At 48.4% G+C, this 142,506-nt stretch overlaps 1 protein-coding gene, 1 long non-coding RNA gene and 27 other non-coding genes across 30 annotated transcripts; 28 read left to right on the forward strand and 1 right to left on the reverse strand.

The window, feature by feature from the left end:
* The first annotated feature begins 3,857 nt into the window (after positions 1-3,857).
* Positions 3,858-3,930, forward strand: Trnav-cac (transfer RNA valine (anticodon CAC)). Its single transcript has one exon. It is a non-coding gene; the product is annotated as a tRNA-Val (tRNA).
* Positions 3,931-4,212: 282 nt separating this feature from the next.
* Positions 4,213-4,285, forward strand: Trnae-cuc (transfer RNA glutamic acid (anticodon CUC)). The gene has a single exon. It is a non-coding gene; the product is annotated as a tRNA-Glu (tRNA).
* A 34,587-nt stretch (positions 4,286-38,872) lies between these two features.
* On the forward strand, positions 38,873-38,945 carry Trnav-uac (transfer RNA valine (anticodon UAC)). Its single transcript has one exon. It is a non-coding gene; the product is annotated as a tRNA-Val (tRNA).
* Positions 38,946-39,051: 106 nt separating this feature from the next.
* Positions 39,052-50,064, forward strand: LOC119443544 (uncharacterized). Its single transcript, XM_037708392.2, has 2 exons — positions 39,052-39,435; positions 49,303-50,064. Exons 1-2 carry the CDS (start codon positions 39,079-39,081, stop codon positions 50,062-50,064), a joined length of 1,119 nt encoding a protein of 372 aa, XP_037564320.1. The 5' UTR covers positions 39,052-39,078.
* Trnav-cac (transfer RNA valine (anticodon CAC)) lies at positions 43,970-44,042 on the forward strand. Its single transcript has one exon. It is a non-coding gene; the product is annotated as a tRNA-Val (tRNA).
* Positions 44,122-44,194, forward strand: Trnav-uac (transfer RNA valine (anticodon UAC)). Its single transcript has one exon. It is a non-coding gene; the product is annotated as a tRNA-Val (tRNA).
* On the forward strand, positions 44,274-44,346 carry Trnav-uac (transfer RNA valine (anticodon UAC)). The gene has a single exon. It is a non-coding gene; the product is annotated as a tRNA-Val (tRNA).
* On the forward strand, positions 44,425-44,498 carry Trnav-uac (transfer RNA valine (anticodon UAC)). The gene has a single exon. It is a non-coding gene; the product is annotated as a tRNA-Val (tRNA).
* Trnav-cac (transfer RNA valine (anticodon CAC)) lies at positions 44,577-44,649 on the forward strand. The gene has a single exon. It is a non-coding gene; the product is annotated as a tRNA-Val (tRNA).
* Trnas-cga (transfer RNA serine (anticodon CGA)) lies at positions 44,730-44,806 on the forward strand. Its single transcript is given in 2 exon segments — positions 44,730-44,766; positions 44,771-44,806. It is a non-coding gene; the product is annotated as a tRNA-Ser (tRNA).
* Positions 44,887-44,959, forward strand: Trnav-cac (transfer RNA valine (anticodon CAC)). The gene has a single exon. It is a non-coding gene; the product is annotated as a tRNA-Val (tRNA).
* Trnav-uac (transfer RNA valine (anticodon UAC)) lies at positions 45,040-45,112 on the forward strand. Its single transcript has one exon. It is a non-coding gene; the product is annotated as a tRNA-Val (tRNA).
* A 2,218-nt stretch (positions 50,065-52,282) lies between the features above and the next one.
* Positions 52,283-63,384, forward strand: LOC125942304 (uncharacterized). Of its 2 annotated transcripts, XR_007464986.1 has the most exons (4): positions 52,283-53,265; positions 53,920-54,029; positions 58,320-58,445; positions 62,695-63,384. It is a non-coding gene; the product is annotated as an uncharacterized LOC125942304 (long non-coding RNA). The 2 variants fall into 2 exon arrangements; XR_007464985.1 differs by lacking the exon at positions 62,695-63,384 and having other exon boundaries at positions 58,320-58,827.
* Positions 63,385-64,348: 964 nt separating this feature from the next.
* Trnav-cac (transfer RNA valine (anticodon CAC)) lies at positions 64,349-64,421 on the forward strand. The gene has a single exon. It is a non-coding gene; the product is annotated as a tRNA-Val (tRNA).
* Positions 64,422-64,502: 81 nt separating this feature from the next.
* Trnav-uac (transfer RNA valine (anticodon UAC)) lies at positions 64,503-64,575 on the forward strand. Its single transcript has one exon. It is a non-coding gene; the product is annotated as a tRNA-Val (tRNA).
* Positions 64,576-69,603: 5,028 nt separating this feature from the next.
* Positions 69,604-69,676, forward strand: Trnav-cac (transfer RNA valine (anticodon CAC)). Its single transcript has one exon. It is a non-coding gene; the product is annotated as a tRNA-Val (tRNA).
* A 5,039-nt stretch (positions 69,677-74,715) lies between these two features.
* Trnav-uac (transfer RNA valine (anticodon UAC)) lies at positions 74,716-74,788 on the forward strand. Its single transcript has one exon. It is a non-coding gene; the product is annotated as a tRNA-Val (tRNA).
* A 79-nt stretch (positions 74,789-74,867) lies between these two features.
* Trnav-cac (transfer RNA valine (anticodon CAC)) lies at positions 74,868-74,940 on the forward strand. The gene has a single exon. It is a non-coding gene; the product is annotated as a tRNA-Val (tRNA).
* A 4,963-nt stretch (positions 74,941-79,903) lies between these two features.
* Positions 79,904-79,976, forward strand: Trnav-cac (transfer RNA valine (anticodon CAC)). The gene has a single exon. It is a non-coding gene; the product is annotated as a tRNA-Val (tRNA).
* Positions 79,977-80,056: 80 nt separating this feature from the next.
* On the forward strand, positions 80,057-80,129 carry Trnaa-cgc (transfer RNA alanine (anticodon CGC)). Its single transcript has one exon. It is a non-coding gene; the product is annotated as a tRNA-Ala (tRNA).
* Positions 80,130-85,084: 4,955 nt separating this feature from the next.
* On the forward strand, positions 85,085-85,157 carry Trnav-cac (transfer RNA valine (anticodon CAC)). Its single transcript has one exon. It is a non-coding gene; the product is annotated as a tRNA-Val (tRNA).
* An 80-nt stretch (positions 85,158-85,237) lies between these two features.
* Positions 85,238-85,310, forward strand: Trnav-cac (transfer RNA valine (anticodon CAC)). The gene has a single exon. It is a non-coding gene; the product is annotated as a tRNA-Val (tRNA).
* A 4,899-nt stretch (positions 85,311-90,209) lies between these two features.
* On the forward strand, positions 90,210-90,282 carry Trnav-cac (transfer RNA valine (anticodon CAC)). The gene has a single exon. It is a non-coding gene; the product is annotated as a tRNA-Val (tRNA).
* Positions 90,283-90,362: 80 nt separating this feature from the next.
* On the forward strand, positions 90,363-90,435 carry Trnav-uac (transfer RNA valine (anticodon UAC)). Its single transcript has one exon. It is a non-coding gene; the product is annotated as a tRNA-Val (tRNA).
* A 10,372-nt stretch (positions 90,436-100,807) lies between these two features.
* Trnav-cac (transfer RNA valine (anticodon CAC)) lies at positions 100,808-100,880 on the reverse strand. The gene has a single exon. It is a non-coding gene; the product is annotated as a tRNA-Val (tRNA).
* Positions 100,881-103,729: 2,849 nt separating this feature from the next.
* Trnav-cac (transfer RNA valine (anticodon CAC)) lies at positions 103,730-103,802 on the forward strand. Its single transcript has one exon. It is a non-coding gene; the product is annotated as a tRNA-Val (tRNA).
* A 22,079-nt stretch (positions 103,803-125,881) lies between these two features.
* On the forward strand, positions 125,882-125,954 carry Trnav-cac (transfer RNA valine (anticodon CAC)). The gene has a single exon. It is a non-coding gene; the product is annotated as a tRNA-Val (tRNA).
* Positions 125,955-126,034: 80 nt separating this feature from the next.
* Trnav-cac (transfer RNA valine (anticodon CAC)) lies at positions 126,035-126,107 on the forward strand. Its single transcript has one exon. It is a non-coding gene; the product is annotated as a tRNA-Val (tRNA).
* Positions 126,108-126,389: 282 nt separating this feature from the next.
* Positions 126,390-126,462, forward strand: Trnae-cuc (transfer RNA glutamic acid (anticodon CUC)). Its single transcript has one exon. It is a non-coding gene; the product is annotated as a tRNA-Glu (tRNA).
* The last annotated feature ends 16,044 nt before the right edge of the window (positions 126,463-142,506 follow it).

Below are 142,506 nucleotides of genomic sequence, written 5' to 3' on the forward strand. Positions count from 1 at the left end.
CCTCTAGCGACGCAGATTTCACGGTAGAGCAGTAAGTGATGATCGCCCTCGATGACGCCCTCCATGTCTGCAGGCACTTCGGTACCGACGGAAATCATTACGTTGGAGCGAGGCGGAACGGTGACTTGTTCTTCAAGCACATTCAAGGCATGGTAACTTATGCTTGTAGCCGGTGGTATCGCGTTGTGCGTTGAAAGCGTTATTGACTTGGACCTTAAGTCGATGACTGCACCGCGTTGATTTAGAAAGTCCATGCCTAGGATGACATCCCTTGAGCAGTGCTACAGGATTACGAAGCTCGCCGGGTAAGTGCGGTTGTTTACCGTGACTCGCGCTGTGCAGATTCCAGTCGGCGTTATTAGGTGGCCTCCCGCTGTCCGGATATCGGGTCCTTGCCAGGCTGTTTTCACCATCTTCAACTTGGCGGCGAACGCGCCACTGAAGACGGAATAGTCGGCGCCAGTGTCGACGAGAGCGGTGACGTTATGACCATCGATGAGCACGTCTAGATCGGTAGACCGGCGTCTGGCGTTGCGGTTAATTCGTGGCGTCGGATCACGGCTGCGTCGGCTTTCTCTGCTGCTGCTACGTTGCGTCGGAAGGTCTTCTTTCTGCGGCGAAGTGCTGTCAAGGCTGTTGCTAGGCGGCATGCTGATATCTCGTCGTGATGATTCGCGAATCGTCGTCGTCGTCGTCGTCGGCGGCGGAGGATCTTCGGCATTGCGTCGTACAGCAACCGCACCTCCATCGGTTGCTGCCTTTAGTTTCCCGGGTAAGGGCTCGGAGATCGGCCCCGGGTAGGACCGGTGTACTGACGGCGATGCGGCGAGATGTAGCGGCCCGGTGACGGCGAGCGTGAGAGTCGTCGTGGTTGCCACTGGGCTCCGGCGAGGTAGTCGGCGATGTCACGTGGTCGCTCGCCAAGCTGTGGACGCGGCGCGTTGACGGCGAACCCTCGTAGGCCCATCTCGCGGTATGGGCATCGGCGGTAGACATGGCCGGCTTCCCCGCAGTGATAGCAGAGCGGGCGGTGGTCGGGGGCGCGCCAAATGTCTGTCTTTCTTGGGTAGCTACGCTGGGCGACGGGCGGGCGTGCTGGCGGCGGCGGCGGCGGCGGTGGACGACGGAACTGCGGCGTTACGGCGCCCTGGCGCGAGCGTGAAGGGGGGCCTTGACGACGGGCAACGGCGGCGTAGGTCAGCGCTTCCGGCTGGGGTTGTGGCGATTGCGGCTGCACATCGGGATCTCCAAGTGAGCGCTGAACTTCTTCTTTGACTACGTCGGCGATAGATGCCACTTGAGGCTGCGACCCGGGAAAGAGCTTCTGCAGCTCCTCGCGAACGACTGCTCGGATGGTCTCGCGCAGGTCGTCGGCGCCTAGTGCTTGAGCATCGGCGTAGTTGGTCAGGGCATGGCGGTTGTATTGCCTGGCGCGCATTTCAAGCGTCTTCTCGATCGTTGTGGCCTCGGGAAGAAATTCGGCGAGAGTCTTGGGTGGGTTGCGCATCAATCCGGCGAATAGTTGGTCTTTGAGACCCCGCATCAAGAACCGAACTTTCTTTTCTTCAGACATGTCGGGGTAGGCGTGGCGGAAGAGGCGAGTCATCTCCTCCGTGAAGATAGCGATGTTCTCGTTCGGCAATTGCACTCTGGTTTCTAATAAAACTTCGGCCCTTTCTTTTCGCACGACATTCGTGAAGGTCCTCACGAAGTTCTCACGAAATAGGTCCCACGTCACCAGGGTGGTCTCTCTGTTCTCAAACCAGGTCCGAGCAGCATCATCCAATGAAAAATAAACATGGCGCAGCTTGTCGTCGTCGCTCCATTTGTTGAACGTCGCGGTCCTCTCGTATGTCTCCAGCCAGGTTTCAGGGTCTTCAGCCGATGATCCACGAAAAGTCGGTGGCTCCCGAGGTTGCTGCAGCAGGATGGGGGACGCTGGTGCTGCCATTCTGGTCGTTGACTTGGCCTTGATTGCGGTGGTATTTTCGGGAAGAAGTCCGAACTCCGGCACAAGTCCTTGCTGCCTACGGCTAGCTCGCTGGTCCTTGGCGACGTTGGTCTCGTCCTCCGGTTTCAGACTTTGGTCGCGGCTTTGCGGGGGCGTTCGGTGCATGAACGAACTAGCACCTCCACCAGATGTCACGTAGTAGTGACGGTAAATAAAACAGTCGCAAAACTGTGTATGACGAAACTGGTTGTTTATTGGGCGAACCTGTGCCCACAAAAGCAAGCTACACTCAAAGCACAACGATAGCGGCGAACACAGTCGGCGATCGTCGAAAATCTGATCAGCGGCAAAACGCGTCGGCTTTTATACCTGAGTCATCGAAGGTTCCAGAATATTCCCTGGTACGCGCGCGTCTTCCAGAAAGTTCTAGACAATTCGCGTCGCTCATACAATCAGATAACATAAGCGTCGGTGAAAACAGGCAACGGAAAGAAGCATCGATAACGTTCTAGAAACTTCCGATACAGGCCCGTCCTGCGCCGAGCGATAACGTTTAACATTTGTTAGCCGGTGGAAAGCGGCCACCGGCGAAAGATAAACATGTATACGTGTCAATATGGACACTTCAACCGAATTTCTGCCGTCGGCGTCGCCGTCGCCGTCGCCGTGAGGTTCCCTATAGATAAAATCTTCGCCGCACGCCGTATGCCCGAGCGGAAGCGTGCGGGGACGCGCGCTATCACGGATAGCGAACGCACTCAATCTCCCACGCGCAAGCAAGGAAGCAGGAAGCCAGCGCCGGAAAGAGCGGGGGGGGGGGGGGGCGGCGCACTGCTACTCCGCCAACAACCGCGCTCGTCGCTCGTCCGCACCGTCTCTTATCTCCATACGGCTGTGACCTTTATGCGCCGTGCATTCGCCGCTCAGTTTCCGTTGAAGCGATAGACCGCACGTAGCTTCGCCCGCAGCGGCGTATGCTTGCTGCCAGCGTTTTGACAGTCGTTGTCTGCAGTCATTCAGTGTGATCTATTCGTGTTTGTTTGTGCGCGCTCACACCACGCTTGTTTATTCAGTTAGTAATAGTCGGGTCACATTTTCCAACGCACGCTACACATGCAATGCTGCCCGGATCGGCAGTGCAGTGCAACTCAGTGTAGCGATTCTCATCAACACCACCGTTTCACACGCGCCTTCTCGTTGTCATCGAGCCTCTCTTCATGTCGGTCTACTTACGCCGCAGCACACCTGCTTACTTAATCAGCTCATGTTTACTACAATTCATATTGCTACCAAAGCCGCTCACCTTACTTCGTATGACATTACTGTGTTGCTATCGCATTCATTGCTTCGCCCTTAGGGCGAAAATGACATTTTTTTCAAATTACATACAAACACACTTCCCGTTAAGACCTGGTTTCATAGCAAGGGTATTTTCATCCCCTGGACAACCGACTGCTTTTTATGTAAAAAACCAGAAACAATAGAACACGTTTTCCTAGTTTGCTGGGACCCGATCTTTCACTGGGACGTTCTGCAGAGAACGCTGAAGAAACAGTTACCTCTGGACCCGTATGGAATACGCTTCTTGCCAATAGATACCTCAGAGGAAGTACCGTGTGACCTCATTATGGTCCTGGGCCTCCACGCGATGTGGAAAACTCGCATGCAATTTGAACATGCAGACATCGTTGTGAAATCGGTGCGAGAACGCTTCATTGAGAGTGTTGTTTACGTGAGAGACGCATACAAAGTACTGCCTGATCCACCACAATGGATGTCTGTATTGGATGAACTGGTGTCACTGAAAAGATTTTAGTGCTGTGCTAGCCAAAGTGTGGCTGGCACGTTTTATCCTTTGTAGCCCTTGAGTTTGTACGTCGAAGACGGCAATAAAGAAAAAAAAAAGGTTCCCGTGGTGTAGTGGTTATCACGTGCGCCCCACACGCGCAAGGTCCCCGGTTCGAACCCGGATGGGAAAAAAGCTCTTTCATTTTTATTTCTACTGCGATCGTATAAGCGCAGAAGAAAAGGGGGAGCGAAATACACTACTCCGTTTTCTTAAACTTTTGAGCGCAAACAAACAGGGACGAAGAAAAGGAGACACAAGGACGAGCGCTTTCTAACAACACTTGTGCGCTTTCTAACTCGTCCTTGTGTCTCCTTTTCTTCGTCCCTGTTTGTTTGCGCACAAAAATTTAAGAAAATGAATCTGTTCCAACTAGGCCGGCTCGCAGTTATGCTTCAACTCTACTCCGTGCTCGGTTCCCGTGGTGTAGTGGTTATCACGTGCGCCTCTCACGCGCAAGGTCCCCGGTTTGATCCCGGGCGGGAACAAAGCTTTTTCATATTTAGTTCTATTGCGATCGTATACGCGCAGAAGAAAAGGGGGAGCGAAATACTCTACTCCGTGCTGGGTTCCCGTGGTGTAGCATTCCCCTTCCGGCTTCCGAAGCGAACGGTTGTGTAAGCATGTGCTCCCTCGGAGCGGATACAGCGGCCAATGGCCGCGGAATCAGGTCTTCTGACAATCCGGCGGAACATTATCAGGTTGTTTTGCCGCATCTGCCCACAGGTGAATCAGTTTTGAATACCTTTTTTTTCACGGTTGCCTTAAGGCAAGGCCTTTTCGATGCGAGCATTTCCGCGATGCACTCGACCGTCTTTCGCTGCTGCCGGAGGTGGTTGCCCTCGGGGCATACCAAGTGAATCACCTGTGGGCAGTAACGTTCAAGGATGAAGAGGGAAAAAAAGAGGATACTGGCTGCAGACGCCTTCAATGTCAAGGACGAGCGCTGTATGGTTATAGACCCCTGCGACGGAGGCGTTCGTCTGAAGCTTTGCTGGCTACTTCCTGGGGTACCAGATGACGATGTTCGAACTGCACTTGTCGCCTTCGGAAAGGTGACAGAAATCAACAGAGAAAAATGGAAGGTTAAAGGCTGCTTCAATAAAGGGTCGACAACGCGGTCCGTAACGTTGAAGTTTAGGCGGGCGTTACCATCGACGATCTGCCTCATCAGCTGCGTGTCGGTGAAGACTTGGCACTCGTTCATGTCCCAGGCAGAGCTGCGCTCTGCCTTCGATGCCAAGGCATTGGCCATATACGTCGCGAGTGCCGTGTTCCACGTTGCGGGCTCTGTCGTCGTTACGGCCACGACGAGACCCAGTGCGTGCGCTCCTACGCCAGCGTAACAGGCCCGGCCCGGAGGGATTTGGTTTCCGAGCACATGATGGACGCAGCAGATGCAGAAGATGCCACGCGAGGTCACGGCGACGATGGGAAGGCGGAGGCCCCAAAGCCTCTACAAACACGGAGGGCGCCACCATAGCGGGGTGATCGGACGTGCAACACATCGGCTCCGCCGATTGTCGGCCACAAGCCGCGAAAGTTTCCATCCGACCCCGGCAACACCGCTTTCATTGGACGCCGCAAGTTACCTGGAGACTGTGGATACCACTTTTTCAAGGTGGGCCCCAGCAGTCTCCTCCTGGAGCAATTCGGCCGGCGACGCCACCGCCGCTGCTAGGCCTAACGGCGGCGGCCGCGCCTGGCGAGTCGGGGCACCCGACCCGAGCCACTGGCGACAAGATGGCAGGACAGCAAGCTGGAATGCGGGGCTACGTCCCAGATGCTATGATTTGCACCACCGTATCGACCCCCGACAACGGTGAACCGGCACCGCCATCAACCTTCAAGAGCACCGCGCTCGCCGCCGCGGTTCCTCGCCGAACGCGGGACCGCGTCCTGACGGCAGCGGTCTCACGCAGCCTCCGCGGGCGCTCCCACCACTGGCGTTTGCCATGACAAGCCGCCGCCGCACGCTTCGCCCACAGCGGGGAACAAGGGGGAGCATTCCGTGGCCTGGAAACCGCTACCCCTGCCCAAACCGGCTCCAGAGGAGTTTGTTGTCGTCATGAAACCGAAGACACGGGTCTCCCTCAGCGAAGCCTTTCAAGAGCATGGACTCGGCCGGGCTTTCATCGCCTATCTGGGCCCGGCCTCAGTGCAAGTCATCACCGTGCTTCCAGTGAGGGAGCAAAATATAATCCTCGTTTATACCTCGAAACCGGAGATCGCCGACAAGATCATCGGGGATTTCGACCTTAACTCGGTGGACGGCCGCGTCCCCCTCACGGGGCACCTGCGGCAGGACGGTGGCAACGTATGCTACGGCGTTGTCACCGTACGCAACACGGATACAGAGGAGACTCTCCGCTCCAGTCTCCAGTGGCGGCAAGGCGAGATACTGGAGATCCGCAAGTTTGGGACGTCTAACAAAGCCCGGCTCACCTTATCCGGGAAAGAGAAGCCGAGGTACGTCCACTATGAGGCAGTGCTTATCCAAGGGCGCCCTTATCAACGCACCATCCCAGCATGCGGTCATTGCGGTGTTGTCGGACACCGCATCGACGCATGCCCCGGCCCACGACCCGACAAATGCGGCGTCTGCGGGCAACCCGCCCAACTCCTCGATGGGGCCCATGCATCTCATGAGTGCACCCCCAAGTGCTCGCTGTGCGGTGGAGCTCATGCCACGGGAGACCGCACGTGTACAGCTAAGTACCGCCCCCTGCAACCCAAGCGCTCGGACTCAACCTCGAAGCGCACAAAACGTCGACGCAAGAGTGCGAACAGACCACCACTCCAACCCAAGAACCCCGGCGGTCCGCAATCCCGTGGCGCATCCCAGCAGCCGGGCCAATCACAGGTTCCTGGCAAACCTGCTGCACCATCTACCGACACGTCGGAGAAACATCCGGCAGCTCCCCCGCCATCCCGCGGGACAGCGGCGAAACAACACGCCAACCCGTCCGACACAGCGCGGACGTGGGTGAACGCAGTCCTCCAGGGCTCACAGGTGAGCGGCAAGGGCAGGGCAGCCCCCTCTCATACCTCACCCCCACCCAAATCTAAACCACCGCAGAAAACGGCCGAGCAAATCGAAATTGCAGCATTAAAAGAGCAAACTGCTAGTTTGCAAAAGCGTCTTTCACTTACCGAGGCGCGCCAAAACTCACCTTCTTAAACATCAGCTCCCCCTCCCGCAGAGGACAAGGACAGCAGATCATCAGTCCCCGAGATGCCCACTCATGGGCACTCAACCACAGAGGCGAGGTTAAGCGCCATGGAAACCCACATGATGACGCGCTTTAACGCCCTAGAGGCGCAAGTCACCGCTGCTCTTAAGGCAGCCATTGACAAAATTCCGTGTCTCATAGCAGCGCACGTAATCAAACCGACATCTTCGATCAGACGGTCCGGGCACTCAAGCGTGTAGTGAGCCCCAATATCAAAGTCGACCGACCACAGATGACCCTGGCCGAGAAGGAACCCACCCCCGGTACGCCTAATGTGCAGGCCCTCATGGGCGTCGGGACATCTAACTCAACCATTCTCCTACCGTCATCGAATCAAAATCAAAGTGAACACCATGGCGGGCAACCCTAAGCCACGCAGGCACTCACGAGACAAATCACTTTCAGTTTCAATTCTAGAGTGCAACTGAAGGGGCTTTAAGGCGCGCACTAAGCGTGCAGACCTGCGGCTACTCTTAACAACCCTCGCAGACTTGCCCGCTGTAGTGGCCCTCCAGGAGTCGGGGGACGGCGCCACGCTTCCTAGTTATTCGGTATATCAGCAGGATGCACAGAGTTGCCTATGTGTACATGAGAACTATATGGCTTCCCCAGTAGATCTGGATTACAACGCGGCTTTTTCGTACGTGATGGTGACGCTCCTTCGTTCTCGGAAACAGGACCCCCCACTACACGTACTCAATGTAAACAGTTCCCCCAAACTGCCCAACGTCACTTTCGCCGATCTTTTTAGTCGTGCGCTTAAGGTGGCCAAAAGGGAACCCCTCATAATTGTTGGGGACTTTAACGCCCCCAGCCCGTTATGGGGATATAAGCGCGAAGAGAAACGCGGACGCAAGCTGGCGGAACTTGTGTCAACGCTGGGCCTTACTCTTCATACTGACCCTGCGCAACCTACATGCACATGTAACTCCGTTGCACGGGACACGTGCCCGGACCTTACCTTCACTAAAAACATTCGTTATGCAGATTGGCACAATACCGAGGAAGCCCTCGGTAGCGACCACTGCATATTAGTAACCACAATCAGAACCAAACCCCTCACGCGTTCCTTTCACAAAGCAAACCTCACAGACTGGACTCGTTTTCGGTCCACGTATGAGAACCCTGCATCTATTGCCGACCAAGGATATGCCACCTGGTCGCAGCATCTCATCTCCCAGCTTCATGTCGTTGAACACCAGGTTCAGCTCTAGGAGGCGAACCCGGAGGTGGATAACCACCTCCTGCACCCCTGGGAAGCCCGGCATAGCCTTGTCCGCCGATGGCGCCGGCAGAAGCACAATCGCAAACTCAAAATTCGCATCGCAAAGCTTACTCAGCAGGCGGCAGAGTATGCGGCCCAACTCGCCGACTCAAACTGGGTAGACCGATGCAACACCGCTGCTCGACAAATGTCGAACCGGAATACGTGGCGCCTTTTGCGCACCCTCATTGATCCGGCCCAAACTCGCACTGAGACCCAAAAGCACCTTAAGAGAGCAATTCATGCGTTCGATGGAGACACATTCAAAATGGCTGAAGTTCTCCGCGCTAAGTACCTCTGCACGAACCAGGATTCCGCGGGTTGGCGTACTCGTATGCAGGCTCCGAAAACACGGAGCTGGATCGTCCGTTCCTACTTCACGACCTCAAAGCGGCCCTGGCCAAAATGAAGAGAGGGACAGCTCCAGGCAGGGATAAGGTGACGGTAAAGCTATTAGGTAACCTCCCTGATCTCGCGTACATGCAGCTGCTTGAGTATTTTAATGCCATCTGGGAGGGAGGAGCACCTCTCCCGGTGGATTGGAAAACAGCACTCGTTACTTTCATTCCCAAACCAGGTAAAGTCAGTAATATAAACAATCTCCGGCCCATCTCTCTTACCTCTTGTGTGGGAAAGTTAATGGAGACCATGGTCCGCGACCGATTGTCTACCTACCTCGAAATACAGAACACCTTCGCAGACACTATGTACGGCTTCCGCCCACACCGGTCCGCCCAAGATGTTCTGCTCCAACTCCATCGGGAGATCCTGGCTCCGGTGAAACACCCCAGCGACGATAAGGTAGTTCTTGCCTTGGACTTAAAGGGGGCGTTTGACGACGTGACCCACGAGATCATCCTTACACACCTGTCCCAGACAGACTGTGGATACAACACATTTCGATACATCCGACAATTCCTGACGGATCGACAATCCTACATTCGTCTGCAACACTCAGAACATGGCCCGTACCAGCTTGGTACGCGTCGGACGCCTCAGGGAGCGGTTCTCTCGCCACTCCTCTTCAACTTGGCCATGGTCAGGCTCCCTATCCTACTGAGTGCGGTCCCCGGCGTGCAGCAGTCTCTGTACGCCGACGACATCACTCTGTGGGCAACACATGGTTCGGTAGGAGATATCGAGACCAACCTGCAGCAAGCGGCGTCTATTGTGGACGAATACACACGCCGCTGCGGTCTTGAATGCTCCCCGAGCAAATCGGAATTCGTGCATCTTCGGCTCAATCCGAAATGCACAACCAAAATCGCCCTCTTCCTGCTTAGCGGTCCAATCCCCGAACACGAGGAGATACGAGTATTGGGACTCTTTATTCACCGGAACCGCAACATTGATACAACTCTCCAAAAGCTCCGCACGGTGGGGGACCAAGTGGGCCGCATGGTGCGCCGGGTTTCTAACAAATGGGGGGATTACGATGCAAAGACGGCCTGCGGCTGGCGAATGCGTTCGTGACCAGCCGGATCCTGTATTCGGCACCGTACCTCCACCTGCGCAAATGCGATGAGAACGCACTCGAAGTGATTCTCCGCAAACTCTACAAGAGAGCCCTCGATCTCCCCATCACTACGCCCATCAACGTCTTCTCGAGTTAGGAATGACGAACACCTCTGGGGAGCTCCGTGAGGCGCATCTCAACAATCAATACTTGCGGTTAGGCAAAACAGCAGCGGGTAGCCGCCTTCTGACCCGCTTACACATCGCTTACACAACTCAAAGGGAGGAGCGGGTCTCCTTGCCTGAAGCCTGGCGCTTCGCACTACAGGTACGACCCCTCCCCAGCAACATGACCAAGGATGCCCACGATGGCCGGCGCCTCGCGCGTGCGGCGTCCATTTCGGAGCGGTACGGCACCCGGCCGGGGGTATTCTACTGCGATGCAGTTGGCCCGCACCACGGGGGCTGGTATACGGCAGCTGTCATCCACCAAAACGAACCAGTACAGGGCCTCACTTTCCGTGCCCCTAACATAACACACGCGGAGGCAGTGTTGCCAGGTTTGGCTATATATAGCCAAATTGGGCTACAGGAAAAAAATTTTGGCGTCGACTTGGACGAGTTGGCTACGTGGCTATATTTGGGCTACTGAAAATGTGCGACTTGGCTTTTTTTGGGCTATAGTTGGCGCCATAATCCACGCTCCAGAGGTGGCTCTGATCGAGTAGAAAGAAATCTCGAAGGATATGTTTTAGCTGGCTGAGCCGGCCGGCGTGGTTATGCGTGTGTGTGTGCGCGAAATGTGGACCCCCATTTCATTCCCTTTTGTCTCTGCACCATTGTCTGAGCCGGTGGCTTTGATCTTTCATGCACTTAAACTTACACCCCGCTTGACCATTATGCACCCGATCCCCGGGCATCGGGATGAACCTGGGAGTAGTGGGTTTTTCACAGTACACTGTACTAACATGGCTATGCTCAGGAAGGGAGAGCAATAACATAGGGTCGGGGCCGTCGGCCGATCGTGGCGCCGACATGAAAGAAGGGAAGCACGGGTGGATGACACGCCGCAGTGTGTTCATGGCCACGTCTTCATTCTCGGTGAAGTATCGCGTCGGGCACAGCTTTCGACCTACTCCACGTATCTCGCGCAAAGCTTTACTGCCATTTTCCTTCTCGTGCTAGGTGAATTTTTGTTTGCGCTTACATTCGAGACTCATTTCGATAGGTTGGACGTAAGATCGTATCCTCTTTAAACAGGAGAATCCGAACATGGGGAAGTAGGCCAATATGCGAAAACGTATAAAAAGAATGGGAGCAAGACCCCGAACCAAAGGTGGGTTCTAGTGCTTTTACTTCTAGATAGTTTGCCCGTAACGTCACGGATGCAGATACTCATTCTGATAATATCAAAATATGTTTGCCACCATGACATCAGTGCACCACGTCACATGAACTTCATCCACCGTGTTAGCTCAGCCTAATTGCGAGGTGCCGCGCTGCTGGCTCGAGGACGCGGGTTTGATTCCCGGCCACGGCAGCCGCATGTCCATCAATGCGAAATGCATGAACACCCGTGTACTTAGATTTACGTGCACGTTAAAGAACCCGAGGTGGCCAAAATTAATCCAGAGTCCCTCACTGCGTCATGCCTCCCAATCATATCGTGGTTTTGGCTCGTAAAACCCCAGAAATTTTATAGAGTTTTAGATTATGGGCTTTAAAATTTTTAGGGCCCCCAAAAAATAGCGTTGAAGCCACTTCGCACGCGCAAGACGCAAACAGTGTTTGGATTTTGCGTCGGGCATGCTATTTCATCGATTTAGTGGGAGCGCGAAAAGCTTTTGTCAACAAACAAGGCGGCGCCCATCGAAGCGACGGCTCTAACCTAGCACCAAACTGGGCTCGATTGGTGGTAACGCGTGAAGTTCGTAAGCTAGGAGAAGTGATTGCAGTTATTGCTTTCTCTCAAGTTACATGTGTAATGAAGGTTGATTCCTTAGACGCCGCTGATTCCGAATTAATGGCTCGTAGGCCTTACACGGACTTGGCTGGGTGAAGGTACGCAAGTTGGTTACTCAAAGCTATAGGCAACAAGTTGCTTGCTGCTATTAGAATCAGTTATAAATTGTAATTAGACACGAAAATCTAAATTACTATTCTCATCATAAATTGGTACATTTTGTTTTAATATTTAAGCCCCAACGCTAACACGATAGAAGCACGATAGAATGACGAAGAAGAAAGACAAAAATGACATGAATGTATATTGGTAAAACGACAACTCTTTGGGTCCCCAAACTTTGGGGGCCCCTATTCTAAAACTTTATTTGCACATCAACATGGTTTGCTTTTTGACAGTAACCGGTTTTCACAGTATAACCACTGTTATCAATTTATTCTTTACCTTTGCTCTTTGTGCGCCGTCACGGCTTTTGACAATTCGAGCGAGTTACGTTGGCGATGCGCTCGTTGCCGAAAACGACTGCGCGATTCTTAGACTGATGTGCCGTTTTGCGTAGTAATCTTCTATAGCTTCGTTTACCGCGATTCAGAAAGCGAGTAGCATCTGTTGTCTGACACCTTATTTTAACGCATGTTCTTGCCGTGCTAGAGACCTAAGATGGCGGCCAGGTGGATGTAAATGGATAGTATATAGAGCATTTACCAGAAACCCGGGCCAAGCTAATTAAAAAAAAACAGAGAAAACAAGATAGCACGATGAGACAAATAGCAGGAGATATCATAGCGCGAAGAACTTGTTTCATTTCATAAAAAAGAAGCCGTGAGCACGTCGCAGATCGCTGAACAGCTGAACATCTACGCCGTAGGCAGAGATGACGTGAGAGATCGATGATGCTAAACATTATTTTGCGTTCATAACAGCTAAAAAGCAGTGTTCGTAGCTAATATTACTGTAAATAACTAAAAATAATAACTTAGACCTATCTGTCATAAAATAAAAGCACTGATTTCGCCCTCCGCAGCGATTTGTTGGAACTTAAGACCTTCCGGGCCCAACCAAAAAGTGTGTTGTGCAAGCTTGATGTCGCTGTTGGCGATGTCATGGGCCGACCAAAACGGCGGCACGGACATTTTGTTACGACGGGTTGTGTAACAAAGGATTGCCGTCGTCGAATGTGAAAATGTATACACAAATAAAACTGCAAATAAAAATGGCTATATTTGGCTACGAAATTTTTTTCACTTTTTTGTGTTTGGCTACATTTGGGCTACAGCTTCTCTAGGTTTTTGGCTATGCCGCCTCGTCGGACCTGGCAACACTGCGCGGAGGAAGTCGCCATCGCGCTAGCCGCCGCGGATCCAGCTTCCCGAGTCATCATCACCGACTCTAGGGAAGCCTGTCGCAACCTGTAGCAGGGACGCATTCCGTATCGTGCCTTTAAAATTCTTCACCGACGTGAGTACCAGGGTTACCCGTCCCGGCGAACCGTCATCTGGGCCCCAGCACATGCGCGGATCGAGGGAAATGAGGTAGCAGACGCTACCGCCCGCGCGCTTAACTACCGGGCATCGCCTCATCCGTCGCATATAGAGGACCAGGATTTCAATTCGGCTATTAATTTCCGGCAAATTTCATTTTCTACCAATCTTCTCACGGCCGGTATCCTCCCCCGTGTAAAGGCCTCACGAAGGCAGAGGAGCGCTGGCTCCTGCGCCTCTATACCAACACAGTACTGTGCCCGGCAGTACTGAAGCATTTTAATTAAGCTTTTTCAGGCGAGTGCCCGCACTGCGGGAACGTGTCCGCGAACACCTACCACATGGTATGGGCATGCCCCAACAACCCGGCCTACCTCCCCCACCCCCATCCTTCCCGAGAGAGCTGGGAGGCTGCCCTGCTCGGCTGCTCGACCATACAGGACCAACGTGCCCTGGTGGACCGAGCCCGGGCTGCCGCAAAAGCCACAGGGGTCCCGGAATAGGAACCCCTCCTAGATTTTGTACGGGGCGGGCCCTTCTGGCTCGTCCCAAACTCTCTCTTTGTATATAGCGACAATAAAAGTTTTTCACTCCCTCTACAAACACCATGTGATAACGTCCAGGAATTGAGTCGCGAGAAAGACCCTACGCGTGTTGCTACCGCAGCGAGCCCAGAAGCGCTAAAGGAAGACGCAATCAAGACCCAGGGCACCGACGGCACTCTTCCTGAGAACGCGAAAGCCACAGAGGATGCCATTACCGAGGTCGACATGGCAGAAACTGGCAGCGGTCCTGTAAAGAGGACGCGAGAGGAGACTGGGGACACCATTGCGAGTGGTGTTTCAGAGACAACCAGGGAACCTCCCACAAAGGCTGCAACTTCCAGACGGCAGCCTTTCAAGCCAGTGCCAAACCTTACGACAGACCGACGGACTAATTCCACGCCGCCGCCTTCTTAGCGGCGGCTACGCTTTTTTTGTTTTGTTCTTGTTTTTTTTTTGTTGTACAACCCCACTCATGTTATTTTTTTCTGTGGAAGTGCAGTGATCATGGAGCCTACTCTCACCGCGGGTGGGCCTGCATGTTTGACGCGAAGATGTGAGTAGGCTATTGGCAATATTTCCTAATAAAGATGGCAGCTAACTTTAAGCATGCCCTCCGTGTCGCGACCTTCAACACGAGAGGCCTTTCGCGCGAAGAAGACAATGTCAGCTGAATCGAATTCTTTTTAGAAAATTATTTTGATGTGTTAGCGGTGCAAGAGGCCAAAATCGAGAGTGAAGAACTAACTGATCGAATGGTTGAAGTCTTTCGCAACAGATATAATGTGTGTGTGAGCCGTGCTGTTGATAGGGCTGGTGGCTGTGCTATCTTTATTCGAAAGAGCCTTGGAATCATTGAATCTGTGTCTTCTTGTGACAATGGCCGACTAGTTTTTTGTGATTTTCTTGATGCTGAAATTCCCTGGCGAGTAGTTTGTGTCTATGCACCGAATAGAATCTTTGAGCGAGAAAGTTTTATTAGTACCATGCGACCCTGTCTAGAGTGCGTAAGAAGTGTGTTATTGCTTGGTGACTTCAATTGCGTATGCAGACCCGAAGATAGATTCAATAGTAAAACTTATAGCGATAAAAGTGCAGAATTATTGCATCGAATGATTGAGGATAATGAACTCGAAGATGTAGCTTTAGTGTTGACGCATGAAGACTAAGCAAATACACCCATTTTCAAAATGTATCTCATGCCAGATTAGACCGAATTTATGTCCCTTTTGAGTTAGTGTCTTTATGTTCCAATTATGATACACAGCATGTGAGCTTTAGTGATCACTCTTTAGTCATACTTACCACTGGTACAAAGAAAAAAGTGTCAAAGTTTAACTGGAAATTGTGGAAATTCAACAACAAATTACTACAGGATGACTTTTTCGTTGCAAAGATCAAGTAATATATAGATAGCATGCGGTTGAATCAAACATGCAACTTTATGCTGGTGTGGGAACAGTTTAAATGCGACTTCAAGGTCGCCGCATTGGAAAGAGCAAGTGTTTTAAGGCAGAAAGAAAGGCAGCAAGAAAAAGAGCTGCATAGCGAGTTAGATTACATGGTTAGCGTAGAAAATGCTAAGCCTGGGCTGTTCTCGAAAGAAATAAAAGCAGTAAAGGCGACCCTTACGAAAATGTCAGATATGGCCCTTATATGTTTTATATATGGCCATATTTGGACATATAAGTGCCCATATAAGGCCTTATACTGCCATATAAGGATCCATATATGGCCTTATACTGCCATATAAGGGTCCAGATATGGCCTTATACTGCCATATAAGGGTCCAGATATGGCCTTACACTGCCATATAAGGGTCCAGATATGGCCTTATACTGCCATATAATGGTCCAGATATGGCCTAGTACTACCATATATGACTGCAAGTAAGGCTTTATAACGTCATATAAGGGTACAAATAGGCGTTCTACTGTCATATATGGCAGCAAGTAAGCTCCTTATATTGCCATATAAGGATTTAAAAGTATACCTAAATTGTAGTTGTAACCCCCCTCCCCTCCACTCACGCGTCGAGCCCCACCAGTCCAACGTGCACCTTCAGCGCTCTGTGCACACTGTCATTACCATTCAGGAGATGGCTTGAGGTCGAATTTTCCGGATTAACAAAAACACTCTATCACCTACTGTCTTCTATTTACTCATTCACTCTTAAATTACTTTGAGTAAAACGCTGAAGAAATAAACATTGTCATCATCCTTATATATTAAAATTATAATTATTATAATTATTATTTATTATTATAATTATGTTTTGTATTATAGTTATTAGGCATTTGAGTTGCTGTTGGGTTCCTCTGGCTAAAGCAAGGTAATTACATATTATGTAAAGTGTTTGCTTCCCCCCCCCACACACACACACAAATGTACCCCCCCCCCCACCCCCTGGCAGAGATCCTGGGTGCGCTACTGCCGTCTATAGTATGGGTTATTAGCACCGCGCCTACCGGACCGCATGGCCTTATTTACGAGATGTAGCTATACTGCACGTAACAAATGCGATGCTTTGCACTGCAGCTATAGGCAAAGCATCTCGATCGAAATGAATGTGCTTGCACCGAGCAGGTAGTAAAGAGTTGAAGTGAATTTTATCGCAGAAACACACACAATCAACTCATCGTTTTGCACGTTGGCTCACAACCACACCCGATGAATATGTCTACTTTTTGAGAGAGAACAAGAACATATACTTTTGCAATCATATATACCGGCCTATGTAAAGCAGCTTGGGAATATTAAAGCATGAGTTAGGAAACCTGCTGCACGAATTCCTATTCGTTATATCAGCTACTGCACAAGCACAAACAAAAAGTTTGCTACATCAGTCAATCTGGATACTTTATTAAAGCCCCATTAAATGAAATACTGCCAAAAATTACCACCAAGCTAAAGTTTTGACACATTCAGTGAAATCCAAACCGAAACCAAACGTGGAATGGCCAATGCAATGTATCGCTTGGCAACATTGGTAAGCTTGCTGCGCCGGCAGCACATGGACGGCAGCTGTCAGAAACCGAGGCCTGTTTTCGTGTGTAATTTTCGTTCGTGCATCCGTGTTAACGCAATGTTCTCCGCGGTTTGTGTGTTATTCGTGAACGCAATCGGAACGAGTCCTCATCAACGCAGTTTAACGCGACTGTAAGTAAAGGGAAGCAGCGGGCGCCTTCACTGGCGCGGCCCTCGGCGATCGCTTTGTTTGTACAGTCAACCACAAAAGTTTGCGGACCACGCGAGCGCGTGGCCAAGAGCCTCTTCGCGACACTTCCGCTACGTCACCAGCGATCGACAGCAGCGCTACGTTGAAGACGCATCCCTTCTTAAATCTATGGCCTGTCTATTTTCGCACTGTGCGCAAATATTTTCTACCTATCTCTTTCAACGTGACGCGCTCTTTGTTAGCCAGGGCTACTTGCTTATATTTTGAGAGCAGAATATCAGTACAAGTAATCAGACAGCGTATTCTTCGGCTGTTATCAGTTCTGTTTTCGCGTAGCCACGCTGTTTTTTTTTTTCGTGAGTGCGTGAGTGAGCGGTGAGGCAGCCATGGGACACAGATGCTTAGTCAGTAGGCAGAATTTTTCCGTTCCTCCCCCATCGCTAAGTGACAGTAGCGGCCGGGATTTGATCGCTTGCGCCCAGGTTTTGCTGCGCAAAGCCCGAACCACCGCGCTGCTATAGTGGTTACATTTAGAAAAATAAGAAATAATCGGGTGCGATGACTCTTTTTATAACCCTTTGCGACATGGCGTCCTCGTTTGGGGACTCGAACTTCGGAGGCGCGTCCCACGCCACGTGTTTCTTCAAATGACCTAAAACTCAGTGTGCACATTCGTGTCCGCTTCCTGATGGGACAACTAGCGGTCAGTTAACTTCATTGTCCTGCGTATTGCTGCAGATGATCACTTTGCTGGAGACACTACCATGTTAGACAATCGTTCGACGTGCCGCGTTCCAAGACCAACGTCAAGAGTATTTTTTTTCTCCGGTCGACACGAATACAACCGAAAAAGCAAGTGTACATGCGTTTCGGGCCTAATAGTTGATTCTTTTTATGCAAGCATTGAAGCTGACGGATTTCAGAATAATTAGATAATGAGTTATACGCTAATTAATTTTTTTTACTGAAACTCGCACAAAACAGCACATTGCTTCGTCTTCTTTCTTGGAATGTAATAGTGAGCGTCTTGAAATGATGCCATGCGCATTTGACGCATTTGCAGACAGTGCATCATAATTCGTGTCTGAAGGGGATGAATTTATTCACAAGACATTTACAGAAGTGTCATGAAACATAGGTCTCTCAATGATCTAGTAGGAAGTGAAATGTCCGCCGTTTTCTATCACCTTATTGATGCGTGTGGGCATCGACTCGTACAAAGATTCAGTAATCTCCGGTCGACCGCGCAGGCTTTCCCATTCTTGTGCGATCGCTTGCCACAGCGTATCGGCCGTGCGGCCGCGGTTGGCTCGTGTGGACAGCCGTTTCTTCAACATGCCCCAGACATTTTCTATGGGATTAAAGTCGGCGCCACATGGAGGCCACTCAAGCTGGCAAACAGCATGTTCTTCTAGCAATGACTGGACGATACGTGCTTTATGGATCGGGCTGCGGTCGTGTTGAAAAAAATAGCAGCCGTCGCTGAAGGGACCGTCCAGCGCATACGGAACGAGGTGTCTAGTGATGACGTCGCAGTACCGTGACGCAGTGAAGGGCCCTTCCAGACGCACAAGGGGACCAAGGCCATCTTTGCTGATTGCTCCCCACACGCTCACGGAACACCGTCCACTGGATAGAACACTCTGTGTGTAATTAGGCAGACATCTGCAAGAAATAGCATACAATTGGGTTCCAGCGGCGCGTCTAAAAATGTTGTGATTCCTCTTGCGTATGAACTTTATGATGCTGTTATAGAGTTGCAATAGAAAACGTGCAAACATCATTAGATAGTACTGAAAGACCCACTGGCAGCTTTTAATTAGCTTCAGAGTAAGTAGTACTATGAAACAATCGTTAATGTTTTCAACATAATACCACTACAGAAAAATCTCGTAATGTCCAAAAGCTCATTTTACGTGAAACATGTTGTGATGCAGAATTAGCTTCGTGAATTAACTGCCAATACACTGTAAACACACCTGCAGTTTAGTGGACGCCAAACCCGCTTCCGTTGGTCCCAGCGCGTGGAAAAAGTTGACTCGTCGCTAAAGATGACATCGCCCCATTTCTCTGTTGTCCAATCTTTCATTGCTGTAGCGAACATGAGTCGTTCTTGTAGCTGGCTGTCTGAGAGGCAGGGCTTCTGTGCTGCTACGAAAGACTGCAGGCCAAGCTCACTCAGCCTTCTTCTTACAGTCTCAGACGATACCGTGAGCGAGAGCGCTTCTCGGATATCCTCTGCACTTTGAAAAGGATCAGCCACGATGGCGGCCGTAATCAGGCGGTCCTCTTCCTCAGTCGTGGCCCTTGGACGCCCACTGCGCTCCATATCTGTGAATCTGTCATCGTCGCGGAAAGCTTGAATAATCCTATTCACGGCAGTCCGGCTCCTGTTGGTTCGGCGGCAGATTTCGCGCTGAGGTATTCCCTCTATAAATAAACGCACAATGTGCCTTCTTTCGTCAAGTGGAACACGCAGCGGCATCTTTCCAAATAGGCAATCACCACGTGGCCTGAAGCAAGTCTAATACGTTTTCAGCGACTGATGTGAAGATGCGCCTATGTGTGAAAGAAAATTTTCTATGCATCCGCTTTTTCTTTATTTTTGATGACAGTGAAACACCTCCCTACCCTTTCTCTCAAGACGCAGAAGCAGCAACACTCATTGGACCAAGATGCTGCCAACCAAAGTGCGCCAGTAAACGTCGCGTAAAAAAATCGTCGCAGCGCTTCGTGAAACTTATCTACCCACTGGCACACCAGTCGACAAAGGTTGCAGTGATTGCTCCGATACTGCTATCAAGCCAGATATGTGGCGGTCTTTTCGCAGACAGCGCTCTGCGTCAACACAACGAACTAACAATGTCATGCACGGGAATAAAAAATTAATAGGCAGGCGAGTACCAAGAGGGCTCATATCCGGGAGAGCGCCCCTGTCGCCGCTAGGTGGCGTACCGCTAGGTGGCGCGGATCGGCAGTCTGGCACGCGCTCGCGTGGTCCGCAAACTTTTGTGGTTGACTGTACGTGTCGCGCGCACGGTTCAACTTTTGAATACCGTGGCTGCGCGTTGTCGCAGTGCAGTGATGATTATATACCAGTGCTCATCGTGAAACTGCACAACCCGCGTCACTGCTGATGGAGCTGCCACGTACGTAGACGGCGGCGCCCGAGAAGACCTTTTCTGAAGAGAATGCGTGCCTGGCGATTGTCACTTGCAGTCGCAACTTTTACAAAGGTACGTACAATCCCCCCCCCCTTTTGCCATGTGCTATTTGCATAATTTTGAAGCAGTGCGTGTTGCGATACCGCGTAAAGTATAAACCGCATTCACGCAATCTTGCGCGCGACAACAATCGACGCGATGGAGATGGCTGTCGCGTTCGTTCGTCGCCTACAAGTCGTACAGCATGCAAGCGACGAGATGAGCGACGTCTCCCCGGTGTTGCCTTTATGAGGGCAGCAAATACTCGCCGAAACTGGCGTGACGCTTGCTTTATTAATTTAACGGGTTTTAGTTTAAAGAGCAGCATAAATATTTCTAACGATTTCACTACGTTATTATCCTTGCACGTATCAAAATCTAGTCGTTTGCTCGTTCCGTGCGACAATCGGTAGTACTTGACTGATGTATATCCAGTTCCGGCTTCGCGCTATTGGCTAGTCGCTCATAGCACTTGCGGGCGACGAGCGACGTATTCTAAATTTCTAGAACCGAGCGATTGAGCGAAAAGACCAAGCGATCTGTTCGCGCGACGGCCCGTTTCGTCGCTCGTCGCCGTTGCGCACAAAATCGCGTGAATGCGGTTTGGGCTTAAAACACAAGCGGGCGAATCCGCTCCTTCAGTTTCGTCTACAGTCCCCATTATTGTTATGTTTGCCTTGGAGTTCGTGGCGTATGTACATCGGACCCTGTCAACCCAATTACAAGTACGAATGATCTACTAGCACAGAGGCTGACTGTCATATTAATTTGATTGAAGGTCTGCGTTATTCGATCGATCGTCCTTGTTTCGAGTCATGCTATGCTACACGCTATGAAATATCTTGTATTATTTTATGTGTTTGAATTCAGCGTTGTAGTTTTGGAGCTAGATGTAGCTATATCATTTGCATTTATTTCAATGTGGTGTGCGCGGCACCTTGTAATAGTCTTTGCAGAGACGGAGTGTACCTGGCTGGCTGCTAGGCGATTCGTCTAGCCGAATTTTAACCAACTTCGTTTATATTAGTGGGCTTTGTCATGCTGGCGGACCTCCAAATCACCCTGGTGACATTACTAAATGCAATTATTAATTATCAACTTTCGTTATTACTATTTGCTGCTGTTGCTGATGCCGCTAGCTAGAGAGCTGTCCAGCACAGCTTCCTTGTCAGTATTTTTAGGTGGCCTCAACTGTGCGGTACTTTCATATGAAAGGCTATACAAATGTTTACACAGCATAGCTGCGGCTGTTTGCAGCGTGAGTTTTTTTTTCTTCTCTAGTGGATATAACTGCTATGCGTAAAATTTGCCAACAGTCATTTTTAGCAGTGAAGGAACTTTTACGCCGTTGCTTGCATTGAACTGTAAGATTACTACAACATTCCCAAAATGAGAGAGATTGTCACTGATAAAGGGTTAAATTGTTTTCATGTGATGTCGGCTGCATAGATGTGCAGCAATGAACTGATCTAGGGCAAAGTTCAAACGACAAGGAAAACGTTCTAATGCAGTGTCTTTCCTCAGTGAGCTAAGCAAATGGGATGTGCCAAACCGGCAAGGTGTACGAAGATTTAGCTGCAGAGACAGTTGGAGCAGTCAATAGGGAGAACACAAATGGAGATCTTTTTCTCTCTGGATGTATAGCTCACTGGAGTGCAGACTGATTTTCAATATGTATACTAGGCTCTTCGATTGGCCACCCCGCACTGCCCAGGGCTGTCCAAGAAGCGTGTGCACCAATGCTTATCGTTAGTACACAACACCTTGGTCAGTCTCGGACAACTTATTGAAGAAACCGTGTTCACCTTGATTTGTTTTCTGTATTGACTGAAATTATAGCTGTGCGATTTATTATTTAACTGACAAGTGCTCGTATCATAGAGATGCCGGCATGCATGCAGGTTTTTCTTTTATGTGGCGTATCCTTCTGGTATAAGTTAGTAAAACGCACGATCCAGGAAGCTAGATTCATGGATATCTCAACTTGTTCGGGACTTACATGGATGTGTTTATAGGCTAAATTATTATTTATCATCATCAATCTATCATCGGGACTAAGAAATTGCACGAACTCTTACCAGTAGATTATTATCACGCATGTTCGTGTGCATTGGCTCCACTTTGATACCAGCCAACATTTTTCTGGTTTTGCAGCAATTTTGTGGCATGGGGGGGGGGGCATTATGTTTTTTTTAATATTGTGATTTGCTCTTACCTTCTTTACACTGCGTTCAGTGGAACTCGTTGAAGTTCTGCATTCCCGATTCACACACTGGCGTGAAAAAATTGCCCGATTACACTTAACCCCTTCAGTGACGAAGTATGATTGACTGTCGATAAATGTATGAAATTTACATAAATATATGCCAAGGTGCTGCAGACTCCATTAAGAGCAAGTCAAGATGGTAGAATGACTGCATATTATGATGATTCACCATAATTACAGAGTGATTAAGTGTCTAATTGTTGTGCACGCTGTAATGATAGGTCTCTTCATAAAAAATTACTGAATCACTAGTGTGTTACCTGCACAAGTTAATTATTGGTTGCAAGCTTTACTAGAAAGAAGAAAATTATTTTGCAATTGCTACAGAAATGTCCCACATCACACCTTCCGTCAAACACTGTAGTGCCTTCTCCAAAGCTATCTTCGGTAGCGATACATTTCCCTCAGAAGTGAAATGAAGGTACTTGAGGTAACCATAATGTTTAATTTACCCTAAGATTAGTTTTTGTGGTCATTTCCTTGACACAGCTGCACAGAAATGGCAAAAATAAGTTGTGCACACAATTATGTACACCGTGACTGAAGGGAGTATCAATATGAGCTTCAGAGTGTGAGGATTTATTTACAGGAAAGGCAAATGGCTCAGCCTGAGCCAGTGTGCTCTCACCTGCTTTTCTGCTCACATGAGTTGGTAAATGTTATAATAGGGCTGACTCCATTTGTTGAAACCAATTTTTTTTCTCGATATATGTGTTCGTGTAGTATTTGAGCCCACTTAATGGTAAAATCGTGACAGCAAAAGCTTTCCTTGTTTTTTTTTACCAATTTGTTAGCGTGGCAGCACATACTGTGCGGTTTATTCTATGATCGAGCCATGCTTTGTACTCGTAGAGTATACAACAGCTCTGCAAGAGTTTGGAAAATGTAATGAAACAGGGAAACTGCCTTTTAGCATGTATGCACGTGGACATTTTAAGTTTGTCGCTTCATCTGTCAACTTAGATCCTTCATTTGTCATAGCACTAATACATGGGTACAACACAACAATATAGGCAAGCTTTCAATTTAACAGAAATTTTCATGGTTCTATTGAAATATTGTGTGAAATGTCGCCACTATACCACAACTTTAGTGAGGTTAGATTTCATTTTGACATTCTTGTCCACGTGCTAAATTCTCTTTTGGACAGCTTTTTTTCACATCCTCCAAGCACAACTTCAGCAATGCGTAACCATTATCTGCATGGCAGACAGGTCAGGACTTAGTGGCATTGTTCTTTGACGTAGTGAATGTTATGTAAGGAATTAGGAACCAGCATTGAGTAGCACTTTGCAGCGCTACTTAACCATTCCCATGTCTAGTGGCAGCCACCAAGTGACATTTTTCCACTGATTTATGTAATCATTATGGCATGCACCCTGTTTTAGGTAGCTCTTTGAACTAGTGAATACAGCCTTCTGCTATCACGTAGCTGCAGCAATAGTATTGAGTTCATGGAATGACTGGAAGCACTCGGTTCTTTACCATCACATTTCAGTGCATATGGCATCACGTGTACTGATCACAAAGACCTCTAGAGAACAACACCTAACTTGATAACCTACACAGTGCACTTGAGCTTCATATATCATGTAAGCTGCACGCCTATTTGCATTACTCTGCAGAGACATGCAGTCAGCAACACGGATGACTGCAGTTACATGTGTCTTAAATGAATATTCACCTAATGTACATGTCACTTCAACTGTCTTGCACTGTTCTACACAAGTCGGCTTGCATATGTGATGCTGCTAGCTAATATCTGGTAATAATAATAATCCGTGTTTTCTCAGTGGCAGCTGGCCTCCATGGGGCGGTGCAGACAGGGGACTGTCATTGCTGGAGCACCTCCTGGCTATCCACAGGAAATGAAAAAAACATGGTAAATTCAAACCCCCTCTGGTTCTCATTTTCATATTTCCATAAGTGTGTGTGTGTGTTCATCACCCTGAAGTTACTTAAATTTGAAAACGAAGCCATATAAAGTCTACTCATGGTCTCACGTGCATTATTAAACATAAATGTACAAAATCACGCAGCTTAAGAACCTCAAAGATAATTTGTAGCAGATCAGTCACTGCAGAGGTCAGGATATGTATTGTCGATGCTCGCAGACAATAGAATTGCAGACTTGTTCATCATTAAAAGCAATTATACATTTAGGGTGTGGACATTTGGTAATGGTTTGAGTGAATGCTAGAGACGACTGCATGAATATGCCACCCCTAACGTAATGCCACGACAGAGGCCCTTAAAGATGAAATAAATGACGATAAGAAGCTTGGTAACAGATTTGTGCAACGAGCGAATTGTAGCACGCACAGGGAAAAATACACGAGAAGGCACAAAGAATACACACACGTAGCGCTTCATTGTGCCTTCTCATATCTTTGTTCTCTGTTCGCGCTACAGCTCGCTCATTTCAACATGAACAACCAACAAGCCCACATCGCCACTCAGATTTGTGCAGTTTTTTTCGAGTCATATTTGGGTAAAGTACCACAGACTATATTTGAAGTGAAATAAGTTATATTTCCTTGTTTAATTGGCCAACACTGTAGTTAGGCTCTGGGTATATTTTGGCCAGGTATGTATATATGTCAGTGCTACGTTTATTAGATTGTTTTAGAGTGAGTTTAAGTCATAATTATAGAAATTAATACTTGTGATCATGATATTCTTGCCATAAGTTTATGCAAGGGACATGTAAATTTGGTCTTCATATAAGCAACAACAAATGGAAAGTTGCTGATGATTTTATAGGCATTGAAGATGTCAACATGTTAGCTTATTTGGATGCTTTTGTGTTGTCATGTGGCCTATATCATACGGGATGGAATTGATGGCCAAAATTGTGGACATTTTAACCTCCCAAAGGCCAACATCATATCTTTGATATGCTGAGCTTGATGCCTGAAAATGCTCATTTACTGATGATAAACATAATGTGCAATGCACTGTAGCATTTCTGACATGCTGCAACACTTTCAGTTGTAGATGGCTCAGCAAACTAATGAGTAATGAGTTACTCTTAGGTTATATATAACTAAAAGAAAATTTAGTTTTTCTTTTGTTTATGTATTCATTGGGGGTGATTGTATGAGAAAGAAAGGTGATCAGGTTCTATTCTTCCTTCATATAGAATTGTGTCTGCTTTCCGAACTTTAGGAAAGATGTTCAATTTGTCAGACACTGCCTGCATAACACCACCTCCATAAATAGGAAGAACTGATGTTCATCCGTGATACTCTAAGAACACTGCGATGAATCATAGGTGCACATATAAAAGTAATCACAAGAAGGGAAATGCATAGCAAGCATCTGCATCTAGATCGAGATAGTTAAATTTTGGATTAAGGTGAAACATTGCAGAAGAGCTGCATGCTGTACATGATATGCAGGCTAAATCATTGAAGGTTGATTCATTGAAGGCATTATAAAAATAATGTTTTGCTATTTTCTAATAGCAGCCGGAGTAATTGCTATGAAAGAGAAATAAAATTTTTAAGGAATAAAATAATTAGCTAGTGTCTAGTACAGAACTTACAGAAATGAAATTACTGAGTGCAAATGTATGGAATAAGTTGTTTCACTTGGAGAGTGCTGCACAGGTCATGGGGCCACTAGAAAATTGTGAGGATATAAGGGAAGAGCGAAAGCATGTGCAGTGAAAATATGGGCGAAAGTGTCTGTAAAGGAGCGAAATCGATTTTAAGACTTACTGTAAGCCGATGAATAAGGATTTCAAGGTGGAGGATTGCAAAGGTATAGCTGAATCTCTCTATGAGCCATTGTGACACACATGAACAATTTCCGTAGAAAATGAGAATCTATTTAAGCACGTTACTGAGAGCATAATCACTGGAAAATGGTAGAGCAGAGATCGGTTTGCGTAAACACGGGTTTGGCGCTTACTTTCAACTGCAGTTTACTGAAGAAATGTGATATTTATAAGTACTGACATCATGGGGCATCACATTAATGATAAAGCAACCAAATATTCGAGTCACCAGGACCCCCTAATACAACCACATCATAGCCATGTGCCATGACAGATTGGTACGGCCTAGTATACCAGAGGTGATAAGAGACAATCCAGATTATCACACAGCATGACGCTTGCCTCTAAAAATATGTGAAGGTAGGTTGAAGCATGTGCGCTGGCCCAGCAAATAATAACCTAAAAAACAAGACTTAAAAAGCAGATGCTGCATCTATAATGATTACTCGGAAGGAGTACATAGCAGATCAAAAAACGAGAAAGCAAAACCAACCAAGTTGGTTTTCTGAAGGCACTTCAGGTCTTTATTTGCCACTGCACTGCGTCCAGCAGCATCTGAGGCGACAGAATTGGTCGAGCTTTTTTTGCGATCTTGTGCATCAGGCTCGCTCGTTCAATGGGCACAAAACAAATCCATCTGCCTGCCTTGAGTGTCGGTGGCATATTCTTACCTTGATACCCTGAATCAAGTTTACCAATTCAGTTTTTCGAACCTTCTGCTGCTTCTCAACCTGTGTGCATTCATTGGTTTGCCTCAAAACTGCGACACCAGTGCTTGTTTTGAGACCATATCACCTGTTTGACAAGTTTGGTGATAGATCTGACTCCAATTTGTCTTCCACAGTGATGGCATTGTCTTGAATGCCAAGTTGTTGCAGGAGGCCCTTCAGCTACTTACGCAGAACAGCGTGTCTAGGATGGCAGTGTCAGCATTATAATTGCTTGCGATAACATTTGCAGCACCTGTAGCACTCATCACGGCAGGGTATACGGCTTTCGTCCATGGGTCAATGGCATCCTGTATTATGCGCTGCATGGCAATCTAGCCAATTGATAACTTGCATGCTTTTCATTGTAATCGTTAGGGGCTTAGCTGCAGCCTTACTAGCCACTGTGGGAGGAAGTTGCTTTTTTCGTACCTTATTTGGGGACGGAGCATTGGGTAGTTCTGAAAAAAGTTCATTTTTGAGGCAACACAATTAAAGTGTTAGTTACATTCTGCATCAGTGACGCACACACAAGCATGCTGTTTGTTGTTGGGTATCAGGGAAGAGTTCTTAAGTATCTTTCTGTTTAACTTAGTACTAAGTTTAGTGCTAGTAATAGAAATATGTGATAGTACATTTAGTCCATACATAGCTTCATACATCTCGATCAGAATCTGAGCAGGGCTCGCTAAAGTAACCGACTCTGAGCAAGCTTTATTGTATATCTTCTCTTCATCTTGTAGGCATCAGCGTGCTACAGTCAAATTCAAACTTGCGAAACTAAAAAGCAAAAAGAAAGGGAACTGTTTCCTCATGCATACCGCCGCAAACAGCGTGCGTCACTGTTACTGAATATTAGCAACAATGCTTCTTTCCCATTGTTGCTTAATAGTGAGAAACTTTCTTGTGAACTACTTGGTGCTGTAGCCTCAAAAAAATTCAAACTTGCTCCTAATGCATTTAGTAAAGCCCTCAACACACACAAGGAAAAGTTCCTATCCTAATAATTATCCAGTAGGCTCCTTGAAGACAAGGGCTTAATAATAATAATATGGGATACTGTTGGAGCTGTAGACGCTCATCTTATTCCATTACGCCTCCATAAATATTTCTGTTAAGTACATGGCAGTCACTTACAGCAACATTGGCACTCCCATGTTAGTCATGCTGTGCTATATACACAATGCCAGGTGCTGTAATAGGTCGACAATGAAAATAAGTCATGGGTACAGCTAAAGCGATTAGAATGTTTAAAGCAGTTAAAAAACAAATGCAGACTGAGGGGCAGAGAAATGAAGAGAGTGCAAGCACTCCTTTGTCTGCGTTTGCCCATGCCGCTTTCAACATTTCAACCATGAATACATAACAGCTTGCCCAATTTTTGGTTCTCTTGGATGCTAAAGCGGTCTCAGATCCTCATGACTAACCATTTCAACTGGATGAATCTACCGCAGTAGTGGTATAGCAGTAGAGCATCCGCCTCGTATGTGGGAGGTACTGAGTTCAAATCCCCGTGCCGCCAGAAAACCTCCGTTTCTTTCTGATGGGTAGAGATGTCCCTTGGCCTGGTGCTCGGCTTCTTGTGAGGGTTCACATCTTGAAAGAGATTTCATGCGTGCTCTCTGGGCACTTATTGTCCAACGACAGATGGCCTTGTTGAAGAGCATCAACCTCGGCTGCCTTGAGGCAAGTGCAGCCGCTAGGTGCCTACCGGTGAAATCACGTCTACACTAAGTCCTACGCGCAGCGTTCAAGAAAAGAGCAAGTACGTCTCATGGCTACATTCCTGATGGTGTTGTCGATCAGTGGTAGATCGTCTAGCTGTCGCGACGATTTCCGTTGGAGGCGACCCAAGGCATGATGACCCTCGTGGAAGGCCAGCCAAGGCAGGGTGACGGCAATGGTCATCAGATGAGGCAGGCGACGGCTGCATTACCGTGGCCCGAGGACTCGAACGGCTGTCGGGCGGGTTGCTTCCACCGCCACAACCTCACATGCCACCTCGAGCAAGAGGCGGCTTCAAAGCAAAGGCCTCGGTTAGGCCTCACCCCGGACACAGCCTAAAGATGCTCCAACAGGCGGCTACGAGCAGGCTACAGCCAGGCCTGCTCCAAACGGCGTCACGCCAGGCGCCACTCTGCGTCTGCACCGACAGGCAGGCGCGTTGTCCTGAGGGCTGCCTCAGGTACCACGGCAGGAGCTCCCGAAACAGCGCACTGGTCCTGCGTCTTCTAAGTTGCTAGCCTCCTCTGCCCATTTGGCACCCACCTCTTTTCTTCCTTCTCTATTGTTTCTTTTCTGAACACTGCCAAGCACGCAATCTGCGCCTGCCTCGCCTTCTGTTTCTTCTTCCTTCATTCACAGTCCTCAAGAGTTTTCAAGCAGTCCACACACATAAACAACACTCATAAGGTCCTTGCACTGCACCTGGTGCTTGGCCATTATGGGACCTCAGCGCTTGGAAAGGGAATTTGGGGCACCACATGGGAAATTGCCACTATTGGGAATGGCCCAGGCCTACTTCTTTTTGTGCTCATGAGGGTTTTGACTGGTATTTAGAGCACAGGCTCCTCTCCCTGAAGAAAGCCGAACGCCATGCTGGGGTACACTTGTGTCCATTTGAATCAGTGGGCGCTGTGCGGTGGTAGAAATTTAACCTACGACTTCCTGCGGCCGAGGAGGGCAATCTACAACAAGGGCAATCAAACAAATGCACTTTACATGTGAAGTAGTGGGAGCCATTTTGACAAGACAAACTGAGCTGATGCACTCACCAAAGTAGCAGGGCAAAAAATTCTCTTGGGAAAGTTTCACCCACTGGAGACAGGCAGGTAATTGTGTTGTGACCCTATGTGAATGAGTAGGCCAATAGTAAAAGGTCGCTTGAAAGCTCGGCTATATGTTTGCATCAGGCGCTGCCGGACACAGCGCAACGAAATTAGAAGCCTGAAGTACCTTTCTACTGCTTGGTAAGTTTGCCCATCAGTAAATGCCTTCGTGCAAGCAGTCCCTGTTCTGGCCTCTTGCTTCAGCTCACATCCCCCCAGACAACTTGCTGAAGTAGGCTCAATCACAAAAACTTGGATACATCACAGGATGCATTCATGCTGCAGTTATGCTAATGTCACATGGCGCTCAAGTTTGAAGCTGGCCACCCACATTCCCTCTAAAGTATTATTGAAATTCATTCTATTGTCGATTTGCCATTAATATTTGGTCAGAGGTACCACTGTATTTAAACAAATTTAACATTATCATGACTTCAGCTGTGAAAACTTTTCAGTATATGTGAAAACTTCCTTGTGGTTACAGCATTTATAAAATATTGTGGACAGGTACATGAATATTTAGCTCATGTATGATGCCCATGTGCTACATAAACACTATATGAATGCATCTAGGGCTGGGATAGTGTAATTATTCTATTGGGGGGGAATTGTCTTGTGCGTTGTAAGGGTAGCATTCTGCCTACATGATCATGATTGGCTGGCTATGTGCAGTGGATGATAAGAATGGAATATAGAAATGAAGGGAAAGGAATCACTACAGTATACCAGCCCTGCTGATACTTTGCAGCATACTTCTTGTGGAACGAGCATACGCACTAGGTATTTTTTATGCATTTGTTTATTCCTATTTTAAACACTTAAGAAAATGACACAAAGTGGAAGGCTATGTTATATGCAGGGTAAAATCTTAAGTTAATTTCCACAGCCACCTAGTTCAGCCTAATCTACGGCACACTAAGATTGTGTCGAAAAGCCAGCTACCAAAGAATCAAACAAAGGTGTAACTTACAAGAATGGACAAGTCTTATTTTCGAACCTTGAAAACATACATTTCAAATAAGAATTTAAGCTTAAGAAATCTGCACTTCTGGCTGGCCTTCCAGTTTCTTAAACTTCAGTAGTGTCGTCCCATAGTAGGTGGTCCTCAGTGGTGTCAGTTGAGCTTCAGATGCCAGTTCTCTTGAAGCTTTTGATGACACTGTCATCAGAAATCATGTTCTGTGCCTCTAGGACCAATGGACACAACAGTTCCACTGGCAGCCTTCTAAACTTGCCTCCCGGTGCCAGGGAATGATCACAAATACTGAAAGTCTGTGATTGTTTGTATGTAGAAGGCAGCTGCTGACATGTTCTCATGAAGCCCATGCCGCCACATGAAGCACATCATCCAGTTGCTGCTTGCGTTGAAGTTTGTAGTTGGAATGCCCTGCTTCCTTGTAAGTCGGCGAGCGTCCTTCTGTATCATTTAAATTTACACAGCACACTCATGAAGCCCATGCCGCCAGATGAAGAACATCATCCAGTCGCTGCTTGCATTGAAGTTTGTAGTTGGAATGCCCTGCTTCCTTGTAAGTCGGCGAGCCTCCTTCTGTATCATTTAAATTTACACAGAACAGCTGTCCAGAGGCTTCTGAGCTATAAAGCACTGCTACTTCAACTTGCGAGTAAAAATCAGTCTTGGGTCAGCGGAAATTCCTGCTTGCCTTGCTGGTAGCATTCAGCTTTTCATGCGGCCATCTCTAACGGCAGATGTGTACTTTGCTGACGCCGAAGTACCTTCTGAATTAACGACTGCCATTCTACAAAGCATGTTGAAATGCTTTGAGCTTGAAGTGGGTGCTGTAGCTAGCTTGCGACCTTATGTGGCACGCTAGCATACTGATCACTCCATGCATGCGCGGCATGACCTGTCTAGACTGACAAAAAAAGGGAGAAATACTAGCTTTGTGCATATAGCACTAAATAGCTCCAGTGCTGGTACTGCCACTGGCATCCGCAGCTGGCCATTATCATCAGTCGAAGTCAAAACCAGGCCACCGGTTGCAGTGTTGAGTTGTAAGTGTGGTCATTGTGTGGGAGGGGGGAAAATATGTGAATTTTCATAATGTGCAAACTTACGGTGTGTACTATTATTAATTAACCAAGCAGGTATGCAGTAAGGCCTATGTTGGGATTATTGCTGCTATTCAATAGGAATCTGTGTAATGAAAACAGCTTGGTGTGCCTGGCCTACAATTACTTGAAAATATGCATTTGCTTCCAATTGGCCCTTCACCAGCCACAAAGCTGGCTTCAAAACAGTCAAATATTACTTGTGCTGCTTTCACCACTTGTTAGTCTTTTAATGTTTATGCTCAATTCCTCATTTCTCAGTGTATTATTCAACACAACAAGTATTGTACTTAGTCTTCTGTCATATGGCAATAATGGTTCATTTGTTTGTGCAGCTGTTTTCACAACGCGGACGACACCGTGTCAAAGGAAATTATGGAAAAGAGACTGAAAGCAGTGCACTGGTACCCCTTGCAGCAATTGGGTAATGTGCTGTAGTAGTGAACTTTGCAATAAAGTTTTATCTCTGTTCATATTGCTTTCAGATGTTATAAATGTGATTTCCACATCACACACATACCATGACCTGAAGTTTTGGATGGAATGGTGATCATATTTATGCAGTGAGCCATCTTAAGTGCCGACTGGCATACTCTAGTGTTCAAAGGCACTGAATATATTCTAATTAAGACTGCAAGACTGTAATGCAATCACAGTCAGAATTCATCAATTCAATAAACAATACACATTTGAACAGTGGTCTCCGGTACAATGGCATACCGACAAACAGTAGAATAGGTAGTAGACAGGTAGTAGACTTGTAGGCTTGTAGACCTGTAAACTTGTATGCCGATTGGCTAGTAGACCATCAAGGTCTGAAATTAGGGTTAGCCAACAGACATGTAAGCTGATAGCTGGTTGGAATTTTTTACTGGAGATATTCATATAAAATTCCAGACCCGCCGTAGTGGCTAAGGCGTACGTACGTTGCTCTACTGAACTGGCTCAGGATTGAATCCCGGGCGCGGTGGCATTTCGATGGAAGTGAAATGCACTAGATGCCTGTGTGCCGTATGCATTGGGTGCACATTAAAAACCACAGGGAGTTAAAATAATTTGGAATGCCTCGATCACCAGCGTGTGCCTCATCATAAAATTGTGGTTTTGGCATGTAAAAACCCAGATTTTAATTTATTGAATTTCCAAATATGACCATATACAGGATGTTTCAGCGAACTCTTTCAAAAATTCTTAAAGGTTGCTTGTGGCAGGTAGCACAATTCTAGTTCATGAGCTGGTCTACTCGAAGAGGTGGACGTTACTTCCACAAGAAATTGAAATGCATAATCGAATATTTAACAGAAATTTACTAATTAAGTTTTTAACTAATTACCTGATGGCTCATATTGCAATTTACAAATTGCAGCCTTGGAGTTCGCCAGGCTACTTGGAACAAATTCTTGGGATGACACCAGTTTCGAGATATAAATTCCCGAACTTTGCGGAGAAACGCATTGGCGTTCCAATTAGTTTCTTAACAAATCGTTGCTTTATGCATTGAAGCACCAAATTAACTGGAACGCCAATGCATTTCTCCGCAAAGTTCGCGAATTAATATCCCGAAACTGGTGTCATCCCGAGCATTCGTTCCAAGTGGATCGCCTTGCGAACTCCCCGGCTTCAATTTGTAAATTACAATATGGGCCATCAGGTAATTAGTTTAAAACTGAATTAGTGAATTTTTGTTGATTATAGTCGATTATGCATTTCAATTTTTTGTGCAAGTAATGTCCGCCTAGTAGGCCAGCTCATTAACTAGAATTGGGTTATCTGCCACAGGCCACCTTAAATAAATTTTGAAAGTGTTCGCTGAAACACCCTGTATATAAGAGCGCCATATATGGACATACTAAAACTTTAGAAGTGGCCTTATATAGAAATGTCCCATATATGGGCATATTAAAGATTTGGCAGATATGGCCATATATAGCATATAAGGGTCCCATATATGGACATATTAAAAATTGGGCAGATATGGCCATATATAGCATATAAGGGGGCCATATATGGGGATATTCAAAATTGGGCAGATATGGCCATATATGGCCCTTATATGCCATATATGGCCATATCTGCCCAATTTTTAATATGCCCATATATGGCCTTTTTCATATCAGTCCATATCTGACATTTTCGTAAGGGGAAGCTCGAGACCACAGAAGCAGAAATATATCGTGGCGCAGTGATAAGGGCGAGGTCCGAGCGGCTTTGGTTGGGCGAAACGCCCACCAAACGAGCGCTATGCGACGAAAAATAAACATGCAGTATCAAAAGAAATTAACAAAATCAGTTTTCGCAATGACGTTACTCAAGATTTGGGCTGCTGAGCACGAGGTCGCGGGATCGAATCCCGGCCACGGCGGCCGCATTTCGGTGGGGGCGAAATGCGAAAACACCCGTGTACTTAGATTTAGGTGCACGTTAAAGAACCCCAGGTGGTCCAAATTTCCGGAGTCCCCCACTAAGGCGTGCCTCATAATCAGAACTGGTTTTGGCACGTAAAACCCCATAATTTTTTTTACTCAAGATGGTGAACTGATACAGCTTGCCTTTGTTGAATATTATAGAAGATTATTTAGTCATAAAACATGCGATACTGAACGTTTCTAAGCGATTTTCCAAGGTCGATCCACATGGTCGGGAAGCTTCAGGCGAAAAGCGGTTCAGAACCAATTGTCACCGAGATCAGCAAGGGTGGTTATGGGAGCACCAATTGAAGCGCGACTATGTTTGGAGGGAATAAACAATGGGAAAGAAAAAAAGCGTTTTTTAAATTAAAGCGAGAGGCAGTTAGATTCATTCAACTAAAATAAAATTCCTAATCCATTTTATATACGCATGGCTAGAAAAGAAGATACCACTCTGTTTTACTTGATCATTATCAATAAATACCTTGTTTCAGCGCCCACCGTGAGAGCGCCCATCGATAGCGGCGGGCGTTGACGCCGCTATCAGTTGCAATGCAATGCAGCTCTTGGAGTGTGTGGAAAGGCGCGCTCGTAAAGTTCACCTGTTACAATAATCCCCCCTCCCATGTGTTGTGTTGCATGTCGACGTTTATCTGAATTAGGTGACGCGGGTAGTTTTATTGTTTCTTGACCTGTGCAGTCAAATGTAGTGAGTTGCGACCGTCAGATACTTGTTTACTTTAGTTGTTTTCGTGCAACAGCGCTGGCCGACGGGCTTGGCGTCCGAGGAAAGGACGAGCAGTCTACGCAATCTACGCCCAAAGCGTTCGTGGGCCTCCAAAGAAAGTATGTTCTGTGCAGCGATGCGATTTCGACACCCGTACGGCTGATCTTTTCCGGCATCGCTTTGGGCGCTGAAAACTCGGAACGCCCATGAAGTCGAATGGCGGGGTATTTGGATATACAGCTCTAATGGCAGGCCTCCGAAAACAAATTTCGCGCCTATGAGAACAAAATGACGTCACTTCTGTTTTTGACGGATATGACGTCAAATTATTTTTTCTTCCGCCGGAAGTGTTCCCTCCTCACACAGATGGCGCTAAGCCCCATGAACCGCCGGTAAGCAACCATGTTTTGAACGTATGGGCTTCTATGGGAGCTTCGCTACCAGATGTATTTACCTTGGATTTTCTGCCGCTTATCCCTAAGCTTTCTGACGAAACAAAACAGTCACTGGAAAGGCCAATGACAGTCGGGGAAGTTGAGCAGGCGATAGACGACCTCAGTCCTGGCAAATCACCTTGTCCAGATGGTCTCGGTGCCGCCGTGTACAAGTTCTTCAAAAGAGACATGGCAGAGTCCCTACATCGAGTTATAGAAGAATGCTACGAAGAAAAACTAACACCACCGTCCTTTCGAACATCCCATGTGATCCTGATTCCGAAAACTAATGACCCGGTGAAACTGCTTTCTGTGGAAGCCTACCGACCAATAAGCTTAACGAATACTGATTACAAGATCTTTATTAAAGTTTTGCCTCGCCGTTTCCAAAGTGCTATCAAGTCCCTTGTAGGTCCACATCAGACTTGCGGAATTAAAGGAAGAACAATTCTTACAAATATTCACGTAGCAAGAACGGTTCTCGAATGTTGCGATGCCATGCAGGATCGAGTTGCAATGGTTCAAATGGATTTGAACAAGGCTTCTGATAGAGTTGTGCATGAAATTCTGTTCCTCATCCTGAAGCACGTCAATGTAGGATCTGTAATTCTAGATGGAGTGAAAATGGTCTATGATAACTGTACAGCGAGACTTGTCATCAATAAGAAACTAAGTGAAATGATTCGTATTGAAACATCTGTAAAACAAGGCTGTTGTTTGTCATCCCTCCTCTTTGATCTTTACCTGGAACCCTCTTGTTTAATAGTACTTGCAAATCCGAGTATTCGAGGCTACACTTTCTTCAACAGTGAAGTTAAAATCCTCGCTTATGCGGATGATATAGCTGCATTTTGCGCAAATGAAGAAAGCGTGTACGAAGTTGTAGAAGAGGCTAACAATTTTTGTAGTGCAACAGGAAGCAATGTAAGCTGGAATAAATGTCTTGGGGTTCTGGCATGGCAGCTGGGAGAGTGCTCCAGACATGATCTGAAACATAAAATGGAGCACAACTCTCGATAGCTATCTGGGAGTTCAAATGAAACACGACTTATCTACTCGAAGCCGTCCAGAATAAAGCAGCGCGATTCATCATGTCATCCTACTCCCGATTTCAAAGCGTTTCATCTGTGAAGCAAGCACTAAACATGACGCCACTCGCAATGCGCAGGAAATTCGCCAGATTATGCTTTTTTCACACACTGTATCACAACAACACATCATTTGCCCGGTCACACATTTTACCGCCACCTCATACTTCAGATCGCATCGATCATGCCTATAAAGTTAACCCTATCTTCGCCCGGACGGAAAAGTACAAGAATTCGCCGTTAACCTTATCAATAAAAGAATGGAATGAGTTACCCTCCAGAATTGCCACGATAACAGTCTTCTTTATTTCATTCAGCATTACTAACGTATTTACAATCCTAGCACTTTTAGCAACATTTCTCTCTCCGAGAGCACTTATTCGCTTTCGCTATTTTGTTTTTGCTTCGTTGAGTGTGAATTTTGTAAGAATATTTACCTTGTTATTATGTTTCACGACTTGATGTACCCCAAAGTGCTGTATTTACCACCTGCGCTGCTTCTTCATTTGAAAAAATTGTGTTTTGCTTTATGTCCCCCCCCCTATGTAATGCCCCTGTGGGCCCTTAGGGTATCTAAATAAAATAAAATTAAAATAAATATAAGGACAGGAAAGACTATTGGTCAGATGAAGCAAGAAGAGTTAAATTACAAACAGAAAAATGGGGGGTCATAATTTTTCTGTTTTCAAGAGCAGCCGTTTGTAATGTGTTTTTGATAGCTAAAGTGTACTATGTGCTCCAAGTGTTAAGCATAACTAGGGTTTTTGTATAAAAACTGCACAGAGTGTTTGCAGTCTTTATCTGGGGGTCGACTTGGGAGCGCATGAGTCGTTGCAACCTTTTTCATAAAGTTAAAAACGGGGGGCTTGGGGCTATCGCACCTGTTTTTTAAGCAGATTGTGACGAGGTTTTTTCTCTTGCGTGATCAAGCTGACGTATTTCTTCGAACTGTAATCCAAGTGCGATTACGAGATTCCTTGCCAGACTACGTTGTATCAACGTTTTTTTTCGGCCAGCGTTGTTATCTGGCTACCTACGTGAAGTTGTAGCGGCTATGCAGATTACTAACGCCAGGTTTTCCAATGAATACTTATCGTCTGTGACACGTAAGCGATTGTACAAAGACTTACTTGATGTTTTTTTGCCAATTCCTGTGTACCGCGGGCTGTACCAGCTGGGCTCAGAGCGCGACGTCCTCAAGCGTGTTAAGCGAATGCCAGTGAAAGCCTCAATGAAATCCTTTTTTTTCTAATTGCATACCGATACCCTCCCTGTAAAACCATGGCTGCAGAGCAAAGGCCTCTTCGTTCCATGGTCTGTAAACTGCCTAATATGTAGAAAACCGTAAACAATTGAACATCTTTTTCTTGATTGCCATGACGCGATGTTTCTATGGAATGTGCTTCAAAGGACCTTAAAAAAGGACCTACCTTTAAGCGCTTTCGGAATTCGTTACTTACCTTGTGTGGAACCAGAGGGTGTACCAAGTGATATGTTCATAGTGATGTGTATGCACAGTGTCTGGGGAACAAGAATGGACGTCAGACAGGCGCATTTGAGTCCGAGATCGGCAAGAGATTATTTCATTGAAGCTGTTATCTTCATACGAGATGCATACAAGGCACTAGATCCTCCAGAATGGATTACTGTTTTTGATCATTTGGACACAATCGGGCCCTTTTAAAACGCAGGAACTAGCCGAGTGGCTAGGGATTTTCCTGTACTTTTTGTTTGCAATTGCTGTATCTGTGAAATGTTGATCACAAGGTAATAAAGAAAAAAAAGAAAAAAAAAGGTTCCCCTGGTGTAGTGGTTATCAATTACACTTCCGGACACCGTCGGGTACGGACGTGGTTGACATGAGCTCCGTCAGCATCGGAGCGGCTTCAGCGACCGAACAGAGCCGCGGTACCAGGACAAATATGAACGAGGATTCGGAGTATCAGGTGCTGCTGCCACAATTACCAACTGGACGAGTGGTTTTGAACACTTTGTTTTTACACGCAGACATGCGTGCTAGACCGTATCGCGTGGAACATTTCTGGGACATGCTGGCAAGTTTGAAGTTGCTGCACGACGTAGTTGCGCTAGGGGCGTATCAAATGAGTCACGTATGGGCAGTAACATTCAAGAACGGTGAAGCTGTGAAGCAAATGCTATGTGCAAGAGAGGTCAAGGTCAAAGAGCGCCGTTGCATAGTTATCGATCCTGGGAACCAAGCGGTGCGTCTAAAGGTACATTGGATGCTTCACAACCTTCCGGATGAGGATGTGTGCGAAGCCTTGGCACCCTTCGGCACTGTCAAGGACATTACTCGAGAACGGTGGCGTGTTCAAGGACTGCGAGAGATCCCGGGCGGGAACAAAGCTTTTTCATTTTTATTTCTATTGCGATCGTATAAGCGCAGAAGAAAAGGGGGAGCGAAATACTGTACTTCGTGCTCGGTTCCCGTAGTGTAGTGGTTATCACGTGCGCCTTACACGCGCAAGGTCCCCGGTTCGATCCCGGGCGGGAACAGAGTTTTTTCATTTTTATTTCTATTGCGATTGTATACGCGCAGAAGAAAAGAGGGAGCGAAATACTCTACTCCGTGCTCGGTTCCCGTGGTGGATTCTACTTCCGGCCGTGATAGCAAACGGACGCTTGTGGAATGGGCTCCGCCGGAGCGGTATCAGCGGCCCAGGTGGGCCGCGGAAACAGGTTTTTTGCTGATGACACCCAGGACTATCAAGTTGTTCTGCCGTCGCTGCCAACAGGTACATCTGTTGCGAATACTGTTTTTCTTCACGGGGACTTGAAAGCGAGGCCTTATCGTGTAGAAGATTTTTGGGACATGTTGGTTCATCTTGGAGTGCTCCCTGAAGTAATAGCTTTGGGGGCGTTCCAGATGAACCACGTTTGGGCCGTCACGTTCAAAAGTGCCGAAGCTACTAAGAAGATGGTAGGAATCGGTGAAGTACGGGTCAAGGAGAAACGGTGCCTTGTGGTTGACCCCGAAAATCAAGAAGTACGTATAAAGCTCTACTGGGTACTACATAATGTAGCAGACGAAGAAGTGCGTTCTGCCCTGGCACCGTACGGGAAAGTGAGTGATATCTACAAGGAGCGCTGGCGAGTGCATGGAATAGCTGACAAGGGGTCGTCAACGCGCACAGCTGAAGCTCAAGCCTGGTGTGACGCTAGAAGATTTACCCCATCAGTTGCGGGTTGCAGGAATCATGGCTCTACTCGTCGCACCGGGACGCCCCCCGCTATGCTTGAGGTGCCATGCCACGGCTCATATCAGGCGTGACTGCCGGGTACCGCGGTGTGCTATGTGTCGGCGATATGGCAAATGAAAGCAGCTGCGTGCGAACCTACGCAAACGTGGCGGGTGTCAAAGCGAATGAAGAAATATCGACGGAACATCTAATAGACGAGGCAGACGCGGCTGAAACTACCCCCGAGGCAGACAGCTCGCGAATTCCTGGTGCGGCTAGCACCGCCCACGTGAAGCAAAAGGATGCAACCTTTACTGAGGAAGTGACCGCCAACACTTCGACCGAGGCTGCAGAGACTTGGTGACGGGCGCCCCAACGAGCCAAGGCAATGCACCTGGCGTGAGGGTCGAGGAAGACCCTGTAACTACAGGCGTCACTATGAGTAGTGCCAGCAGCCTTGCGTCAAAACGACTCCATGAAGATGGCAAAGAGGGGCACGCGACCGACCAGATTGCAACGGATGAGCCGCCTGTGAAGACGACACCTATTCGAAGGGCTACATTGAAATTCACACCGAAAATACCGCTCGAGCCACGGCCCGAGCGGAAACCGCCGGCCCCGCCGGCGACGTGACGTGACGTCCTTTTTTTTCTTTCAACCGGACAATAGCAGCGGAGTTGACCGGAGGAGACAATGCGTCGACGCCGCCACGGCAAAATCAAAGTTGGAATCAAAATGGCTGGAGTGACTTGGATATGCTTTATAAATGTGAGTGGGTTGTCGTCTTGTATTAAGCAAGGTACTACCATGCGGTTTTGTGTAGCGTAAAAAAATGGCAATTACTCTTCAAACACCTCTTTATGTGGGCACCCTTAATGTGCGGGGCTTGTCGACGCAGAGGAAGCAATACCAGCTGAATCGACTGTTTATGGAAAATGAGCTGGACGTAATTGCCATACAGGAGACAAAGATTGGAAGTGAAGAAGGAACAAACCGCATGGTTGAACCTTTTAGGACGTACTACAATGTATACGTTTCGCATGCAATTGGTACCGCCGGTGGTTGTGCGCTGTTTGTGAAGCACTCCACAGGAATATCTGTTGACAGTGTGTACACGTGTGACACTGGGCGGCTTATTGTATGTGACATAACGTTGCAGGCCCAGAATTTCCGAATAGTTGGTTTATATGCCCCAAACGTAGCAAATGAGCGCAGATTGTTTTTCGAAGGTGTTGAACATTATCTGACCTGTGACAGGACTGTTATAATGATGGGGGACTTTAACTGTGTCTGCAGAGTAGAGGATAGGGCAAGAGTTTCCGCGATACGGGATGCGAGTGTATCAGTATTAAACTCACTGACTGTAGAACACCAATTAGAAGATGTAGCGTACTTCCTATCAAACGGTACATTGCCTCGGTTCACCCACTACCAGCGGGACAACCAAGCTAGACTGGACCGAATCTATGTTTCGGCAGATTTGGCACTCTTTTGCAAGAAATACGATGTTAAAAACGTTTCTTTTAGCGACCATAGCTTGGTTATATGTACGCTAGGCCCGAGGAAACCAGCGAAGTTCAACTGGGAGCTGTGGAAATGCAATGTTAAGATCCTCGATGATGAGGTATATGTGCAGGAAATAAAAAGAAAAATTGGAGATCTACTGGAAAGTGAACCGGGATGTTACGCTGAAGCATGGGAAGATTTCAAACAAAACGCGAAAATTTCAGCTATCGAAAGAGCCGGCGCATTGCGTAGACAGCAAAGGAAAGAAGAAACTGAGCTGCAAAGTCGGCTTGACTTTTATTTGAATGCGGACACTGCAGCTCCGGGTACCTTTGCCAGAGAAATAAAAGAAGTTAAAAGCAAACTAGAAGTAATTAATACAGAAAGATACAGAGGAGCAGTAGTACGCGCACGTGCGGAAAAATATATATGGGTGAAAACCCGACCAAACGTGCTCTATCAGACGAAAAAAGCTATGCGTCGCGCAACGAAATAAAAGCGATAATGTACAGAGATGAAGTTGTGCGAGACGAGAAACTGATACGACGCGCTTTTGTCGATTATTATCAAGAATTGCTTGGCCACGAACCACAGATTGAGGAAGGATTTCCATGCGATTTCTTGAGGCTCATGCCAAAACTAGAAGAATTTAAAACGAACCTCGAAGCTCCAATCAACGTTGCAGAAATAAAGTGGGCGATCGGGGATTTGAGTGCAGGGAAATCACCAGGCCCTGATGGTTTGGGTTCAGAATTCTAAAAGGCGTTTAAAACGGAAATAGCAGTTGTCCTCCTTAACGTTATAATTGAGGCATACAGAAGAAAGAAGTTACCCCCTTCTTTCAGGCAGAGCCATGTTGTACTTTTTCCAAAAACAGACGATCCAGCTGCATTGCTGTCAGTACGAGCGTATCGACCAATAAGTCTAACGAACACGGACTAGAAGATTTTCACTAAAGTTTTAAGCAGAAGACTTCAAAGCGTTATAATCAAACTTGTAGGGCCACATCAGACTTGCGGCATAAAAGGAAGGTCCATTCTGACCAACATACACGTAGCTAGAACAGTCCTGGAGTGCTGCGATTCCTACTGCGGGAAAGTCGCAATGTTACAACTCGACTTAGAGAAGGCATTCGACAGAGTTGCGCATAAAGTCCTTTTCAACATTATAGAATATATCAATGTCGGGATGGTCTTGATGGAAGGCATAACAATGTGTTATGCGGACATTTCTAGCAGGATTAAAGTTAATAAATCATTAACTGCCCGTTTCCAGATAAAGTCCTCTGTTAGGCAAGGATGCCCATTGTCTCCTTTACTGTTTGCGCTGTACCTGGAGCCTTTCTGTTTGAAAATAATGTCGTCCAGTGCAATAAAAGGTTTTAAGTTGAGCACAAGCGAAGTTAAGCTACTCACATATGCTGACGACATTGCTATTTTCTGTACTGACCAAGCAAGTGTCAGGAACGCGGTGAGTGTCGCGACGAGTTTTTGTAAAATGACAGGCAGCGTTATCAATTGGGACAAATCTTTGGGCCTTTGGCATGGGGATTGGGATGACAACTCTGCAGTCTTTGAAAACATGCAGTGGACGGTTTCACCAACGAAATACCTCGGGGTGCCTTTAAATCACTACAGAGACACTAATGACTATTGGAAGAATGAAGCAGAGCAAATAAAGGAAAAATCTACCAAGTTTGGAGGGAGAGACCTATCTATATTTGCAAGGTCAACAGTGTGTAACCTCTTTCTGGTAGCCAAGATCTGGTACGTTCTTCAAGTATTGTGTGCGACGAGAGCAAGCATTCAAAGGCTGCACCGGGTGCTTGCAGTATATATATGGGGTTCAACATGGGAGCGTACAAGTCGCACAAATTTATTCCGCTCCTTGAAAAGCGGCGGACTGGGCTTGGCGCATTTGTTTTTAAAACAGGTAGTGTCCAGATTTATCTTTGTGCGGGACCAAAGCAACGGTTTCCTACGTACTGTTATTCAAATGAGATTATGTGATGTTATGCCGGCGTTTATTGTGTCATCTGATCGGGTTAAAGGGCCGAAAGTACGAGGCTTCCTGCGAGAAGTCGTCTGGTCTTACCAGTTCCTCGTGGCACGGTTCTCGTTGGAATACCTCAGCAGCGTCACTCGAAAGAAACTGTATAAAGATGTTGTTGATGTATCTATGCCAGAACCATTGTATCGCTCCATGTTTCCAGCAGGGACTGGCAAAGACGTACTGAAAAGGGTGAAGCGGATGCCAGTACGATTTACGGTTAAAACGTTTTTCTTTCACTTGCACACCGGAACTCTGCCCGTTAAACTGTGGTTAGAGCAGAAGGGTATTTTTGTGCCTTGGACGATAAATTGCTTACTGTGCAAAAAGCCGGAAACTATTGACCATATTTTCCTGGATTGTGAAGATTCCACCTTCTTATGGGACATACTGCAGCGCACCTTGAAAAAAGATTTGCCGCTTACCCCATATGGCATCCGCTTCCTCCCAACCGCAAACGATAAAGGAGTGCCGTATGACATGTTTATGGCGCTATGTCTTCATAGCATATGGAAAACAAGAATGGCAGTGCATCATGCCGACTTAAACCCCCAGCCTGCCAGAGAATATTTCAAAGAAGGCATCGCCTTCATTCGTGATATACTTAAAGCGCAGAATGATCCACCACAATGGATGCCGGTATTAGATGCTCTTGTTAACCTGAAGCGGTTTTAATTACCCATGTTTGCCGAAAGCAGGCAAGCGTTTTTAATTACAGAATGTAGCATGTATTAGTGAGTTTTTTGTTTTGTATCTTTCCTGAGAAAGGAAATAAAGAAAAAAAAGGTTCCCGTGGTGTAGTGGTTATCACGTGCGCCTCACACGCGCAAGGTCCCCGGTTCGATCCCGGGCGGGAACAAAGCTTTTCGTTTTTATTTCTATTGCGATTGTATACGCGCAGAAGAAAAGGGGGAGCGAAATACTCCTCTTAGTGCTCGGTTCCCGTGGTAAAGTGGTTATCACGTGCGCCTTACACGCGCAAGGTCCCCGGTTCGATCCCGGGCGGGAACAGAGCTTTTCATTTTTATTTCTATTGCAATTGAATACGCGCAGAAGAAAAGGGGGAGCGAAATACTCCTCTTCGTGCTCGGTTCCCGTGGTAAAGTGGTTATCACGTGCGCCTTACACGCGCAAGGTCCCCGGTTCGATCCCGGGCGGGAACAGAGCTTTTCATTTTTATTTCTATTGCGATTGAATACGCGCAGAAGAAAAGGGGGAGCGAAATACTCTACTTCGTGCTCGCTTCCCGTGGTGTAGTGGCTATCACGTGCGCCTTACACGCGCAAGGTCCCCGGTTCGATTCCGGGCGGGAACAGAGTTTTCATTTTTATATCTATTGCGATTGTATACGCGCAGAAAAAAAGGGGGAGCGAAATACTCTACATCGTGCTCGGTTCCCGTGGTGTAGTGGTTATCACGTGCGCCTCACACGCGCAAGGTCCCCGGTTCGATCCCGGGCGGGAACAAAGCTTTTTCATTTGTATTTCTATTGCGATCGTATACGCGCAGAAGAAAAGGGGGAGCGAAATACTCTACTCCGTGCTCGGTTCCCGTGGTGTAGTGGTTAACACGTGCGCCTCGATCACACGCGCAAGGTCCCCGGTTCGATCCCGGGCGGGAACAAAGCTTTTTCATTTTTATTTCTATTGCGATCGTATACGCGCATAAAAAAAGGGGGAGCGAAATACTCTACTCCGTGCTCGGTTCCCGTGGTGTAGTGGTTATCACGTGCGCCTCACACGCGCAAGGTCCCCGGTTCGATCCCGGGCGGGAAGGAAGCTTTTTTATTTTTATTTCTATTGCGGTCGTATACGCGCAGAAGACAATGGGGAGCGAAATATTCTACTCCGTGCTCGGTTCCCGTGGTGTAGTGGTTATCACGTGCGCCTTACACGCGCAAGGTCCCCGGTTCGATCCCGGGCGTGAACAAAGCTTTTTCATTTTTATTTCTATTGCGGTCGTATACGCGCAGAAGAAAAGGGGGAGCGAAATATTCTACTCCGTGCTCGGTTCCCGTGGTCATTCCACTTCCGGGCACCGTAGTGAACGGACGTGTGTATCATGTGCTCCCAAGGAGCGGTGGTTGCGGCTACGAACAGCCGCGGTAACAGGATGGACGGAACGGATGCCGAAGGATACGAAGTTATTTCGCCTACACTGCCTTCAGGTCGTAGTGTTTTCAACACTTTATTTTTGCATGCGGACATTCGTGCGAGGCCCTGCCCTCCGCGGCATTATATACAACGCCGTGGACTCCCAAACCCAGGACGAGATCGTCCAAGATCTACAAGCCATGAATGTCAACACTCCCTACGCCATCGCCGACGCACGCCAGATGGGGCGCTTGCAATCTATCCTCATCACCTTCGTCGGCACAACAACACTCCCCAGTGCCATCGTCTTCAACTGCGGGATCTACCGCTGCCACCCGTTCCGCCCGAAAGCCGAGGCCTGCACTAACTGCTGGGCTCCCGGCCACCGCGCGGACGTGTGCACGAAGCCCAAATCCACCCTCTGTCACCGCTGCGGCCAGGCTCACAAGGCAGTCGAGCCCCCGACCTGCGTCCCCTGCTGCATCTTGTGCAGGGGAGCCCACGTCACGGGCTCGCGTCCGTGCAAGCTCCGGTTCGACCGGAACGGCCCGTCGTCACCTCCGGCCACCTCTAAGCCTCAGCGTCCCCCACCAGCGCCACCCACCGGGCCCATCCACAAGACCTCTCGGCCTTCCCGCCGCCGCTCTCCCTACCGTGGTGCCCGGTCTGCCAGCCGCCACCGCTCCGTCTCCTTCCCGCCTCTGCCCAGGTCCGAGGCGTCCACCGCCCCCACCACCACATCACCGGTAAGCTGGAAATCGCAGCCTCACACGTCGGACCCCCAAACCGCGGCCCTCAAGGCCACTATCGCTGCCCAGCAGCTACAAATTCAGGAGCTGTCGCGCCAGTTGCAGGCCGCGCTAGCGCGTCTGTCCTCCCCCGCTCCTTCTCCTTCTCCTTGCCCAGCTACCGCACCTTCACAAACGCCGCCTCAGCTGGCGCCAGCAGAGGAGCCAATGAACACGGCACCCTCGGCTGCGTCATCGCGCGCCTCCTCTCCCACCCGCCACCCCCCGCACAAACGCCGATCACCCTCTTCCGATGACGTAGCGCCCGAGCGTGACATCGTTCGCAAAACAACCTCCTTCTTGGAGGCGTTTGAGCAGCGCGTCATGGCGCGCTTCGTGCGACTTGAGGAGCGCATCGCCGGTGTCGACAACCGCGTGGCCACCATCGAATCCCACCTTACCGCCCTAGACACCAGGGTCGCGGTCCTAGATGCCCGCCAGAGCGCGACTGAGGCCACCCTCGCGCACCTCTCGCTCCCCGCCCCCCTCCCCCCGGCACCTACCCCAACTCCGTCCGGTGACCCCGCCATCCATCATGGCCAGACACCCCCCGCACCTTAATCTCTGGCAGTGGAATTGACGGGGGTTCCGCGGCAAGCGGAGCACCCTGCAGCTCCACCTCCAGAACATCCCTCCCGACACTCTCCCCTCTGTCCTAGCACTCCAGGAACCCCTAGCTCCCGTGAAGCTGCGCGACTACACCTTCTTTCATCCTTCTTCTGAGACCCACCCAAACGTTGCCACCCTGGTGCACCGTAACCTTGCTGCCGTGCTGCACCAGCTGGACGTTTCAGGCTGTGCCCATCTCCTCCTCGAAATCCTTCCCCGCCGTCGCACTGAGGCAAGCCTCTTTGTTCTCAATGTGTACAGCCCTCCCAAAGCCCCTTCAGCCCCTCTACTCCTCGTCCTCCGCAAAGCGCTCTCCTGCGCTGGCCGCAACGCCATGGTCGTTCTGGGCGATTTCAACGCACCTCATACTATCTGGGGCTACCCCCAGAACACCCGCAAGGGCCATTCGCTCTGGACTTTCATCCACAATGAATGTCTTTCCGTCCTTAATGACTTCGCTCGCCCCACCAGAATCGGATCCAGTGTCCAACGAGACACCAATCCGGACCTTACCTTCGCCAAAAATGTAGCCGATCCGACCTGGTCTAATACGGGAGTCTCCTTCGGTAGCGATCACTACATCCTCTGCACCACTTTCCCTCTCCCCTCCCTTGCTCGCACCTCTACTGGTCTCACCCAGAAAGTTGACTGGGACCGCTTCCGTTCCACTCGTCTTTCTACTTCCTCCTCTGCTCCTATCATCGATCTCTCTGCCTGGACTGAGACCCTTTTGGCAGACGTCCATACTGCTACATCCACACTCCCTGCAGCACCACACTCCACCACGGCAGACAGCCGTCTACTGCACCTTTGGGAGGCCTATCACGCTGTCCACCGCCGGTGGCAGGCTCAGAAATACAATCGCCGCCTTGCGCCTCCGTTTGGCCCGGCTCGCGTCGGACATGGAGGAGCACTGCTCCTCTCTTCTTCGACAACAGTGGGGCCAGACATGCGATCGCATGGCCAGCAACCTGGGTCTCCGCGACACGTGGTCACTTCTCAGGGTGCTGCTAGACCCTACACACACTAAAGCTTCCCAGCGCAAGGATATATCCCATCTCCTTCACTCCTCCACACTCACCGATAGTGACTTCCTGGCGGCCCTCCGGGACCGCTACCTCTGCACCGACCCCCCTACAACTCTTCCCGCCTACACCGGTTCCCCCAACCCTGACCTTGAGGCGGACATCTCCCTGGGAGAGGTTCGTGCGGCGCTACTCACGCTCCGCACCACTTCGGCCCCGGGGGCGGACCGCATCACTAACAAGGCACTCCGAAACCTAGATACCCCCTCCCTCGAAGCCCTTACTGACCTTCTCAATGAGCATTGGCAGGCTGGTACTCTTCCTTCCTCCTGGACCCATGCACGTGTCTCTTTCATCCCCAAACCCGGTAAACCTATTGCCCTCGAGCACCTCCGCGGCCGCCCCATCTCTCTCACCTCCTGTCTCGGCAAGCTGTTCGAGCACGTCATCCTGGCTCGCCTCCAGACCTATCTGGATCATCATGACCTATATCCGGACTCTATGTTCGGCTTTCGTCCCCAGTTGTCCACCCAGGATGTCATGCTCCAGCTTTCCGAGGATGTCCTACACCCCTCCCACCACAAACGCGCTCGAGCTATCCTGGCGCTGGACCTTACCAAAGCATTCGACAATGTACACCACACCGCCATTTTGGACGCTCTCTCCTCCCTTCATGTCGGACCCCGTGTCCATGCTTACGTGACCGCTTTCCTCGCCCACCGCACAGCCGAGATCTAGTACGGCCCACTTTTTTCTCCTTCTTTCTCCCTTGGCAACAAGGGTACTCCCCAAGGCTCTGTCTTGTCCCCTCTTCTATTTAACGTCACCCTCTTCGCGCTGGCACGTGCACTACGCACTATCCCAGCTCTGTCTCATGCTTTCTACGCCGATGACATCACCCTATGGGTGACCACCGGCAATCTTGGCGACATGGAGACCACTCTCCAGGCGGGCGTGGACGCGGTGGTGACTCACGCCCGGTCTGTCGGGTTGAGCTGCTCCCCGGCCAAATCGGAGCTTTTGCTCTTTCTGCCTCGGGGGATGGCCCCCCTGTCGCCTTCTCGACTCACAGTCTCCCTTGACGGCACACCCATTCCCCTCGTCTCCACTCTCCGCATTCTCGGACTCTTTCTTCAGTCCAATGGCAAGACACCACCCTCATCACTCGACTCACAAACACTGTACACCAGACCATCCGCCTAATACGCCGCATTGCCAACCGTCACCACGGCATGCGCGAACACGACCTCCGCCGCCTAGTCCAGGCCTTCGTTCTCAGCCGCTTCATCTATTCTCTTCCGTATATTTTCCTTTCACGCACCGAGGAAGACAAAGTCAACAGCCTCATTCGTCAGGCATATAAGTCGGCCCTGTCTCTTCCCACATCTACTTCAACGGCTCGGTTACTGTCGATGGGCGTCCACAACTCCCTTACAGAGCTGACGGAGGCCCATCGCACGGCCCAGCTCCTCCGTCTCTCCCGCACTCGGCCTGGTCGCGCACTTCTCTCTACCCTTAAACTCTCCCCTCTTACCCCTCTTCCCACGAACCAGGACGTCCGTCCTCTCTACCCTTAAACTCTCCCCTCTTACCCGGCGAACCAGGACGTCCGTCTCAAGCTTCATTGGCTTCTCTTTAACGTGGCGGACGAAGATGTGCGTGTAGCGCTTGCTCCGTACGGGAAAGTGACCGACGTCTCTAAGGAAAAGTGGAGGGTTCAAGGAATCCAGGACAAGGGGTCGACGACGCGCCTCGTGCGCCTCAATCTCCATAATGGCATTAAGGTGGACGACCTTCCACACCAGCTGCGCGTCGCCGGTGACATGGCCCTTCTTGTCGCGCCTGGAAGAGCGCCACTATGCCTGCGGTGTCATAGCAAGGGCCATATCCGACGTGAGTGCCGAGTTCCTCGCTGCACGCACTGCCGGCGTTTTGGACACGAAGAAAATGAGTGCGTGAAGACGTACGCAAGTGTCGCAGGGCCGGTTGGAGGAGACGACACCGCCGAACTTGTCATGGACGAGGCTGACGCTGAGGAAGCCGCAAGCGAAGCAACGCCGAAGGTCGAGGGGCATGATGAGGCAACGTTAGCCCCTCCCGACAAGCTGCAGGATACAAGTACAAACGACGAAAGCCCAAAAATGACTGACACAGTAGGTGACGCCATGGGCGCCGTCAAAGTGCACGACGTCCCAGCGCAGTCACCGTCATGCGACGAGCCGGTAGTCATGGACGTAAGCGAGGCAGCAAGCGGCGCCACTGTCAGCAAGCGTGGCCACGATGCTACGTTGGACGAAAATGAGGCCCTGACTGCAGAGAACTCTGAGGGACCGCCGCCAAGGCGGCGATCACCCGGGGGTCACTGATCAGACCGCGACCGAATATACCACCGGACCGTAAGGCGGCAGGCACGCCGCCGACGTAGCCGCGAGCGCGTGTGCCTCGCGGTATCTCTTCTAGTTATCTACAAGACCAAGCCAACCCCAAGGAACGATGGAGAACAATGATAAGGACACGAGCTGCGCCTTCCGAAGGCTGCCCAGGCAGCTACGGAAGGTTCGTACAAGAGGCCAAGGCAGCATCGACCCCAGACGCATGAGGTGGGTGCCATCCCTATTGAAAAATTTGTACGCGAATTGTGCGAGAAATGTGCGAGATGTATGCATATCGCACAGATTTGACGAGAAGTGTGCGATGTGCTACGCACATTCAACGAGATATCGTAGAAAATGTGCGAGATCTGTACGCATGAGCTGCGTAGACTTCACAAAGTGTGCGAGATCTATGCGAGGTGCTACGCGAATGCATGTGCGAGATGTACGCATGTGCGAGATGTGTGCGATGTGCTGCGCCAGCCTAACGAGATTCTGTACGAGGTGTGCGAGATAGCGTGTGATGTGTACGCACTGTAGTCATGTAAGCAACGAGATCTTGGCCGATGACTACGAATTGCATACAAAGTGCATCCACCTAAGTCGTAGTGTATACAAAAGCTCGTGAATGACAGCAAGATTTTATGATGAATCGTTTGTAGCACATGCAAGGACATAATCAATGTGCTGTATGACGACGTCGAACCATTGTGCCACATATAGCAGCATAAACTGCAGAATGAATAAGAGCGCCAGTGTTGAATTTCTGCAATTTTATATAATGACACACACATCTCCATCAAAGCTCATGTCAGTCCTAATGATGCAATGATTTTCACTTGGGGACATATTCTCGGATAATCACTTACGACAATACTCCTGTGCCTTCGTGTGACACATTGCTCAACCAGCCAATAAGCGCGCACTGACAGTGATATAGCCAAAAGCTGTTGTCTGAGAGTACGTCCCTTGTTCAGAGTGGATCACCCGAAGCTTTTAATGCAATATAGGTTTGAGTACCTTCACAGTTTCGGAAAAAAATGCTATAGGTTTGTTTTTATGCAGAATAAAAGAAGCTGGCAATGCGATTATAGCTCACTGAAAACACATCCAACACGGACAAGTTGGCAAATGATTTGATTGCATGCGGTTTGATCAGTAACAGAAGATGCACGCGCTTTGTCACAACCTGATCATATTGCTTGCGTCAGAGCTGTCAGTCAGAGGTAGCAATGCAGAAATTTCAAGCTGCACATTTTCCAAACAGCTAAGTGTGCCCCCCCCCCCCCCCCATAAGACGAGTAATTCACGAAGAAAGTTGGGTTAGTTGGTGTTGATGCAGTTGCTGTGACTAGTGCGCACAACGGAAAAAAAGGTGGGACAGGACAGAGCCCTCTCTCGTATCCCACCTTTTTCCCGTTAGTCTTGTTCGCGTTAGTAATTATGTCACAGCCCCCGCAAGACTATCAAATCTGCTAGTCACTTTTTATTGCCCATATTTTAAGAGGTTGTTAGTGCCTGTTTATGCCAAACTGTAGCAGGCAGGCATAAACTGGCCATGCATGCCCACATGTAAAAAATAAAAAGAACCACAAACTCAGTGTAAATAAATTGGTGAATAAATAGCCAAAATAGCAGCCAAAATCTATCGCACTTTGACAGAAAAAAATAACGAAATTACATAACCATCAATCACTAATGCTGTCATACGATCAGCACATTTTGCCCAATTGCTGCTTGAAAAATTATTTGCACTAAGTCTTTCACAACTTGTGCACTGTATGCTGAGAGAGCTTGACGTAGTAAAAAAACCTCGTATTTGCCGCGCAACAGCGGCAAATACGAGTTTAGCGTGGCAACGGAGCATTATCTGTGTATATACTACACAAAACTGAATTTGAAATTAACGGAGAAATAACTAAGTAGTTCGTGCAGTGATGGTTCAGAGCAAGGCAACGCTTTGCGATTCGTTAAAAGCTGACCTCGAAACGACCAAAATGTCAATGTCCCTACATTCAAGCAGGGTCGTTAAATGACGAACATGCAGCATATCCTGGCGTTCGCGCACGCCGGAAACAAACTAAAAAACACTTTTGCAAATCGCTGACACAATAACGACGCATATCAGACACGCGCACGCACGCACGCACGCACGCACGCGCACACACACACACACACACACACACAGAACACAAGCAGTGTCCGAAAGCACTCGCGACAGACAGTGCGGACGTTCTCGCGCGTTGGCAAATCGAGCCGGCGTGGCAGCAGCGTCCGATGCACAGACGGCACTCTTCATGAACTATACACATCCGCAAAACGGCACACAAGCCAGAACAAAGTGCGTCGACGACGCCACTCGACACCAAATGCGTGGTCGATACCGCCGCATAAAACACCAACACCTCGTAGAATTCACAAACCAAACCACGATATGCTGCGATTTAACGGCCCTGACCGGTTGATACGGCTGCTCCGCAGGTTGCTGTCCTCGATGTTGAAAGAAACGTTGTTGAAACACGCCGCATCACTCGCATAACATGTGAATACCAGCCGCCACCATCGATGCGATCACGATTACCATGGAGCACAGTGCCGATACAGTGGTGCCGAGGAGCCAGAGACCAACGTTGCCTGAGACGACAAAACGGTAGACGACGATGTAAACAATATGGCCGCCATGACGTTTATCCGGCTCTTGCAAAGCTTCCGGTGCCTCTATCTTGACGAAATGACAGCATTTTCCCGTGTTCGGCTGTCAAAATGTTACCAGTCTAGAAACGTTGGGCTGTCGGTATGTGAGCGCAGCATGAATATTTTCCTTGCGGACGGTCGATGTGGTAGTTTAATCATATTTACGCTTTGCCGAGAGAAAATGTGCTCTTTTTTGTGCGCATCAGCGATCGCTGAGCCCCTGGGCCTGTGCAACGCTGCTAGCTAGCTGTATCTCTCGTGCGGTGCGGCGTTGTTAGTTATCGTAGTTCGGTCCATTCGTGCTCTTTGTTCCCGGCTCATTAGCAGCCTCTGGTACTCTCGCCGATCTCGCAGCGGTTCACAGTGCACGGAAGAATGTGTTGGAAATTGTACTATTACGTTCATCCGCAATTTAACAGTGTTTATGCCGGAAGGACAGTTCGTGCAGTCGATGCCGCCGGACCTGACACGAAGGAGCGTTTTCCGAGTATGTCTCGAAAGGTAAGTCCGGCGCTTGGCGCATTTTTATAGTTCGTGTAGTGTGCCTTGTTAGGCGGAGCACAAGATGATTAGTACAGCGACATAAATTATAAAAGTGATTTCCTAATGTTTGTTATTAATGCCGTAGTACACATTTAGCAAAACGTTTTATGATAATTACCCTCAGGCAAGTATAGGATGTTGCCAAGAGCTCATATATTGTTTCTTTGCTTTCTGTTATGAAATACACTAGCGCCGAGTATCGTTTAGTCTGAACGGGCACAAAAATTGATGCCGCGAATGTCACTGCTTCTGTACGTAATTTCTCAGCAAGAAATGGTATATGTGGTGAAGTACGTTGACGTGTTGTCTTCACAGCTAACATCTGCGCGAGACGGCAGCGGATTGCTCTGTCTGACTCACGAGCACATTTTAGCTTGTATGCAAAATTTTCTGCTTATATATTGTCAAGTCAACCTGTGTTTCTTGTGTTGAGTGTTCTGTATGTCTTCGTCCATTTGACAGGTTAAATAACTGCCCGTGATGTCAGAATGAGATATTTGCACAACCATGTAGCTGGCTGACGTGTTTTCACAATTTAACGCGGTGTTGTTAAATCACAAGTTTGCAGTTTCAGCAGTAATTGCAATAAACTGAACATTTCTTATTGTTTAGGGATGTCACGATTTCGTGAGACGGATGCAATCTCTGCACCACATGGGAGCCTGTGGCAAAATGCAGTCTGAGCAGCCCGACAAGGAATCTGATCTGCTTGCTTTGACAAGGTGTGTACAAAACAGTCACTGCCACTTATGAGTTCTAGGTTCTGTTGGTATAATTCGTACGTGCCATCGGTCCTGAATCTTTTGGTGAGATTTACGAATTTGGGCTCGTTCTACAATTTAGTATTGTTGCATTGAGTTATGAGAATGAAATTCTATTGGGAATATGTTGTAAGAATCTTGAAAAATGGGGTGGTATGAGATTACAAAATTGCAAGTGAGAAATTCGATCCGGATTGGGCTTGATCGCAATGAAAAGTGCACTGTATGACACCCGTATTAGACGAGCTTATTGAGATAAGTTCGTAAAGCCGGCTAAATCGGCAACAGCAAAAGCACTGAAAAAAAGCACACTGGTCTAAAAACAATGTTGTCAGTTTCTGCTGTTCCAAGTTAATGGTTAATAATGTGTCTCTATTGAACAATGTAGGCGCTGAGAGAAAACTTTAAGAAAATACATGCTGACTTTCCAACACAGCATTGTGTCTAGGATTTTTGCAAAATATAAAGTTCACAGGCTGGCAGGTTTGGCATAACGTACAACACTTTTGCTTTAGATGCCATATTCATAACTTCCAGTTTCGACATAATATTCGAGTACTACTTGAACTGTATATTTTAAAATATCGCCTACCTTCAGTTTAATCAATATACCTAAGTAACCTCCTCTGAGTCAAGTATAATTGGGGGCTTGAGTAGATATGCATGATATGCTACTTACTGACTGTATAGTGACGTATTTTTTTAGGAACTGTGTTTTGAGGCACACATATCCTTTTATGTCTTGTTATGAGTTGCCCGACGAAAGCAGAAGGGCATTGCAAGTTATTGCATATATTACTGCACTTAATTCCTTACATACATGCCTGCACAGATTCTGTGTTCCTAGATTTATTTCTCTAAGTAGTTAAAAATCATGTATTACACTTTTTTTCTCTTTTTTTTGAGGGGGGGGGGGCTGTTCATTGATTCCCATTCCTAAAGGGACGTTGCAAGAAAAAACCACGAAAGGTGGCTTGAAAGTGTTTGAATTTTCTGTTTAACCTCTTATTATTTATTCTTCTAAAGCACTACCAGCATGAACACGTTTCTGTTCACTTTTATAAGCTAGCTGCCAGATAAGAAACCACAGTGTGAAAGAGTTTTTTTTTTTACTTGTTTTATTGTATGTTCTTTATTTGGCTCACAATGTTCTACCTACCACCTTGTGCAGTACTCCAGCTGGAGCCTATGAGGTATGTTTATAAATGAATAAGTAAATTCCTGAAGCTTCCAACAAACCATGAAGCATAACATTTAAATGTAGTCAGTTCATAATACATCCCTAGAGCAGCATAGCATCAAGCTTGAAGCTGATCTCTGATGTCCCATAAATTGCAGGTTTGATAATGTGGTATCACAAACTGCTGGTTACGCATGTCAGTCAGCCTGGTGCAGTGGTCGCAGGTGAGAGTGTAACCGAAAGCTGGGTATGCTTTGCCCTTCCGCATTTGACATGGGAGGGAGCTTGAACTCTGCTATTGCTTCTCTTATAGTTGGGACCATCTCTCTCACCTTCTTATTATTGTCAACTTGCTAATATGCACTTCTACAAGCTTAGTTATGATGTTGACTGCTGAACTTGGATGATGTGCGTTTCAATGGTTAGTGGGACCCCCAAAACCATGCTGTACTTTGTGTGCATTTCAAATGGTCAATTTGAAATATGCGATTGTCTGACATTCTCAGGGAAACAAGGTTTTTGTTCTGAATAAGGCATAGGCTGCTTCCCGAAAGAGTACCAGAAACAATACTTTCTCACCTAACAAAAGTGTTTAGGCACGCCGTGCTCAGGCCATGCTGACCTACAATAATTAGATCACAATGTGCTATATCGACCATTACATGATATTAAAAGTGGCAGACAAAAGTCATAATGCACTTGAATTTCACTGTTAAAATGTGTGTGGCTACCTAACATTTAGCCTTAGCCCCTTTGGCGCAGACACCATTAGTGAAAAAGTGGCGTATGTCATTACCAAGCTTTTGGGATAAGTACAGACTGAATAAGCACTTGTCAAGATTTTGAGTAGTACTATAACCTGAGACCCGCCCAAAGTGTGATTTTATTTTTATTTTTTCATTTAGACCATGGAGTCACACTTCTCTTAAGCCTGTGCAGATATGTCACGCTAGGCGAGCCCCATTTATTTCTCCCTTTACAGTGAATCCTGCTTTTCAGTTTCATGTTGCATGAAACACAAAGGCACTTTAAGCAAGGCCAAAAATAAGTGGTTTGAATGTGTACAAAATGACTCCGGACACATTTTTTTGTTTGGAGACAGTTTAGACGCATCATGTATTCTTTCTTTTTGTGTTAGTTTTGTGATGAGAGGTTATTTATTGCAAAAAGAAAATGAAGGTTAAAGTGGCATTTCCTGCCAAATTTTGTGGCGAAACATCGTACGTTGGAGGACATCATGCATTCCAGAGTATTTTCGTATATTTTGGCTGTTGCGGTTCAGTACACTTGCTCCAAAATTGCTAAGTTCAGTTCTTGCCTCTTTTAGAATGCAATATAGTCAGTTTTTGCCAAAAACAAATGAACTAGGCCTTAGCAGACAGCCAGCAGGTGTGGGAACTTTATTGTGGTTTCACCACCTGTACATCGTTCTTGTGTATTTTCTAGCTTATCAAGCCTCTACTTTTGGATAACTGCAGTCTTTCTGGGTTTGCGGAAGAGTAATTCAATAATGCATCTCAAATAATTATTTTTCCCTTAAGTGTCCCTTTAAAGTTTTGTCTGATTGATGTGGCATGAGACAACACTGCCCGAAAGTTATCTTGCATGTCAGCAGTTGTGTTGCCATGTAATCACCAGTATTGTCTTTGAGGTGCTCAGAGATGTCACTGCACTTACTCTTCATTACCCAAGTCCCTAAGAAGCCATAAAGAGGATCTGAAATGTCCTGCAATAAGTTATATAAGACTATATTCACTGGGGCTCTGTTAAATGCTTGCAGTAGAAAAGCACTGTCTTCTCCAAAACATGCATAGTGTGTTGGGAATTTGTCAACGATCCTTTTTACCTCAACAGTCATGGAAATATTGATTTACCGTGTTCACCGGCAGATTTATATCAAGCCTGATCTCTGTAGCTGACTAGGTTTTTTATTACACAAAAATTAAGCTGGTTTTCAATAATACCACCTTTTCACAGTACTGAAGCACCAGTTTGCAAAAATAATAGAATAAGTTTAACTCTATTTTTTGTAAAAGCAAGCTGTTGTCTTACACAGCAACTTCAGTGAGTTTTTTAAGCGCGGCAGGCTTAGGATGTTGGTTGAAAATTAAGTTGCTTAAAGACGTGTTGCATCAGAGAGCATGTTTTCTTTTATCTATTGTAGCATTATCTGATCTCTTATGTTCCTTTCCATGCTATTCACAGTGCACACTTTCTAAGGAGATAAGGGACACACAGAGTGTGAAAGAGGACAGTTATTTTTCACTGTCGGCCTGTCGCTTATTCTTTTTGCATGTGTGTGCCATGAACACCATCAAAATGAACTGTTACCAACTTGCCCAAGCTTCAGCTCTTGCGCTTGGTGTTTTTGTCTACAAAATGTCCATATGGCAGTAGTAGTGTTGCTGATATTTGCGTGTATGAAAAGGGGATGCTTACTTGATTGCAGAACAATTTGATTGGTTCTACACATGGTACTGAACTTACCAATGTCATTTTAAAGGTGGGATTAGGAGGAAGCTATTGTGGTACTGTTTAAAGTGCCCTTGTGCAGATGCAGAAGCTTGTCTTCTGTTGACAAAAATTGGGCTCAAGCCGTAGGAGGATAGTTGTCGAAGTGTAATGAAAGCCTCCTGGTAGACATGCTGAGTTATGCTGCTGGGGACACTTATTGGTTAGCCCTATTGGGTAATGCTGCTAGGCTTATGGGTGCTATAACATTGCAGTGCCTGCAGAATGCATGTCGTGCTATGGTATCAGAATTGGCCCACCAAGTGACCACCTTTGCTTACACTATGTGGCTTTCTGGCCTACTTTACTTAACCTGACTGCCACCTATACACAAGGAGGAGGAGGGAGGCAAAAAAAGGGATCTTCAATTAATTTTCTTGCATAGATGGCTCATGCATCATATTTTTCGTATAGTGCAGGATTTGTTACTCAAAGTGAAGCTTGCTATATGGAGAATATCTACATTTTTTCATATGTATACCGAACAAGGATTGATTTGTTCACGGTGTCACTTTTTATATTATACTCACGTGACACTAAGCCCACTTGTATTTATGCAGGTATGGCTGGGCCTGCAGAGAAAGTGTAAGCAGACTGTGCTGTGTTGCTGATCAGTGCTGATCTCCACGCCTGAGTTGGTCCCCCAACATCCAGGCACCAGCGTGCTTTGCTTCATCATTGACAAGGTAATATGATATGGAGAGCTTGCACCTGGATATCAGTTTTGAGCTTGACTTTTGAGAAATATGTTGAGATAGAAGACACAAGGGTTGGCCTTGGTGATAGATACACGTGTGTGTTTTTTTAAAGTGCTCTTTTTGAAATATTCTTCATGGACCTATTTTCAGCAAATGTTTACATTCCTTAATTGCAAACTGCCATGGAGCTGGTTTATGCCTTAAACTAGCACTCTTTCACCAAGAAAAAGCCTTATTTAGCATAAAATTCATAGGAAAGGCAAGGAGGTGACAGGACAGAACACTACTAACATTATCCAATTTTACTGCTTGCACAGCAATATAAAGCGAGAGTTGAAGGGACGAGGTTTGGGGTTTGTGTTCATTGGTTCTATGGGTTTTGGAGCCCCACACAGCTTCTTTGCTAGGCAGACAAGCTTGTGGGATGTGCTTCTGAAATTTGTACAGCACACTGACGGTGCAGGGGGGGTGCGGGCCTCATCTTCGGAAGGAAGTGCACTGACGGCACCATTCATGGCGCAGATGACTCTCATAGAGTCAGGCAAGGCACCAGTGTTGATGTTTGTTCCCTTGCCCAAAACAGCATGTTTAGGTTCAGTGTAGTTGTAAGAAGACAAGTTAAACATTACTTTCATGGTTTGAGTGGCCGCATTTTTCTTAGAGCACTGAATTTCTTTTCTTGCAACTGCCTGCCCTGGTGTTTCCTTAGCGTCGGCATGAAGTTGGCATGGAGTTACGCATCCGGGAACTCGTGAACAATGACCCTGTAGTTGACACTTTGCGAAGAATACATCGGCTTCCAAGCCCTTCATTTTCTGTTGGCATACATTTACTTGTACTGTTAGCAATTTCTTCTCGGCTTGCTGAATTATCCTGAGGCCCCACACTGACACTACTGATGTCTTCAATTGAAGACTTTTCAGGATAAGACTCCTGGCTTTGCAAGTGTGGTTTAAAAAAAGGTGGCACTTACAGGTGGCTATTCAAGACCTGAGTGAAATGAACCAGCAAGTCTTGGTTACATCTTGTGTGTAGTCCTGTTGGAGTTAAACGTTTTACGAAAAATTGTGTCGTCACTAACACGATGATAAGCACTTGGTCATTCACCACAACTTCATAGTCGTTACCTGGCTAAATGAATTTTCGTCGAACCCTTGATAATACCTTCTACAGAACTTATGTACAAAACATTGTTACCAAGACTTACTGGTTCGTCTCACTCGCGTCCAGAATAGAAATCTGTAAGTGCCACCGTCCTGCAAAGAACCTTATCCTGAAAAGTCTACACTTGAAAGCATGGGTAGTGTCAGCGTGGGGCCTCGAGATAATTCGGCCAGCTGGGAAGAAATTACTGGCAGCAAGAGTTCAAGAGTGCTGACAGAAAATCAAGAGCGTGTGAACTAGAGCAGACCATTATTCGGGTCTTCTGGGACGTACAACTGAATGTCAACTTCAAAGCGAGACTAACGGGCCACCTGTGCGGGCAGTCACAAGAAAGCTTGATGTATTATAACCAAAACAGCCTGTTCAAACCAGGAAGTTATCTTGAGCTTGTCTTCCTACAAGCCCACTAAACCTGAAACTGCCATTCTGCGCAAAAGACAACTTCAACACTGGCACTTCACCAACACTGACGAAAGTAAGCTGCATCGTGTAACGTGCCCGCAGTAAGCTCTTTCTGAAGCAGAAGGGCCCACGAGCTTACCTTCCATGGTGTAATTCAGGAACCTGTCTCGGCTCCAGAAAGGGAGCTTTTTGGGCTTGGCTTGGGTCAATGACCATAAAATTATCATTACCAAACAAAACGCATTAACAGTTGCAGACTCAGGGTAATGTTTTACTTGCTTGATTTTGTGGACAAAAACTGATGAAAGCGTGCCTAATGTGACTAGTTATCCTGTCCAGGAGTCCGTGATTTCAAGGAGTTTGACAACCATTTCATTGGCTAACAATCGCAAAGCATACTTGTGTTGTCATTTGAAACAAAACCACGCACTTTAAGGAACGGTGACAATTTCTTTAGGTGTGGGGAGCACCTGCACTGCATATATAATTTTGGTTAAAAAGAAAGTAAGGCGGAATGGGCCATATAAAATTAATGACAATAATTTTGGTATAAGTAGATTTTTGCTCAAACCATCTGAAAGTTTCTTGTTTTAGAAAGTATTAAATTTTGTTAAACGTAGCTGCTGTCAGATGATTCTATATAAGCATTTGGCCTTATGCAGTACTATTTGCTTTAAATAAAATTTTTGGGTTTTATTTGTCAAAACCTCAATATGATTGCTGAACGACATATTGTAGGGCAAAGGCACAAATACACAGATGATATACGAAAACATGTCACAGGTGCTGCTAATAACTTAATTCGAAACACAACAGGATACTGTATATATACTCTTCCGAATGCACAGGCGCACTAGCCACTTCGGGAAGACAACAGAGGGCGATTATTTGTGCTAACACAATCATTTTGAAGATCTAAAGAAAGCAAGTTCCGCGTCGTACAAAACAGAGGTCTGACTTACACAAGCACTACTTTATTATGTAAAACGCTTTGAGTAGCTTACATGCAATTTTATCTTTACTTCTGCCTGGGATCTTCACATCATAAAATCTCGCACGACAAGGGCAGGCTTTTCTTTTTGCTGATAGATGCGCATTCAAGTCTGACATCATGTTTTTAGCATGCTCCCTCATTCAATCATTGATGCAGCAGCCAGTTTGTCCTACATAGGACTTTCCACAAGGCAGTGGGATTTCATAAACCACACCGGGACCACATTGCCCGTAAGGTGTTACATGTTGTACTTGGCAGCTTACCTTAGATCTGCCCATTATGCGGGGACACGTTCGGGCCAGCCTATTGGGAACAGAGAACAATAGAGGCACTCCATGCCTGTTCGCCACTTTCTTTAAATTGTGGCTCAACTTATGCACATACGGTACAACTTGCGTTCTTGGGCCACTCGGCTCACCAGCTCTGGCCTCATTCACCAGTGTGCCCGCTTTTGTAGTGTTCTCTTTTCCCAATATGCTGGCCCAACTGTGTCCCCACATAATTGGCAGATCTAAGGTAGGCTGCCAAGTACAACACGTCACACCTTACTGGCGATGTGCTACCAGAGGGGTTTATGAAATCCCACTGTCTTGTGGAAAGTCCTATGTAGGACAAACTGGCCGCTGCATCAATGATCGAATCATGGAGCATGCTAACAACACGACGAAATACTTGAATGCGCATCTTTCAGCACAATGTAAAGCCTGTCCTTGTCGTGCGAGATTTCATGATGGGAAGATCCTGGGCAGAACTAAAGATAAAACAGTACGTGAGCTGTTGGAAGCATTTTACATAAAAGAAAAAAAGTAGTGCTTGTGAAAGTTGACCTATATTGTTTTCATGATGTGGAACTTGCTTTCTTTAGATCTTCAAAATGATCGTGTTAGCCCTGATAATCGCCCTCTGTGCTCTGCCCGAAGTAGCTGGTGCGCCTGCGCGTTGTGAGGAGTACATATACTGTATCTCGCTGTGTATCAAATAAAGTTGTTAGTAGCGCCTGTGACGTGTGTCTGTGTATCTTCTGTGTATTTGTGCCTTTGCGCTATGTCGTTCAGCAAACAGCAACTTGCCTAACACGAAGTCCTTCTGCACAATATGATTATGGGGGACACTGTAGTGGGGAACTCGGGATTAACTTTGAACATCGGGGGTATGTGCCCAATGCACCTTATGGGGGTGTTGTTGCACTTTGCTGCCATCAAAATGTGGCCGTTGTGCATGGTATTTTATCCTGCGCCATTCGGCTTAGCAGTGCAATGCCAAAGCCACTACGCCACCATGATTTTTAGTTTTGCTGGTAGAATAGCAGTTTCCAAGTAATTTAATTAGCTCGACCTGTTGATGCTGCTCTCTAAAAGTAGATTTTATGCATGTTACTTATGTTGCTTCAGTACTACTAATTATTATTACTCAAAGAATGCCTTTTTTACTGTAATAACACTTGTTTCAGTGATCTGCTAATGTAACAGGTTATTCTACGACACTATAATGCACATTTCCTTAGGAGTCATAAGCATTGCAGGAAACCACTTATTTTTAATAAATTTTGTTCAGTATCGCATGTTCTGAATGCTAAAGCATTCTTACCTGTGTGAATGTCAGCTAAACTGCTTTTGCCTATGTGTTATCTTATTGCATGTGTGAAAAAAAACTGTTGGCTTTTGTTTACTTTTTCAGGTGCGGGGCAAGCTCTCACTCAAGCAACACATTCCAGTGGTCTTCTGTCAACAGACTGGGTCTATTGAAGTACCATTACAAGGTCCAATAAACAACGCTTGCGAGATGTGTGACGTGCTCTTGCTTAAAATCGGAGGACTTCACTATTAATGTAAGCTTGAATAGGTGTGCTGAAGAACCTGTGTAACGTGTACTTGTTTATTAACAAGTACAAACCATTACCTCACCTGACTTTTTTTTTCACCTCAACATAACTCTTTACTGTAGATTTCTGAACAAACCATTACAGCGACACAACACTGCAGTAAGGTCAGCACAAGTGTTCATGCATGAACACTTGTATTTACAAGAATTGTATTTGCATTATTATACTAAATATGAATATGAGGTGCGTATCTTTTTCAGGGTGCATACTCTCGCAGGTTGTACAAGCTCGTCATCTTGTACGCACTCAGCTCGTAGAAACGAACTCGTTCATAATGTACGAGAATCTCGTTCAGTGACAAGAACGCGATCTCGTACACGTGTGCGAGAAATGTACGCGATGATTGCTGCGTAGACTGTACGAGGTTCTCGTAGACTCAACGAGTTCTCGCAGACTAAACGAGTTTCTCGCACAGTCTACGGAGCAATAATCGCGTACACTATTTCTCGTACATTCTCGTTCACATTTTTTTCAATAGGGATGCGATCCGTTTGTTCTTCACAAACTACAATGATGGCCCAAAACACTGCACTTCGTCTTGCTACCCTAAATGTTCGCGGTCTTTGTGCCAGAAAGCGGCAATACCAGCTTAGCCGGCTTTTCTCGGAAACAGATATTGATATAGCGGTGGTGCAGGAAGCTAAGATAGAAAGTGAAGAACAGACGGATCGCATGGTGCTGCAGTTCCGCAGTAGATACAATGTTTGCGTATCACATGCTGTTGGAACTTCCGCGGGGTGCGCTATTTTCATTAGAAATAATTTGGGAGTCATAGAAGAGAATGTCTTTTCCTGTCAAAGTGGGGGACTGCTTTTTGTGGATTTTTCCTTTTCGGGCGTAGGTTGGCGGGTTGGCGGGTGACGTACGAATGCCAGTACGTCCATCGGCGAAGTCCTTCTTTTTTCAGCTCCACACCAATACTCTACCCGTCAAACCATGGCTTGAGGAGAAATGACTTTTTGTGCCTTGGAGCGTCAATTGATTACTATGCCGGAAGCCCGAAACAGTCGAACACATCTTTCTCGACTGTTGGGATGCGGTATTCCATTGGGATGTTTTACAGGGAACCTTAAAGAAGGACTTACCGATTACGCCATACGGGATTCGTTTCTTGCCTACTCTAAATGAAGACACTGTACCATACGACATGTTCATGCTGTTGTCCTTGCATAGTCTATGGAAATGTAGAATGGCCGTGAGACATGCCGAACCAAACCTCCGGCCTGTTAGAGAGTACTTCACCGAAAGCATTTGCCATATCAAGGAATTGTACAGTTTGCAAAAAGAACAACCAACATGGCTTAGTGTGATGACTGAGCTTGCGAACCTCAAGCGTTTCTAGCCCCCGTGTCAGCCAACCAGTGGCAGACACTTTTATCGTGACCCTCATGTATTGTTAATATGTCTTGTGTTGTATGTTGCCAAGTCGGTAATAAAGAAAAAAAAAAGGTTCCCGTGGTGTAGTGGTTATCACGTGCGCCTCACACGCGCATGGTCCCCGGTTCGATCCCGGGCGGGAACAAAGCTTTTTTCATTTTTATTTCTATTGAGATCGGATACGCGCCGAACAAAAGGGGGAGCGAAATACTCTACTACGTGCTCGGTTCCCGTGGTGCAGTGGTTATCACGTGCGCCTTACACGCGCAAGGTCCCCGGTTCGATCCCGGGCGGGAACAAAGCTTTTTCATTTTTATTTCTATTGCGATCGTATACGCGCAGAAGAAAAGGGGGAGCGAAATACTCTACTCCGTGCTCGGTTCCCGTGGTCATTCCACTTCCGGGCACCGTAGTGAACGGACGTGTGTATCATGTGCTCCCAAAGAGCGGTGGTTGCGGCTACGAACAGCCGCGGTAACAGGATGGACGGAACGGATGCCGAAGGATACGAAGTTATTTTGCCTACACTGCCTTCAGGTCGTAGTGTTTTCAACACTTTATTTTTGCATGCGGACGTTCGTGCGAGGCCCTACCGAGTCGAACATTTCCGGGATACGTTGGTACGTCTGGAATTGCTCCCCGACGTGATAGCGTTGGGGGCTTATCAGATGAGCCACGTGTGGGCGGTGACCTTCAAGAGCACAGAAGGCATGAAGAAAGCTTTGGCTTGTGGCGAAATGAAAGTGAAGGGTTAACGATGTTTGGTTATCGACCCGGCGAACCAGGACGTCCGTCTCAAGCTTCATTGGCTTCTGTTTAACGTGGCGGACGAAGATGTGCGTGTAGCGCTTGCTCCGTACGGGAAAGTGACCGACGTCTTTAAGGAAAAGTGGAGGGTTCAAGGAATCCAGGACAAGGGGTCGACGACGCGCCTCGTGCGCCTCAACCTCCATAATGGCATTAAGGTGGACGACCTTCCACACCAGCTGCGCGTCGCCGGTGACATGGCCCTTCTTGTCGCGCCTGGAAGAGCGCCACTATGCCTGCGGTGTCATAGCAAGGGCCATATCCGACGTGAGTGCCGAGTTCCTCGCTGCACGCACTGCCGGCGTTTTGGACACGAAGAAAGTGAGTGCGTGAAGACGTACGCAAGTGTCGCAGGGCCGGTTGGAGGAGACGACACCGCAGAACTTGTCATGGACGAGGCTGACGCTGAGGAAGCCGCAAGCGAAGCAACGCCGAAGGTCGAGGGGCATGATGAGGCAACGTTAGCCCCTCCGGACAAGCTGCAGGATACAAGTACAAACGACGAAAGCCCAAAAATGACTGACACAGTAGGTGACGCCATGGGCGCCGTCAAAGTGCACGACGTCCCAGCGCAGTCACCGTCATGCGACGAGCCGGTAGTCATGGACGTAAGCGAGGCAGCAAGCGGCGCCACTGTCAGCAAGCGTGGCCACGATGCTACGTTGGACGAAAATGAGGCCCTGACTCCAGAGAACTCTGAGGGACCGCCGCCAAGGCGGCGATCACCCGGGGGTCACTGATCAGACCGCGACCGAATATACCACCGGACCGTAAGGCGGCAGGCACGCCGCCGACGTAGCCGCGAGCGCGTGTGCCTCGCGGTATCTCTTCTAGTTGTCTACAAGACCAAGCCAACCCCAAGGAACGATGGAGAACAATGATAACGACACGAGCTGCGCCTTCCGAAGGCTGCCCAGGCAGCTACGGAAGGTTCGTACAAGAGGCCAAGGCAGCACCGACCCCAGACGCATGTGGTGGGTGCCATGCGATCCGTTTGTTCTTCACAAACTACAATGATGGCCCAAAACACTGCACTTCGACTTGCTACCCTAAATGTTCGCGGTCTTTGTGCCAGAAAGCGGCAATACCAACTTAGCCGGCTTTTCTCGGAAACATATTGATATAGCGGTGGTGCAGGAAGCTAAGATAGAAAGTGAAGAACAGACGGATCGCATGGTGCTGCAGTTCCGCAGTAGATACAATGTTTGCGTATCACATGCTGTTGGAACTTCCGCGGGGTGCGCTATTTTCATTAGAAATAATTTGGGAGTCATAGAAGAGAATGTCTTTTCCTGTCAAAGTGGGGGACTGTTTTTTGTGGATTTTTCCTTTTCGGGCGTAGGTTGGCGGGTGATATGTGTGTACGCCCCCAACATAGAAAGTGAGCGGTTGTCCTTTTTTGAAAGTGTAGGGCCAGCATTTACAGTGTGACAGGAAAGTCGTGTTGCTCGGAGATTTCAATTGTGTATGTTTTGCTGCTGATCGAGTGAAACAGCTTCCAGTGCGCGACAAAAGTGCTTTACATTTAAATACACTCGTTCTAGATGCTAACCTAGAAGACGTTGGTCATGTATTATCCAGTGCTGACGTGCCCGCGTTCACACATTTTCAAGGGCATAGTCACGCTAGGCTAGACAGAGCATATGTTGCACTCCATCTTGTTCCCATGTGTGGCAGTTATAATGTGAAACACGTGTCGTTCAGCGATCAGAGCCTTGTAACGTTCACCATAGGTACTAAACAAAGTAAGCCGCGATTTAACTGGAAGACGTGGAAGTTTAACGATGGGCTGCTGCTGAACGAATCGCTTTGTGAAGGCGTGAAAGAAAAGTTACACAGATTGATGGAGACCGAAGAAGGTAACATGCTAGAATTATGGGAGATTTTTAAACAAAAAGTTAAGATCAGCGCTATAGAAGAAGCCACTACGGAAATTTTCAACGAAAGGAAACGAGAAAAAGAAATACAACGCGAGCTTGATTTTTTGTACACCGTAGAAAGCGACAGACCTGGGTGCCGAACAAAAGAAATAAAAGAATTGAAGAGCCAGCTTGAGCTTATCGATGAAAATAAGTTCAAAGGAGCAGTTATAAGAGCACGAGCGGAAAGGGTCTGGCTAGGCGAGACGCCGACAAAACGAGCTTTATCAGACGAAAAGACGTACGCGAGGCGGAATGAAATCAGAATGATTCGATACGGGAACGAAATGACGGCCCAACCTGAAAAAATCGAACAGGCGTTTCTTGATCATTATGGTGAATTATTCGGTAGTGCTAAGGACGTCACAGAAGGATTCAAAACGGACTTCCTGTCAAACGTGCCGCAATTAGAAGACGATATTCGGAAGCGTCTGGAATAGCCTCTGAGCATCGCCGAAATCGAAGGAGCCATAGATGACTTAGTTGTAGGCAAGTCCCCGGGACCTGATGGACTCGGAGCGGCTTTTTATAAGACCTTCAAAAGTGACGCCAGCCAGGTCCTGTTACGATTGTTTAAGGAGGTCTACACCCGAAAACTGGTTCCTCCATCTTTTCGGACTTCGCACGTGGTGCTGATTCCAAAAACAGATGACCCAGATAAATTGTTAGCTGTCGACGCTTATCGCCCGATATCACTGATGAACGTCGACTACAAGATATTTACGAGAGTGCTCGGAAAGCGATTACAAGGAGTGGTGACCCGCATCGTAGGGCCGCACCAAACATGCGGCATTAAAGGACGGTCAATCTATACAAACATTCACATCGCCAGAAGCATTTTAGAATACTGCGACGACCTAGGTCAACACGGAGCAATGTTACAGCTGGACATGCAGAAGGCTTTCGACCGTGTGGCCCATAAAATTCTTTTCTGCATTCTAGAACATGTAAATGTAGGTGAATTAATTTTGGACGGGGTAAAGATGTGCTATCAAGACTGTACCGCCAGCCTCATTATAAACAAGAAAGTTACCAAAAGCTTTACGGTGCGATCATCCGTGCGCCAGGGGTGTGGTTTGTCCGCTCTTTTATTTGCAATATACATAGAGCCGCTTTGTAGGAAGATCAACAATGACAATAGAATATTGGGTTTCAGAGTACAGTCCGCAGAAGTGAAAATGCTCGCATATGCGGACGACATCGCGTTGTTTTGTCGGGATAAAGGAAATGTTGAAATCGCGATCGCGGAAGTGTTATCATACTGCAGAACGACAGGCAGTGCTATCAACTATGATAAATGCCTAGGGGTATGGATCGGCAACTGGGTAGACCCTCCGAGTACGTTTGTGAATATCCAGTGGACCGTCACGCCGGCAAAGTATCTCGGGGTGCCGCTTGAGCACTACCGTGACCCAGTGGATTACTGGAATGCTGAAGCAGAAAGAGTTCGTGAGTGTACACTTAAATGGGGGGGGCCGCAATTTCTCAATGTTTGCTCGCGCGATGGTCTGCAACCTCTTTGCCGTTGCCAAAATTTTTTACGTGCTTCAAGCATTGTGCATGTCAAGGGCCAACATACAACGATTACATAGAGTATTCGCAGTGTTTCTATGGGGTTCAAGCTGGGAGCGGACCAGTTGCACCAATCTGTTTCGCTCCGTTAAAATTGGAGGACTGGGTCTTGCACATTTGTTCATCAGGCAGATTGTGTCGAGGTTTGTTTACTTACGGGACCAAAAGGACCCGTTTTTGTTGACTATGTTTCAAGTAAGGCTGAGTGAAGCTATACCCGAATTCATCGTTTCGTCGCGCCGGTGCAGTCAAGGTAGATTGCGCGGTTTTCTAAAGGAAGTCGTCTGGGCTTTCCAGCTTGTGAAGGTTCGCTTTTCGATGGAATACCTAAGTCGGGTACCACGAAAGCGCTTATATAAGGACCTGATAGAAGCAATGCTGCCAGTACCACTATATCGCTCGATGTTCCACATTGGACCGGAAAAGAACATGCTAAAGAGAGTAAAACGAATGCCAGTACGTCCATCGGCGAAGTCCTTCTTTTTTCAGCTCCACACCAATACTCTACCCGTCAAACCATGGCTTGAGGAGAAAGGACTTTTTGTGCCTTGGAGCGTCAATTGATTACTATGCCGGAAGCCCGAAACAGTCGAGCACATCTTTCTCGACTGTTGGGATGCGGTATTCCATTGGGATGTTTTACAGGGAACCTTAAAGAAGGACTTACCGATTACGCCATACGGGATTCGTTTCTTGCCTACTCTAAATGAAGACACTGTACCATACGACATGTTCATGCTGTTGTCCTTGCATAGTCTATGGAAATGTAGAATGGCCGTGAGACATGCCGAACCAAACCTCCAGCCTGTTAGAGAGTACTTCACCGAAAGCATTTGCCATATCAAGGAATTGTACAGTTTGCAAAAAGAACAACCAACATGGCTCAGTGTGATGACTGAGCATGCGAACCTCAAGCGTTTTTAGCCCCTGTGTCAGCCAACCAGTGGCAGACACTTTTATCGTGACCCTCATGTATTGTTAATATGTCTTGTATTGTATGTTGCCAAGTCGGTAATAAAGAAAAAAAAGGTTCCCGTGGTGTAGTGGTTATCACGTGCGCATCACACGTGCATGGTCCCCGGTTCGATCCCGGGCGGGAACAAAGCTTTTTCATTTTTATTTCTATTGAGATCGTATACGCGCCGAAAAAAGGGGGAGCGAAATACTCTACTCCGTGCTCGGTTCCCGTGGTGTAGATTCTGCTTCCGGGCACCGAGCGTGACTGACGTACGATGACGGGCTCCGTAGGAGCGGCTTCAGCGGCCCAGAGCGGCCGCGGTAACAGGATTCCCACCTCGGACAACGAGTATCAAGTTGTTTTGATGAGTTTGCCAACAGGGCGTTTTGTTTTGAACACCGTTTTTTTACATTGTGATATCGGAGCCCGCCCATACCGGGTGGAAGATTTCCGCGATGCGCTCGCCCCGTTATCGCTCCTGCCGGAAGTGGTGGCTCTCGGGGCCTACCGTATGAGCCATGTTTGGGCCGTGACCTTCAAAGACAACGAAGCTGTGAAGAAGATCGTCAGTGTTGGTGAGCTACAGGTCAAGAAGGGCCGATGCCTCGTCATTGACCCCGCCAACCAGGATGTGCGCTTGAAAGTGCATTGGCTGCTGCACACCGTTCCCGACGAGGACGTGCGTCTTGCCTTCGCGCCGTTCGGAAAGGTCACGGACGTCGCCCGAGAGCGGTTGCGTGTTCATGGCGTGGCGGATAAGAACTCTACTACAAGACTGGTTACGCTGAAGTTGAAGCCGGGCGTAACGCTGGTCGACCTGCCACATCAGGTGAGCGTCGCCGGCGAGCTGGCTCTCATGTTTGTGCCGGGCAGGGCCCCTCTCTGCCTGCGCTGCCGCGGAACGGGCCATATTCGTCGCGACTGCCGCATTCCAAGTGTGGTGCGTGCCGACGCTCCGGTCATGAAGAGAGTCAGTGTGAGTGGACGTACGCTAGCGTGACCGGAACCGTGAGGAACGACGACAAGTCCGCCCTGCTCATGGACGAGGCGGACATGGAAGACACATCGTCCACGGCTAAGGAAGCAGCTGGCGAGGTGGCAAAGTCGGAGGTACGACTTCAGCAACAAAGGCAACACGTCGACGAGGACGCCGCCTCTGAACAACAAGAGAAAGCAGAGGGCATTGCAGTCATGTCGAAGCATGAGGAAGAGAGCCCACCTGATCCGGGAGCGGCCTCCACGACCCCCCCCCCCCCTCTGAGCCTGATGACATGGACACCCATAGCGGGCTCGCTACCTTGCAGGCAGGGAAACGCCCACGCGACCAGACCAATAGCCTGGCTATGATACAGGACAGCAGTGGCGGAGACGAGCCACCGCCCAAAACGCCAGGTATGAGGAGACCAACCATGAAGCTGCGGCCGCACATTACGGCCGACCCACGGCAGGCGGGTAAACCGCCTCCGTAGTTCTGTACTGTGTATAGCTTCACGCGGGTTGGGGGTGCAATGGCCGTCACCCTGAGCACTATTCTTTTTAGATACTTGTCAGGAACGGGGGCTCAAGTTGCATTCGAGTGTTTCCTAGAGAGGTGGAGTTGTGTTTCCTTTGTGGCTCTCGACGCGGTTATCGGCGCGTCATTATGAACACATGCCCTTGGGTAACTGATGGGCACCCTTCTGCCGTTTAGTCATGGCGGCTAATATTGAAGGAGCGCTACGTGTGGCCACGTTAAATGTACGAGGGCTCAGCGCAAGAAGGCGACAATGTCAGTTAAGCCGTCTACTATTAGATAATGACTTACATCTTGTGGGAATTCAAGAAACGAAAATACAGAGCCAAGAGCTAACCGACAGAATGGTGTCCAATTTTTGTACTCACTTTGACGTGTGTGTTTCTCACGCGGTTGGTGGATCAGGTGGTTGCGCTATATTTATTCTAAGAAACTTTGGCATTTGTGTGCAGTCAGCGTTTTCGTGTGAAACTGGGCGGCTTTTAGTGACTGATTTTTGTTTTTGCGAAAAAGATTTCCGGGTCATTTGTGTCTACGCACCGAATAGTGAAATAGACCGGCGATACTTCTTTGAGCGTCTTGAAGCGTATGTAAACTGTCACAAGGTGGTAATACTGCTGGGGGATTTCAACTGTGTATGCACTGCTGACGATCGCGCAAGATGTTCACACGTTCGCGATAAGAGTGCCGAACTGCTAAATGCGGTGGTGCGCGATTATGATTTGGAAGATATCGGTAGTGTCTTCGCCAGTGGTACTCACCCGCAGTTTACCCACTTCCAGCGTGATAGCCACGCTCGGCTAGATAGATTATATGTGTCAGCCGAATTGGTGCCCTTGTGTAGTGAATATTATGTGCAACCCATTGCAGATAGCGATCACTGCTTGGTAACTGCCACCTTTGGGAAAAGACAGATAAAACACACCTTTAACTGGGACCTCTGGAAACTGAACGCGCAATTGTTGGATGACGATGGTTTCGTTGACGCTGTGGCGAAGGAACTAGAAAGCATGATTTCAGTCCAAGTAGCAAGCTTCGCCATTAAATGGGAAAAATTTAAACAGAAAATTAAGACAATGGCTATTGAAAGAAGCAGTGTCCTTCGGCATAACCAGAAAAAGGCAGAAACAAACCTTCGCCAGCAACTGCAATTTTTTATCAGCATGGAAAGAGTCCAGCCTGGTGTTTATGTTAACGCAATAAAGGAAGTGAAAACCGAACTTGAAAGGATAGATTCTGAGAAGTACAAAGCGGCCGTTGTGCGATCAAGGTCTGAGAAGCTTTGGGCGGGAGAAGCGCCAACAAAACGAGCCCTCTCAAACGAGAAAAGGTACGCGTGTGGGAAGGAAATCCGCCAGCTAGCTAAAGGCAATGATATCACGTCCGACCAAAACGACATCAAGCAAGGGATCGCCGATCACTTCAAAGCCTTCTTGAGTCATCCACGTGAACCTAAAGATGGCTACCAGATGGAATTCCTTTCATTGATGCCAAGGCTAGATGAAGAAGTTAAGACACGGCTTGAACATCCCATTACCCTAAGTGAGATAGAGTGCGCAATAGACGAATTGGCGCCCGGTAAAGCACCTGGGCCTGATGGATTAGGGGCCACTTTCTATAAAACTTTTAAGTCTGCGCTGGCTCATGTCCTCCAAGTAGTTATTAGCGAAGCGTACGACCGAAAAAGATTGCCCTTGTCTTTCACAACATCGCATATCGTACTAATCCCGAAGAGTGATGACGAAAGGAAACGTTTGTTGCCTGGCTCATATCGCCGGATAACTCTAGTCAACAATGACTATAAAATATTCACGAAAGTTTTAGCAAAACGACTGCAAAGTGTCATCAAAACACTAGTAGGGCCGCACCAGACTTATGGCATTAAAGGTCGCAGTATTACCACAAATGTACACGTGGCTCGAAGTGTGCTAGAGTGTTGCGATGCGATTGGCGATTACGTGGCGATGATGCAGATCGATTTGGCAAAAGCCTTCGACCTCGTCTCGCACAAGGCTCTTGTATGCATACTTGAACACACGAATGTTGGCAGTGTGATAACGGAAGGTGTCATGATGGCGTACAAAAACTGCTCAACGCGAATTATTGTTAATGGGGAGCTCACCGATAGCTTTCGTGTGCTCTCTTCGGTGCGTCAAGGATGCCCGCTTTCGCCCCTTCTGTTTGCTGCTTATCTCGAGCCACTCTGTTTGGCCATTAAAAAACGAACGCATAGAAGGCTATTGACTACAGGCAGCACATGTAAAAATATTGGCGTATGCCGACGACATCGCGATTTCCTGCACAGATAAAGCCAGCATTAAAGAGGCAACTGCTGTAGTCGAAACATTTTGCGATTCAGCTGGTGCCCAGATAAACTGGGATAAAAGCTATGGCTTCTGGCATGGGAGTTGGGAAGACACACCGGAGACCTTTTCTCGATTGAATTGGTCAAGGTTACCTACACTGTACTTGGGGGTGCCCCTCGGAAGTTACCGTGAGCCTGAACCGTACTGGCTCGACCAAGTTTGGAGAGAAAAGGAAAAGGCTGACCGTTGGAGAGGAAAGCAACTGTCAATGTTTTCTAGAGCCACTGTTTGTAACCTTTGTTTAGTTTCTAAGATATGGTATGTCATGAATGTGTTGTGTGCTGCGCGGGTAAGCGTACAAAAAATTCACCGCATTTTCGCTACTTTCATTTGGGCTTCTACCTGGGAGGGGACGAGTCGAACAAATTTGTTTCTCCCGGTCAAGAAAGGTGGGCTTGGTCTAGTTCACTTGTTTTTGCGACAAATTGTGTCACGCTTTGTGTTTCTGCGGGATCAAAAGGATCTCTTTCTTCGGACACTAATACAAGTACGGCTGGGTAGACTTCTTCCGGGATTTGTTGTTTCGTCGGCTCAGAGCATGCCGAGAACCTTGACTGGGTACCTGCGTGAAGTGGTGCTGGCTTATAGGATGTTGAATGTGCGTTTTTCGCAGCAGTATCTGTCCACCATTACAAAGAAAAAATTGTACAGAGATCTTGTGGACACGATGCTACCTGTACCTTTGTACCGTTCGCCACACCGTGGAGGCCCCGGACAGGACGTTTTAAAAAGAGTAAAGAAAATGCCAGTACGGCCATCAACTAAGTCTTTCTTTTTCAAATTACATACAAACACACTTCCCGTTAAGACCTGGCTTCATAGCAAGGGTATTTTCATCCCCTGGACAACCGACTGCTTTTTATGTAAAAAACCAGAAACAATAGAACATGTTTTCATAGATTGCTGGGACCCGATCTTTCACTGGGACGTTCTGCAGAGAACGCTGAAGAAACAGTTACCTCTGGACCCGTATGGAATACGCTTCTTGCCAGTAGATACCTCAGAGGAAGTACCGTATGACCTCATTATGGTCCTGGGCCTCCACGCGATGTGGAAAACTCGCATGCAATTTGAACATGCAGACATCGTTGTGATATTGGTGCGAGAACACTTCATTGAGAGTGTTGTTTACGTGAGAGACAAGTACAAAGTACTGCCTGATCCACCACAATGGATGTCTGTACTCGATGAACTGGTGTCGCTGAAAAGATTTTAGTACTGTGCTAGCCAAAGTGTGGCTGGCACGTTTTATCATTTGTAACCCTTGAGTTTGTACGTCGATGACAGCAATAAAGAAAAAAAAGGTTCCCGTGGTGTAGTGGTTATCACGTGCGCCTTACGCGCGCAAGGTCCCCCGTTCGATCCCGGGCGGGAACAAAGCTTTTCGTTTTTATTTCTATTGCGATTGTATACGCGCAGAAGAAAAGCGGGAGCGAAATACTCTACTCCGTGCGCGGTTTCCGTGGTGTAGTGGTTATCACGTGCGCCTCACACGCGCTAGGTCCCCGGTTCGATCCCGGGCGGGAACAAAGCTTTTTCATTTTTATTTCTATTGCGATCGTATACGCGCAGAAGAAAAGGGGGAGCGAAATACTCTACTGCGTGCTCGGTTCCCGTGGTGTAGTGATTCTGCTTCCGGCAGCCGAGCTGTGCGGACGTGTGAATCATGGGCTCCGATGGAGCAGCTTTTGCGGCTACCAGCCGCGGTAACAGGCTTATCGTGAACGAGGAAGTGAGCTATCAGTTTATTTTGCCACCTCTGCCCAAGGGACCTGTTGTAAAGAACACCGTGTTTTTGCATGGCGACGTGCGAGCAAGGCCCTACAGGGTCGAAGACTTCCGAGACGTGCTCGTCCCGACTGGATTGCTACCGGAAGTCGTGGCCCTTGGCGCCTACCAGATCAATCATGTTTGGGCGGTCACCTTCTCGAACGACGAGGCGGCGAAGAAACTGGTGGCATTGAAAGAACTCAACGTGAAAGGGCGTCGCTGCGTAGTCGTCGACCCTCAAGACCAACACGTACGCCTTCGCCTTCATTGGTTGCTGTACTGGGTGGAGGACGAAGACGTAAAGACAGCGCTGGCAGCCTTTGGCAAGGTCATTGAAGTGACGCGAGAACGATGGCGCGTCAAAGGCGTCGGAGATAAGGATTCCACGTCTCGAACTGTTCTTCTGAAACTGAAGAGCGGAATGAAAGTTGACGACCTTCCGCACCAAATCCGAGTTGCAGGTGAACTGGCCCTTGTCGTGGTGCCTGGACGGCCAATGCAGTGCCTACGGTGCAAGGGTGTAGGGCATGTCCGTCGCGAGTGCAAGCTGCCGCGATGCTCGCGATGCCGTAACTTTGGCCACACTGAAGATCAGTGCGTACGCACGTACGCAACAGCCGTGGGGCCACCAGCAAGCGAAATCGCTGCAGAGATGAGAATGGATGCTGCTGAAGCCGAGGACGCCGCCAAAGGGGCGGGTGACCAGGAGAGCGCCAACAACGCGGAGGCGACAACAAAAACAGAGGGAGAGACGAAAGGCGTCCTTGTTACCCCCGAAAAGAAAGAAGAGCCATCAGGTTCTTCAGAAGAACTGGAGAAAGGCAGCGAAAACCGCCTTGTATCTGATGATGCCACGTACGTCGCAGGAGGTGGGGATTCGGCCCAAGACAGCGACGCTATGGAAGTGAGCGGAAGTGAGCGGCAACGCTGCCTTCAAAAGGCCGCTTGACGTCACCGACGGGAATGCAACTGCTAAGAACCACGCCGACGGGCCACCTGCAAAGACAACAATAATACGAAGGAGCAGCTTCAAGCCCTGTCCAAACATTCCTCGGGACAGGAAGGAGGGTGACAAGCCACAACCGACTACGGACCATGCCAGACCACCGGACGGTCCCGGGGGCGTCTAGCCGCTGGCTAGACGTTGCGGTGAGCACGATGCTTCGGGCCTTTCTTTCCTTCCCGTATCAGCAATGGCATCCAACCCGACGCTTATCTTGGGCATGCTAAACGTGAGAGGTCTGGCCGCCAAGCGTAAACAAAGCCAAGTGTGCCGGATGATGGTGGACCAAGACCTCGATGTTCTAGCCGTGCAGGAGACAAAAGTCGAAAGGGAGGAGGAGACCCGGGGCATGGTGCTAAGGTTTACGCCATCGTATTGTGCGGTAGTGAGCCATGCCAAAGGAGCGTCGGCAGGTGTTATTTTATTTATTAAGAAGCTGCCCGGGCTGTTCATCGAAAATTATTTTTCGTGCCCTTCTGGCAGACTAGTGTACTGCGACTTTGCTGTTGGTGATGATTCTTGGCGGGTGATATGTATATATGCACCCAATATATGCGATGAACGCAAGAAGTTTTTTTCAGCGTTAAAGGCGCAGATATGCGCGCATAGAAAGGTAATTATTATGGGAGATTTTAATTGTGTACTCAGCGATCGAGATAGAACAGGCAAGAGAACAAGTGATAAAAGCTGTCATGTCCTCACTGAACTATTAGCCGAGTGTGACTTGGACGACGTGGCTGATTGCCTAGTCGGAACACGTCAGGTGCAATACTCGCACTTCCAAGGCAATAGTCACGCTCGTCTTGACAGGATATACGTGACACTAGACGTTATACCCATATGTCGAAGCTACGATGTCATACTTGTTTCATTCACCGACCACTGTTTGGTCCAGACATGCGTTGGACGCAAAGGAAAAGGCAACACTTTCACGTGGGAAATGTGGAAAATGAATTCCAAATTGGTAAAGGACGAGTCTTTTCTAAGAAATGTGCAGGAACATTTGAAGGATGTAGAAAACAACAAAGTGGCGCAAAGCACTGAAAAATGGGAAATTTTTAAACAACGAATTAAGTTAACCGCCATCGACCGTTCCTGTAAAATAAAGTATGAAGGAAGAGCTAAAGAGAAAGAACTAAGGGCAGTGTTGGAAAAATTAACGGCCTTAGAGTGCAGCGAGCCGGGCGCATACAAAGACGATTTACGCAGCATCAAAGCGAAATTGGAGCTATGCGATGAAGAGCGATATCGAGGAGAGATTATACGCGTAAGGGCAGAGGCACTGACAGCAGATGAGACGCCAACTAAACGCGCGCTCGGTCTGGAGAAAACGCATGCGCGGCGCAATCACATAGATACTATTGAAATAGATAGTAACGAAATAACCGACGGTGAGGATATAGCACAAGCGTTTTTCGAGCACTTCGAAGAACTTTTTGCATCGAGAACAGTTGACGTAGACGCCTTTAGAGCTGCGTTTTTGGGGCGTATGCCGCAACTCAGCGACGAAACGAAGAACAGGCTCGAGGCACCGATATCAACTCATGAAGTTGAAAAAGCAATTGAAGATTTAAAAGCCGGAAAATCACCCCGTCCGGATGGCCTTTGTGCCGCTTCTTATAAACAGTTTAAATCAGAACTATCGCCTCTAGTCGCTGACGTGTTTAACGAAGCGTATGAAGTAAACGCATTGCCACATTCTTACGGGCAAGGGCACACAGTACATATCCCTAAGACTGACCAGCCTGCGAAACTGAAATGTGTAACGTCGTACAGACCAATATCACTTACCAACAGTGATTACAAAATATTCATGAAGATAATCGCAGACAGGTTACAAACAGTAATGGAAACCATAGGAGGTCGGCACCAAACATGCGGAATCAAAGGACGAAGCATTAACACGAACGTACACATAATGAGATCGATTTTGGAATGTTGTGACGCCTTAAGGGCGGGAGTTGCGATTCTTCAACTTGATTTGGAGAAAGCTTTCGACTGTGTTGCTCACAGTATTTTATTTGCCATTCTTAAGCATATAAATGTCGGGTCCATAATTACTGACGGGGTAGACATGGCGTACCGGAACGGCACTACTAAGCTTATAGTTAACAAGACTTTGGGGGCCCCCATCAGCATTCAACGTTCCGTGCGCCAAGGCTGCCCAGCCAGCCCACTTTTGTTCTGTATTTATTTAGAGAGGTTGTGTTTGGCAGTCATTGAGAACAAATGTATTCACGGGTTTACGATGCAAGCGTCAGAAGTCAAACTCCTGGCCTATGCTGACGACGTAGCCGTGTGTTGCAAAGACAAGGGGAGCATTTTACAGACGACAAATGTGAAAAACTTCGGTGAAATCACTGGTGGTAGAGTAAACTGGAGCAAGTGCCTCGGTATTTGGCATGGAGAATGGCCTGAGGCTCCTGCTATATTTGCGAATGTCAAGTGGTCAACAATGCCAGTAAGGTACTTAGCGCACCACTCGAAGCTTACAAACAGAGTGACGAATACTGGCAGGGCCAGCTTAAAAGTGCTAAAGAGAAGGCTGAGGCGTGGAAAGCCAAATACCTTTCACTATTTGCCAGGGCTACTGTATGCAACTTGTTTTTCGTCGCTAAGTTATGGTATGTCATGCAATTCATTTTCTGTAACAGGGCCAATGTGCAAAAATTCCACAGACTCTTTGCCGTGTTTGTGTGGGGTTCCGGATGGGAGAGATGTTGTGGGAACAATTTGTTCAGGACGGGTGAAAGATGGAGGATTAGGGCTGGCCCACCTGTTTGTGAGGCAACTAGTAGGAAGTTTTATTTTCTTTCGGAACAACGATGATCCTTTTTTGCAAACAGTCTGTAGAGTTAGACTCGCGCACTTGTTGCCAGAGTTGATTGTATGCTCCCAAGGTGTACCGGCGGCAGTGTTTGGTTTCTACAGGGAAATTGTATTCAGTGTTCGTTTCCTTGCTGTACGGTATTCGAAAGAATATTTGTTTAAGACCTCAAGGAAAAAGCTGCGCAACGATATAATGGACAGCCTTTTTCCCCCACCTCTGTACAGAGCCATATACAGTCGAGGCCCAGGCCACAATGTTTTTAAACGCGTCAAACGAATGCAGGTACCGCCTGGTATGAAAAGTTTCTTTTTCAAACTACACACAGGTACACTTTCAGTTGCAACGTTCCTAGAAGGAAGACGCTTTTACATGCCATGGGGCTCACAATGTATAATTTGCAAACAACCTGAAACCATAGACCATGTTTTCTTACACTGCTGGGAAGGAGTATACTTCTGGGATGTTTTACAGCGCACAATAAAGAAAGAATTTCCTCTTGACCCACATGGCATCAGATTTTTGCCGATGGAAGACGATGACGGAACACCTTTTGATCAGATTATGCTGACGGGCCTCTACTCTATATGGCGCTCCCGCATGGCAGGCTTCTATTGCGATCCCGATAGAAGACCAGCCCGTGTGTATTTCCGGGAACAAATAAGACGTTTTCTGGATGTAGTTGCAACACAAGAGTGTCCTCCACCTTGGATGGCCAGGATGGAACCACTAGCCAATCTTAAGGAATTCTGAACAAAGCGTGTTACACTATGACAGGCTGCATGTGCTTATTATTTATACTTAACGGATGAGAAGTCCATCTGTGTGTGTACATATGTTAGTTACGTTGGTATTCCTATGTACCGCTGCTTACCGGCAATAAAGAAAAAAAATTCCCGTGGTGTAGAGGTTATCACGTGCGCCTCACACGCGCAAGGTCCCCGGTTCGATCCCGAGCGGGAACAAGCCTTTTTCATTTTTATTTCTATTGCGATCGTATACGCGCAGAAGAAAAGGGGGAGCGAAATACTCTTCTCCGTGCTCGGTTCCCGTGGTGTAGTGGTTATCACGTGCGCCTCGCACGCGCAAGGTCCCCGGTTCGATCCCGGGCGGGAACAAGGTTTTTCATTTTTATTTCTATTGCAATCGTATACGCGCATAAGAAAAGGGGGAGCGAAATACTTTACTCCGTGCTGGGTTCCCGTGGTGTCATTCTGCTTCCGGCCACCGAGCGTGACGGTTCGTGGGATCATGGCCTCTTCAAGGGCAGCGACAGCGGTTACTTTTGGTCGCGGAAACAGGTACAGCAACGACGGAGAAATGGAATACCAGTTTATTTTGCCTCAACTGCCAAAAGGACGAATAGTGAATAACACCGTGTTTCTGCATGGTGATGTACGAGCGAGGCCTTCCAAGGTCGAAGATTTTAGGGATGCCCTAACGCCTACGAGCCTGCTGCCGGAAATTGTGTGCCTTGGGGCCTACCAAGTTAATCATGTGTGGGCGGTGACCCTCAGTGACGCAGCTGCAACGAAGCGCCTGCTGGCCTTGAAAGAACTTCAGGTGAAGGGGCGGCGATGTGTGATCGTCGACCCTCAGGATCAGCAGGTGAAGCCCAGACTTCACTGGCTGCTGCACGGTGTGGCCGACGAAGACGTCCGGACTGCATTGGCGGCCTTCGGCAAGGTAGAAGAGGTGAGTCGAGAGAAGTGGCGTGTCCAAGGTGTCGCAGACAAATGTTCCACCACGAGGACTGTTCTTTTCAAGCTGAAGAGTGGCCTGAAAGTGGAAGATATTCCTCACCAGATACGTGTTGCCGGAGAATTGGCCTTGGTGGTGGTACCCGGTCGGCCGATGCAGTGCCTCCGCTGCCAAGGCACTGGGCACGTGCGGCGGGAGTGTAAGGTGCCACGCTGCTCCCGGTGCCGACGTTACGGGCACATTGACACCGAATGCGTCAAGACCTACGCTACCGCGACTGGCCCAGCCGCGAGTCAAGAGGCAGCAGAACTCGTCATGGATGTGGTCGAGACCGAAGACGCTGCTAAGGGAGCCGGAGACCTTGTGCACACAGCGACAGGTGCTGGGTCGGTACCGGAGGGCGTTGACGCTAAGGGAAATGAAACTACGGAGCAAGAGACTGCGCCGGCACGGGTCGACGCGGAAGCTGTCCATGCAAAGGAAGGCGCAAGTGAAGACGAAGGAGACGACGACGATGCACCGATGCAACAGGGCGAGGCCGCTATCGACGGTGACCGGGCTGCTAGTCTCGGAGCCACCTTCAAGCGTCCCCGTGATGAGGCCGAGGACAAGGACAACGCGGCAACCAGCTCCAGTGATGGGCCACCGGCGAAATCGCCTCTTGGGAGGCGGTCGAGCTTCAAACCAAAGCCGAACGTTCCGTCCGACAGAAAGCCTGGGGACAAACCCTAGCAGACAAACAACGACGAGAAACCGGGCGGTCCCGGAGACGGCTAGCCGACGGCTGGTCGTGAGGGGTAAGCACCATGCTCCGGGCCTACCTTATACTCTAGTTCTTCATGGCTCCTAATCCGTCACTCAGTATTGCAACTCTAAACGTTAGAGGGCTGGCGGCTAGGCGTAGGCAGAGTCAAGTCCTAAGGTTGGCCACTGACCAAGACATAGACGTTCTAGCTGTCCAGGAGACCAAGGTAGACGGGGAGGAGGAAACCGGGAGCATGGTGAGGCGTTTCACGACCAGATATTATGCGGTGGTGAGCTACGCGGTAGGGACGTCAGCTGGATGCATCCTGTTTATTAAGAAGTTACCCGACCTTGTGGTTGAAAGTGTATTTTCATGTCAGTCGGGAAGAATGGTTGTTTGCGACTTTGTTTGTGGTGGAGTCGAATTCAGAGTTATGTGCATATATGCGCCAAATGTTGTAGAAGAGCGTGCTTTATTTTTTTCGAATCTTTTTCAGTACATTAGCCGTGATAAGTGCATGATTTTGTTGGGGGATTTCAACTGTGTTTTGAGGGCTCGGGATCGATCCAATAATGCCGGTATTCGAGATAAAAGCAGTCACGTACTTTCTAAGTTGATTAGTGATAGTGAACTAGACGATGTATGTGACTGTCTGGAGGGGTAGCGGGAGGTGATGTATACACGATTTCAAGGCAGTAGTCATGCGTGGTTAGACCGCTTGTACATGTCACAAGACATGATTCCAATGTGCCACAGTTATTCTGTTGCACCTGTGTCGTTCTCATATCACTGCTTGGTGAAGTGTCACATAGGTATGAAGAAGAAGGAATCGTCTTTTAACTGGGAACTATGGAAAATGAATGCCTTACTACTAAAAGACGAGCCATTTGTAGAGGCAATACATGAGGCCGTTATGGAAGTATGCGATGAATGTACTGAAACCATAGCAGAGAAATGGGAATGGTTCAAACAGAAGGTAAAAATGAAAGCAATAGAAAGGTCGAGCTGCTTAAAGTTTGAGAGGGAAATGAAAGAACGAGACTTACGAAAGATACTTAATTAGCTGATAGCGCTGGATTGCGAAGAGCCAGGGGCGTATAATCAAGATATGCGAACCATCAAAGAAAAAATCGAACAGTTGGACAAAGAACGCTATCAAGGTGCGATTGTGCGAGCAAGAGCAAACGCATTAGTAGCGGGAGAGACGCCCACCAAAAGGGCACTAGGACTTGAAAAAGCTCATGGTCGACGTAATCATGTCGATAAGATCTCGTGGAATGGCACACTCGTCGACGATAATAAGAGCCTAGGCCGAGCATTTTTAGAGTATTACCAGTCACTGTTTGCATATCAAGAAGCCAATGTAGATGAGTTCAAAAGGGCCTTTCTCAGTCGCATGCCGCGATTGAGTGACGACACGAAGGACCGATTAGAAGGGACTATAAGAGAACACGAAGTCGTAAAAGCAATAAATGATTTGAACAATGGCAAATCACCCGGACGTGGCGGTCTGAGCTCGTGTTTTTATAAAGCCTTCAAGAAAGAATGTCGCCCCTGCTAACAGACCTGTTTAACGCAGCGTATGTGAACAAAGCTTTGCCGCCTTCTTTTGGTAAAGCGCATACCATCTTGATACCTAAGAGTGACAAAGCGGAGAAACTTATGATCGTGACATCTTATAGGCCGATATCTTTAACCAATGTCGACTATAAGATTTTCATGAAGGTTTAGCAGCCCGACTTCAAGGCGTCATCAAAGAAATAGTCGCAGACCACCAAACGTGTGGGATCAAAGGGAGGTCAATTTTTTCGAATATTCACACGATGCGGTGCGTGCTCGAGTGCTGCGACATCACTTACGATGGCGTCGCAGTGCTCCAGCTGGACCTAGAGAAAGCGTTTGACTGTGTGTCTCATGATATTTTGTTTGTCATTCTGGATCACTTTAATGTAGGTGCCATCGTCACTGAGGGAGTGGCGTTGGCGTATCAGAACTGCACAACACGCTTAATTGTGAATAAATCATTGGGGGCCCCGATTAACTTCATGCGTTCTGTGCGTCAAGGCTGCCCTCTCAGTCCTCTATTGTTTGCAGTTTACATTGAAACGATGTGTTTGGCGATAACTGAGAATGATCAAATACGCGGTTACAGCTTGGCAGCCACAGAAGTCAAGCTCCTGGCATATGCAGATGATATCGCCGTGTGTTGTACAAACAGAGAAAGCGTAACGGAAACAATACGCGTGGTGAAACATTTTTGTGATGTAACGGGCAGTAAAGTGAACTGGGGTAAGTCCCTCGGTTTGTGGCACGGAGAGTGGTCCTCGGCCCCGGACAACTTTGCGAATGTGAGCTGGGTGAAAACCCCTACCAAGTATCTCGGTGTTCCCTTGGATAGCTACAAACAGAGCGAGGAATACTGGACGAACCAAATAAAAGAAACAAGAGAAAAAAGCAGACAGGTGGAAAGGCATCAACCTGTCCATTTTCGCAAGGGCAACTGTATGTAATTTGTTTTTCATTACGAAGTTGGGGTACGTCATGCAGGCGTTGTTTTGTTCAAGGGTAAATGTGCAAAGATTGCACAGAGTGTTCGCCGTTTTTATCTGGGACTCTAACTGGGAAAGATGTAGCCGAACAAATCTGTTTAGGCGGGTGAAGGAAGGTGGCCTGGGCTTGGCGCATCTTTTTGTACGACAGCTTGTCAATAGATTTTTGTTTTTTCGAGATGTGTGTGATCCTGTTCTGCGTACGGTATTACAGCTCAGATTAAGAGCTGCGCTGCCGGCACTCATTGTTAGTACCAATAGTATGCCAGGAACGATTCGCGGCTATCTTAAAGAAGTAGTCGACAGTGTGCGCTTTCGTTCTGTGCGTTTTTCTTTCGATTATTTATCTGCCGTGAAAAGGAAGACATTATATAAAGATGTATGCGATATTATGTTTCCAGTGCCATTGTACACAGCGATATACAGTGGAGGACCAGGACAGGATGTCCTTAAACGGGTGAAAAGAATGGAGTTGCCTACTGGGGCAAAAACATTCTTTTTTAGGCTACTCACAGGAACACTGTCAGTGAAGACATTCATGGAAGAACGCGGCTTCCTTGTACCATGGGGCCCACACTGCTTGATTTGCAAGCAACCTGAAACTGTAGATCATGTGTTTTTGCATTGCTGGGAAGGGGTGTACTTCTGGGACGTCCTAAAACGGACAATCAAGAAGGAGTTTCCGTTGAATCCGCATGGGATCAGGTACTTACCGATTGAGAATGAGGACGGGGTTCCATACGACCTAATTATGCTCAATGGCCTCCACTGTTCATGGCGGGCACGAATGGCTGGGTACCTCTGCGACCCAGATGCTAGGCCTGCTCGTATTTATTTTCGAGAAAGTATGTCTCGTTTCATTGAAATTAAGAAAATACAAGATTGTGTACCCGAATGGCTGTCGAGGATAGAACGTCTGACAGCTTTAAAAGAATTTTAGTTTGACAACGCCAGTCCATGTTGGGCGGATGGTTTTCATGTTTTTCAGTATGTTCTGTAGGTGTTCTTTTTGTGATGTCTGTTTCTATACTGTGTGCATTGTACATTGTCAAAGACCGGCAATAAATTAAAAAAAAGGGTTCCCGTGGTGTAGTGGTTATCACGTGCGCCTCACACGCGCAAGGTCCCCGGTTCGATCCCGGGCGGGAACAAAACTTTTTCATTTTTATTTCTATTGCGATCGTATACGCGCAGAAGAAAAGGGGGAGCGAAATACTCTACTCCGTGCTCGGTTCCCGTGGTGTAGTGGTTATCACGTGCGCCTCACACGCGCAAGGTCCCCGGTTCGATCCCGGGCGGGAAGAAAGCTTTTTTATTTCTATTGCGATCGTATATGCGCCGAACAAAAGGGGGAGCAAAATACTCTACTCCTTGCTCGGTTCCCGTGGTGTAGATTCCACTTCCGGCCGCGAAAGCCTACGGACGTGTCTATCATGAGCTCCGTTGGAGCGGATGTAGCGGCCCAGTTAAGCCGCGGTACCAGGAATGAAGTGTCGCAGGATTATGCACTCATTTTGACCCCTCTGCCAACTGGGTATGTTGTTCAAAATACTGTTTTTCTACATGCTGATATAAAAGGAAGACCGCACCGGTGCAGAAGATTTCCGTGAACCACTGTTTCAACGTGTCCCCCCCACCGAAGTTCTTGCGCTTGGCGCCTATCAAATGAACCATGTGTGGGCGGTTACCTGCAAGACCGCTGAAGGCGCGAAGAAGTTTTTGGTTGATCCGGAATTGACGGTGAAGGGCCGGCGATGCATCGTAATTGATCGAAGCCACCGCGACGTCCGTCTGAAGCTTCACTGGTTGCTCTACCACGTACGCGAAAAGTTGTGCGAAACGCGCTGAGCCCCTACGGAACGGTCATGGAAATAGGACTGGATAAATGGCGAATTGACGGCTACAGCCAGCAGAGCACCATGACACGTACAGTTGTGGTGCGACTGAAGGCCGACGTAACGTTGGACGATTTACCACATCAGCTGCGTGTTGGAGGCGAGCTCGCCCTTGTCGTGGTGCCCGGAAGAGCACCAAGGTGTTTGCGCTGCCAGCAAATTGGCCACATCAGAAAGGATTGCCGCGTCCCGCCATGCAACGTCTGCAAACGCTTTGGCCATACCGTAGAAAACTGCTCGAGGACGTATGCTGCAGCTGCCATGACCACGGTGAGCACGAAGAAATCCGAGCTCACCATGGACGAAGCCGAAGGAGAAGAATGTGTGAGTCCAGCAGCACTTTCAGGGGCACAAGAGACAAGCACCTAAGAAAATGAGCCACCGAAAACTGAGGAAAGTTTGAAAATCACTGCACATGTGCAAATTCCAGTTCAAGCGAAGACGAAGAGTACGGACTCCAATGTCACCGAGGATAACACCAATAAAACAAGTGCAAACACTGAGGCAGCGGAACTTCACCAAAAGCCTCCCGAAGAGGATTTCATGGATTGCTGTGAAGCAGAAGAAAATAGTGCGGTGGTAAAGAGACCACGAGATGACGGCGGTGAAGAGTCAAAGGACGCCAGCAGCAGTGCACCTCCGGCGAAAGCGGCAACCAGTCGCCGGCCGCGGCCCACTGCAAAGCCAAACGTCAAGGAGGGGGAGAAGAGGGCGGCTCAGCCGCCCACTTGACAACACAGCTAACGCACTACGTGTGTACCGGAAAATCGGGGCACACCTTGTTTTTGGTGAGCGCATCCTTTTTTTTAAAGAAAAAAATGGCTATTAGACTTGAGAGAGCAGTTCGTTTCGCCACTCTAAATGTGCGCGGGTTAGCTGCTAGAAGACGTCAGTACCAATTAAGCAGACTGTTTGCAGAACACGATTTAGATGTGATTGCCGTGCAAGAAACTAAAGTACAGAGGCAGGAGGAAACTGATCGAATGGTTCTGCCTTTTCGCACCACGTATAATATTTGTGTATCACATTCCAAGGGCTTGTCGGGAGGGTGTGCCATTTTCGTAAAAAAATCTATTGGTGCTGTAGAGACAAATATAAGAAGCAGTGATAGCGGACGATTCGTAGTATGTGATTTCTCGCTACTGAATTTTGAATGGCGCGTGATTTCCTTGTATGCCCCGAACCGTGAGAACGAAAGGAAAGCTTTCTTTGAAGAAATTAGTGGTTTTCTTGATTGTAGTAGACATGTGATATTTATGGGAGACTTTAACTGTGTGTGCGCAATGGAGGACCACTCCAAGCGTGTAAATATCCGCGATCAAAGCGCGTTGATTTTGAGTGAACTGATTGCAGAGAATGGACTAGAAGATGTGGCCCTCTGCATGTCTAATGGCAGGACCCAGTTCACACATTTTCAGGGTCAAAGTCACGCGCGTTTAGATAGAGCCTACATTCCACTTGACCTTGTGATGTGCTGTGATGAATACTTGGTTACACCAGTGTCGTTTAGCGACCACTGTTTGGTGAGATTCACGCTTGGAAAGAAGGAAAAAACTACAAAGTTCAACTGGAACCTTTGGAAGGTAAATCATAGCATTCTGAAAGATGAAACGTTTTCTAAAAAAGTAACAGAAGCGTTAACGATGATGTATGAAGATGAAAAAGATGACTGTGAAGAACGGTGGGAAACTTTCAAACAAAATGTTAAACTAAGTGCTAAACGAACGACGAAGCTTAATTTTGAGAAGAAACAAGGCGAGAAGAATTTGCAGTTGCAACTGCAAGCACTTTTAAAGCAAGAGAATGCGAAACCGGGCACGTTCACGGAGGAAATCAAAAATACAAAAAACAAGCTCGAATTTTTAGATAAAGAGAAATAGAGAGGTGCTATTATTAGGTCAAGAACAGAAAAGGTTTGGATGGGCGAGACACCTACAAAACGGGCAATAGGTGATGAAAAGGAATATGCAGAAAGAAAAGAAGTTAAGGAAATAGTGTACAATGGCACATTGACGAAAGAAAAAAGTCAGATAAGGGAAGCATTTGTTGAACACTATCGCGAATTGCTTGGAAAGCGTTTGTCGATGGCGAGTGGATTTAGTGACAAATTCCTTTCTTTCGTGCCCAAGTTTGATGATGAAACGCAAAAAAGTTTGGAGGCTCCTATCAGCGTACAGGAGATTAAAAAAGCTATTGATGACTTAAGCACTGGAAAGACGCCTGGTCCAGATGGAATAGGAGCAGAATTCTCTAAAATGTGTAAAGAAGAGATCGCACGCGTGCTGTTCGAAGTTATCGAAGATTGTTATAAAAAGAAAATACTACCACGCTCGTTCACTGAGGCGCACACTGTTTTAATCCCCAGAACAGATGATAGCACCAAACTCCAGTCTGTGACGTCGTATCGGCCCATTAGCCTATTGAACACGGATTACAAAATTTTCATGAAGGTGTTGGCCAGGAGACGGCAGAATGTCATTCAAAACATTGTAGGACCGAACCAGACATGTGGCATAAGAGGTCGTAGCATTACGACAAATATACACATAGTAATAAGTGTCTTAGAGATGTGTCATGACTTTGGAGACCGAATAGCAATGATGCAATTAGATCTACAGAAAGCTTTTGACCGTGTTTCCCATGAAGTGTTGTTCAGTGTGTTGGAACATGTGCAAGTAGGAAGTGTGCTTGATGGAATAAAGATGGCATACTCGCGGTGCGTAACACGCCTGGTAGTTAACAGGGTGCTCAGTGAAGAAATTGAGATACTCAGATCTATCAGACAAGGATGTCCGGCATCAGCCTTACTTTTTGCCATGTACCTAGAACCGTTGTTTTTATCAATTATTCATAATTCAAATGTGCATGGATTTAGATTACAGAACACTGAAGTAAAGATTCTAGCATATGCCGATGACGTGGCTGTACTCTGTCAAGATAGGCAGAGCATATGTGAAGTTGTCCACACGGTCAAACAATTTTGTTCCATGACAGGTAGTATGATTAATTGGGACAAAACAACTGCATTTTGGTATGGTAATTGGGATATGAGACCTGATGTATACGTAAATGTAAGATGGGAAACCCGCCCGCTAAAGTACCTTGGGGTACCACTTAACGTCTATCGTGACAACGACTACTGGAAATACGAAGCAGAAACAACCCGACAAAAAACAAACGCCTGGGGAGGGCGTGAACTCTCTATTTTTGCACGGGCGTCTGCATGCAACCTATTTTTGATATCCAAAATATGGTATGTGTGCCAAGTCCTTTGTATGTCACGCGTGAATGTGCAGAAATTTCACAGGATTTTTGCTGTGTTTGTATGGAAATCGACGTGGGAGCGAACAAGTCGCTCAAATTTGTTCCTATCGGCCCGAAACGGAGGTTTGTGTTTGTGTAACTTGTTTATTAGAGAACTTGTGTCTCGCTTTATTTTTCTTCGCGACCAAAGAAACGAATTTTTGCAAAGTGTAATAAAATTAAGACTGTGCTCCCACGTTCCAGAATTTGTTGTGTCGTCGAATAACATGTACCAATATGTGTCAGGGTATCTGCGTGAAGTTGTACAATCTTTTAATTTTCTCAATGTACGTTTTTCACTAGAGTACTTGTCCTCTGTAAAACGGAAAAGACTTTACAAAGACCTCATTGAATGCTTGTTACCAACGCCGCGATACAGATCTTTATTCAATGTCGGACCCGGACAGGACGTGTTAAGAAGAGTTAAAAGGATGAACGTAAAACCGGGAGCAAAAACTTTCTTCTTTAAACTTCACTCTGGGACGCTCCCTGTAAAGCAGTGGTTAGCCGATAAAGGCCTCTATGTCCCATGGACGATGAATTGTCTATTGTGTAAGAAGCCCGAAACTGTGGACCACATGTTTATTTACTGCTGGGACGCCGTCTTCCATTGGGACATCTTTCAGCGCACATTGAAAAAAGACCTACCCATCAAAAGTTACGGCATTCGTTTTCTCTGCGTGGACAATGAAGACGGAGTCCCATACGACATGTTTATGTTAATAGGACTACACAGCATATGGCAGACGAGAATGGCGGTCCGTAATGCAGACCCTCACACACGTCCTGTAAGGGAAAACTTCATCGCGAACATAGATTACATACGCGAATTGTACAAAGCGCAACCAGAGCCTCCTGACTGGTTACCTGTTGGATGAATTATGTAACTTGAAGAAATTTTAATGTGAACACACCGGACCAAGGCTCGGTCCACGTGTTCATTTTACCTTTCATGTTTCTGTGTTCCTATGCCCTGTAAAAAGAAAACAGGTAATAAAAAAATCGGTTCCCGTGGTGTAGTGGTTATCACGTGCGCCTCACACGCGCGAGGTCCCCGGTTCGATCCCGGGCGGGAACAAAGCTTTTTCATTTTTATTTCTATTGCGATCGAATACGCGCCGAACAAAAGTGGGAGCGAAATACTCCACTTCGTGCTCGGTTCCCGTGGTGTAGTGGTTATCACGTGCGCCTTACACGCGCAAGGTCCCCGGTTCGATCCCGGGCAGGAACAAAGCTTTTTCATTTTTATTTCTATTGCGATCGTATACTCGCAGAAAAAAAAGGGGGAGCGAAATACTCTACTCCGTGCTCGGTTCCCGTGGTGTAGATTCTGCTTCCGGCCACCGAGCGTGACGGACGTACGATGAGGGGCTCCGTAGGAGTGGCTTCAGCGGCCCAGAGCGGCCGCGGTAACAGGATTTCCACCTCGGACAGCGAGTATCAAGTTGTTTTGCCGAGTTTGCCAACAGGGCGTTTTGTTTTGAACACCGTTTTTTTACATTGTGATATCAGGGCCCGCCCATACCGGGTGGAAGATTTCCGCGATGCGCTCGCCCCGTTATCGCTCCTGCCGGAAGTGGTGGCTCTCGGGGCCTACCGTATGAGCCATGTTTGGGCAGTAACCTTCAAGGACGACGAAGCGGTGAAGAAGATCGTCAGCGTTGGTGAGCTGGAGGTCAAAAAGGGCCGATGCCTCGCAATTGACCGCGCCAACCAGGATGTGCGCTTGAAAGTGCATTGGCTGCTGCACCCCGTTCCCGACGAGGACGTGCGTCTTGCCTTCGAGCCGTTCGGAAAGGTCACGGACGTCGCCCGCGAGCGGTGGCGTGTTCATGGCGTGGCGGATAAGAACTCTACTACAAGACTGGTTACGCTGAAGTTGAAGCCGGGCGTAACGCTGGTCGACCTGCCACATCAGGTGTGCGTCACCGGCGAGCTGGCTCTCGTGGTTGTGCCGGGCAGGGCCCCTCTCTGCCTGCGCTGCCGCGGAACGGGCCATATTCGTCGCGACTGCCGCATTATAAGTGTGGTGCGTGCCGACGCTTCGGTCACGAAGAGAGTCAGTGTGAGCGGACGTACGCTAGCGTGACCGGACCCGTGAGCAACGACGACAACTCCGCCCTGCTCATGGACGAGGCGGACATGGAAGACACATCGTCCACGGCTAAGGAAGCAGCTGGCGAGGTGGCAAAGTCGGAGGTACGACTTCAACAATAAAGGCAACACGTCGACGAGGCCGCCGCCTCTGAACAACAAGAGAAAGCAGAGGGCACTGCAGTCATGCCGAACCCTCAGGAAGAGAGCCCACCTGATCCGGGAGCAGCCTCCACCCCCCCCCCCCCCCCTGAGCCTGAAGACATGGACACCCATTGCGGGCTCGCTACCTTGCAGGCAGGGAAACGCCCACGCGACCAGACCAATAGCCTGGCTATGGTGCAGGACAGCAGTGGCGGAGACGAGCCACCACCCAAAACGCCAGGTATGAGGAGACCAACCTTGAAGCCGCGGCCGAACATTACGGCCGATTCACGGCAGGCGGGTAAACCGCCTCCGTAGTTCTGTACTGTACTGGCGGGTTGGTGCGTGCAATGGCCGTCACCCTGAGCGCTATTCTTTTTAGATACGTGTCAGGAACGGGGGCCCAAGTTGCATTTGAGTGTTGTTTTCGAGCGGTCGGGTGTGTTCCCTATTGTGGCATTCGACGCGGTTATCGGCACGTCATGATGTACTCGCGCTCTTGGGTAACTGATAGGCACCCTTCTGCCGTTTAGTCATGGCGGCTAATATTGAAGTAGCGCTACGTGTAGCCACGTTAAATGTACGAGGGCTCAGCGTAAGAAGGCGGCAATGTCAGCTAAGTCGCCTACTCTTAGATAATGACTTGCATCTTGTGGGAATCCAAGAAACCAAAATAGAGAGCCAAGAGCTAACCGACAGAATGGTGTCCAATTTTTGTACTCACTTTGACATGTGTGTTTCTCACGCGGTTGGTGGATCAGGTGGTTGCGCTATATTCATTCGAAGAAACTTTGGCATTTGTGTGCAGTCAGTGTTTTCGTGTGCAACTGGGCGCCTTTTAGTGGATGATTTTTGTTTTTGCGATAAGGATTTCCGTGTCATTTGTGTCTACGCACCGAATATCGAAACAGACCGGCGATCCTTCTTTGAGCGTCTTGAAGCGTACGTAAACTGTCAGAAGGTGGTAATACTGCTGGACGATTTTAACTGTGTGTGCACTGCTGACGATCGCGCAACATGTTCACACGTTCGCGACAAGAGTGCTGAATTGCTAAATGCGGTGGTGCACGATTATGACTTGGAAGATGTCGGTAGTGTCTTCGCCAGCGGTACTCACCCGCAGTTTACCCACTTCCAGCGTGATAGCCACGCTCGGCTAGATAGATTATATGTGTCAGCTGAATTGGTGCCTTTGTTTAGTGAATATGATGTGCAACCCATTGCATATAGCGATCACTGCTTGGAAAGTGCCACCTTTGGGAAAAGACAGATCAAACACACCTTTAACTGGGACCTCTGGAAATTGAACGTGCAGTTGATGGATGACGATGGTTTCGTTGATGCTGTTGCGAAGGAACTAGAAAGCCTGATTTCAGTCCAACTAGAAAGCTTCGCCATTAAATGGGAAGAATTTAAACAGAAAGTTAAAACTATGGCTATTGAAAGAAGCAGTGTACTTCGGCATAACCTGAAACAGGCAGAAACAAACCTTCGCCACCAACTGCAATTTTTCATCAGCATGGAAAGTGTCCAGCCTGGTGTGTATACTAAGGAAATAAAGGAAGTAAAAACCAAACTCGAAAGGATAGACTCTGAGAAGTACAAAGCGGCCGTTGTGCGATCAAGGTCTGAGAAGCTGTGGGCGGGAGAAGCGCCAACCAAACGAGCCCTCTCAGACGAGAAAAGGTGCACGTGCCGAAAGGAAATCCGCCAGATAGCTAAAGGCAATGATATTTTTACAAGGCATTGCGTATGAGCCTGCCATTAAAGGACCGCTGTGCTACGCGAAGAGGAAGAAGACGGGACATGCTTCGAGAGAGGCTGTCAGCCATTCTGTGGTAGCAGCAGCCTGTATATATTGTCTCTCCAGTGTACTTGTGAATCCCCGTGACAATTTGGTGGAGGTGCGGGGTACCAGAAGACGCGCTGTACAACGGAGCTCCGCAGTGGTCGTCGAGTCGGAGCCATCATTATGACAGACGAGACCACGACCACGCCGCCTGCGCCGGCCAGTGCGATGCCTGCACCAGCGCCGGCCACAACGTCAACGATCGTCGTTACGCACCCTAAAGACCCGGGAACGTTCTGCGGTACGGATGAAGTTGATGTCGATGATTGGATTGGCGATTATGAACGCATCAGTGAGGTCAATCGTTGGGACCCGACGATGATGCTGGCGAACGTGCTGTTTTACCTCAAAGGAACGGCAAAGGTGTGGTTGGATAACCTTGAGGCAGAGATTGGAAGTTGGGACACCTTCAAAACAAAACTTAGTGCCTTGTTTGGGAAGCCCAAGGGTCGAAAGGCCGCCGCTATGCAAGAGCTGTCCATCCGTGTTCAGACGTCCACGGAACCATACATCTCCTACATTCAGGACGTCTTGTCTCTTTGCCGTAAAGTGGACATGAACATGACGGAGTCGGACAAGGTTGGTCACGTACTAAAGGGAATCGCAGACGATGCGTTCAACCTATTTCTGTGCCGAAATTGTGCGACCGTCGACGCAATTATTGAAGAATGCCGGCGTTTTGAGCAGGCCAAAAGTCGGCGTATTGCGAGGTCATTCGCTCGGCTACCGAACACCGCCCCGACGTCATCATGCGAAGACGGACAGGCCTCTCGTCTGCAGTCATCGCCACCGTCGGAAATTACACGAATCGTCCGTCGGGAAATCGAAGCTATTGCTCCTGCTCTCCCCAACAACGGCCACGGCGATTTTCACGTGCCGGCCGTTTCCCTGGTCCAGTCCATTGTACGGGAGGAACTCGGCAACTTGAGTTTCGCCGTCTGCACCGTTGCTCAGTCTCGGAGAAATGACTTTCGCCCGAGGTCGCCGCCTCGCCCGAGATCACCGCCCCAGGAACAACGGTTTTATCCGCGCTCTCGTAATCCGGCTGAATGGCGGACGGCAGATGATCGGCCGATTTGCTTCCACTGCCGCCGTATCCGTCACGTTGCGCGCCATTGCAACAACCGTTGGGTGTCGCCGTTAACCCGGGATGACACTGCTAGCCGCACCGACAACTATCGCCGTTTTCAGCCCGCTCAGCCATACCAACCATACAACACTGATAGCTACCACCGCTTGCAGGCCTTTTGAGCCGTACAACGTCGATGCCACCCCTACGCCGCACAGCCGTTCCCCGTCGCCCCGAGGTCATCAGTCCCGTTCGCCGCCAGCGCGTCGGCCGTCGTCTCCTTCGTCTCTACGACGACGTCCGACATCGCCGCTCAACCTTCAACAGGGAAACTAAGGGATGCAGCTCTTAGAGGTGACGCTGCATCTTCGACTTGCACCTCAAATCCTCTCCTCGTATTGCCGACGCGACGAAACTTGATCGACGTTGACGTTGACGGCTTAACTGTTCCCGCACTCGTCGATACTGGGGCACAAATATCCGTGATGAGTAATCACCTTCGTCGTCGCCTTAAGAAAGTACTTACCCCCGCCGCTACTGGTATTATTCGCGTCGCTGATGGAAGAAGTCCCGTAGTCATCGGAATGTGCACAGCTCGCATCACCATCGCCGGTCATCATATATTTGTTTTGTTTACGGTTCTCGAGCAATGTCCCAACGACGTCATTCTCGGACTTGATTTCTTGTCAGCCCATGCCGCTCTCATTGACTGTGCAACCGGCATCCTTCAACTTGAGCTTCCTCAACTGGCGGACGTTCCAGATTTACCGTCACATCGCTTATGCTCTGTCGATTATGTTTGGTTGGCACCGCAAGCCGCCACGTGTGTTGCCTTGACGATGGCATCTCCAGTTCCAGACGGCGACTACATAGTGTCTCCACTAGTTGAAGTACTGTTGACCAGAAATATTGCTGTGCCACACACCCTCGTGACTGTTGTCGACAACCACGTCCAGCTCCCGCTTCTGAACTTCAGCAACTCGAGTCAAGCTCTCCCGCAAGGCATCTCAGTGGCCAACGTGTCTGCGCTTGATGAATGCGACGTCGCGGCACTAGACGCGGACACTTGTTCGTCCTTTCTCGCAAGCGGTCCGGCAAGTCCACTCCCCGACGAAATTACCACGATGATTGCCCCTGATCTTCCGACTTGTCAAGCCACGGAACTCCACCACCTCCTAACGACCTATAGGGATATCTTCGACTTCGATGACCGCCCTCTCGGTCAAACGTCTCTCGTAAGTCATCGAATACATACCGGAGATGCTATTCCTATCAGACGGCGACCCTATCGTGCGTCCCATTCCGAATGCCAGGTCATACAACGAGAAGTCGACAAGATGCTCTCTAAAGACGTCATAGAGGCTTCCTCAAGTCCGTGGGCGTCACCTGTCGTCTTGGTCAAAAAGAAGCATGGCAGCTGGAGATTTTGCGTCGACTATCGTGCCTTAAACAAAATAACGCGCAAAGACGTATATCCGCTGCCACGGATCGATGGCGCCCTGGACTCTCTTCACGGTGCGAAGTACTTCTCATCCATCGACCTGCGCTCGGGTTACTGGCAGATTTCTGTTCATGACTTGTATCGGGAAAAGACTGCCTTTATCACACCGGACGGCCTCTATCAGTTCAAAGTTATGCCCTTTGGACTGTGCAACGCCCCCGCAACGTTCGAACGCATGATGGACTCTCTCCTTCGTGGCTACAAATGGTGTATCTGCCTCTGCTACCTAGACGACGTCAGTGTGTTTTCCCCAACGTTTGAAAGTCACCTTACTCGTTTGGCGACCATTCTAGCTCTCTTTCGTCGAGCAGCACTCCAGCTAAACTCCAAAAAGTGTAATTTCCGCAGACAACAAATCACTGTGCTTGGTCATCTTGTAAGTGCTACAGGTGTCCAACCTGACCCTGCCAAGATTTGCGCTGCTAAGAACTTCCCTGTGCCCTCGTCTACTAAAGCTGTTCGGAGCTGTTCGGTCTTAACGGGAAGTGTATTTGTATGTAATTTGAAAAAGAAAGACTTAGTTGATGGCCGTACTGGCATTTTCTTGACTCTTTTTAGAACGTCCTGTCCGGGGCCTCCACGGTGTGGCGAACGGTACAAAGGTACAGGTAGCATCGTGTCCACAAGATCTCTGTACAATTTTTTTTTGTAACGGTGGACAGATACTGCAGCGAAAAACGCGCATTCAGCATCCTATGCGCCAGCACCACTTCACACAGGTACCCAGTCACGGTTCCCGGCATGTTCTGAGCCGACGAAACAACAAATCCCGGAAGAAGTCTACTCAGCCGTACTTGAATTAGTGTTCGAAGAAAGGCATCATTTTGATCCCGCAGAAACACAAAGCGTGACACAATTTGTCGCAAAAGCAAGTGAACCAGACCAAGCCCACCTTTCTTGACCGGCAAAAACAAATTTGTTCGACTCGTCCTCTCCCAGGTAGAGGCCCAAATGAAAGTGGCGAAAATGCGGTGAATTTTTTGTACGCTTACCCGCGCAGCACACAACACATTCATAACATACCATTAAAAAAAGGTTGCAAACAGTGGCTCTAGAAAACATTAACAATTGCTTGCCTCTCCAACCGTCAGCCTTTTCCTTTGCTGTCGAAACTTGGTCGAGCCAGTACGGTTCGGACTCACGGTAACTTCCGAGAGGCACCCACAGGTACTGTGTAGGTAATCTTGACCAATTCAATCGAGAAAAGGTCTCCGGCTCTTCTTCCCAACTCCCATGCCAGAAGCCTTAACTTTTATCCCAGTTTATCTGGGCTCCAGTTGAATTGCAAAACTTTTCGACTACAGCAGTTGCCTCTATAATGGTCGCTTTATCTTTGCAGAAAATCGCGATGTCGTCGGCATACGCCAATATTTTAACGTGTGCCGCCTGTAGTCGAAAGCCTGCTATGCGTTCGTTGTTTTTAATGGCCAAACAGAGTGGCTCGAGATAAGCAGCAAACAGAAGGGGTGAAAGCGGGCATCCTTGACGCACCGACGAGAGCATACGAAAGCTATCGGTGAGCTCCCCATTAACAATAATTCGCGTTGAGCAGTTGTACGCCATCGTGACACCTTCCGTTATCACACTGCCAACATTCGTGTGTTCAAGTATGTATAGTAGAGCCTTGTGCGAGACGAAGTCGAAGGCTTTTGCCAAATCGATCTGCATCATCGCAACGTAATCGCCAATCGCATCGCAACACTCTAGCACACTTCGAGCCACGTGTACATTTGTTGTAATACTGCGGCCTTTAATGCCACAAGTCTGGTGCGGCCCTACCAACGTTTTTATGACACTTTGCAGTCGTTTTGATAGAACTTTCGTGAATATTTTATAGTCAACGTTGGCTAGAGTTATCGGGCGATATGAGCCAGGCAACAAGCGTTTCTTTTCATCATCACTCTTCGGGATTAGTACGATATGCGATGTTGTGAAAGAGAAGGGCAATCTTTTTCGGTCGTACGCTTCGCTAATAACTAGTTGGAGGACATGAGCCAGCGCAGACTTAAAAGTTTTATAGAAAGTGGCCCCTAAGCCATAAGGCCCAGGTGCTTTACCTGGGGCCAACTCGTCTATTGCGCACTCTATCTAACTCAGGGTAATGGGATGTTCAAGCCGTGTCTTAACTTCTTCATCTAGCCTTGGCATCAATGAAAGGAATTTCATCTGGTAGCCATCTTTAGGTTCACGTGGATGTCGTTTTGGTCGGACGTGATATCATTGCCTTTAGCTAGCTGGCGGATTTCCTTCCGACACGCGTACCTTTTCTCGCCTGAGAGGGCTCGTTTTGTTGGCGCTTCTCCCGCCCACAGCTTCTCAGACCTTTATCGCACAACGGCCGCTTTGTACTTCTCAGAGTCTATCCTTTCGAGTTCGGCTTTCACTTCCTTTATTTCGTTAACATACACACCAGGCTGGACACTTTTCATGCTGATGAAAAATTGCAGTTGCTGGCGAAGGTTTGTTTCTGCGTGTTTCAGGTTATGCCGAAGGACACTGCTTCTTTCAAGAAACATTGATTTAACTTTCTGTTTAAGTTCTTCCCATTTAATGGCGAAGCTTGCTAATTCGACTGAAATCAGGCTTTCTAGTTCATTCGCAACAGCATCAACGAAAGCATCGTCATCCAACAACTGCGCGTTCAATTTCCAGAAGTCCCAGTAAAAGGTGTGTTTGACCTGTCTTTTCCCATAGGTGGCAGTTACCAAGCAGTGATCGCTATATGCAATGGGTTGCACATCATATTCACTACACAAGGGCACCAAATCGGCGGACACATATAATCTATCTAGCCGAGCGTGGCTATCACGCTGGAAGTGGGTAAACTGCGGGTGAGTACCGCTGGCGAAGACACTACCGATAACTTCCAAGTCGTAATCGTGCACCACTGCAGTTAGCAATTCAGCACTCTTATCGCGAACGTGTGAAAATTTTGCGCCGTCGCCAGCAGTGCATACACAGTTAAAATCGCCCAGCAGTATTACCACCTTGTCACAGTTTACGTGTGCTTCAAGGCGCTCAAAGAAGGATCGCCGGTCTGTTTTAATATTCGGTGCGTAGACACAAATGACACGAAAATCCTTATCGCAAAAACAAAAATCAGCCACTAAAAGGCGACCTGTTTCACACGAAAACACTGACAGCAGACAAATGCCAAAGTTTCTTCGAATGAATATAAAGCGCAACTACCTGATCCACCAACAGCGTGAGAAACACACACGTCGAAGTGAGTACGAAAATTGGACACCATTTTTTCGGTTAGCTCTTGGCTATTTTGGTTTCTTGGATTCCCACAAGATGCAAGTCATTATCTGAGAGTAGCGACTTAGCTGACATTGCCGACTTCTTGCACCGAGCCCTCGTACATTTAACGTGGCTACACGTAGCGCTCCTTCGATATTAGCTGCCATGACTACACGGTAGAATGGTGCCCATCACAGTTACGCATGGACGAGTGTTCATAATGACGTGCCGATAACCGCGTCGAATGCCACAAAAAGGAACACAACCCGACCTCTCGAAAGCAACACTCACATGCAACTTGGGCGCTCGTTCCTGACACATATCCAAAAGAATAGCGCTCAGGGTCACGGCCATTTCACTCACCAACCCCCCAACCCGCCTCAAGCTAAACACAGTACAGAACTACGGAGGCGGTTGACCCGCCTGCCGTGAATCGGCCGTAATGTTCGGCCGCGGCTTCAAGGTTGGTCTCCTCATACCTGGCGTTTTGGGTGGTGGCTCGTCTCCGCCACTGCTGTCCTGCACCATAGCCAGGCTATTGGTCTGGTCGCACGGGCGTTTCCCCGCCTGCAAGTTAGCGAGCTCGGTATGGGTGTCCATGTCTTCATGTTCAGGCAGGGTGGAGGGCCTCTCTTCCTCACGGTTCGGCATGGCTACAGTGCCCTCTACTTGCTCTTGTTGTTCAGTGGCGACATCGTCATTCACATGTTGCCCCTGTTGCTGAAGTCGTACCTCCGTCTTTGCCGCCTCGCCAGCTGCTTCCTTAGCCGTGGACGATGTGTCTTCCATGTCCGCCTCGTCCATGAGTAGGGCGGAGTTGTCGTCGTTGCTCACGGGTCCGGTCACGCTAGCGTACGTCCGCTCGTACTGACTCTCTTCGTGACCGAAGCGTCGGCACGCACCACACCGCGGAATGCGGCAGTCGCGACGAATATGGCCTGTTCCGCGGCAGCGTAGGCAGAGAGGCGCCCTGCCCGGCACAACCACGAGAGCCAGCTCGCCGGCGACGCTCACCTGATGTGGGAGGTCGTCCAGCATTACGCCCGGCTTCAACTTCAGCGTAACCAGTCTTGTGGTAGAGTTCTTATCAGCCACGCCATGCACCCGCCACCGCTCGCGGGCGACGTCCGTAACCTTTCCAAACAGCGCGAAGGCAAGACGCACGTCCTCGTCAGGAACGGTGTGCAGCGGCCAATGCACTTTCAAGCGCACATCCTGGTTGGCGGGATCAATGACGAGGCATCGGCCCTTTTTGACCTGCAGCTCACCAACGCTGACTATCTTCTTCGTGGCATCGTCGTGCTTGAAGGTCACGGCCTAAAGGTGGCTCATACGGTAGGCCCCGAGAGCCACCACTTCCGGCAATAGCGATAACTGGACGAGCGCATCGCGGAAATCTTCCACCCGGTATGGGCGGGCCCTGATATCACAATGTAAAAAAAACTGTGTTCACAACAAAACGCCCTGTTGGCAACTCGGCAAAACAACTTGATACTCGCGGTCCGAGGTGGAAATCCTGTTACCGTGGCCGCTCTGGGCCGCTGAAGCCGCTCCTACGGAGCCCGTCATCTTACGTCCGTCACGCTCGGTGGCCGCAAGCAGAATCCACTACACCAAGGGAACCGAGCACGGAGTAGAATATTTCCCTCCCCCTTTTGTTCTGCGCGTATACGATCGCAATAGAAATAAAAATGAAAAAGCTTTCTTCCCGCCCGGGATCGAACCGGGGACCTTGCGCGTGTGAGGCGCACGTGATAACCACTACATCACGGGAACTTTTTTTCTTTATTGCCTACTTGGCATATAAAACAGTCATGTACCGTCCATTGTCACGTATAAAAGTGCTGTCACATAACTTTCAGCACGTGAGGGGTTAAAAACGCAATCGCTTAATCAAAGACAGTTCCCCCACAAGGGGGTACCACTCCGGCTTCTCATTTTGAACTTTGTACACTTCTCTCAAGTATTCTACACTTTCAATGAAATTCTCTCGTGCCGATCGAGGATTCAAGTCCTCGTTGCGCACGGCCATCCGCGTCCTCCACACGCTGTGGAGTACGAGTGCCATGAACATATCGTAGGGCACACCGCCTACGTTTTTGACAGGCAGAAAACGGATGCCGTACGGTGTTACGGGCAAGCCTTTCTTCAAGGTCCTCTGAAGGATGTCCCAGAAAAAGAGTGCATCACTACAATCCAGACATATGTGTTCAACGGTCTCCGGCTTTTTGCAGATGATGCAGTCTACAGACCAGGCAACAAATATGCCTTTTTCTCGCCCCCAAGGTTTGGTAGGGAGTGTGCCACTGTGTAGCTTGAAAAAGAAAGTTTTGACTGATGGTCGCACAGGCATCTTTTTGACTCTGCCTAAAACATCGTCTCCAGGACCTCTTGGGTATAGTGATCGGTAAACAGGCAATGGCAACATGGCTTCTATAAGATCCCTGTATAATTTCTTTCGTGTAACTCTAGAGAGATATTCCATCGAAAAGCGTAGTTTTAGGATTTCGAAAGCCCCAACGATCTCGCGCATATAACCCCTTGGTCGTCTTTGTTCGACATGGACCGTTGAAACAATAAATTCTGGCAAATAATTTGACAACCGCACATGTAACACTGTTCTCAAGAAGCAATCGCTTTGATCGCATAGAAAAATAAACCTAGCCACGATCTGCCGCAAGAACAGATGGACTAGGCCAAGTCCCCCACTGCGCACAGAGCGGAACAAATTTGTGCGACTCGTTCTTTCCCATGTAGAAGCCCACACAAATACTGCCATCACTCTGTGTAGCTTTTGAACAGCATTACATGTCACAGATAACACTTGAAGAACATACCACACTCGCGAAACAAGAAATGTGTTGCACACCGTTGCGCGCGTAAACATTGACAAATCTTGACCTCCCCATTTTTGCGTCTTAAGGCGTAGGTGCTCCGTTTCACCGTTCCAATATTCTGTTGTGTCCCGGTAGTGTTGGAGCGGTACGCCTAAGTACTTGTCAGGTGTTACCGTCGAAGTGACGTTTTCGTACAATGAGGGCGTTCTTCGCCAGTTTCCATGCCAGATACCTAGACATTTATTCGAATTAATTCTACTACCGGTACACACGCAGAATGACTTGACATCACTTATTGCCACTGTATCGAGCGTAATGCACACAGTGGTCACCACAAGAAGAAGCGTTTATTGATAACACGGGAACGCATATATGGCCGCGCTTGCGAACAGCGTTGCTCTCCTTGTTCGCACAGTGTTGCTGCCTTGGCTGGCCGTTGCATCCTCCTTTCTTTGAAGAATGAAAACACTGAAAACACAGATAGCACTGAAAGCACTCAACATCGATGCGTAGCAGTCGACACTCCTCGGCTGTTTCAGTCTGCTGGAACCCGTGCGTGTAGGCCAGGTGGTCTGGTGGTCTTCGCGGTCTCGTAGATCGTCGCAGTGAATCTGCAATGTTGAGCACGCCTGGTGTGCCTGCTGGTTGTCGCTCCTGTGTGGCCTGCGGAGGTTCTTGCCTCTGCTGTGTGACAGCGCTCGGAGATGAATCAGGGTTGTCGTCACAGTCATCCGCCTGGTAATGGATGGTTCGATAGAACGCTTCTGGTGTTTTGCGAAGGTGCTGTCTATTTCGACGGAAAATCCGGCCATCCTCAGTCAGAACGGTGTACGATCTCGGGGCCACGAGATCTTGGACTTGCGCTTTGATGTCCCATCTACCATTTCGGAGGATTCGGACGACGTCTCCCTTCTGTAGCGGAGCTAGTGGTCTGCCTGCGGTCTTTGCCTGAACATGTTTTTCAACGAGACTTGAGGATGACGCTGAAAATTTTAGAAGTAGCGTTCTTAGACTTCGTCCCATTAGCAGTTCCGATGGTGAACGGCCATCTTCGAGAGGACACACCCTGTAGTTGAGAAGACCCAAATAGAAGTCCTCCTTTTTGGTCTCAGTCTTGCCTAGAAGCCGCTTGACGCCCTTCTCGGCGAGCCCATTGGACCTGGGAAAACGTGGACTTGAAATCGTATGCACCAAGTCATAACAAGCCGCAAAATCTTTAAACTCCTTTGACGCAAACTGCGGGCCGCCATCACTGCAAGCTTCTAGTGGTATTCCATGCCTTGCAAAGATCTCACGTAGTTTATGAATGACAGTTGTTGCAGAGGTCTCCTTCAGGTGCTCGACTTCTGGATAATTAGAGTAGGCGTCATAGACAACCAAAAAATGCTTTCCGGCGTGTTGAAAAAGATCTGTACCAACTCTGGCCCATGGCATGTCTGGAACGGTGCGCTGGCACAGGGGCTCGTCAGGCTGTCGATAAGCAAACTTCTTGCAAACGTCACACCTTTCAATGAACTGGGCAATATCTGTTGACATTCCTGGCCAATACATCAACTTGCGAGCCCTCGATTTGCATTTTCCTAAGCCTAGATGCCCTTGGTGCACTCGTCGCTGCATCTCTGTTCGCACGCTTGCCGGCACGACTACTTTGGTGCCCTTGAGGAGTACTCCGTTGACTACAGAAAGTTCTTGTGTGAAAGACTGTGCTAGCCAAAGTGTGGCTGGCACGTTTTATCCTTTGTAACCCTTGAGTTTGTACGTCGAAGACGGCAATAAAGAAAAAAAAAGGTTCCCGTGGTGTAGTGGTTATCACGTGCGCCTCACACGCGCAAGGTCCCCGGTTCGATCCCGGGCGGGAACAAAGCTTTTTCATTTTTATTTCTTTTGCGATCGTATACGCGCAGAAGAAAAGGGCGAGCGAAATACTCTACACCGTGCTCGGTTCCCGTGGTTATCACGTGCGCTCACACGCGCAAGGTCCCCGGTTCGATCCCGGGCGGGAACAAAGCTTTTTCGTTTTTATTTCTATTGCGATCGTATACGCGCAGAAGAAAAGGGGGAGCGAAATACTCTACTCCGTGCTCGGTTCCCGTGGTGTCGCAAGAAGTTTTTTTCCTCGTTAAAGGCGCATATACGCATGTATAGAAATGTAATTATTATGGGAGATTTTAACTGTGTACTCAGCGATCGAGATACAACAGGCAAGCGAACAAGTGATAACAGCTGTCATGTCCTCAGTGAATTATTAGCCGAGTGCGACTTGGACGACGTGGCTGATTGCCGAGTCGGAACACGCCAGGTTCAATACACGCACTTCCAAGGGAATAGTCACGCTCGTCTAGACAGGATATACGTGACACTAGATGTTATACCCTTATGTAGTGGCTACGATGTCATGCCTCTTTCTTTCACCGACCACTGTTTGTTCAAGACATACGGTAGACGCAAAGGAAAAGGCAACACTTTCACGTGGGAAATCTGGAAAATGAATTCCAAATTGTTAAAGGCCGAGTATTTTCTAAGCAATGTATAGGAACATTTCAAGGAAGTAAAAACAACAAAGTGGCGCAAATCACTGAAAAATGGGAAATTTTTAAACAACGAATTAAGTTAACAGCCATGGAACGTTCCTGTAAAATAAAGTACGAAGAAAGAGCTAAAAAGAAAGAACTAAGGGCAGTGTTGGAAAAATCAACGGCCTTAGAGTGCAGCCAGCCGGGCGCATACAAAGACGATTTAGGCAGCATCAAAGCGAAATTGGAGCTATGCGATGAAGAGCGATATCGAGGAGCGATTATACGCGCAAGGGCAGAGGCACTGACAGCAGATGAGACGCCAACTAAACGCGCGCTTGGTCTGGAGAAAACGCATGTGCGGCGCAATCCCATAGACATAATTGAAGTAGATAAGAATGAAGTAACCGACGGTGAGGACATAGCACAAGCGTTTTTCGAGCACTTCGAATAACTTTTCATCGAGAACTGTTCACGTAGACGCCTTTAGAGCTGCGTTTTTGAGGCGTATGCCGAAACTCAGCGACGAGACGAAGAACAGGCTCGAGGCACCGATATCAACTCATGAAGTTGAAAAAGCAATTAAAGATTTAAAAGCAGGAAAATCACCCGGTCTGGATGGCCTTTGTGCCGCTTTTTTAAACACTTTAAATCGGATCTATCGCCTCTACTCGCTGACGTGTTTAACGAAGCGTATGAAGTAAACGCATTGCCACATTTTTTCGGGCAAGCGCACACTGTACTTATCCCTAAGACTGACCAGCCTGCGAAACCGAAATATGTAACGTCGTACAGACCAATATCACTTACCAATTAACAGTGATTACTAAATATTCATGAAGATAATCGCGGACAGGTTACAAACAGTAATGGAAACCATAGTAGGTCGGCACCAAACATGCGGAATCAAAGGACGAAGCATTAACACGAACGTACACATAATGAGATCGATTTTGGAATGTTGTGACGCCTTAAGGGCGCGAGTTGCGATTCTTCAACTTGATTTGGGGAAAGCTTTTGACTGTGTTGCTCACAGTATTTTATTTGCCATTCTTAAGCATATAAATCTCGGGTCCATAATTACTGACGGGGTAGCCATGGCGTACCGGAACGGCACTACTAAGCTTATAATTAACAAGACATTGGGGGCCCCCATCAGCATTCAACGTTCCGTGCGCCAAGGCTGCCCAGCCAGCCCACTTTTGTTCTCTATTTATTTAGAGAGTTTGTGTTTGGCAGTCATTGAGAACAAATGTATTCATGGGTTTACGATGCACGCGTCCGAAGTCAAACTCCTGGCCTATGGTGACGACGTAGCCGTGTGTTGCAAAGACAAGAAGAGCATTTTACAGACGATAAAGGTTGTGAAAAACTTCGGTGAAATCACTGGTAGTAGAGTAAACTGGAGCAAGTGCCTCGGTATTAGGCATGGAGAATGGCCTGATGCTCCTGCTATATTTGCGAATGTCAAGTGGTCAACAACGCCAGTAAGGTACTTAGGCGCACCACTCGAAGCTTACAAACAGAGTGACGAATACTGGCAGGGCCAGCTTAAAAGTGCTAAAGAGAAGGCTGAGGCGTGGAAAGATAAATACCTTTCAGTATTTGCCAGGGCTACTGTATGCAACCTGTTTTTCGTCGCTAAGCTATGGTATGTCATGCAATTAATTTTCTGTAACAGGGCCAATGTGCAGAAATTCCACAGAGTTTTTGCCGTGTTTGTGTGGGGTTCCGGATGGGAGAGATGTTGTCGCAACAATTTGTTCAGACGGATGAAAGATGGAGGATTAGGGCTGACCCACCTGCTTGTTAGGCAACAAGTTGGACGTTTTTTTTTTCTTTCGGAATAACGATGATCCTTTTTTGCAAACAGTCTGTAGAGTTAGACTCGCGCACTTGTTGCCAGAGTTGATTGTATGCTCCCAAGGTGTGCCGGCGGCAGTGTTTGTTTTTTACAGGGAAATTGTATTCAGTGTTCGTTTCCTTGCTGTACGGTAGTCGAAAGAATATTTGTTTAAGGTCTCAAGGAAAAAGCTGCGCAACGATATAATGGACAGCCTTTTTCCCCCGCCTCTGTACAGAGCCATATACAGTCGAGGCCCCGGCCAGAATGTTTTTAAACGCGTCAAACGAATGCAGGTACCACCAGGTATGAAAAGTTTCTTTTTCAAACTACATACAGGTACACTTTCAGTTGCAACGTTCCTAGAAGAAAGAGGCTTTTACATGCCATGGGGCTCACAATGTATAATTTGCAAACAACCTGAAACCATTGACCATGTTTTCTTACACTGCTGAGAAGGAGTATACTTCTGGGATGTTTTACAGCGCACAATAAAGAAAGAATTACCTCTTGACCCACATGGCATCAGATTTTTGCCGATAAATGACGATGACGGAAAACATTTTAAACAGATTATGCTGACTGGCCTCTACTGTATATGGCGCTCCCGCATGGCAGGCTTCTATTGCGATCCCGAAAGAAGACCAGCCCGCGTGTATTTCCGGGAACAAACAAGACGTTTTCTTGATGTAGTTGCAACACAAGAGTGTCCTCCACCTTGGATGGCCTGGATGGAACCCCTGGCCAATCTTAAGAAATTCTCAACAAAGCCTGTTACAATATGACAGGCTGCATGTGCTTATTATTTATACTTAACAGATGAGATGTCCATCTGTGTTTGTACATATGTTAGTTATGTTGGTATTCCTATGTAGCGCTGCTTACCGGTAATAAAAAAATGCCGCAGTTTTGCCCGAAAGGCGAAGCATCAATTGCGATAGCAAATTGGTAGAGAGCTATTCGGAGTAGGGTAAGTAGAGTAGTTTTATCGGCCGCATAAACTTGGACACATTCGCTTTCTAACTGAATTGACAAGCGAGGTGTCATCGCGCACAAGCAAACATGAATAGATCCCACTGAATGACCGCAGACAACGACTGTCAAAAACGCTGGCGCAGCCGCTGCAGCGGGCGAAGAATCGTGTGGTCTATCGCTTCAACGGAAACTGAGCGGCGAATGGACAGCACATAAATGTCAGAGCCGTGGTGGAGATAAAGAGACGGTGCAGCCAGTGCAAGCGTATTTGTTGGCAGAGTAGAAGGCAGAGTTTGCTTTCGCGTGGGAGATTGCGTTGCCAGTTCTCCTTGCGCTGGGTTGCAAGATAAGCATTTGGTCCAGAAGCACAGCGTCACCCCGCCTCCCTCCCCCCAATACCCCCACGGCCTTTTGGGCGACAATCGCGTTTGCTTTCCGCCGTGCGTTGGCTCTCCGTGATAGCGCGCGTCCCCCGCGCGCTTTTACTCGTACGGCGCGCGGCGACGATTTTATCGCCCTTGGAATCTATACGGAACCTGACGGCGACGGCGACGACGACGCCGACGGCAAAAATCCCGTTGAAGTGTCCATATAATTGCTATCGCAATAATAAAAAAATGTCACAGTTTCGCCCTAAGGGCGAAGCAATGAATGCGATAGCAACACACCAATGTCGTTCGAAGTAAGGTGAGCGGCCTTGGTAGCAATATGAATTGTAGTAAACATGAGCTGATTATTAAGCAGGTGTGCTGCGACGTAAGTAGACCGACATGAAGAGAGACTCGATGACCACGAGAAGGCGCGTGTGAAACGGTGGTGTTGATGAGAAGCGCTTCCCGTGGGCAGCGCGTGCGAAGGGACACACCTGTTGCAGTGCTGCACTGCCGATCTGGGCAGCATTGCATGTGTAGCGTGCGTTGGAAAATGTGGCCCGACTATTACTAACTGAATGAACAAGCGTGGTGTGAGCGCGCACAAACAAACATGAATAGATCACACTGAATGACTGCAGCCAACGACTGTCAAAACGCTGGCAGCGAGCGCAAGGTACGTGTGGTCTATCGCTTCAACGGAAACTGAGCGGCGAATGCACGGCGCATAAAGGTCAGAGCCGTGTGGAGATAAGAGACGGTGCGGTCGAACGAACGACGAGCGCGGTTGTTGGCAGCGTAGAAGTGCACCCCCCCCCCGCTCCCTCCGGCACTGGCTTCCCTCTTCCTTGCTTGCGCGTGGGAGAGGTAAGAGACTGTGCGGACGAGCGACGAGCGCGGTTGTTGGCAGAGAAGTGCCCCCCACCCCCCTGCTCCCTCCGGCGCTGGCTTTCCGCTTCCTTGCTTGCGCGTGGATGATTGAGTGCGTTCGCTCTCCATGATAGCGCGCGTCCCCGCACGCTTCCGCTCGGGCATACGGCGCGCGGCGAAGATTTTATCTATAGGGAACCTCACGGCGACGGCGACGGCGACGACGACGGCGACGGCAGAAATCCGGTAGAAGTGTCCATATAATTGCTATCGCAATAAAAGGTTGGTGGATTCTGCTTCCGGCAGCCGAGCTGAGCGGACGCAGGATGGCAGGGCCTTCAGGGGTGGCTACAGCGGTACGTTTCGGCCGCGGTAACAGGTCTTTTGACATTGAAAACGATTACGAAGTTGTACTGCCAAACCTGCCGACAGGACGAGTTGTTTTGAATACTGTTTTTTTTTTACATGCGGACGTCCGTTCCCGGCCATATCGAGTGGAAGACTTTCGCGACACGCTGGCCCGCCTGACGCTGCTCCCCGAGGTTTTTGCCTTGGGGGCGTATCGTATGAGCCATGTGTGGGTGGTGACGTTCAAGAATATGGATGCATTGAAAAGGATTCTGGCCCTAGGAGACATCAAGGTCCAAAACTGCCGCTGCCTCGTCATCGACCCGGCAAACCAAGACGTGCGGATGAAGGTGCATTGGCTGCTTCACAATGTACTTGACGAAGATTTGCGACGTGCGTTTGCAGTGTACGGGCAAGTGACTGATATCAGCAGAGAGCGTTGGCGGGTACACGGCGTGACCGAAAAAGGCTTGACGGCCCGTCTGGTGACCCTCAGGTTGAAGGTGGGCCTTAAAATTGATGACCTGCCTCATCAAGTGAACGTAAGCGGTGAGCAAGCCCTTGTTGTTGTGCCGGGAAGAGCGCCCATTTGTCTACGCGGCCGAGGAAAGGGGCACATTCGTCGTGACTGCCATGTGCCGCGTTGCGGGGGCTGCCGGAGGTTCGGCCATGAGGAGCACGACTGCACGCTCTCCTATGCCAGCGTCACCGGGCCCGTGGGTGGTGATGACTCGTCCGAGCTGCTCATGGACGAGCGTGACGCTGAAGACGCAGCAAGTTCGGGCGACGGAGCGCTAGCGACGACAGACCTGGCCAAAGTAAGTGGGCCGAACGCGAGAACGGGGCAACAGCCCGCTGACCAGCCATTGGAGCCGCAACCAGGGATTGCAACAGCCTCAGAGAGGCCAGAATCGTCGGAACCTTCCGGCAAGGAACAGGACGCTATCGCCGGACAGGACAATATGGACCAGTGCGAGAGCGCAGCCGGCGGCCTGGCCGGCAAGCGCCCTTGGGATGAAGGTAGAGACGAGACAAGTACTCCCGATAGCGGCGGTGGTGGGGAACCACCGACGAAGGAGCAGGGAACAGGCGTCCATCTTTCAAACCGCGGCCGACAATTCCGGCCGGCCCACGGGCAGAGGCCAAGCCGCCTCTGCAGTCTACACCACCTGGGTAGGTGAGACTGTTCTCGGAAGGACATTAATGCGTAAGGGGCAAATGTGAGTGTTGTATGTGAGCCGCGATGAAAAACACGAGAATGGCTGAGACACCCACATTCACCGATTTAGGTCGTGCGATTTTTGTGCTTTCTGGCGAGCATTTGTCTGAGGTAGAAACCGTATGGTAGCCCTGCTCATAACGACAACATGCCCTATAAATTAGAAACAGCCTTACGCGTAGCAACGCTTAACATTCGAGGGCTGGGGTCTAGGAGGCAGCAGTATCAGTTGCGCCGCTTGTTTCTCGAGAATGACGTTGATATTGCCCCCGTGCAGGAAGCGAAAGTTGAGTCCCAAGAGCAGACAGACCGCATGGTTTCGCCTTTCCGCGATCGCTACAATGTATGTGTCAGCCATTCTCATGGTACATCCGGTGGTTTCTTACTTCTTTTCAAAGAATTCAATTGGTATTGCTATAGAGTGCTTATATAATGATACTTTAGGACGATTAATTGTGTGCGATTTTTCTTTTTCTGGCGCGAGTTGGCGGGTTGTTTGTGTTTATGCACCAAATAGAGAGCAAGAGAGAGAGAGAGAAATAACATTTATTAGCCCCGAAGGAACTAAAGCCCAAGTCCGGGCCTCCTGGTAGGCTCATGCCTCCTGGCCCAGAACGTTCTTGACGTGCTGCACCAGAAGCGGCCACCATAGTTTTTCAAACCTTCGTGGGGGAGTGGTCCACTCCTCCCAGCTGCCAGGACGCTGGTTGTGTGGTAATTTGGAAAGTATTGTCTTTTTCAAGATGGCGTTTTCAGGGCACTCCCACAAGATGTGTTTATTTGATGGATAGGCCCCGCACTGTTTACAAGTGGGGGAGCCTGCGTCCCTGTTAATATAATGCGTATAGTGTGGTGTGAGTAATGTGTGTGTTTGTGCTTTTCGTATGATTGAGGCGTCCTCTCTCGAATGCGTGTAGGATGGTGTGTTGAGAATTGTTGATGCTTCCCTGCGAGACTTCAAAATACGTATCCTTTCTTTCCGCTGCATCTTCTGCTCTTCTCTGGGGTTGTAAGTATCTTCAACCGGCCAAAGGATAGGAGGTCCCGGATTTTCTGCGCGGGTGAGCTGGTGTGCTCTTACATTTCCTCACAATCCTTGATGGCCTGGAACCCATTGTATGCGTATGCGTAGAAGGGGGTGAGCATGCATGTACATGTGGAGCTTTGTGCGTATGTGGTAAGGAAGATGATCATTTTGAATGTCTCTGCAAGCGCTTTGACTGTCTGTTCGGATTGTGATCGTGTCAGATGTGTGTGTCATTTCCGTTATGGCGAGCATTACTGCCAGCAATTCCGCGTCGTGAGGCGTTGGGACTCCCAAGTAATTTTTCACAAGCGTCGAGTCATGGCCCACGACCGCTGCTTTGCTGATTTCGGCATTATGACTGGCATCTGTGTAGTACGTGCTTTTATCCTCTGTCCTCTGCATTACACTTGTTCTTTTTGAGCGCCTATTTCGATTCTTTTCCGGGTGCATATTTTTTGGAATGGGATCTACGGTTATCCTTGGCAGATCATCCCATGGTGGTAATTTCGGGGGAATTGGGGGTAAGTTAGCGGTTTCGTATCCCAATCTATTCAGTATTCGTCGACCCTGATTAGATGATTTAAGTCTCTGTATTTGTGCTTGATTGTGCATGTCTATTCTGTCTTCTAGTGAGTTAAAGAGGCCCGTTGATTCAATTTTATGGTTAGGTGCAAACTTAGGAACTCCCAGGGCAAGTCTAGCACACTTTCTAATTATAATGTCTATCTTTTTGCGCTGAGTGCTGGTTAGCTTAGCGTATGGTAGATAGTACATTATCCTAGAAAAGATCAAGGCTTCTATAACCTTACGAAGTTCATGTTCTTTCATTCCTCTCCTTTGTCTTGTTATTCTACGTATCATTGCAAGGATCTGTTCCAGTTGTACGGTCAGCTTCTGCACCCATGTTGATGCTTTACCATTGTCCTGTAGAAAAAAACCGAGGATTCTTATGGTATTCTTGCGGGGTAAGACTGCGTCTTTCATTCGAAGTTTGATTAAATTTTTATATTCTTCGCCTCGCTTGCTAACGTCTTCACTAATGACAATATATTCTGATTTATGAGGGGAACATTCTAGCCCTAGTGTTTCGGCGTAGTCACGTATAGTATCTAGTCCACATTGAATAATGTGTTCTTGCCATCCTGGTGATCCTCGACAGCACCAAATAGTTATATCATCGGCGTACAGATTATGTTCTAGGTTTGGTATTTGTTCGAGTAATGCGGGTAGCTTCATCATCGCAATGTTAAATAAAGTCGGCAAGAGAATAGAACCTTGGGGTGTTCCGCGCGTGATTGGATGGCTAGGTGACACATATTCATCAAGTTTCACTTTAACCGTCCTTTCACTTAGGAAGTCCTTAACATAGTTGTATACTCTAGGCCCAGGTTTAGTCGCCTTGAGGTTTTCTAGAATTGCGCGGTGGGTGACACTATCAAAAGCTCGTTGCATATCGACCCCTACGATTGTTCTTAGGTGAGCTGTACTTGGTAAATCGAACACCTGGTTTTTTATCCTCAGCATAGCGTCCTGAGTGCTAACATGTTTTCTGAAGCCTATCATTGTCTCGGGTAAAAGTTGAAGGCCTTCCAGGTGCCACTCAAGACGTTCTAAAACCATCTTCTCCATTAATTTTCCTATACAGGAGGTTAATGATATGGGCCTAAAATTGGATACTTTGTGGGATGGTTTTCCTGTCTTAGGAATTGGTATTACTACTGCCTCTTTCCATATATTGTTTTGGAATTACACCTTGTTCCCATGCTTTGTTTATATGTTCCAGCAGAGCCTCTTGATAATTATCTGGCAAGTTTCTCAACATTGCGTACGTGATTCCATCTGCTCCAGGGGTAGTGTTCCGTTTTAAGCTCTGCATGGCGGCATGTAATTCACGAAGGGAAAAAGGCGAGTTGATGCCTTGGGAATTGTCGTTACCAGACTCGTCGTAATCTGGTAAGGGATGATCGTCGCTTTTGATTGGAAAAAATGTATGCAAAAATTCTACAGCGAGCTCCTCTGCATTTTTATTTTCCAGCATTTGCAGTTTAGTTATCGCGTGCCTTGGTTTTGCCTGGCCTAGAAGGGTCCTCAATATTTGCCAAACCTTCGGAGTGATGCAGCTGTCCGTTAAGCTGATCACATGTTTGAAGCCAGTTCTCGTTGGCTAATTCCTGGGCATAATCTTGTGCTTCTATTGTGATTCTTTGAATTGTCTTGCGTAATGCTTTGTTTAATTTATTCTTCTTGTATTTGTTGATTAACCTGTGGCGCTTGTCACAGAGATTTAAGAGATGGGAGTCAACATAGGGTGATGTGAGGGTGAAGACTTGGCAGCTGGTGAAAGATGCGAACCACTCACCCACGTACGTTGCTCTTCTCGGGAACTTCTTTTGTCTGTCTGTGTTCCTGAAGGGGTCCTGTTCGTCTTTTCTTCGTTTCCTCTTGGTTTTTGGTGTAGTCGTGGGGCCTCTCTGCCAGCTTCCTTGTTAGCTACGGTGCTCTTGTCCTGGTTGTTGTCTCTGCTGTGGCTGGCACTTCGATCACGTTGCTTTTCTGGGCTACTAAGTCTTTCGAAGCGGTTCCTTGTCGGGAGCTCAGGCCAGTTGTTTCTACTGGGGCTCCTACTGCGGCTGCGGTGCTTGTTCTTTGGTTTCCCGGATTGCTTGGCGGGCACGTGCGGTTCCTCATCTTTCATAGCGTTTAAGTAGCGTTGCTTGCGGCTTCTTGCACCTTCTCCTCTCGCTTCGTCAGCCTCTTCACGTACTGGACAATCGGGGTAATTTGCTGCATGCTCTCCACCGCAATTTCGGCAACATAGCTCGCAGTCATGAGGAGTGTCGTCATTGGATCCGGGAGGCAGCTTAGTTTCACATTTTGCACAGGCCATAAATTTGTTCTTGTAAGGACATACGTCCGCGCCGTGTCCAATTTGAAGGCATGAATTGCACAGCATGCTGCGGTGCCTATACGGGAACATTCGGACGACCAGTCGACAGTAGAGAGCATATCGTGGCAAATATGTTCCCTCGAGAGTTATGAGGATTGTTTTCGAGGAACTGATGCGTCTTACTTGCAGTATTTTAGCTCCTTGCACTTCTACCTCCCTTTCAAGTTCTTCCTCTGTAACTGCACACTGTATACCATGAATTACACCTTTGACTGTGTTCGTGCCATTCGCCAGGTATGTGAGGACCGGGTGCTGTGTTCCCATTATCGAAATTTGCCGTATGCGAAGAAGTTTCTCTATTGCTGTTGGGCGGTAGCTGTCAACTGCTATTAGGTTTTGTACAGTCCTCACCTTCACGTAGGTATCTTTCTTTTCCGTAGTTGTCAAAGCCGCTGCGTGCACAACACTGGGTCCAACACAGTCTGGTGGGAGTTCTTGTAATGCGGTACCGTCGGTGACTTTCACGATTATGGTGATGGAGAGCAAGAGCGCAAAACGTTTTCGAAAACCTTGAAGTGCACCTTTCGTGTGATAGGACAATTATTTTTCTTGGAGATTTCAACTGTGTTTGCACTCCCGAAGATAGGGCAAGCAAAGTGCCGGTGCGCGATTGTTGTGCCTTGTTTTTGAATGCAATAGTTCACGAGCGAGAGTTGGATGACGTAGGATGTGTGCTGTCTCAGAGTACTCGGTACACACATTACCAGCATAACAGTCAGGCGAGGCTTGACAGAGCCTAAGTGTCTACAGCATTACTTCCCTTGTGCCGAGACTATTGTGTTATGCATGTTTCTTTCAGCGACCATAGCTTAGTTATGTTTACCATCAATAAAAATGAAAAGCAGAGATTCAATTGGAACCTATGGAAGTTGAACGACAAGCTACTTGATGACGACACGTTTGTAGAGAACGTTAACATTGAATTAGACAAATTACTCAAGTGTAGCACGGGAAGTTTAATTTATACATAGGAGTGTCTTAAAGAAAAGGTAAAAATTGACGCGATTGAAAGGGCATCTTGTATAAAACATAGCCAAAGGAAAGAAGAAAAGCAGTTGCGGTGTCAGTTAGATTTTTTACTCTGTCTTAGAATGCGTGCCACCGGGCATGCGTAGTAAAGAAATTAAAGACGTTAAACGAAAGTTGGGGACTAGAGACGTAGAGAGATATAAGGGAGCTGTGGTGCGCGCACGCGCCGAGAAGCTTTGGTGTGGCGAGATGCCCACGAAACGTGCACTGGCAGACGAAAGGAGCTACGCAACTAAAAACGAAATCAAGGCGATAGAATATCAAAACGTCGTCGCAAGCGATAAATCGATGATAGAACATGCGTTTGTGGATCATTATCGCGAATTGTTAGGAAGCATGAAAGAGGGCAGCGGCACATTCAGGGATGAATTCTTAACACTTATGCCGCAACTCGGTGACGATCTAAAAGCAAATTTAGAGGCACCTCTCACTGTCAAAGAAATTGAAACATCGATTGAAAAAATGACACCTGGAAAGGGGGGAGGGGACACCTGGTCCAGATGGCCTAAGCGCAGCATTCTATAAGAAACATAAAAGCGCTGTGGCCGAAGCCTTATGCGCTGTTTTACATGAGCCTTACGAAAAGAAAGAATTACCAGCATCCTTCAGGAGGTCGCACATTGTGTTGATTCCGAAAACTGACGATCCCAGAAAACAACTGTTTATTGCATCATATCGACCGATAACTTTAGTGAATGTTGATTACAAACTTTTCATGGGTGTGTTGGCCAGGCGACTTCAAACTGTTGTTAAAGAAATAGTAGGACCCCATCAAACCTGCGGCATCAAAGGAAGATCTATAACGACGAATATTCACATTGCAAGGAGTATTTTGTAATGCTGTGATGATTTTGAGAGTAGGGTAGCGATGCTACAAATAGATCTCGAGAAGGAATTTGACCGCGTGACTCACGAGATACTTCTGTGCATTCTCGACTACGTAAAAGTGGGATCTGTGGTTTTGGAGGGGGTACGAATGGCGTACACAGGATGCACTACGAGGATTGTAGTCAATAAGCAACTCAGCGAAAGCTTTCCGGTCTTATCAAGTGTCAAACAAGGATGTCCCGCGTCAGCATTACTCTTCGCTATCTATTTAGAACCACTTTGTCAAAAAATGCTTCAGAATGAACGCGTTCGTGGTTTCCGCTTGATGACCGCGGAAGTCAAAGTGCTTGGTTACGCAGATGATATCGCGGTCTTTTGTAATGATCAAGAAAGTGTCACATTGGCTGCAACGGCCAGCCAAGGCAGCACCACTGTGCGAACAAGGAGAGCAACGCTGTGCGAAAGCGCGGCCATATATGCGTTCTCGTGTCATCAATAAACGCTTCTTCTTGTGGTGACCACTGTGTGCATTACGCTCGATACATGGTGTCAGAAGTGTAGCTCGCTCACGGGACCATGACCGACCTACGCCCGCCTGAGCCACTGCAAGTGGGCGACAACGCAGCGGCGTCCTGGCAGATATTAAAGCAACGCATCGAGCTGTACCTGATAGCAACGGAGCCCACGAAGCCACGCAGTCAGGAGCAGAAAGCTGCAATTTTTTGCAGGTTGCGGGTCAAGACGCTATTGACGTGTTTAATACCATGAACCTATCACCGGACGAAGCTAATGACTACGACGCGTTGGTTAAAGCGTTTGAAAACTACTGCTTGCCTAAGTGTAATGAGACTTACGAACGCTATGTGTTCCGCTCGCGTCGTCAAGCACACGGAGAGCCATTTGAACAGTTCTTTCGGGATCTGCAACTAAAAGCAAGTAAGTGCAACTTTGTGGATTTGCGAGATTCCATGCTGCGGGACCAAATCGTGTATGGCATTTGCAGCACTTCCCTGCGAGAAAAACTTCTTCGAAAGAAAGACCTGACGCTGGTTACAGCAGTAGAATGCTGCAAAGCTGAGGAACTTGCCGAATCGCAAAATAGGGCGTGGATGGAGGAAAACAAGATTGAACCTGTTTCACGAACACAAGCTAAACGCGGACGCGAAAAATGCCGGTACTGCAACTTCACGCACGCGCCAAGGAAGTGTCCGGCGTTCGGCAAAACATGCAACAAGTGCACGAAGCCTAATCACTTCGTCGCCTGCTGTACAAGCAAACGAGCAGCCGTTGATGACGTGGTCGAAGGAGCGGAGAGTGACAGTGACTTCGACGTTCTTGACATCAGCACGACGGAAAGTAAGCGTGGCCCTGAAAGTCGCGACTGGATTGTAACAACGAACATTGAAGGAACTGATGTGCAGCTGAAGGTCGACACGGGAGCGCAGGCTAACTTGTAGCCGCGTTCGCTGTTCAAAAGGCTCGGAACTAAGCAGCAGCCGTACCCCACGAGGAGCGTCCTGCGCCATTATGGGGGTGGCGAAATACCACACAGTGGAAAGGTTGGCCTCGCCGTGCAGTTAGACATACGGCGTGTGCTACTTGAGTTCTACATAGTAAAGAAGAAGCAAGCCATTCTGGGCCTCGGGGCAAGTGAGCAACTTGGTCTGGTCAACAGAGTGAACGCGGTGGACAGCAGCGAGGCATATGGAAGCCTAAAGCAGGCATTCCCGAGGTTATTCACTGGCATTGGCAGGACGTGGCGCGAGTACAAAATGGTGCTTCGAGAGGACGCTGTCCCTGTGGTACAGCCAACCTGGCGTGTACCTTACGCCCTCAAGAAGCCACTTAAGAAAGAACTCGACCGGATGAATGCTGCGAACATCATCGAGAAGGTGAAATAACCATCAGACTGGGTAAGTCCCCTGGTTATCGTGAGGAAGAAAAATTGAGACTTAAGAGTATGCATGGATCCGCGGGCAATTAATAGGGCGGTGAAGAGAGAGCACTTTCAGTTGCCATGCCGGGAAGAAATCGAAGGGGATCTAGCGCATGCAATGTATTTCAGCAGACTCAATGCCAACAGTGGTTTTCATCAAATTCCACTCGACAAAATACCATCAGAAATCTGCACATTCAGTTCGCCGTTTGGCCGGTATCGGTATCTCAGACTGCCGTTCGGTATTGCATCTGCACCCGAAGTTTTCCAGCGTACAATGAGCCAGATATTTGACGACCTCCCGGGAACACGTGTGTACATTGACGATGTGCTAGTGTGGGGTTCTACGGAAAAGGAACATGATGAACGCCTGTACAAAGCGCTGGAAAGGGCACAGGCAGAGGGCCTAATTTTGAATGCAGAAAAGTGCATTTTTGGACGCACTGAAATCAGCTTATTGGGTGATAAGTTCCAAAGGTATTGAGCCCAATCCCGACCCGATAAAGTGCGTTTTAAACCACCCTCCGCCAACGACCAAGAAAGACGTTCAACGCTTGCTTGGAGCCGTGAACTATTTCGGGAAGTACTTGCCACTGTTGTCAGCCCATACTGAGACCTTGCGCAGCCTGATTAGAAAGGACACAGTTTTCGAATGGACGCATGTTCACGAGCGTGACTGGGCGCAGCTCAAAATGATGCTGATGGAAGCACCCGTCCTGGCTATCTTTAATCCCGAGCTTCGCACAAAACTGTCAACGGATGCGTCAGCATTTGCACTCGGAGCAGTGCTTTTCCAACAACATGGAGGAGACTGGCGCCCGGTAGGCTACGCGTCGCGGGCACTCACAGAAACCGAGCGAAGGTACGCCCAAATAGAAAGAGGCCCTGGGCATAACATTCGGCTGTGAAAAGTTCAATGATTATGTCATACGAAGACATATCGTTATCGAAACCGACCACAACCCATTATTGGCAATTTCAAAGAAGGAAATAGGCGACATGCCACCGCGTCTGCAACGACTGCTGAAGTACGAGTTTGAGTTGCAGTATGTTCCAGGCAGCAAATTGCTTATTGCTGACACCTTGTCACGAATCCCATCATGGGAACAACCAGAAAAAGGCACAACGGACGTTGAAGTTCATGCCGTGGGCGTCCTGACTGCCGTTGTCGGACCAGCCACCCTATCCCGTCTGCAGGCAGCAACTGCCAGTGATGCAACGGCGCAAGACGTCATCTCCAGGCTGCAGTCATCAATGCCTATAGAAGGTGAGCTAAAGTCCTTCACACAAGAACTTTCTGTAATCAACGGAGTACTCCTCAAGGGAACCAAAGTAGTCGTGCCGGCAAGCGTGCGAACAGAGATGCTGCGACGAGTGCACCAAGGGCATCTAGGCTTAGGAAAATGCAAATCGAGGGCTCGCAAGTTGATGTATTGGCCAGGAATGTCAACAGATATTGCCCAGTTCATTGAAAGGTGTGACGTTTGCAAAAAGTTTGCTTATCGACAGCCTGACGAGCCCCTGTGCCAGCGCACCGTTCCAGGCATGCCATGGGCCAGAGTTGGTACAGATATTTTTCAACACGCCGGAAAGCATTTTTTGGTTGTCTATGACGCCTACTCTAATTTTCCAGAAGTCGAGCACCTGAAGGAGACCGTTGCAACAACTGTCATTCATAAACTACGTCAGATTTTGCAAGGCATGGAATACCACTAGAAGTTTGCAGTGATGGCGGCCCGCAGTTTGCGTCAAAGGAGTTTAAAGATTTTGCGGCTTGTTATGACTTTGTGCATACGATTTCAAGTCCACGTTTTCCCAGGTCCAATGGGCTCGCCGAGAAGGGCGTACAAGTGGTTAAGCGGCGTCTGGGCAAGACTGAGACCAAAAAAGAGGACTTCTATTTGGGTCTTCTCAACTACAGGGTGTGTCCTCTCGAAGTTGGTCGTTCACCGTCGGAACTGTTAATGGGACGAAGTCTAAGAACGCTACTTCCAAAATTTTCAGCGTCATCCTCAAGTCTCGTTGAAAAACATGTTCAGGCAAAGACCGCAGGAAGACCACTAGCTCCGCTACAGAAGGGAGACGTCGTCCGAATCCTCCGAAATGGTAGATGGGACATCAATGTGCAAGTCCAAGATCTCGTCCAAGACAGCACCTTCGCAAAACATCAGAAGCGTTCTATCGAACCATGCGGATGACTGCGACGACGCCCCTGATTCATCTCCAAGCACTGTCACACAGCAGAGGCAAGAACCTCCGCAGGCCACACAGGAGCGACCACCAGCAGGGAGACCAGGCGTGCCCAACATTGCAGATTCACTGCGACGATCTACGAGACCGCGAAGACCACCAGACCGGCTGGCCTACACGCACGGGTTCCAGCAGACTGAAACAGCCGAGGAGTGTCGACTGCTACGCATCGATGTTGAGTGCTTTCAGTGCTATCTGTGTTTTCAGTGTTTTCATTCTTCAAAGAAAGGAGGATGCAACGGCCAGCCAAGGCAGCAACACTGTGCGAACAAGGAGAGCAACGCTGTGCGCAAGCGCAGCCATATATGCGTTCCCGTGTCATCAATAAACGCTTCTTCTTGTGGTGACCACTGTGTGCATTACGCTCGATACAGTGGCAATAAGTGATGTCAAGTTATTCTGCGAGTGTACCGGTAGTAGAATTAATTGGAATAAATGTCTAGGTATCTGGCATGGAAACTGGCGAAGAACGCCCTCATTGTACGAAAACGTCACTTGGACGGTAACACCTGACAAGTACTTACGCGTACCGCTCCAACACTACCGGGACACAACAGAATATTGGAATGATGAAACGGAGCACCTACGCGTTAAGACGCAAAAATGGGGAGGTCAAGATTTGTCAATGTTTACGCGCGCAACGGTGTGCAACACATTTCTTGTTTCGCGAGTGTGGTATGTTCTTCAAGTGTTATCTATGACACGTAATGCTGTTCAAAAGCTACACAGAGTGATGGCAGTATTTGTGTGGGCTTCTACATGAGAAAGAACGAGTCGCACAAATTTGTTCCGCTCTGTGCGCAGTGGGGGACTTGGCCTAGTCCATCTGTTCTCGCGGCAGATCGTGGCTAGGTTTATTTTTCTACGCGATCAAAGCGATTGCTTCTTGAGAACAGTGTTACATGTGCGGTTGTCAAATTATTTGCCAGAATTTATTATTTCAACGGTCCATGTTGAACAAAGACGACCAAGGGGTTATATGCGCGAGATCGTTGGGGCTTTCGAAATCCTAAAATTACGCTTTTCGATGGAATATCTCTCTGGAGTTACAGGGATCTTATAGAAGCCATGTTGCCATTGCCTGTTTACCGATCACTATACCCAAGAGGTCCCGGAGACGATGTTTTAGGCAGAGTCAAAAAGATGCCTGTGCGACCATCAGTCAAAACTTTCTTTTTCAAGCTACACAGTGGCACACTCCCGACCAAACCTTGGCTGCGAGAAAAAGGCATATTTGTTGCCTGGTCTCTAGACTGCATCATCTGCAAAAAGCCGGAGACAGTTGAACACATATGTCTGGATTGTAGTGATGCACTCTTTTTCTGGGACATCCTTCAGAGGACCTTGAAGAAAGGCTTGCCCGTAACACCGTACGGCATCCGTTTTCTGCCTGTCAAAAACGTAGGGGGTGTGCCCTACGATATGTTTATGGCACTCGTACTCCACGGCGTGTGGAGGACGCGGATGGCCGTGCGCAACGAGTACTTGAATCCTCGATCGGCACGAGAGAATTTCATCGAAAGTGTAGAATACTTGAGAGAAGTGTACAAAGTTCAAAATGAGAAGCCGGAGTGGTACCCCCTTTTGGGGGAACTGTCTTTGATTAAGCGATTGCGTTTTTACCCCTCACGTGCTGAACGTTATCTGACAGCACTTTTATACGTGACAATGCACGGTACATGATTGTTTTATATGCCAAGTAGGCAATAAAGAAAAAAAGTTCCCGTGGTGTAGTGGTTATCACGTGCGCCTCACACGCGCCTCACATGCCGAACCGTGAGGAAGAGAGCCCACCTGATCCGGGAGCGGCCTCCACCCTCCCTGAACATGAAGACATGGACACCCATACCGGGCTCGCTAACTTGCAGGCGGGGAAACGCCCGCGCGACCAGACCAATAGCCTGGCTATGATGCAGGACAGCAGTGGCGGAGACGAGCCACTGCCCAAAACGCCAGGTATGAGGAGACCAACCTTGAAGCCGCGGCCGAACATTACGGCCGATTCACGGCAGGCGGGTAAACCGCCTCCGTAGTTCTGTACTGTGTTTAGCTTGAGGCGGGTTGGGGGGTTGGTGAGTGCAATGGCCGTGACCCTGAGCGCTATTCTTTTGGATATGTGTCAGGAACGACGGCAAAAGTTGCATGTGAGTGTTGCTTTCGAGAGGTCGGGTTGTGTTCCCTTTTTGCGGCATTCGACGCGGTTATCGGCACGTCATTATGAACACTCGTCCATGCGTAACTGTGATGGGCACCATTCTACCGTGTAGTCATGGCAGCTAATATCGAAGGAGCGCTACGTGTAGCCACGTTAAATGTACGAGGGCTCGGTGCAAGAAGGCGGCAATGTCAGCTAAGTCGCCTACTCTTAGATAATGACTTGCATCTTGTGAGAATCCAAGAAATCAAAATAGCCAAGAGCTAACCGAAAAAATGGTGTCCAATTTTCGTACTCACTTCGACGTGTGTGTTTCTCACGCTGTTGGTGGATCAGGTAGTTGCGCTATATATTCATTCGAAGAAACTTTGGCATTTGTGTGCAGTCAGTGTTTTCGTCTGAAATAGGTCGCCTTTTAGTGGCTGATTTTTGTTTTTGCGATAAGGATTTCCGTTTCACTTGTGTCTACGCACCGAATATTAAAACAGACCGGCGATCCTTCTTTGAGCGCCTTGAAGCACACGTAAACTGTGACAATGTGGTAATACTGCTGGGCGATTTTAACTGTGTATGCACTGCTGGCGACGGCGCAAAATTTTCACACGTTCGCGATAAGAGTGCTGAATTGCTAACTGCAGTGGTGCACGATTACAACTTGGAAGTTATCGGTAGTGTCTTCGCCAGCGGTACTCACCCGCAGTTTACCCACTTCCAGTGTGATAGCCACGCTCGGCTAGATAGATTATAAGTGTCAGCCGAATTGGTGCCCTTGTGTAGGGAATATGATGTGCAACCCATTGCATATAGCGATCACTGCTTGGTAACTGCCACCTATGGGAAAAGACAGGTCAAACACACCTTTAACTGGGACTTCTGGAAATTGAACGCGCAGTTGTTGGATGACGATGCTTTCGTTGATGCTGTTGCGATGGAACTAGAAAGCCTGATTTCAGTCGAATTAGCAAGCTTCGCCATTAAATGGGAAGAACTTACACAGAAAGTTAAATCAATGGCTCTTGAAAGAAGCAGTGTCCTTCGGCATAACCTGAAACAGGCCGAAACAAACCTTCGCCAGCAACTGCAATTTTTCATCAGCATGGAAAGTGTCCAGCCTGGTGTGTATGTTAACGAAATAAAAGAAGTGAAAGCCGAACTCGAAAGGATAGACTCTGAGAAGTACAAAGCGGCCGTTGTGCGATCAAGGTCTGAGAAGCTGTGGGCGGGAGAAGCGCCAACAAAACGAGCCCTCTCAGACGAGAAAAGGTACGCGTGTCGGAAGGAAATCCGCCAGCTAGCTAAAGGCAATGATATCACGTCCGACCAAAACGACATCAAGCAAGGGATCGCCGAACACTTCAAAGCCTTCTTGAGTCATCCACGTGAACCTAAAGATGGCTACCAGACGGAATTCCTTTCATTGATGCCAAGGCTAGATGAAGAAGTTAAGACACGGATTGAACCTTGAGTGAGATTACCCTGAGTGAGATAGAGTGCGCAATAGACGAGTTGGCCCCGGGTAAAGCACCTGGGCCTGATGGCTTAAGGGCCACTTTCTATAAAACTTTTAAGTCTGCGCTGGCTCATGTCCTCCAACTAGTTATTAGCGAAGCGTACAACCGAAAAAGATTGCCCTTGTCTTTCACAACATCGCATATCGTACTAATCCCGAAGAGTGATGATGAAAAGAAACGCTTGTTGCCTGGCTCATATCGCCCGATAACTCTAGCCAACATTGACTATAAAATATTCACGAAAGTTTTAGCAAAACGACTGCAAAGTGTCATCAAAACGTTGGTAGGGCCGCACCAGACTTGTGGCATTAAAGGCCGCAGTATTACAAGAAATGTACACGTGGCTCGAAGTGTGCTAGAGTGTTGCGATGCGATTGGCGATTACGTTGCGATGATGCAGATCGATTTGGCAAAAGCCTTCGACTTCGTCTCGCACAAGGCTCTACTATACATACTTGAACACACGAATGTTGGCAGTGTGATAACGGGAGGTGTCACGATGGCGTACAAGAACTGCTCAACGCGAATTATTGTTAATGGGGAGCTCACCGATAGCTTTCGTATGCTCTCGTCGGTGCGTCAAGGATGCCCGCTTTCACCCCTTCTGTTTGCTGCTTATCTCGAGCCACTCTGTTTGGCCATTAAAAACAACGAACGCATAGCAGGCTTTCGACTACAGGCGGCACACGTTAAAATATTGGCGTATGCCGACGACATCGTGATTTTCTGCAAAGATAAAGCGACCATTATAGAGGCAACTGCTGTAGTCGAAAAGTTTTGCAATTCAACTGGAGCCCAGATAAACTGGGATAAATGTTAAGGCTTCTGGCATGGGGGGGGGGGGGGGAGTTGGGAAGACAAGCCGGAGACCTTTTCTCGGTTGAATTGGTCAAGGTTACCTACGCAGTACCTGGGGGTGCCTCTCGGAAGTTACCGTGAGCCCGAACCGTACTGGCTCGACCAAGTTTCGACAGCAAAGGAAAAGGCTGATGGTTGGAGAGGCAAGCAATTGTTAATGTTTTCTAGAGCCACTGTTTGCAACCTTTTTTTAGTTTCCAAGATATGGTATGTTATGAATGTACGTGTTGTGTGCTGCGCGGGTAAGCGTACAAAAAATTCACCGCATTTTCGCCACTTTCATTTGGGCCTCTACCTGGGAGAGGAAGAGTCGAACAAATTTGTTTTTCCCGGTCAAGAAAGGTGGGCTTGGTCTGGTTCACTTGTTTTTGCGACAAATTGTGTCACGCTTTGTGTTTCTGCAGGATCAAAATGATCCCTTTCTTCGATCACTAATTCAAGTACGGCTGAGTAGACTTCTTCCGGGATTTGTTGTTTCGTCGGCTCAGAACATGCCGGGAACCGTGACTGGGTACCTGCGTGAAGTGGTGCTGGCGCATAGGATGCTGAATGTGCGTTTTTCGCTGCAGTATCTGTCCACCGTTACAAAAAAAGATTGTACAGAGATCTTGTGGACACGATGCTACCTGTACCTTTGTACCGTTCGCCACACCGTGGAGGCCCCGGACAGGACGTTCTAAAAAGAGTCACGAAAATGCCAGTACGGCCGTCAACTAAGTCTTTCTTTTTCAAATTACATACAAACACACTTCTCGTTAAGACCTGGCTTCATAGCAAGGATATTTTCATCCCCTGGACAACCGACTGCTTTTTATGTAAAAAACCAGAAACAATAGAACACGTTTTCCTAGATTGCTGGGACCCGATCTTTCACTGGGACGTTCTGCAGAGAACGCTGAAGAAACAGTTACCTCTGGAGCCGTATGGAATACGCTTCTTGCCAATATATACCTCAGAGGAAGTACCGTATGACCTCATTATGGTCCTGGGCCTCCACGCGATGTGGAAAACTCGCATGCAATTTGAACATGCAGACATCGTTGTGAAACTGGCGCGAGAACACTTCATTGAGAGTGTTGTTTACGTGAGAGACGCGTACAAAATACTGCCTGATCCACCACAATGGATGTCTCTATTGGATGAACTGGTGTCACTGAAAAGATTTTAGTGCTGTGCTAGCCAAAGTGTGGCTGGCACGTTTTATCCTTTGTAGCCCTTTAGTTTGTACGTCGAAGACGGCAATAAAGAAGAAAAAAAAAGGTTCCCGTGGTGTAGTGGTTATCACGTGCGCCTCACACGCGCAAGGTCCCCGGTTCGAACCCGGGCGGGAAAAAAGCTCTTTCATTTTTATTTCTACTGCGATCGTATACGCGCAGAACAAAAGGGGGAGCGAAATATTCTACTTCGTGCTCGGTTCCCGTGGTGTAGTGGCCATGACGTGCGCCTCACACGCGCAAGGTCCCCGGTTCGATCCCGGGCGGGAACAAAGCTTTCTCATTTTTATTTCTATTGCGATCGTATACGCGCAGAAGAAAACGGGGAGCGAAATACACTACTCCGTTTTCTTAAACTTTTGAGCGCAAACAAACAGGGACGAATAAAAGGAGACACAAGGACGAGCGCTTTCTAGCAACACTTGTGCGCTTTCTAACTCATCCTTGTGTCACCTTTTCTTCGTCCCTGTTTGTTTGCGCACAAAAATTTAAGAAAACGAATCTGTTCCAACTAGGCCGGCTCGCAGTTATGCTTCAGCTCTACTCCGTGCTCGGTTCCCGTGGTGTAGTGGTTATCACGTGCGCCTCTCACGCGCAAGGTCCCCGGTTAGATCCCGGGCGGGAACAAAGCTTTTTCATTTTTATTTCTATTGCGATCGTATACGCGCAGGAGAAAAGGGGGAGCGAAATACTCTACTCCGGGCTTGGTTGCCGTGGTGTAGCATTCCCCTTCCGGCTTCCGAAGCGAACGGTTGTGTAAGCATGTGCTCCCTCGGAGCGGATGCAGCGGCCAATGGCCGCGGAATCAGGTCTTCTGACAATCCCGCTGAAGATTATCAGGTTGTTTTGCCGCATCTGCCCACAGGTGAATCAGTTTTCAATACCTTTTTTTACACGGTTGCCTTAAGGCAAGGCCTTTTCGATGCGAGCATTTCCGCGATGCACTCGACCGGCTTTCGCTGCTACCGGAGGTGGTTGCCCTCGGGGCGTAACAAATGAATCACCTGTGGGCAGTAAAGTTCAAGGATGAAGAGGGAAAGAGGGAAAAAAGAGGATACTGGCTGCAGGCGCCTTCAATGTCAAGGACGAGCGCTGTATGGTTATAGACCCCTGCGACGGAGGCGTTCTTCTGAAGCTTTACTGGCTACTTCATGGGGTTCCAGACGACGATGTTCGAACTGCACTTGCCGCCTTCGGAAAGGTGACAAAAATCAACAGAGAAAAATGGAAGGTTAAAGGCTGCTTCGATAAAGGGTCGACAACGCGGTCCGTAACGTTGAAGTTGAAGGGGGCGTTACCATCGACGATCTGCCTCATCAGCTGCGTGTCGGTGAAGACTTGGCACTCGTTCATGTCCCAGGCAGAGCTGCGCTCTGCCTTCGATGCCAAGGCATCTGCCATATACGTCGCGAGTGCCTTGTTCCACGTGGCGGGCTCTGTCGTCGTTACGGCCACGACGAGACCCAGTGCGTGCGCTCCTACGCCAGCGTAACAGGCCCGGCCCGGAGGGATTTGGTTTCCGAGCACATGATGGACGCAGCAGATGCAGAAGATGCCACGCGAGGTCACGGCGACGATGGGAAGGCGGAGGCCCCAAAGCCTCTACAAACACGGAGGGCGCCACCGTAGCGGGGTGATCGGACGTGCAACACATCGGCTCCGCCGATTGTCGGCCACAAGCCGCAAAATTTTCCATTCGACCCCGGCAACACCGCTTTCATTGGACGCCGCAAGTTACCTGGAGACTGTGGATACCACTTTTTCAAGGTGGGCCCCAGAAGTCTCCTCCTGGAGCAATTTGGCCGGCGACGCCACCGCCGCTGCTAGGCCTAACGGCGGCGGCCGCGCCTGGCGAGTCGGGGCACCCCACCCGAGCCACTGGCGACAAGATGGCAGGACAGAAAGCTGGAATGCGGGGCTACGACCCAGATGCTATGATTTGGACCACCGTATCGACCACCGAAAACGGTGAACCGGCACCGCCGTCAACCTTCAAGAGCGCCGCGCTCGCTGCCGCGGTTGCTCGCCGAACGCGGGACCGCGTCCTGACGGTAGCGGTCTCAGACGCAGCCTCCGCGGGCGCTCCCACCACTGGCGTTTGCCATGACAAGCCGCCGCCGCACGCTTCGCCCACAGCGGGGAACAAGGGGAAGCATTCCGTGGCCTGGAAACCGCTACCTCTGCCCAAACCGGCTCCAGAGGAGTTTGTTGTCGTCATAAAACCGAAGACACGGGTCTCCCTCAGCGAAGCCTTTCAAGAGCCTGGACTCGGCCGGGCTTTCATCGCCTATCTGGGTCCGGCCTCAGTGCAAGTAATCACCGTGCTTCCAGTGAGGGAGCAAAATATAATCCTCGTTTATACCTTGAAACCGGAGATCGCCGACAAGATCATCGGGGATTTCGACCTTAACTCGGTGGACGGCCGCGTCCCCCTCACGGGGCACCTGCGGCAGGACGGTGGCAACGTATGCTACGGCGTTGTCACCGTACGCAACACGGATACAGAGGAGACTCTCAGCTCCAGTCTCCAGTGGCGGCAAGGCGAGATACTGGAGATCCGCAAGTTTGGGACGTCTAACAAAGCCCGGCTCACCTTATCCGGGAAAGAGAAGCCGAGGTACGTCCACTATGAGGCAGTGCTTATCCAAGTGCGCCCGTATCAACGCACCATCCCGGCATGCGGTCATTGCGGTGTTGTCGGACACTGCATCGACGCATGCCCCGGCCCACGACCCGAAAAATGCGGCGTCTGCGGGCAACCCGCCCAACTCCTCGATGGGGCCCGTGAATCTCATAAGTGCACCCCCAAGTGCTCGCTGTGCGGTGGAGCTCATGCCACGGGAGACGGCACGTGTACAGCTAAATACCGCCCCCTGCAACCCAAGCGCTCGGACTCAACCGCGAAGCGCACAAAACGTCGACGCAAGAGTGCGAACAGACCACCACCCCAACCCAAGAACCCCGGCGGTCCGCAATCCCGTGGCGCATCCCAGCAGCCGGGCCAATCACAGGTTCCTGGCAAACCTGCTGCACCATCTACCGACATGTCGGAGAAACATCCGGCAGCACCCCCGCCATCCCGCGGGACAGCGGCGAAACAACACGCCAACCCGTCCGACACAGCGCGGACGTGGGTGAACGCAGTCCTCCAGGGTTCACAGGTGAGCGGCAAGGGCAGGGCAGCCCCCTCTCATACCTCACCCCCACCCAAATCTAAACCACCGCAGAAAACGGCCGAGCAAATCGAAATTGCAGCATTAAAAGAGCAAATTGCTAGTTTGCAAAAGCGTCTTTCACTTACCGAGGCGCGCCAAAACTCACCTTCTCAAACATCTGCTCCCCTCCCGCAGAGGACATGGACAACAGCTCATCAGTGCCCGAGATGCCCACTCATGGGCACTCAACCACAGAGGCGAGGTTAAGCGCCATGGAAACCCACATGATGACGCGCTTTAACGCCCTAGAGGCGCAAGTCACCGCTGCTCTTAAGGCAGCCATTGACAAAATTCCGTGTCTCATAGCAGCGCACGTAATCAACCCGACATCTTCGATCAGACGGTCCGGGCACTCAAGCGTATAGTGAGCCCCAATATCAAAGTCGACCGACCACAGATGACCCTGGCCGAGAAGGAACCCACCCCCGGTACGCCTAATGTGCAGGCCCTCATTGGCGTCGGGACATCCGACTCTACCATTCTCCTCCCGTCATCGAATCAAAATCAAAGTGAACACCATGGCGGGCAACCCTAAGCCACGCAGGCACTCACGAGACAAATCACTTTCAGTTTCAATTCTAGAGTGCAACTGCAGGGTCTTTAAGGCGCGCACTAAGCGTGCAGACCTGCGGCTACTCTTAACAACCCTCCCAGACTTGCCCGCTGTAGTGGCCCTCCAGGAGTCGGGGGACGGCGCCACGCTTCCTAGTTATTCGGTATATCAGCAGGACGCACAGAGTTGCCTATGTGTACATAAGAACTATATGGCTTCCCCAGTAGATCTGGATTACAACGCGGCTTTTTCGTACGTGATGGTGACGCTCCTTCGTCCTCGGAAACAGGCCCCCCACTACACGTACTCAATGTATACAGTTCCCCCAAACTGCCCAACGTCACTTTCGCCGATCTTTTTAGTCGTGCGCTTAAGGTGGCCAAAAAGGAACCCCTGATAATCGTTGGGGACTTTAACGCCCCCAGCCCGTTATGGGGATATAAGCGTGAAGAGAAACGCGGACGCAAGCTGGCGGATTTTGCGTCAACGCTGGGCCTTACTCTTCATACTGACCCTGCGCAACCTACATGCATAGGTAACTCTGTTGCACCGGACACGTTCCCGGACCTTACCTTCAATAAAAACATTCGTTATGCAGATTGGCACAATACCGAGGAAGCCCTCGGTAGGGACCACTGCATATTAGTAACCACAATCAGAACCAAACCCCTCACGCGTTCCTTTCACAAAGCAAACCTCCCAGACTGGACTCGTTTTCGGTCCACGTATGAGAACCCTGCATCTATTGCCGACCAAGGATATGCCACCTGGTCGCAGCATCTCATCTCCCAGCTTCATGTCCTTGAACACCAGGTTCAGCTCTCGGAGGCGAACCCGGAGGTGGATAACCACCTCCTGCACCTCTGGGAAGCCCGGCATAGCCTCGTCCGCCGATGGCGCCTGCAGAAGCACAATCTCAAACTCAAAATTCGCATCGCAAAGCTTACTCAGCAGGCGGCAGAGTATGCGGCCCAACTCGCCGACTCAAACTGGGTAAACCGATGCAACACCGCTGCTCGACAAATGTCGAACCGGAATACGTGGCGCCTTTTGCGCACCCTCATTGATCCGGCCAAAACTCGCATTGAGACCCAAAAGCACCTTCAGAGAGCAATTCATGCGTTCGATGGAGACACAGTCAAAATGGCTGAAGTTCTCCGCGCTAAGTACCTCTGCACGAACCAGGATTCCCGCGGGTTGGCGTACTCGTATGCAGGCTCCGAGAACACGGAGCTGGATCGTCCGTTCCAACTTCACGACCTCAAAGCGGCCCTGGCCAAAATGAAGAGAGGGACAGCTCCAGGCAGGGATAAGGTGACGGTAAAGCTATTAGGTAACCTCCCTGATCTCGCGTACATGCAGCTGCTTGAGTATTTTAATGCCATCTGGGAGGGAGGAGCACCTCTCCCGGTGGATTGGAAAACAGCACTCGTTACTTTCATTCCCAAACCAGGTAAAGTCATTAATATAAACAATCTCCGGCCCATCTCCCTTACCTCTTGTGTGGGAAAGTTAATGGAGACCATGGTCCGCGACCGACTGTCTACCTACCTCGAAATACAGAACGCCTTCGCAGACACTATGTACGGCTTCCGCCCACACCGGCCCGCACAAGATGTTCTGCTCCAACTCCATCGGGAGATCCTGGCTCCGGTCGAACACCCCAGCGACGATAAGGTAGTTCTTGCCTTGGCCTTAAAGGGGGCGTTTGACAACGTGACCCACGAGAGCATCCTTACACAGCTGTCCCAGACAGACTGTGGATACAACACATTTCGATACATCCGACAATTCCTGACGGATCGGCAATCCTACATTCGTCTGCAACACTCAGAACATGGCCCGTACCAGCTTGGTACGCGAGGGCCGCCACAGGGAGCGGTTCTCTCACCAGTCCTTCTCTTCAACTAGGCCATGGTCAGGCTCCCTATCCTGCTGAGTGCGGTCCCCGGCGTGCAGCACGCTCTGTACGCTGACGACATCACTCTGTGGGCAACACATGGTTCGGTAGGAGACATCGAGACCAACCTGCAGCAAGCGGCGTCTATTTTGGACGAATACGCACGCCGCTGCGCTCTTGAATGCTCCCCGAGCAAATAGGAATTCGTGCATCTTCGGCTCAATCCGAAATGCACAACCAAAATCGCCCTCTTTCTGCTTAGCGGTCCAATCCCCGAACACGAGGAGATACGAGTATTGGGACTCTTTATTCACCGGAACCGCAACATTGATACAACTCTCCAAAAGCTCCGCACGGTGGGGGACCAAGTGGGCCGCATGGTCCGCCAGGTTTCTAACAAACGGGTGGGATTACGATGTAAAGACGCCCTGCGGCTGGCGAATGCGTTCGTGACCAGCCGGATCCTGTATTCGTAACCGTACCTCAACCTGCCAAATGCGATGAGAACGCACTGGAAGTGATTCTCCGCAAACTCTACAAGAGAGCCCTCGATCTCCCCATCACTACGTCCAATCAACGTCTTCTCGAGTTAGGAATGACGAACACCTTTGGGGAGCTCCGTGAGGCGCATCGCAACAATCAATACTTGCGGTTAGGCAAAACAGCAGCGGGTAGCCGCCTTCTGACCCGCTTACACATCGCTTACACAACTCAAAGGGAGGAGCGGGTCTCCTTGCCTGAAGCCTGGCGCTTCGCACTACAGGTACGACCCCTCCCCAGCAACATGACCAAGGATGCCCAAGAAGGCCGCCGCCTCACGCGTGCGGCGTCCATTCCCGAGCGGTACGGCACCCGGCCGGGGGTATTCTACACCGATGCAGCTGGCCCGCACCACGGGGGCTGGTATACGGCAGCTGTCATCCACCAAAACGAACCAGTACAGGGCCTCACTTTCCGTGCCCCTAACATAACACACGCGGAGGCAGTGTTGCCAGGTTTGGCTATATATAGCCAAATTGGGCTACAGGAAAAAAATTTTGGCGTCGACTTGGACGAGTTGGCTACGTGGCTATATTTGGGCTACTGAAAATGTGCGACTTGGCTTTGTTTGTGCTATAGTTGGCGCCATAATCCACGCTCCAGAGGTGGCTCTGATCGAGTAAAAAGAAATCTCGAAGGATATCTTTTAGCTGGCTGAGCCGGCCGGCGTGGCTATGCGTGTGTATGTGCGCGAAATGTGGACCCCCATTTCATTCCCTTTTGTCTCTGCACCGTTGTCTGAGCCGGTGGCTTTGATCTTTCATGCACTTAAACTTACACCCCGCTTGACCATTATGCACCCGATCCCCGGGCATTGGGATGAACCTGGGAGTAGTGGGTTTTTCACAGTACACTGTACTAACATGGCTATGCTCAGGAAGGGAGACCAATAACATAGGGTCGGGGCCGTCGGGCGATCGTGGCGCCGACATGAAAGAAGGGAAGCACGGGTGGATGACACGCCGCAGTGTGTTCATGGCCACGTCTTCATTCTCGGTGAAGTATCGCGTCGGGCACAGCTTTCGACCTACTCCACATATCTCGCGCGAAGCTTTACTGCCATTTTCCTTCTCGTGCTAGGTGAATTTTTGTTTGCGCTTACATTCGAGACTCATTTCGATAGGTTGGACGTAAGATCGTATCCTCTTTAAAGAGGAGAATCCGAACATGGGGAAGTAGGCCAATATGCGAAAACGTATAAAAAGAATGGGAGCAAGACCCCGAACCAAAGGTGGGTTCTAGTGCTTTTACTTCTAGATAGTTTGCCCGTAACGTCACGGATGCAGATACTCATTCTGATAATATCGAAATACGTTTGCCACCATGACATCAGTGCACCACGTCACACGAACTTCATCCACCGTGTTAGCTCAGCCTAATTGCGAGGTGCCGCGCTGCTGGCTCGAGGACGCGGGTTTGATTCCCGGCCACGGCAGCCGCATGTCCATCAAGGCGAAATGCATGAACACCCGTGTACTTAGATTTACGTGCACGTTAATGAACCCGAGGTGGCCAAAATTAATCCAGAGTCCCTCACTGCGTCATGCCTCCCAATCATATCGTGGTTTTGGCTCGTAAAACCCCAGAAATTTTATAGAGTTTTAGATTATGGGATTTAAAAGTTTTGGGGCCCCCCAAAAATAGCGTTGAAGCCACTGCACACGCGCAAGACGCAAACAGTGTTTGGATTTTGCGTCGGGCATGCTATTTCATCGATTTAGTGGGAGCGCGAAAAGCTTTTGTCAACAAACATGGCGGCGCCCATCGAAGCGACGGCTCTAACCTAGCACCAAACTGGGCTCGATTGGTGGTAACGCGTGAAGTTCGTAAGCTAGGAGAAGTGATTGCGGTTATCGCTTTCTCTCAAGTTACATGTGTAATGAAGGTGGATTCCTTAGAGCCGCTGATTCCGAATTAATGGCTCGTAGGCCTAACACGGACTTGGCTGGGTGAAGTAACGCAAGTTGGTTACTCAAAGCTATAGGCAACAAGTTGCTTGCTGCTATTAGAATCAGTTGTAACTAGTAATTAAACACGAAAATCTAAATTACTCTTCTCATCATAAAATGGTACATTTTGTTTTAATATTTAGGCCCCAACGCTAACACGATAGAAGGACGATAGAATGACGAAGAAGAAATGTCGTCGCCATCGACGAAGGCGGTAAGACAAAAATGAGATGAAGGTATATTGGTAACACGACAACTCTTTGGGTCCCCAAACTTTGGGGGCCCCTATTCTAAAACTTTATTTGCACATCAACATGGTTTGCTTTTTGACAGTAACCAGTTTTCACAGTATAACCACTGTTATCAATTTATTGTTTACCTTTGCTCTTTGTGCGCCGTCGCGGCTTTTGACATTTCGAGCGAGCTACGTTGACGATGCGCTCGTTGCCGAAAACGACTGCGCGATTCTTAGACTGATGTGCCGTTTTGCGTAGTAATCTTCTATAGCTTCCTTTACCCCGATTCAGAAAGCGAGTAGCATCTGTTGACTGACACCTTATTTTAACGCATGTTCTTGCCGTGCTAGAGATCTAAGATGGCGGCCAGGTGGATGTAAATGGATAGTATATAGAGCATATACCAGAAACCCCGGCCAAGCTAATTGAAAAAAAAAAACCCAGAGAAAACAAGATAGCACGATGAGACAAATAGCAGGAGATATCATACCGCGAAGAACTTGTTTTATCTCATAAAAAAGAAGCCGTGAGCACGTCGCACATCGCTGAACAGCTGAACATCTATGCCGTAGGCAGAGATGAGGTGAGAGATCGATGATGCTAAACATTATTTTGCGTTCACAACAGCTAAAAAGCAGTGTTCGTAGTTAATATTACTGTAAATAACTAAAAATAATAACTTAGACCTATCTGTCATAAAATAAAAGCACTGATTTCGCCCTCTGCAGCGATTTGTTGGAACTTAAGAGCTTCCGGGCCCAACCAAAAAGGTGTTCTGTGCAAGCTTGATGTCGCTGTTGGCGATGTCATGGGCCGACCAAAACAGCGGCAAGGACATTTTGTTACGACGGGTTGTGTAACAAAGGATTGCGGTCGTCGAATGTGAAAATGTATACACAAATCAAGCTGCAAATAAAAATGGCTATATTTGGCTACGAAATTTTTTTCACTTTTTTGTGTTTGGCTACGTTTGGGCTACAGCTTCTCTAGGTTTTGGCTACGCTGCCTCGTCGGACCTGGCAACACTGCGCGGAGGAAGTCGCCATCGCGCTAGGCGCCGCGGATCCAGCTTCCCGAGTCATCATCACCGACTCAAGGGAAGCCTGTCGCAACCTGCTGCAGGGCCGCATTCCGTATCGTGCCTTTAAAACTCTTCACCGATGTGAGTACCAGGGTTACCCGACCCGGCGAACCGTCATCTGGGCCCCAGCACATGCGCGGATCGAGGGAAATGAGGTAGCAGACGCTACCACCCGCGCGCTTAACTACCGGGCATCGCCTCATCCTTCGCATATCGAGGACCAGGATTTCAATTCGGATATTAATTTCCAGCAAATTTCTATTTTCTACCAATCTTCTCACGGCCGGTATCCTCCCCCGTGTAAAGGCCTCACGAAGGCAGATGAGCGCTGGCTCCTGCGCCTCTATACCAACACAGTACTGTGCCCGGCAGTACTGAAGCATTTTAATTCAGATTTTTCAGGCGAGTGCCCGCACTGCGGAAACGTCTCCGCGGACACCTACCACATGGTATGGGCATGCCCCAACAACCCGGCCTACCTCCCCCACCCCCATCCTTCCCGAGAGAGTTGGGAGGCTGCCCTGCTCGGCTGCTCGACCATACAGGACCAAAGTGCCCTGGTGGACCGAGCCCGAGCTGCCGCAAAAGCCACAGGGGTCCCGGAATAGGAACCCCTTCTAGACTTTGTACGGGGCGGGCCCTTCTGGCTCGTCCCAAACTCTCTCTTAGTATATAGCGACAATAACAGTTTTTCACTCACTCTACAAACACCATGTGATAACATGCCAAGGAATTGAGTCGCGAGAAAGACCCTACGCGTGTTGCTACCGCAGCGGAAGACGCAATCAAGACCCAAGGCACCGACGGCACTCTTCCTGAGAACGCGAAAGCCACAGAGGATGCCATTACCGAGGTCGACATGGCAGAAACTGGCAGCGGTCCTGTAAAGAGGACGCGAGAGGAGACCGGGGACACCATCGCGAGTGGTGTGTCAGAGACAACCAGGGAACCTCCCACAAAGGCTGCAACTTCCAGACGGCAGCCTTTCAAGCCAGTGCCAAACCTTACGACAGACCGACGAACTAATTCCACGCCGCCGCCTTCTTAGCGGCGGCTACCCTTTTTTGTTTTGTTCTTGTTTTTTTTTGTTGTTGTACAACCCCACTCGTGTTTTTTTTTCTCTGGAAGTGCAGTGATCATGGAGCCTACTCTCACCGCGGGTGGGCCTGCATGTTTGACGTGAAGATGTGAGTAGGCTATTGGCAATATTTCCTAATAGAGATGGCAGCTAACTTTAAGCATGCCCTCCGTGTCGCGACCTTCAACACGAGAGGCCTTTCGCGCGAAGAAGACAATGTCAGCTGAATCGAATTCTTTTTAGAAAATTATTTTGATGTGTTAGCGGTCCAAGAGACCAAAATCGAGAGTGAAGAACTAACTGATCGAATGGTTGAAGTCTTTCGCAACAGATATAGTGTGTGTGTGAGCCATGCTGTTGATAGGGCTGGTGGCTGTGCTATCTTTATTCGAAAGAGCCTTGGAATCATTGAATCTGTGTCTTCTTGCGACAATGGCCGACTAGTTTTTTGTGATTTTCTTTATGCTGAAATTCCCTGGCGAGTAGTTTGTGTCTATGCACCGAATTGAATCTTTGAGCGAGAAAGTTTTTTTAGTACCATGCGACCCGGTCTAGAGTGCAAAAGAAGTGTGTTATTGCTTGGTGACTTCAATTGCGTATGCAGACCCGAAGATAGATTCAATAGTAAAACTTATAGCGATAAAAGTGCAGAATTATTGCATCGAATGATTGAGGATAATGAACTCGAAGATGTAGCTTTAGTGTTGACGCATGAAGACCAAGCAAATACACCCATTTTCAAAATGTATCTCATGCCAGATTAGACCGAATTTATATCCCTTTTGAGTTAGTGTCTTTATGTTCCAATTATGATACACAGCATGTGAGCTTTAGTGATCACTCTTTAGTCATACTTACCATTGTTACAAAGAAAAAAGTGTCAAAGTTTAACTGGGAATTGTGGAAATTCAACAACAAATTACTACAGGATGACTTTTTCGTTGCAAAGATCAAGTAATATATAGGTAGCAGGCGGTTAAATCAAACATCTAACTTTATGCTGGTGTGGGAACAGTTTAAATGCGACTTCAAGGTCGCCGCATTGGAAAGAGTAAGTGTTTTAAGGCAGAAAGAAAGGCGGCAAGAAAAAGAGCTGCATAGCGAGTTAGATTAGATGGTTAGCGTAGTTAGCGTAGATTAGATGGAGTTAGATGGTTAGCGTAGAAAATGCTAAGCCTGTGCTGTTCTCGAAAAAAATAAAAGCAGTAAAGGCAAAGCTCGAGACCACAGAAGCAGAAAAGTATCGTGGCGCAGTGATAAGGGCGAGGTCCGAGCGGCTTTGGTTGGGCGAAACGCCCTCCAAACGAGCGCTATGCGACGAAAAGAAACATGCAGTATCAAAAGAAATTAACGAAATCAGTTTTCGCAATGACGTTACTCAAGATGGTGAACTGATACAGCTTGCCTTTGTTGAATATTATAGAAGATTATTTAGTCATAAAACATGCGATACTGAACGGTTTCTAAGCGATTTTCTGCCGCTTATGCCTAAGCTTTCTGACGAAACAAAACAGTCACTGGAAAGGCCAATAACAGTCGGGGAAGTTGAGCAGGCGATAGACGACCTCAGTCCTGGCAGTACGGCTGATCTTTTCCGGCATCGCTTTGGGCGCTGAAAACTCGGAACGCCCATGAAGTCGAATGGCGGGGTATTTGGATATAAAGCTCTAATGGCAGGCCTCCGAAAACAAATTTCGCGCCTATGAGAACAAAATGACGTCACTTCTGTTTTTGACGGATATGACGTCAAATTATTTTTTCTTCCGCCGGAAGTGTTCCCTCCTCACACAGATGGCGCTAAGCCCCATGAACCGCCGGTACGCAACCATGTTTTGAACGTATGGGCTTCTATGGAAGCTTCGCTACCAGATGCATTTACCTTGGATTTTCTGCCGCTTATCCCTAAGCTTTCTGACGAAACAAAACAGTCACTGGAAAGGCCAATGACAGTCGGGGAAGTTGAGCAGGCGATAGACGACCTCAGTCCTGGCAAATCACCTTGTCCAGATGGTCTCGGTGCCGCCGTGTACAAGTTCTTCAAAAGAGACATGGCAGAGTCCCTACATCGAGTTACAGAAGAATGCTACGAAGAAAAACTAACACCACCGTCCTTTCGAACATCCCATGTGATCCTGATTCCGAAAACTAATGACCCGGTGAAACTGCTTTCTGTGGAAGCATACCGACCAATAAGCTTAACGAATACTGATTACAAGATCTTTATTAAAGTTTTGGCTCGCCGTTTCCAAAGTGTTATCAAGTCCTTCGTAGGTCCACATCAGACTTGCGGAATTAAAGGAAGAACAATTCTTACAAATATTCACGTAGGAAGAACGGTTCTCGAATGTTGCGATGCCATCCAGTATCGAGTTGCAATGGTTCAACTGGATTTGAACAAGGCTTTTGATAGAGTTGTGCATGAAATTATGTTCCTCATCCTGAAGCACGTCAATGTAGGATCTGTAATTCTAGATGGAGTGAAAATGGTCTATGATAAATGTACAGCGAGACTTGTCATCAATGAGAAACTAAGTGAAATGATTCGTGTTGAAACATCTGTAAAACAAGGCTGTTGTTTGTCATCCCTCCTCTTTGATCTTTACCTGGAACCCTTTTGTTTAAAAGTACTTGCAAATCCGAGTATTCGAGGCTACACTTTCTTCAACAGTGAAGTTAAAATCCTCGCTTATGCGGATGATATAGCTGCATTTTGCGCAAATGAAGAAAGAGTGTACGAAGTTGTAGAAAAGCTAACAATTTTTGTAGTGCAACAGGAAGCATGATAAGCTGGAATGAATGTCTTGGGTTCTGGCATGGCAGCTGGGAGAGTGCTCCAGACATGATGTGCAACATAAAATGGAGCATAACTCCCGATAGCTATCTAGGAGTTCAACTGAAACACGACTTATCTACTCGAAGCCGTCCAGAATAAAGCAGCCCGATTCATCATGTCATCCTACTCCCGATTTCAAAGCGTTTCATCTTTGAAGCAAGCACTAAACATGCCGCCACTCGCAATGCGCAGGAAATTCGCCAGATTATGCTTTTTTCACACACTGTATCACAACAACACATCATTTGCCCGGTCACACATTTTACCGCCACCTCATACTTCACATCGCATCGATCATGCCTATAAGGTTAACCCTATCTTCGCTCGGACGGAAAAGGACAAGAATTCGCCGTTAACCTTATCAATTAAAGAATGGAATGAGTTACCCTCCAGAATTGCCACGATAACAGTCTTCTTTATTTCATTCAGCATTACTAACGTATTTACAATCCTAGCACTTTTAGTAACATTTTTCTCTCCCAGAGCACTTATTCGCTTTCGCTATTTTGCTCTTGCTTCGTTGTGTGTGAATTTTGTAAGAATATTTACCTTGTTAATATGTTTCACGGCTTGCTGTACGCCAAAGTGCTGTATTTACCACCTGCTATGCTTCTTCATTTGTAAAAGTTGTGTTCTGCTTTATGTCCCCCCCCCCTATGTAATGCCCCTGTGGGCCCTTAGGGTATCTAAATAAAATAAAATTAAAATAAATATAAGGACAGGAAAGACTATTGGTCAGATGAAGCAAGAAGAGTTAAATTACAAACAGAAAAATGGGGGGGTCAGAATTTTTCTATGTTTTCAAGAGCAGCCGTTTGTAATGTGTTTTTGATAGCTAAAGTGTACTATGTGCTCCAGGTGTTAAGCATAACTAGGGTTTTTGTACAAAAACTGCACAGAGTGTTTGCAGTCTTTATCTGGGGGTCGACTTGGGAGCGCATGAGTCGTTGCAACCTTTTTCATAAAGTTAAAAACGGGGGCTTGGGGCTATCACACCTGTTTTTTAAGCAGATTGTGACGAGGTTTTTCCTCTTGCGTGATCAAGCTGACGTATTTCTTCAAACTGTAATCCAAGTGTGATTACGAGATTCCTTGCCAGACTACGTTGTATCAACGTTTTTTTTTTCGGCCAACGTTGTTATCTGGCTACCTACGCGAAGTTGTAGCGGCTATGCAGATTCTTAACGCCAGATTTTCCTATGAATACTTATCGTCTGTGACACGTAAGCGATTGTACAAAGACTTACTTGATGTTTTTTTTGCCAATTCCTGTGTACCGCGGGCTCTACCAGCTGGGCTCAGAGCGCGACGTCCTCAAGCGTGTTAAGCGAATGCCAGTGAAAGCCCTCCTCAATGAAATCCTTTTTTTTCAATTGCATACCGATACCCGCCCTGTAAAACCATGGCTGCAGAGCAAAGGCCTCTTCGTTCCATGGTCTGTAAACTGCCTAATATGTAGAAAACCGGAAACAATTGAACATCTTTTTCTTGATTGCCATGACGCGATGTTCCTATGGAATGTGCTTCAAAGAACCTTAAAAAAGGACCTACCTTTAAGCGCTTTCGGAATTCGTTACTTACTTTGTGTGGAACCAGAGGGTGTACCAAGTGATATGTTCATGGTGATGCGTATGCACAGTGTCTGGCGAACAAGAATGGACGTCAGACATGCGCATTTGAGTCCAAGATCGGCAAGAGATTATTTCATTGAAGCTGTTATCTACATACGAGATGCATACAAGGCACTAGATCCTCCAGAATGGATTACTGTTTTTGATCATTTGGCCACAATCGGGCCCTTTTAAAACACACGAACTAGCCGAGTGGCTAGGGATTTTCCTGTACTTTTTGTTTGCAATTGCTGCATCTGTGAAATGTTGATCACAAGGTAATAAAGAAAAAAAAGAAAAAAAGGTTCCCGTGGTGTAGTGGCTATCAATTCCACTTCCGGACACCGTCGGGTATGGACGTGGTTGACATGAGCTCCGTAAGCATCGGAGCGGCTTCAGCGACCGAACAGAGCCGCGGTACCAGGACAAATATGAACGAGGATTCGGAGTATCAGGTGCTGCTGCCACAATTACCAACTGGACGAGTGGTTTTGAACACTTTGTTTTTACACGCAGACATGCGTGCTAGACCGTATCGCGTGGAACATTTCTGGGACATGCTGGCAAGTTTGAAGTTGCTGCCCGACGCAGTTGCGCTAGGGGCGTATCAAATGAGTCACGTATGGGCAGTAACATTCAAGAACGGTGAAGCTGTGAAGCAAATGCTATGTGCAAGAGAGGTCAAGGTCAAAGAGTGGCGTTGCATAGTTATCGATGCTGGGAACCAAGCGGTGCGTCTAAAGGTACATTGGATGCTTCACAACCTTCCGGATGAGGATGTGTGCGAAGCCTTGGCACCCTTCGGCACTGTCAAGGACATTACTCGAGAACGGTGGCGTGTTCAAGGACTGCGAGAGAAAGGTTCGTCAACACGGCTTGTCAATTTAGTGTTGCGGAAGGGACTGACAGTGGAAGATGTGCCACATTTGTTGCGTGTCGCGGGGGAACAGGTCTTGGTAGTAGCACCAGGCAGAGCACCGCTTTGCCTTCGGTGCAGGAACACCGGACACATCCGTCGGGATTGCCGCGCTCCTCGTTGCGCACTCTGCCGTCGCTATGGGCATGACGAGTCGCAGTGCGTGAAAACATACGCGAGCGTGACAGGGCCAGCCGCAAAAGAGGAAATGGTTGACCTTCTAATGGATGAAGCGAAGTTGCTGAAGTGTCTCCTGGTGATGCGGATAAGAGGAAGGCACCGGTGACGCCCCCTGAGCAAGAGCCACGGGGACCAGAGGAGGGAAAATCGCCCGGGACAAGTGAGCCTGGAGATGAAGTGAAACAGAGCGCAAAAAACGACCCAAACATGGTTGACAACGTAGACATAGAACCATCAAGCACCGATACGACTTGTAGCGACGAAGCGTATGCTGATGAAATGGAAGTATCTGGCTTAATTAAGCGGGTCCGTCGTGAAAAGAACTCGCGACCAAACCGACCGCGAGGACGGCGATTTAGGAGACCCTACAAGCGAGGAACCGCCTGCAAAATCGGTGGTTACGCGTCGGCCTACATTTCGACCGAAACCAATTATCCCGCCGGATTGAAAACCGGCGGCTACAAAGCTCAAGTAGCACGTGAACACGTGCCTGCGAAGGCGCACGGGCGGAGAACCACGCACCATGTCTACAAAATCGAGAAAGGTCGTGTGCTACGCATCCAAGGTACGCGTGAAGACG

Source organism: Dermacentor silvarum, chromosome 1 (genome assembly GCF_013339745.2).
Source record: "Dermacentor silvarum isolate Dsil-2018 chromosome 1, BIME_Dsil_1.4, whole genome shotgun sequence".
NCBI lineage: Eukaryota > Metazoa > Arthropoda > Arachnida > Ixodida > Ixodidae > Dermacentor > Dermacentor silvarum.

What these genes read in the sequence shown, in the direction of transcription:
- LOC119443544 (XM_037708392.2), top strand. Translation starts at nt 39,079, where the DNA reads ATGGGCTCCGCCGGAGCGGTATCAGCGGCCCAGGTGGGCCGCGGAAAC. An exon ending in TTGACCCCGAAAATCAAGAA is followed by an intron (nt 39,436 to 49,302) that starts GTACGTATAAAG and finishes CCGGCGAACCAG; the next exon opens with GACGTCCGTCTCAAGCTTCA.